The following is a 121,896-nucleotide window of genomic DNA, read 5'->3' as shown; positions in this document are numbered from 1 at the left end:
CCTATATCCACACCTGTTAAGTAAAATTATCTCAAGTGCCCTCCAGATACATCCTGGTATTTAAGTCCCATTACCAACAACTTTCATTGAATTCTTTCACTAAATCATGTCCAAGTCTTTTTCTTTTTGAACAGATCCCATGTTTCAAGTTTCCTGCTCCAACCTACATCACTTATGATGAAACCCATGTTATTTGTTCATTCAGTGTCGGCTCAGTGGGTAGCACACATGCCTCTGAGTCAGAAGGTTGTGGGTTCAAGTCCCACTCCAGGGACTTCAGCACATAAATCTAGGCTGACACTCCAGTGCAGTGCTTGAGGGAGTGCTGCACTGTCAGAGGTGCCGTCTTTCAGATGAGACGTTAAACCGAGGCCCGATCTGCTCTCACGTGAACGTAAAGGATCCCATGGCACTATTGGAAGAGGTGTCCTGGCCAATATTTAACCCTCAATCAACATAACAGAAAGACAGATTATCTGGCCATTATTACATTGCTGTTTGCTGTGTGCAAATTGGCTGCTGCGTTTCCCACATTACAACAGTGTCTACACTCCACAGGCTGTAAAGCGCTTTGAGCTGTCTGGTAGTTGCTATATAAATGCAAGTCTTTTTATTCTTGGGCTGTGGGCATTGTTACCATTTATTGCCCATGGTGGTGGGAAGTGTTCTTACTGAACCACTGCAGTGAGTAGTGAAGGTGCTCCCACACTGCCGTTTGCTTTGTCTATGCCCTGGATTCAGTAACTCTCAGGTAATTACCCACACAGACGCTAATTGCCCATTGCATTGCTATTTTATTAATCATACATTTATTAATCTTTCACAAGGTCTAGTGGCACTTAAAAGTGCGGCACTAATTACATTGACAAAATTCAGTACAGCATCCAGAGATCAAAGGACATTCCTAGTCGGAACAGTTTAATCCTCAGGATCAGATCATATTTTTAAAAACTCAAGTCGGAGAATTATTCAAAATACTGGCGCCTGCACAGGTGGACTTGTGACGATGAGAGCTGGGTCGCGTGAACGGCAGGTCGCTGCAGACCCCCTCGCAGGCGTGACTCTCACAATCAGGTAGACAACATTTCTTTCACTTCGCACTTCAAGCTACCAGCTAGTCTAATTTGGCTAGGGCCCACTTCCCACCCCCTCCCATGTCTGTAGTCTGAAAATGCAAGCCCACCCAGCCTCTCGCCCTAAGAGACTAAAAAGTAATTCCTATTGTTAAAAGTTATTTAGATTTCTCTCCTGCGATGCTGACCATTTGTGCTGAATGTTTGCATTTCAGCAGCATTGGAAACTGGGGCAGAGAGACAGACAGACAGTCAGACAGACAGACATGCACACACAAGGACTGGGGCTATTCCTTCAAACTAATTGTCCCATTTGTTACAGGCAATTTAGCCTGAAAAGTGGACCATTTTAAAATAGTCTTACTTAAAAACTCTTGGGATCATTAACTCAGAGCACCGCACAGAGAGGTTTCAGGAAACAGCAATCCCTGACCAGTTGGCAGTGTTAGGCCCCGCAACCTGACCCTCAGCTTGCAGAGACCCCGAACCATTCCAAGCATCTTTCGAGTCATTGGACGTATTAAGCTATAATTTAAAAAAAAAATTGTTAAAACTCAATGCACTAAAATGAGACGCAATCGATGCTCCATCGTAGGGAGAGCTTTAAGCCGAGCACCTGCAGCTTATCCGTTACACACGATTTTCGGACACAAAATTACAGTAAAATCTCCCACAGCAAACAGACATTTATGATTGTTCAATTTTACCTCAGCCAAAGGGATCAGATAAATACGAACTTTTCATTGCAATTCATTCCTCAAGAATATTTATCTCCTCCCACCAAATCATTCTCTCATAGGGCGATTTAGACTTCTGATATGGACGGAAAAGGGATTGAAAAGGGCTGAGAGTTTCAGATAGCAATTGCAGGATCAGTTTTCCTCCCTCATTATAAAGCAGGCCGTTTGGAACAAGAGACTGTGGGTCTGTGTGTGACAGAAGGAGGGAGAGAAAGGCGGCAGGGTGGGAGAGAAATAGAAAGGGAGAGAAACAGAGAAAGACGTGGATTTATATAGCACCTTTCACGACCATCGGACGTCTCAAAGTGCTTTACAGCCAATGAAGTACTTTTGGAGTGTAGTCACTGTTGTAAGGTGGGCAACGCGGCAGCCAACTTGCGTATAGCAAGCTCCCACAAATAGCAATGTGATAAAATGACCAGATAATCTGTTTTTTGTTATGTTGATTGAAGGATAAATATTGGCCAGGACACCGGGGAATAACTCCCCTGCTCTTCTTCGAAATAGTGCCATGGGATCTTTTACATCCACGCAGATGGGCCTCGGTTTAATGCCAAAAGATGGCATCTCCAACAGTGCAGCACTCCCTCAGCACCGCACTGGAGTGTCAGCTTATATTTCTTTGTGCTCAAGTCTCTGCAGTGGGTCTTGAACCCACAACCTTCTGACAAAGGCGAGAGTACTACCCACTGAGCCACGGCTGACACTTCGGAGAATGCGAGAAAGGGAGTGAAAGAGAAAGAGAGAGGGGGAGCGGGAAAAAAAAAAGGAGAAAAAATACTCATCAGTCTGAACAGAAAACTAATACCCCAAAATAACTCTGGTATGGGGGCTGGTGGGGGACCTATGGATAGGATTAGACATTCCGCGATCTACTCCCTCCACTGGACAGAACCTTAGAACACAGGCCCAGGCCAAACAAGCCCTCGATTACTTCTTCATCCTGGAACATACACTCGATCAACGGGTTTAACCACAGTATAGTTTGATGCGCATTTAAAACCTGTAGATTGCATTTATGTTTAAAATTCTCCCCTTCGCCTCACTCTGCAAACACTCTGGCCTACCCTCTGCTAAAAATTCCATTGCAAACCAATTAGTCTCCCCAGCCACAGGCAGCAGGACTGTAAAGTAGGGTGATGGCTGACTGCAGTGCGGGCAGGGACAACAGGAGCGGCGAGGTTGGGGCGAAGGAGCGGTGAGAGTTTGTAGAGGGATGTGATCAGGGCCCAGGAGAGGCGTGAGTTCGGGGTCCAGGAGAGGCGAGGGCCCAGGGGCAGCACGGGCCAGCCCACACTGCGATATGTGCACGCACTAGGTCCGTGCAGCAGAGCTGGTCTCCAGTCGTCCTGGTTAACCCTTGCCACTGGACCAAGACCTAGCTCGGTCAAGCCCGTGTGGTGACTGGTGTGCAACGGTCACCACATGTTAAAAAAATCCACCCACAGGCATCTTCCACCCTTCAACATGTAGTTCGGGATTCGGAATATTAGGTCCTTCATTGAAACACTTGTGAACTCATCTCTTTTCGGCGTGGAAGCAAGTCATTCTCGTTTTGAGGGACTGATGAAAGTAGGATACAGAGCAAAGCAGACACTTAGTGACCGGCGTCGCTAGAAACACAGAACGAGAGAGCAGTGTGGATTACTCAACGAGACAGCAATCTGCAGTGCTTGGGCAACTAAGGGACTGGCATCAGCTGTCCCTTTTATTGCAGGTACCCCTATTATCGAAATGGTCATTGCATGTAGTGTAAAAATTATCCCAAACTTGAAGAACCAGCTGAGATTACGATCAGTACCTAATCAGCTGTCACAATGTTAAGAACGTGTGTTTGGGAGCAGATACAATTAAGCCAATGTATGTGCAGCACCTGTAAAATAGAACCTGCTCCCTATGACACTCTCTAAAGGCAGACAACCGTACCAGGCGAGGTCGAGTGCGTGATTCTCCCGGGTCCGCGCAAGATCAGGTGCGTGCATCTTCTGGCGCCGTCCCGTGCTTTAAGGTGCTACACTTGAAGGTGCTCAGTACATTGTAATCCGTGCGTGACCATGGTTTCAGAACGACTCTTGTATCATTTACACTGCAAGCTATTTGGGACGGTCGATAAGTGTCTGTTTGTACAGATTTTACACCAAGTCTAAAATGCACCTCTTTCAAACCAAAGAAACGTTTTCTGTCATACTACCTTCCCACCGAAAGAGGGCAGCAGTGAGCTGAACAAGCTGAATTTAAGGCAAGTCTGTAGCACATGAACCCTTAAGCTCCAGGAGACTCGAAAGGCATTTGCTCTGCTAATGACAAAGGGGTGACAAAAAAAAGCACCGGAGTACCATCGGGTACAGGCTCACACAGGCAACGTGCAACATAACATAAAATTCTTCACTTGCGTGTCGAGTGGGAGGGTGAAATGGCAGTACCATCTGACGACCAGAAGGCAATACTGCACTACACAAAACCCAGGGTGGAATCCATGATTATGCCCCACTCCTTAAAGGAAGCTTAACGCCCCCACCCCCCTCCACCCTTCTAAAGACCAGCTGTCGATCTGCACCTCCCCCAATCCCTCAGAGACCTTATGCCTTGAACATCTCTGCTTCTAAATTAACGCTTGTAATATATGCCCGTGAGTATGCTCACAGGTTGGTAGAGCTGTTGAGTTGGGAGTGGCTTAGCCAGTCACGTGATGTTCACAAGACTCAATAAAACCCCAGCCAGTTGGGTTCAGGGGATCCACGATGAGGCAGGTGGTTGTGAGCCAGGTGGATGAACTGGTAATGTGTCGTGTGATCGTTGAACCTTTGTTAATAAACCAACTAGTTCTTAATTCTATGAATTCTTAAGCAAAGAAGCCATGAAGCAAATACATTACAGCGCTGCCCTTTATCTCTCTGACTCACTGATGTGGCTCTACCATACAGAGAGCTGGAGCACAATCGCTTGCACCAGCCGTGACCAGTGTGCAAGACAAAGTGCAAATATTAATAGTGTAAAAGTGGTGCAAATCTACCCCACAGGGGAAAGAGTTTGCTTTTATTTGTGCTGTAATGCTCTCTGTGGTTGCCGACAGCGTCTGGTGTTGGTGCAAAACTTTGCGGAAAGTGCAGCACCCATGGCTTAAATGGGAGGCGACACTTTGGCCTGGAAGTTATTTCTACAGTAACTGAAACTGAAGGCGGTTCCCATCACGCTCTGCTGTGTCACAGCTGGTGTACTCTGCAACAATATTCCCTGTAAGCAGCGCAGCCGCGCAGCTCTCTGTCGGGCCCGCCCTGCCTGGGACCAGCACACACCCAAAATATATTATGGGGAACGTTGCTCGTGAGCCCCTGTGTATGCTGCTATGCTCAGTGGGAGGTGGTGGATGTGAAACGCGATTCCAGAGGGGCGAGTCTGATTACATGGCTGTACCACAGCACCAGAGGAGGGAGGGAGACATGGGAATGACAACAGTGGCAGGCAAGTACCCGACCCGGAGACTGTGGCCAGAAAGCACTGCGATTCCAGAAGGACCGCAATGCAAGTGCCGAGATTGCGAGGAGGGGGTCAAAAGGTGCTGAGGAAGGAAAATTAAAGGTTTAGAGTTTGATCTACAGCTGGGCTCAATTTCCCGGACAGCCACCAATCAGCGCAGCCTCATATCTTGGACTGCAGCGGCTTCAGGTGCTTGTAGAATGATTCGTGAACCTGGGAACAAGACACAAACGATAATCAGTCCTCAGTAACTAAACAAACCCCCGCAAACTCTGATCAACCCTCACAAGTAACCGGTGCACACAATCAGCCACCGGTTTTCACAATCAAGTGGATACTCACAAATAATCAGCGATCAATTCGCACTAATAATGATGATCAACACTCTCTTGAGTCATAAATAACAAACAGCCAATAGAAACTGCCAGCAGTGATCAACACTGTCAAATAACAGCTGACAATCACACCCATACACAGCCTCAGAAACGTCAAGATTTCTATAATACAGCCGGAAAAAGAGACAAAATTGTTGGACTCCACTGAATTTGTTTCTTCATTCTCGGCCATCAGTGCAGGCCATGGAGTGCATCCGTATTCAAGTCAGGTACAGGACAATCGGATGCCAAGTAAAGCTCTCTTTATGAAGGGTTAGCGAGAGATTGTTTTCACTGGCCACAGAGGGGAATGGGAAGACACATATTTGTGGTGCTCACAGACAGAATTAAAGGGGAGGCTTGAACAAACATCTTTAGAGGGGAGTCCGAACGTGGAATTCTCTGCCGTAAACTATTGCTGACAGAGTCCATAAAAAAAGAGAGGGACATTAAAGGGAATGAATGGGATTAGCAGAAATGGCACATGGAGAAAAACAGACTGGATAGGCCAAATGGCCCGTCTGTTTGCTGGAAAATAATGCGATTTATTCAGTCTCCAGCTCAGAGGAGTTGTCATCGACAGTGGCAATTTTCCACCTCCCACATCAGCTACGCTGCAATCTATCGGAGTGAGAAAGTCAATTCCTTACTGCACCTTTCCTTTGCTGTGGGTCCGTACACATTATGGGCCCAAGTTTCCACATGATTTGCGCCTGATTTTTAGGAGCAACTGGTGGAGAACGGACTATCTTAGAAATCGCAATTCTCCACATTTTTTTTTCTGCACTTCTAGTCAGGTAGAACAGTTCTACTTCGGAACAGAATTTTTTCTTCAAAAGGGGGCGTGTCCGGCCACTGACGCCTGATTTGAAAGTTTCCACAGTGAAAACGTACTCCAAACTAAAATAGAATGGAGCAAGTGAAGATTTTTGTAGAACTGAAAAAACCTGTTCTACACATTAAAAAATCAGGTTACAAATTAGGCGTCCAGAACGAGGTTGGGGGGGGGGGGAAGGGAACTCATTAAATTCTACAATAAATCCTTATTTATACTTCTACAAATATTATACAAATAAATCCAACCTGAATAAACATTTATAAGCAAAGAAAAGATCAAATAAACCATCTTCCTATCTGTGTGAAAGTGCTTCAGGCAGGCCTTTCGGGACCGAAGGCTGAACGGGCCAGCCCGAGACTTCGGGCAGGGCCCGTCCCCAGCACCAGATTTACAGGTAGGTGGTGTTGGGTCGGGTCGGGGAGGTTCGGTTCGGGTCGGGGGGAGGGAGGGAGAGAGAGGGGGGGGGGGGGGGGGGGGGGAGGGAGGGAGAGGTGGGGAGAGGTCAGGTCGGATCCGATCCAGTCTGGGAGCGGGAGCGCGGGTCGGGTCGGGTCCAGTCGGGGGGGGCGGGGAGCGGGAACAGGAGCGCGGGTCGGGTCCAGTCTAGGGAGGGGGGGAGCGGGTGTCGGGTCTGGTCCGGAGGCTGGGGGGGAGCAGGTGTCGGGTCTGGTCCGGAGGCGGGGGGGGGGGCGGGGAGCGGGTGTCGGGTCTGGTCGGGGGGGGGGAGGCGGGGGGAGAAGGAGCTGGCCGTGGGAGGAGCCTTATTCACGCAGCCCCAGTGAGGCCATTCGGCCAGGGCTAGGGGCTGCGTGCTTCGGGCCCCTCCCACACAGTTCGGGCGCCTGGAGCTACTGCACTTGCGTGCCCACTGTAACGCACATGTGCAGAGGTCCCGGCACTGTTTTCAGCGCAGTGACCTGGCTCCGCCCCCCGACAGCTCGTGCTGCGCTGCGCCGAGGGCCAGAGGACCTGCAGGGAGGTGGAGAATACGGAGGATTCTTTTAGGCGCACTTTGTGGCCCGAAAAATGGGCGTCCAGGTTGGGACTGCGCCGTTCTAGGCGCGTGTGGAAACTTGGGCCCATTAAGTGGACTGAGACTGCGCAAACTCACATTTCACGTAGGGCCATAAAAGCCAGCAGCGAGTTTCGTTCCGTCAGTCTGGGCTGCATTCAGACTAAGTCCCGAAGATGAAGGATCACTGCCCCAACAACTCTCCCCACACTACCAGTGAATTCCCAATCGAATCGCGTAAATATGCCGCAGACCAATGGTCGGTCATGGGTCTCTCTTACCTCGGTTTTGTTTAGAGGCGATCTCTTTGCCCATTCGAACAGGTGTTCGTAAACGTTGCCATCGTAGCGCCCGAGCACAGATGCGAGGACAGCGTCGGGGTAATCAAAAGCATCCACCAGAGCCACAGCATTGGGCCGCAGCACAGCGAGCAGCTCCTTCACACGCTGCTGCACCTGGAAAATCTGTGCGTCATTCAGGATCCCGGCCTGCAGAGGACAACAACTTATATTTATATAGCGCCTTTAACAGTGAAACGTCCCAAGGCGCTTCACAGGAGTGTTATGAGATAAAAATAATTGACACTGAGCCACATAAGGAAAAATTAGCGCAGGTGACCAAAAGCTTGGTCAAAGTAGTAGGTTTCAAGGAGCGTCTTGCAGGAGGACAGAGAGGCAGAGAGGTTTAGGCAGGGAGTTCCAGAGCTTAGGGCCTAGGCAACAGAAGGCATGGCCATCAATAGTTGAGTGATTATAATCAGGGATGGTCAGGAGGACAGACATCTCGGGGAGTTGTGGGGCTGGAAATTACAGAGAGGGACGGGTGAGGCCACGGAGGGATTTAAAAACAAGAATGAGAATTTTGAAATCGGAGCTTTGCTTAACCGGGAGCCAATGTAGGTCAGCGAGCATAGGGGTGAGATGGGTGAGCATGACTTATTGCGAGTTAGGACACAGACAACCAAGTTTTGGATCACCTCTAGTTTACGTAGGGCAGAATCTGAGAGGCCAGCCAGGAGTGTGTTGGAATAGCCAAGTCTAGAGGTAACAAAGGCATGGATGAGGGTTCAGCAGCGAATGAGCTGAGGCAAGAGCGGAGATGGGCAATGTTACGGATACGCAGTTGAACGCTCATTTCAGGGTCAGATATGACACCCAGGTTGCGAACAGTCTCGTTCAGCCTCAGGCAGAAGTTGGGGAGAGGGATAGAGTCAGTGGCTAGGGAACAGAGTTTGTGGCAGGGACCGAAAACAATGACTTCGGTCTTCCCAATATTCAATTGGAAAAAATTTCTGCTCGTCCTGAACTGGATGTCGGGCAAGCAATCGGACAATTTAGAGACCGTGGAGGGGGTCAAGAGAAGTGGTGGTGAGGTAGAGCTGGGTGTCATCAGCGTACATGTGGAAACTGATGCTGTGTTTTCAGATGATGTCGACAAGGGGCAACATGTAGATGAGAACTAGGAGGGGGCCAAGGATAGATCCTTGGGGGACACCAGAGGTAACGATGAGGGGGCAGGAAGTGAAACCGTTGCAGGTGATTCTCTGGCTACGATTAGATAGATAAGAATGGAACCAGGCGAGTGCAGTCCCACCCAGCTGGACGATGGTGGAGAGGAGTTGGAGAAGGATGGAGTGGTCAACCGTGTCAAAGGCTGCAGACAGGCTAAGAAGGACGAGGAGAGATAGTTTGCCTTTGTCACAGTCACAAAGGATGTCATTTGTGACTTTGATGGAGAGGCATTTCAGTACTGTGGCAGGGACGGAAACCAGATTGGAGGGATTCAAACATGGAATTGAGGGAACAGGACATTATAACAGGACATTATACACCAGTGGATGTGGTGTATTTGGACTTTCAAAAGGCTTTTGACAAGGTCCCACACAAGTGTGCAAAATCAAAGCACATGGTATTGGGGGTAATGTGTTGATGTGGATAGAGAACTGGTTGGCAGACAGGAAGCAGAGAGTCGGGATAAACGGGTCCTTTTCAAAATGGCAGGCAGCGACTAGTGGCGTGCCTCAGGGCTCAGTGCTGGGACCCCAGCTCTTTATAATATACATCAATGATTTGGATGAAGGAATTGAGTGTAATATCTCCAAGTTTGCAGATGACACTAAACTGGGTGGCAGTGTGAGCTGTGAGGGGGACGCTAGGAGGCTGCAGGGTGACTTGGACAGGTTAGGTGAGTGGGCAAATGCATGGCAGATGCAGTACAATGTGGATAAATGTGAGGTTATCCACTTTTGGGGCAAAAACGCGAAGACAGAATATTATCTGAATGGCGGCAGATTAGGCAAAGGGGAGATGCAACGAGATCTGGGTGTCATGGTTCATCAGTCATTGAAAGTTGGCATGCAGGTACAGCAGGTGGTGAAGGCGGCAAATGGTATGTTGGCCTTCATAGCTAGGGGATTTGAGTATAGGAGCAGGGAGGTCTTACTGCAGTTGTACAGGGCCTTGGTGAGGTCTCACCTGGAATATTGTGCTCAGTTTTGGTCTCCTAATCTGAGGAAGGACGTTCTTGCTATTGAGGGAGTTCAGCGAAGGTTCACCAGATTGATTCCCGGGATGGCAGGACTGACATATGATGAGAGACTGGATCAACTGGGCCTTTATACACTGGAGTTTAGTAGGATAAGAGGGGATCTGATAGAAACATATAAGATTCTGACGGGACGGGACAGGTTAGATGCGGGTAGAATGTTCCCGATGTTGAGGAAGTCCAGAACCAGGGGACACAGTCTTAGGATAAGGGGTAGGCCATTTAGGACTGAGATGAGGAGAAACTTCTTTACTCAGAGTTGTTAACCTGTGGAATTCCCTGCCGCAGAGAGTTGTTGATGCCAGTTCATTGGATATATTCAAGAGGGAGTTAGATATGGCCCTTACGGCTAAGGGGATCAAGGGGTATGGAGAGAAAGCAGGAAAGGGGTACTGAGGGAATGATCAGCCATGATCTTATTGAATGGTGGTGCAGGCTCGAATGGCCTACTCCTGCACCTATTTTCTATGATTCTATGTTTCTATAATCCACTCTCCAGGCCTGCGCACGGCACATTGTACAATGCAACTCTGCCTATGATTCAGCCTTTGAGCTAGCTGTTCCTAAACTAAATGGCCATGTCTTCCTCTGCTCCAAGCTGTATGCATTCATGTCCCAGCCTGGAGTCTGTGTTGAGAGACTGAGAGTGAGACAATCCTCTGACCCCTCCCTCAACTCTATGCGCAAGAAGAGTCGGTAACAGATCCTGAACAATGCTAAATTTAAAAGGAACTTAAAATTATTACAAATTTAATTGGACTTCAATGTACCGCAATGCCACGGCAACAAAATGAGCAGGGATATGGAGCAGTGGAAGAGTAGCGTCACCAAGTGTTGGTAAGACTGAAAAGCAAGATAAAATACACAGGCGATATAACCAGGAGAGTGACATGAACGTGACACAAGAAATAACTGTAGCAATCAGGAAGCGCATCCGATTTGCAAGACCACAAGTGTGGGGTTAGAGGACATGGATAATTGGACCCAAGCACACAGATGTCGTTCAGTCCCCCCATTTTAAAGTCATGTTTTTCTCCTTATTTTATATAATACTTCGATTCTATTTTAAAGTTAAATAGCAAAAGGTACAACGATAGGGAAGCTGAGAAGTTGTTTGGGGTACAGCAGTTTCTCTGCAGTACAGACCAAGAAGCTGGGAGATGCAAACCTGAGGCGCTACATTGCCACCATTGGAGGGAGGATGCAATTACAGCGGGACAAGACCACATTGGCCATTTCCATTATCATAACAACTTGTATTTATATAGTGCCTTTAGAACATAAGAACATAAGAAATAAGAGCAGGAGTAGGCCACTTGGCCTCTCGAGCCTGCTCCGCCATTCAATATCATGGCTGATCTTCTACCTCAACTCCACCTTCCTGCCCGATCCCCATAACCCTCGATTCCCTTAATGTCCAAAAATCTATCGATTTCCGTCTTGATCATACTCAACGACTCAGCATCCACAGCCCTCTGGGATATAGAATTCCAAAGATTCACAACCCTCAGTAAAAAAATTTCTAAAATCGTAGAACGTTACTGTTATATATGTGGACTTGTATTTACTCAGTATAGCCACCAGAGAGCTCATCCCCTGGAGTCCCAAGGGATCCCATAATCCCTTGGGAGCACAGGTATTTAAGGAGGCTTCACAGGTTGGAGAGGCACTCTGGAGACCTGCAATAAAAGACTACGGTCACACTTTACTTTGAGCTCACAGTGTTCAGTCTGACTCTTTCTCCATACACAATTGGCGATGAGATGCAGATAGCGAACCCAAAGATGCAGAGAACAGTGGACATCCTGGAGAAATTTTCGGAAGGAGATGATTGGGAAACCTTTGTGGAGCGATTCAACCAATACTTCGTGGCCAACGAGCTAGATGGGGAAGAGAACGCTGCCAAATGAAGGGCGATCCTCCTCACCGTCTGTGGGGCACCAACGTATGGTCTCATGAAGAATCTGCTCACTCTAGCGAAACCCACAGAAAAATCATACGACAATTTGTGCACACTGGTCCGAGAGCATGTGAACCCGAAGGAAAGCGTTCTGATGGCGAGGTACCGGTTTTAGACCTACAAAAGGTCTGAAGACCAGGAAATGGTGAGTTATGTCGCCGAGCTAAGACGCCTTGCAGGACATTGCGAATTTGAAGGACATTTGGAGAACGTGCTCAGAGACTTTTTCGTACTTGGCATAGGCCCCGAAACCATACTTCGCAAACTTTTGACTGGAGAGACCTCATTCTTGAGTAAGGCCATAGCGATAGCCCAGGCGTTCATTGCCACCAGTGACAATACGAAGCAAATCTCTCAGCACACAAGTGCTGCTACAAGTACTGTGAACAAAGTGAAGTTGTTTTCGAATCGTAACGTACAGAGCAGGTCACACATACCTGCAGCTGCACGTCCACAGATGACTCGGTCCACCATCAAGGGTGATGAATGCAAGGCCATTAACACCTTGTTGGCACTGCGGGGTGATCATCGTTTCAAAGAGTACGTTTGCAAGGGCTGTGGAACAATGGGACACCTCCAATGAGTGTGCAGGCGAGCTGCAAATCCTGTTAAGCCTGCAAACCACCATGTTGCAGAGGAGGACAGATCCATGGAGGATCACGACAAACCAGAGCTTCAGATAGAGGAGGTAGAAGTACATTCACCACGAATTGTCCCCCGATAATGCTGAATGTTGAACTAAATGGACTCCCGGTGTCAATGGAGCTGGACACAGGCGCGAGCCAGTCCATCATGGGCAAAAAGACTTTCGAAAGGTTGTGGTGCAACAAGGCCTCAAGGCCAGTCTGATCTCCAGTTTGCACGAGACTAAGAACTTACACAAAAGAATTGATTCCTGTAATCGGCAGTGCTACCGTAAAGGTCTCCTATGATGGAGCGGTGCATAAGCTACCACTCTGGGTGGTACCGGGCGATGGTCCCACGCTGCTCGGCAGGAGCTGGCTGGGAAAGATACGCTGGAATTGGACGTCCGAGCGCTATCGCCCGCTGACAACACTTCGTGTGCCCAGGTCTTAAACAAATTTCCTTCGCTGTTCGAACCAGGCATCGTGAAATTCCAAGGAGCAAAAGTGCAGATCCACCTAATTCCGGGGGCGCGACCCATCGATCACAAGGCTAGAGCAGTACCGTACATGATGAGAGAAAGGGTCGAGATCGAGCGAGACCGGCTGCAAAGAGAAGGCATAAGTTCACCGATCGAGTTCAACGATTGGGCCAGTCCTATTGTCCCAGTCCTCAAGGGAGATGGCACCATCAGAATCGGTGGCGATTATAAAGTAACTATCAATCATTTCTTCCTGCAGGACCAATACCCACTACCAAAGGCCGACGACCTCTGCAACGCTGGCGGGAGGAAAGATATTCACAAAGCTGGATCTGTCTTCAGCCTACATGACGCAGGAACTAGAGGAATCATTGAAGGTCCTCACCTGCATCAACACGCTCAAGGGTCTTTTTGTTTATAACAGATGCCTGTTTGGAATCCGATCAGCGGCAGCGATATTCCAGAGAAACATGGAAAGTTTACTGAAGTCAGTCCCACATACCGTGGTCTTCCAAGACGACATCTTGGTCACAGATCGGAACACAGTCGAGCACCTGCAGAACCTGGAGGAGGTTCCTAGTCAACTCAACTGCGTGGGGCTCAGGTTAAAACGCTCGAAGTGCGTTTTCCTGGCGCCTGAAGTGGAGTTCTTGGGAAGAAGGATTGCAGCGGACGGCATCAGGCCCACCAACGTGAAGACGGAGGCAATCGAGAACGCACCGAGGCCACAGAACGTGACGGAGCTGCGGTCGTTTCTGGGACTCTTGAAGTACTTTGTTAACTTCTCATTGGGTCTCAGCACACTGCTAGAACCACTACATATCTTACTACGAAAAGAGGGCGAATGGGTTTGGAGCAAAAGCCAAGAAAATGCCTTTGTAAAAACGAGAAAATTGATATACTCAAACAAATTGCTTGTGTTGTATGATCCATTTAAGTGTTTGTGAAGCACTAGCATGTGATGCGTCGTCATATGGCGTCGGGTGTGTATTGCAACAAGCTAATGATTGCGGGAAACTGCAACCGGTTGCATATGCATCCAGGAGTCTGTCTAAGGCTAAGAGAGCCTACAGCATGATTGAGAAAGAAGCGTCAGCGTGTGTCTATGGGGTAAAGAAAATGCATCAATACCTGTTTGGACTAAAATTCGAATTGGAAACTGACCATAAGCCACTTATATCCCTGTTTTCCGAGAGTAAAGGGATAAATACCAACGCATCGATCCGCATCCAGAGATGGGCGCTCACATTTTCTGCATACAACTACGCCATCCGCTACAGGTCAGGCACAGAAAACTGCGCCGATGCTCTCAGCAGGCTGCCATTGCCCACCACGGGGGTGGAAATGGCGCAGCCCGCAGATCTAGCCATGGTATGGAAGCATTTGAGAGTGAGCAATCACCCGTCGCTGCCCGGCAGGTCAAAACCTGGACAAGCCAGGACTCCTTATTATCTCTAGTCAAAAGCTGTGTGCTTCATTGGAGCTGGTCCAGTGTCCCAGTGGAAATGCAGGAAGAGATAAAGCTGTTCCAGCGGTGCAAAGATGAAATGTCTATACAGGTAGACTGCCTTCTGTGGGGCAATCAAGTAGTGGTCCCCAAGAAGGGCAGAGACACCTTCATCAATGACCTCCACAGTACCCACCCAGGCATCGTAATGATGAAAGTGACAGCCAGATCCCACGTGTGGTGGCCTGGTATCGATGCGGACTTTGAGTCCTGCGTTCACAGATGTAATACATGCTCGCAGTTAAGCAATGTACCCAGGGAGGCACCGCTAAGTTTATGGTCTTGGCCCTCCAAACCATGGTCTAGGGTACACGTCGATTATGCAGGCCCGTTCTTGGGTAAAATGTTCCTTGTGGTTGTAGACGCGTACTCCAAGTGGATTGAATGTGAGATAATGTCAGCTAGCACGTCCACTGCCACTACTGAAAGCCTGCGGGCCATGTTTGCAACACACGGCTTATCCGATGTCCTGGTGAGCGACAACGGGCCATGTTTTACCAGTGCTGAGTTCAAAGAATTCATGACCCGTAACGGGATCAAACATGTCACATCTGCCAATGGTCAGGCAGAGAGAGCAGTACAAACCATCAAGCAAGGCTTGAAGAGGGTAACTGAAGGCTCACTGCAGACTCACCTATTCCGAGTCCTGCTTAGCTACTGCACGAGACCCCACTCACTCACTGGGATCCCACCTGCTGAACTTAAGACAAGGCTCTCGTCAGTTCACCCTGATCTACATGAGCAGGTAGTGAGCAGGCGGCTTCAACAAAGTGCATATCATGATAGCGCAAATGTGTCACGTGAGATTGAAATCAATGATCCTGTATTTGTATTAAATAATGGACAGGGTCCCAAGTGGCTTCCCGGCACTGTCGTGGCCAAAGAGGGAAGCAGGGTGTTTCGGGTCAAACTTTCAAATGGACTCATTCACCGGAAACACTTGGACCAAATCAAACTCAGATTCACAGTCTATTCTGAGCAATCCACCTTGGACCCTACCTTTTTTGATCCCCCAACATACACACCAGTGGCAACCGGCACCATGGTTGACCACGAAGCAGAACCCATCATCCACAGCAGGGCCCAACACACCAGGCAGCCAGCCCAGTAAGGCCAGCTGCACAGCAGCCCAGAGAGGGCCCAAAAAATGATTCAACACCAGCTTTCATACCGAGACGATCAACCAGGGCAAGAAGGACCCCAGATCGACTCACCTTGTAAATAGTTACACTATTGACTTTGGGGGTGGGGGGAAGTGTTGTTATATATGTGGACTTGTATTTACTCTGCACAGCCACCAGAGGGCTCATCCCCTGGAGTTCCAAGGGAGCCCATAATCTCTTGGGAGCACAGGTATTTAAGGAGGCATAGAAACATAGAAACATAGAAAATAGGTGCAGGAGTAGGCCATTCGGCCCTTCTAGCCTGCACCGCCATTCAATGAGTTCATGGCTGAACATTCAACTTCAGTACCCCATTCCTGCTTTCTCGCCATACCCCTTGATCCCCCTAGTAGTAAGGACCTCATCTAACTCCTTTTTGAATATATTTAGTGAATTGGCCTCAACAACTTTCTGTGGTAGAGAATTCCACAGGTTCACCACTCTCTGGGTGAAGAAGTTCCTCCGCATCTCGGTCCTAAATGGCTTACCCCTTATCCTTAGACTGTGACCTCTGGTTCTGGACTTCCCCAACATTGGGAACATTCTTCCTGCATCTAACCTGTCTAACCCCGTCAGAATTTTAAATGTTTCTATGAGGTCCCCTCTCATTCTTCTGAACTCCAGTGAATACAAGCCCAGTTGATCCAGTCTTTCTTGATAGGTCAGTCCCGCCATCCCGGGAATCAGTCTGGTGAACCTTCGCTGCACTCCCTCAATAGCAAGAATGTTCTTCCTCAGGTTAGGAGACCAAAACTGTACACAATACTCCAGGTGTGGCCTCACCAATGCCCTGTACAACTGTAGCAACACCTCCCTGCCCCTGTACTCAAATCCCCTTGCTATGAAGGCCAACATGCCATTTGCTTTCTTAACCGCCTGCTGCACCTGCATGCCAACCTTCAATGACTGATGTACCATGACACCCAGGTCTCTTTGCACCTCCCCTTTTCCTAATCTGTCACCATTCAGATAATAGTCTGTCTCTCTGTTTTTACCACCAAAGTGGATAACCTCACATTTATCCACATTATACTTCATCTGCCATACATTTGCCCACTCACCTAACCTATCCAAGTCGCTCTGCAGCCTCACAGCATCCTCCTCGCAGCTCACACTGCCACCCAACTTAGTGTCATCCGCAAATTTGGAGATACTACATTTAATCCCCTCATCTAAATCATTAATGTACAGTGTAAACAGCTGGGGCCCCAGCACAGAACCTTGCGGTACCCCACTAGTCACTGCCTGCCATTCTGAAAAGTACCCATTTACTCCTACTCTTTGCTTCCTGTCTGACAACCAGTTCTCAATCCATGTCAGTACACTACCCCCAATCCCATGTGCTCTAACTTTGCACATCAATCTCTTGTGTGGGACCTTGTCGAACGCCTTCTGAAAGTCCAAATATACCACATCAACTGGTTCTCCCTTATCCACTCTACTGGAAACATCCTCAAAAAATTCCAGAAGATTTGTCAAGCATGATTTCCCTTTCACAAATCCATGCTGACTTGGACCCATCATGTCACCTCTTTCCAAATGCACTGCTATGACATCCTTAATAATTGATTCCATCATTTTACCCACTACCGATGTCAGGCTGACCGGTCTATAATTCCCTGTTTTCTCTCTTCCTCCTTTTTTAAAAAGTGGGGTTACATTGGCTACCCTCTTCACAGGTTGGAGAGGCACTCTGGAGACCTGCAATAAAAGACTAAGGTCACACTTTACTTTGAGCTCAGTGTTTAGTCTGACTCTTTCTCCATACACAACAGTTATATCAACAATTTGTATTTATATAGCACCTTTAATGTAGTGAAACGCCCCAAGGCGCTTCACAGGAGTATTATGACATTAAAAATTTGACAAGGAGCCACATAAGTAGAAAATAGCGCAGGTGACTAAAAGCTTGGTGAAAGAGGTAGGCTTTAAGGAGCGTCTTGAAGGAGGAAAAAGAGAGGTAGAGAGGTTTAGGGAGGGAGTTCCAGAGCTTGGGGCTGAAGCAACAGAAGGCACGGCCACCGATGGTTGAGCGATTATAATCAGGGATGCTCAAGAGGGCAGAATTAGAGGAGCGCAGACATCTCGGGGGGTTGTGGGGCTGGAGGAGATTACAGAGATAGGGAGGGGCGAGATCATGGAGGGATTTGAAAATAAGGATGAGAATTTTGAAATTGACGAGGAATCTATAATAGAAGCGTTAAAGCTGGAAGTGCAAGCAGATTTTTAATGCATTATTGATTGTACATATTAAAGGTAGTTTATGGTAATTAGAGCAGTTATGAAGGTTTTCAATGAACTTAGATCATCAAAACACAAAAGCAAAATACTGCGGATGCTGGAAATCTGAAAAAAGAGAATATTGGAAACACTCGGCAGGTCAGGCAGCCTCGTGGAGAGCGAAACAGAGTTAATGTTTCAATGATCTTGACCTGAAACGTTAACTCTGTTTCTCTGTCCACAGATGCTGCCTGACCTGCTGAGTATTTCCAGCATTTTCCATTTTGATCATCAAAACATTGGAACTCAATCCATTAATCCACTCCTATCTTACCCTGTCTGGTTTTGGACTGTACAAAAAGACAGCAATTGTACAACATATATTACAAAACTAGACACATTACCAGCCGTTGGCAGGTCCCACAAAGACCGAGACACTGCAAGTGTATATAATGACTGGAGGGAAGTCTCCAGCCATGTCGGTCATGTCTCAGGACTCTGGATCTGCACAGCCCTGGCTGTGGTTTAACTTCCACTCACGTGCAGGAAGTCTCCGGAGTTCTTGCTGATTCCGTACAGCGCATACATCAGGAACAGGGTGCTGAGGACTTCGTGGATCGCAGTGTCTGTGATCTCTGACAGCTTGGCCGCAAACAACTTCACCACCACGTAGTGGCAATGAGCCTGAGGGCAGGGAGAGCAGGAGCGAGAACACAATGAGAAACACGCACATGGTCAATCACCCTCCTGAAGAAAGAAATGAGATGCATAACAAGATTAGAGAGGTACAAAGGGAGGGGCTTCTTACAGCAACAGCAGCACAACCTTCCCCTTGCAGTGATTAGGAAAGTACCCAGATAGCAGTGCCACCCTGGGCAGTACCAAGTATTTAAATAGATGCCTGAATCCCTCCCCTCACGCTCACTCACACGAAGCCAGTAAAAGCGAGTGAGAAGCTTCCAAAAGGCGTTCGACAAAGTACCACATAATAGGCTTGCCAGCAAAGTTGAAGCCCATGGAATAAAAGGGACAGTGGCAGCATGGATACAAAAATGACAGGAAACAGAGAGTTGTGGTGAAGGGTTGTTTTTCGGACTGGAGGAAGGTATACAGTGGTGTTCCCCAGGGGTCGGTACTGGGACCACTGCTTTTCTTGATCTATATTAATGACTTGGACATGGGTGTACAGGGCACAATTTCAAAATTTGCAGATGACTCAAAACTTGGAAGTATAGTGAACAGTGAGGAGGATAGTGATAGACTTCGGGAGATATAGACAGGCTGGTGGAATGGGCGGACACGTGGCAGATGAAATTTAACACAGAAAAGTGCAAAGTGATACATTTTGGTAGGAAGAACGAGGAGTGGAAATATAAACTAAAGGGTACAATCCTAAAGGGGGTACAGGAACAGAGAGACCTGGGGGTATATGTACACAAATCGTTGACGATGGCAGGGCAGGTTGAGAAAGCGGTTAAAAAAAAAGCATGCGGGATCCTGGGCTTCATAAATAGAGGCATAGAGTACAAAAGTAAGGAAATTATGATGAACCTTTATAAAACACTGATTTGACCTCAACTGGAGTATTGTGTCCAATTCTGGGCACCGCACTTTAGGAAGGATGTGAAGGCCTTAGAGAGGGTGCAGAAAAGATTTACGAGAATGATTCCAGGGATGAGGGACTTTAGTTATGTGGATAGACTGGAGAAGCTGGGGTTGTTCTCCATGGAGCAGAGGTTGAGAGATTTGATAGAGGTGTTCAAAATCATGAGGAGTCTGGACAGAGTAGATGGAGAGAAACTGTTCTCATTGGCAGAAAGGTCGAGAACCAGAGGACATAGATTTAAGGTGATTGCAAAAGAACCAAATGTGACATGAGGAAAAACTTTTTTTTTTTTTTTTAACACAGCGAATGGTTAGAATCTGGAATGCACTGCCTGAAAGGATGGTGGAGACAGACTCAATCATGGCTTTCTTAATAAGTACCTGAAGGAAAAGAAATATGCAGGGCTATAGGAAGTGGGACTAGCTGAATTGCTCTTCCAGAGAGCCAGCACGGGCTCGACGGGCCGAATGGCCTCCTTCTGTGCTGTAACGTCTAATTATATCCCTACAATAATCCAGCCAAGGTCAATATTACCACTCGGCAATGGCGATCCCTGGGGCACAATCCCATGTCACCTTTTGGTTTCAGGGAGCGATTGTACTGCTGTTGCTGCAATGGGTCAGTGCTGCCCACCACTGGCACCCTACACCAAGTGTGCCACGGTTCACAGTGTGCTAGGCACAGGCAACCGGACTCAAAACCCAGCCACAAGGGAGGCATGATCCAGTACAAGGGAGGGCAAGGGGAAATTTATCTCCCATATACAGAGAAGAGGAGGAAAGGGAAGGAGAGAGTAAATGTACCTCCCGTAACAGAGGAGGAGAAGGGTGGGGAGGGGAGGGAAGAAGAGGGAAAGGGAAGCGAAGGACAGGACAAATCCACTTTGCTTAACAACATTTATTTATATAATGCCTTTAATGTAGTAAAATGTCCCAAGGCGCTTCATAGCAGCGTTACAAGATAAAACAAATAAATTTGGCACCGAGCCACATAAGAAATAATTACGTCAGAGGTCAAAGAGATACATTTTAAGGAGTGTCTTAAAGGAGGAAAGAGGTAGAGAGACAGAGAGGTTTAGGGAGGGCGTTCCAGAGCTTGTTGCCCAGGCAACAGAAGGCACGGCCACCGATGGTTGAGTGATTATAATCAGGGATGCTCAAGAGGGCAGAATTAGAGGAGTGCAGATATCTTGGGGCGGGGGGGGGGGGTTGTGGGGCTGAAGGAAATTACAGAGATGGGGAGGGGCGAGGCCATGGAGGGATTTGTAAACAAGGATGAGAATTTTGAAATCGAGGCGTTGCTTAACCGGGAGCCAATGTAGGTCAGCAAGCACAGGGGTGATGGGTGAGTGGGACTTGGTGCGAGTTAGGACACGGGCTGCCGAGTTTTGGATGACCTCTAGTTTACGGAGGGTAAAATGTTGGAGGCCAGCCAGGAATGTGTTGGAATAGTGAAGTCTAGAGGTAACAAAGGCATGGATGAGGGGGTAAGAGAGGAAGCAACCTCCTGAACAAGGGCGACTCACCCCCGACGCTCTGACCAGGTCGATGGAGGTGCTGTTCCAGGCCTCCTCCTTGCTCTTCCTGCGCCCCAGCTCCACCTGATAGTTCTGGGCAGCTGCTTCAACCAGGCTAGGGTGGAAGTAGAGGGAGTGGATGAGTGAAGGGAGAAAATTATTACACAAAGCATCTACAAGGAGAATCGGCGACAGATCCTGATCAAATCTAGAGTCCCAGACCAGTCCTGTACATGCCGGAGGGTAGTGAGGTGTGTTGGTCTCCATACTCATACACACATCTCTACCTGATCAGACCGAGCTGAAACAGAAACAGAAGGTTAATCCTCACATTAAATATCCCTTACACGACAAAGCTGCCTTTCAGAATTGGTCGGGTCGTGCGTGCTTTCCGTGCAAGACACTAAGGCTGAAAGGAACAAAGGAGGTAGATCAGCAAGTACTGATTGAGACAAGAGAGTGATTGTAAGAGTGAGTCAGAGGGAGCAAATGGAAAAATCGTAAAAACAAAAGGGTCTAGTAGCCACCCCAAGACATTGGATTATTCCTGTCGAGCTGAGCAGCTAAGAACCTCAGAAATTATAGCACCAAAGGAGGTAATTCAGCCTGTTGCACCTATTCAACCAAAGCACCTATTCACAAATGCTATCCTCTGTGACTATGACTGTGATGCATTATCCATCCTGAGTCTCGCTGTAGGCTGACCACACCATTTTCTGGTGCTCAGCTTGTGGCACTGTCCTCGCCTGGGTATCCCAACATAGCCAGAGCATCTCCAGAAGTGGCTTGCCTTCCCATCTCCTGCACTATTACCTCCAGAATCCCCCAAGCATCTATCCTTGGAATCTTCCACTTCCTGGTCAACATACCGTCCCTTGGTAAGGTAATCTGCGGACATGGGTCAGCTTCCACATGTACGCTGTTGACAGCCAGCTCTCCTTCTCTCGACCCTCTACTGTAGTTGATGTTGCCCAGCTGCGTGTCCGACATGCAGTCCTGCATGAGCCACAATTTCCTCGAGTTAAACACTGGAAGGATTGAAGTGATCTTCAGCCCCCGCCAACGACTCAAACCCTCTCCCTGGCCCGTCTCAGGCTAAACCAGACCGCTTGCAACCTCGACGTCCTATTTCCCATCACAAAGACTGTCTATTTCCACCTTTGTAACATTGCTGCTGAAACCCTCATCATTGTGTTTGAAACATAGAAAATAGGTGCAGGAGTAGGCCATTCGGCCCTTCGAGCCTGTACCACCAGTCACTCCTAGACTCGACTATTCCAAAGTTCTCCTGGCTGACCTCCCACTCTCCATAAACTTAATAAGTTCGTCCAAAACTTTGCTGTCGGTATCCTATCCTGCACCAAGTCCCTCAACCATGCTCCCGATCGTCCTTGCTAACCTACATCGCTCCTGGTCCCCCAATTCTCACCTGTTTAAACCCCTTCATAGTCTCACTTACCCCTGCCTATTGCTGTAACTTCCTCCAGCCCGACATCCATTCCTGTTGTATATCCCCCACCCCATACCTTACCATTGGCTCGCTGTCTCAGTACCCTTAATTTTCTTTTGAGGAGTCCTCAATTGATGTCTCCTTCTTATTAAATCTTTTATTATTTACCTGCTCAAAATCTTTCAGAATTTTGTCAACCTCTATTCTCTCCATCTTCCAGTGGGAAAAAAGCACCAATTTTTGAAGCCTTTCTTCATACTATAATCTCTTATTCCAGGTATCAAGTGTGTGAATCTTCACTGTGCTTTTTCCATAGCTTGAATATCCTTCTGATAAATGAGTTTCCTCAAACTGCACACAGCACTGTAGCTGTGGTCTAATCAAAGTCTTCTACAAATTCAACAAAATGTCCTTGTTTTAGATTCAATGCCTCCATGTTAAAATATACAGAATCCCATGTGCCTTTTAATGATTCAAGAATGATCCCCTTGGATTGGAAAATTGCCAATGTCACTCCAGTATTTAAGAAGGGTGGGAGAAATAAGCTAGGAAATTATAGGTCTATTTATTAGTCCAACGTCCGTTGTGGGAACGTTACTAGAATCTGTTATTAGGGACAGTGACTGAGCATTTGGACAAATAGGAGTTGATCAGAGAGAGTCAGCATGGATTTGTAAAGGGCAGGTCAAGTCTAACGAAGAGGTGGATAAGTGAGTCTATGGAAGGCATTCGATAAGGTTTTACACAAGAGACTTGGCAAAAGTGAAAGTGTATGGAATTTCAAGCAACCTTTTGATATGGGAAGGGAATTGGTTAGAAGGTAGGAGACAGATGTGACTAGTGGCGTTCCCAGGGATCTGTACTGTGTCCTCAGCTTTTCACTATATTTATCAATGACTTAGATAAAGGAATAGAGAGACATATAGACAAGTTTGCTAACGACACTAAGTCAGTGGCACAGTAAGTAGTGTGGATGGGAGCAGAAAGTTGAAAAGGGACACTGATAGATTAAGTGAGTGGGTAAAACTGTGGCAAATGGAATTCAATGCGGGAATGTGCGAGGTCATCCACTTTGGACCCAAGGTAGATAGATTAGAGTATTTTCTAAATGGTGAGAAGCTAGGAACTGTGAAGGAGCAAAGAGATTTAGGGATCCAAGTACAAAAATCACTAAAAACTAGTGGACAGGTACAAAAAATAATTTAAAACGTTAATAGCAGGTCAGCCTTTATGTCAGGACACTGCATTACAAAGGGGTGAAAGTTATGTTACAGCTGTACAGAGCTCTGGTTAGATCCCAGCTGGAGTATTGCATCTCAGGAAGGATATGTTGGCCTTGGAGGAGGATTTATAGCGCAGCGCAGATTTACATAGGATTACATCGGATATACGACACAGAAAACAGGCCATTCAGCCCAACCAGTCCATGCCGGCCTTTATGCTCCACTTGAGCCTCCTCCTGTCTTTCCTCATCTAAATCTATCAGCATAACCCTCTATTCCCTTCTCCTCATATGTGTGTCTAGCCTGCCATTAAATGTATCTATATTATTTGCCTCAACCCCTCCCTGTGGTAGCATGTTCCACATTCTCACCACTCTCTGGGTAAAGAATTTTCTTCTGAATTCTCTATTGGATTTCTTGGTGACTATCTTACATTGATGGCCTCTAGTTATGCTCTTCCCCACAAGTGAATACCCTCTCTCTGTATCTACTCTATCTAAACATTTCAGAATTTTAAGGAATTCTATTAGGTCACTCCTCGGCCTTTTTTTCAAGAGAAAAAAGATCTAGCCTGTTCATCCCTTCCTGATATGTATACCCTCGCATTTCGGATATTATCCTTGTAAATCTTCTCTGCACCCTCTCCAGTGCCTCTATATCCTTTTTAGAATCTGGTGACCAGAACTGCATGCAGTATCCAAGTGTGATCTAACCAAGGTTGGATACAGGTTTAACATAACTTCACTACTTTTCAATTCTATACCTCGAGAAATAAACCCTAGTGCTTGGTTTGCTTTTTTATGGCCTTGCTAACCTGTGTCACAACTTTTAGCGATTTGTGCATTTGTACTCCGAGATCCCTTTGTTCCTCTACCCCACCTAGACTCAGACCCTCCAAGTAATAAGCGACCTTCCTATTCTTCACACCAAAATGTAATACCTCACATTCATCTGTGTTGAACTTCATTTGTCAATTATATGCACAGGGCTAGAAGGGTTAAATTATAAATAAAGAAATAAAGAAAGAAAGAAAGAAAGACTTGCATTTCTATAATGCCTTTCACGACTGCTGGATGTCTCAAAACGCTTTACAGCCAATGAAGTATTTTTGGAGTGTAGTCACTGTTGTAATGTGGGAACCATAACATTATTTATCCTTGATCGTTCTTCAGTGACAGACAGAATGTGACTTTAACCTTAATTGCACGAGTGATTTTTGTCAGAATAACAATCTTCGCATAATCAAACTGAGTGTCCGCCAATTCAAAAATGTTTTCAGAGAAGTGACAGCAATCACCCTCCAGGATTTCTAAGTCAAGTAGTTTATTATATGCCTGATGCTTTTGGGTCAATAAACAACAAAGAATATTGTTCCTTTTTGTGTGTACTTGTACATGAATAGGATTATAAGTGATTCCAAATACTGGCCAGACACCATATACACATCTGGCTTCTGGAACTTAAAAGGTGCAAAATGTTCTAAAAGCACTGTGGTTTTAAAGATATGTTCATGTATACCTTGATTCCATACCTCACTATTGGCTTAGTTTCTATGGCACATAAAGTGGGGAAGAAATTGAGCCATATTGCACCTGTTTAATACGGACAGAATTCCAACTTCGGGCACAAGCATTTTGCACCCAAAGGACGCCTGAAAGTCATCCAACCCACTATTAGCTCAGGCCATTTTTCAGGCGTTCCTGGTGCTCACCTAAAACCACTGTTGGGCTGCTCATTTACATATATGGGCCAGCCACACAATGCGATATGTGCGCGCACTAGGTCTATGCAGCAGAGCTGGTCTCCAGTCGTCTTGGTTAACCCTTGCCACTGGACCAAAACCGAGCTCTGTCAAGCCCGTGTGGTGGCTGGTGTGCAACGGCCACCACACATTAAAAAAAATCCACGCACAGGCATCTTCCACCCTTCAACATGGAATATTAGGTCCTTCATTGAAACACCTGTGAACTCATCCCTTTTTAGCATGGAAGCAAGTCATCCTCAATACGAGGGACCGCCTATGATGATGATGGTGGTGGGAAATGTGGCAGCCAATTTGCGCACAGCAAGCTCCCACAAACAGCACTGTGATAATGACCAGATAATCTGTTTTTGTTATGTTGATTGAGGGATAAACATTGGCCAGGACACCGGGGAGAACTCTTCGAAATAGTGCAATGGGATCTTTTACATCCATCTGAGTGCAGACGGGGCCTCGATTTAACGTCTCATCCTCAGTACTGCACTGGGAGTGTCAGCCTAGCTTTATGTGCTCAGGACCCTGGAGTGGGCTCGCATTCCCTCGAGTATAGAAGATTAAGGCGTGATCTAATTGAGGTGTTTATGATGAGTAAAGGAGTTGATAGGGTAGATAGAGAGAAACTATTTCCGCTGGTGGGGAAGTCCGGAACAAGGGGGTATCACCTTAAAATTAGAGCCAGGCCGTTCAAGGGTGATGTCAGGAAGCACTTCTTCAAACATAGTAGTGGAAATATGGAAGTCTCTCCCCAAAATACTGTTGAGACTGGGGATGAAGTGAAAATTGCAAAACGGATCAAATTTTGTTTGGTAAAGTATCAAGGAATATGGAGCAAAGGGAGGTAGATGGAGTTAAGATAGAGATCAGCCATTATCTAGTGGAATGACAGAACAGGCTCGAGGGACTGAATGCCTCCTCCAGTTCCTATGTTGCCAATGCTCTTCTCTATCTGTTCCACCATCCAGGATACACCTTATTCTTTTTCCCAAACTATAAACTGAATTACAGCTGACACTTACTTGCCTCCTTCTCCAATCTCCTTTGTCACTCAGTTTTCCGTGGCCCCAAATTTAGCATCAGCAAACTTCAATACCATTCCTCTAGTGGCCATGTCTAAATTATTTATACAGATAGAAAACAAGAGGGAGATCACAGCACGTCAGGGGTCCCACTCCCAGGACACTGGAACATATCCTGAGTCCCACTGTTAAGGGGTGGTGTGAATCTTACCACAGGACACGGGAACATCCTGAGGGACTAAGTGTCTATGATGTGATGGTCCTACCCCAGGACAGTGGAACAAAGGAGGACCAAGAATCTGATAAAGAAAGGGAAAATAGAATGAATGAGAGAGTAATCTAGCGAGAGACATAAAAACAGACTGTAAAAGCTTCTATAGGTATGTGAAAAAGGAAAAGATTAGCGAAAGTAAACGTGCATCCCTTACAGGCTAACACAGGAGAAATTATACTGGGGAAGGAGAAAACGGCAGAGAAATTAAACAAATACTTTGAGAAATTCAGGAGCACCCGTTTGGAGCACTACCATTAAAAGTTTGAAAAATTAGCTCCAGGCACAAATGTTTTCAAACTTTTAAAATAATTCGGCGGCTGTGCTCCGGGAAGTGGAGCACTAAATCAGGCGCTCCAGTTCCCTCCTGGAGTGCAATTGTCAGCAGGCGGGGCAGCACTCCAGGAGGGAGTGGAGCAGCACTCAGCGCTGCCGCGTCGAAAGGCTCCTTCACTCTGCAAAGAAAAGCCTCCACGACGGCAGCCGCAATCCTGCCCAATCAGCCCGGCATGCAGAGCATCGGGCTGATCGATTGCGGGCAGCAACCCACGGAAAAATCTGCGAGAGAGAAGGTACATTTTTTTTTTTAAATAAATAAAAGTTACCTTGACCACCTCACCTTTGAGTATCGCCCCCGAAGCACCCGGCCTCCCGATGCATGCCTCCTGCAGCTGACGGTGTTTTTGCCCGGTGATGCTGCAGGTGACGGAACGCAAGTTCGGCTCCGGGGCGCTACGCACGGCAATGACCTCAAGATTTCCGGGCGAAGGAGATCAGGGCATAATGCCGTACGATCGCCACAAAACTGCTGCTGAATGTGGCGGGAGCCGATGTTATCGCCGCGCCCAGTGGCAACCCAGTGAGCGAGGTGCTAATGAGGCCAATTTCTATGCTTTTGTGTCTTGTCCTCACGGAAGAAGATGCAAAAAACTTGCCGGAAATAGTGGAGAACCATGGGTCTAGCGACAATGAGGAACTGAAAGAAATTAGTATGAGTAAAAAAAAGTGCTGGAGAAATTAATGGGATTGAAAGCCAAAAAATCCCCTGGACCTGATGGCCTACATCCTAGAGTTTTGAAAGAGATAGTGGATGCATTGGTTGTCATCTTCCCAAATTCCATAGATTCTAGAAAGGTTGCCGCGGATTGGAAGGTAGGAAATGTAACCTAGCTATTTAAGCAAGGAGGGAGAGAGAAAACGGGTAACTATAGACCAGTTAGCCTGACATAAATAGTAGGGAAAATGCTAGAATCTATTATTAAGGGCATGGTATCAGGGCACTTAGAAAATAATAATAGGATTGGGTGGAGTCCACACAGATTTATGAAAGGGAAATCATGTTTGACAAATCGTTTCTTTGAGGTTGTAACTAGTAGAATAGATAAGGGGGAACCAGTGGATGTGGTGTATTTAGATTTTCAGAAGACAGAAAACAGAGTAGGAATAAACGGGTCATATTCGGGTTGGCAGGCTGTAACTAGTGGGATCAGTGCTTGGGCCTCAGCTATTTACAATCTATATCAATGATTTGGATGAGGGGACCAAATGTAATATATCCAAGTTTGCTGATGGTACAAAGCTAGGTGGGAATGGAAGTTGTGAGGAGGATGCAAAGAGGCTTCAAGGGGATATAGACAGGCTAAGTGAGTGGGCAAGAACATGGCAAATAGAATATAATGTGGAGATATGTGAAGTTATCTACTTGGTAGGAAAAATAGAAAAGCAAAGCAGAGTATTTTTTTTAAGAAGGTGAGAGATTGAGAAATGTTGGTGTTCAGAGGAACCTGGGTGTCCTTGTATACGAATCACACTGAAAGTTAACATGCCGGTACAGCAAGAAATTAGGAAAGCAAATGGTATGTTGGACTTTACTACAAGATGATTTGAGTTAAGACATCTTACTGCAATTATATACACCCTGGTGAGACCACATCTGGAGCATTATGTACAATTTTGATCTCCTTACCCAAGAAATGATATACTTGCCATAGAGGGAGTGCAACGAAGGTTCATCAGACTGATTCCGGAGTTGGGGGATTGTCCTATGAAGAGAGATTGAGTAGACTAGGCCTATAATCTCTAGAGTTTAGAAGAATTAGAGGCGATCTCATTGAAACATTAAAACAAATTCTGACAAGGCTTGACAGGGTAGATGCAGGGAGGATGCCTGGGGAGTCTAGAACCAGGGGTCACAGTCTCAGAATAAGGGATCAGCCATTTAGGACTGAGATGAGGAGAAACTTTTTCACTCAGAGGGTGGTGAATCTTTGGAATTCTCTACCCCAGAGAGCTGTGGAGGCTCAGTCTTTGAGCATATTCAAGACAGAGATAGAGAGATTTTTGGATATTAAGGGAATCAAGGGATATGGGAATAGTGCAGGAAAGTGGAGTTGAGGTAAAGATCAGCCATGATCTTACTGAATGGTGGAGCAGGATCGAGGGGCCGAATGGCCTGCTCCTGTTCCTATTTCTTATGTTCTTATGTAACATCCTGAGGGACTCGGAGGGGATGGTGGTCTTATCCCAGACGATCAAAGAAAGTCGATCACTACGAGGCACAGCAAACACAGGTCACCTCCTGGTACTCACTTGGCTGCTCGCAATTTGTACGCTTCCACGAGCCTGCTGACGTCGTTGATGTTCATCACTATTGGTCGACTGGCCACCTGCTGGGGCTGGAGGTGGCTGCACAGATCGTTCAGGTACGAGACTGCACCCGATAGCTTCTGACCAGACTTGGCCTGAGTATAACTCTTGAACAGGTACCTGCAACACAGCAGATAATCCATCACCAGCAGTTTATATGAGCAACGAAACAAGTCTCCAAATAGCGCAAAGCCGGGGGGGGGGGAACTAACAGAGGACTTTAGCATAGAATCAAACAGCACAGGAATCACGTTATGACTTTTTCACTCAGAGGGTGGTGAATCTTTGGAATTCTCTACCCCAGAGAGCTGTGGAGGCTCAGTCTTTGAGCATATTCAAGACAGAGATAGAGAGATTTTTGGATATTAAGGGAATCAAGGGATATGGGAATAGTGCAGGAAAGTGGAGTTGAGGTAAAGATCAGCCATGATCTTACTGAATGGTGGAGCAGGATCGAGGGGCCGAATGGCCTGCTCCTGTTCCTATTTCATTTCTATAGCGCCTTTCACGACCACCGTATGTCTCAAAGCGCTTTACAGCCAATTGGAGTGTAACCATTGTTGTAATGTGGGAAACACGGCAGCCAATTTGCGCACAAGCAAACAGCAATATGATAATGATAATCTGTTTTTTTATGTTATACTGATTAAGGGATAAATATTAGCCAGGACACCGGAGATAACTCCCCTGCTCGTCTTCAAAATAGTGCCATGGGATCTTTTACAGCCACCTGAGAGAGCAGACGGGACCTCGGTTTAACGTCTCATCCGAAAGACGGCAGCTCTGACAGTGCAGCACTCCCTCAGCTCTGCACTGGAATGTCAGCCTAGATTTTTTTTTATGTGCTCAAGTTCCTAGAGTGGGACTTGAACCCACAACCTTCTGACTCAGAGGCGAGTGTGCTGCCCACTGAGCCATGACTGACAAGCATCAGAGAAAGCAGTGAGGATGCAAATAAAACTTCCCCGCTCCGGACATGCAGTCTGTGACTTCTCCTGGATGATCTCAAGAATCTAAGAGGGGTAATACATAATAACCGCCTGTCTCCGTGCCACATGGGCCGGTCCTGGGTTCCCATTAATCTGCAGGCATCTTGCGTTTCTGATACCAACAGATCTCATTTTGACTTGGGGTTTATCCAAAATAAATGAAGCAACAGCGCTGAAAACATTCTGTTCCAAACCTCCAAGACCACAATATTCAAACAGGGCAAACAACGAATGAGAAACACAGCGGAAGAAGGACCAAGTTACGTTAGCTTTGGGGGTTCGATTTCCTGGGTTCTCGGGCCACACGTAATCCTAGATCCACGGGTCAGACACCCTAGCCCTAGACTGTGCTTGGGGTACAGGGACAGACAATACAGTGTCACCACTCTCAGGCCTGGAGATAGGAGGGAGTACCAGTGAGTATGTTTGCACAATTCTTAAATCCTCAGGATAGAGAAAGACTTGCATTTATATAAAGACTTGCATTTATATAGCGCCTTTCACGACCACCAGATGTCTCCAAGCGCTTTACAGCCAATGAAGTACTTTTGGCGTGTAGTCACTGTTGTAATGTGGGAAACGCGGCAGTCAATTTGCGCACAGCAAGCTCCCACAAACAGCACTGTGATAATGACCAGATAATGTTTTTGTTATGTTGATTGAGGATAAATATTGGCCAGGACACCGGGGATAACTCCCTTGCTCTTCTTCAAAATAGTGCAATGGGATCTTTTAAGTCCCCCAGAGAGCTGGTGGGGCCTCGGTTGAACGTCTCATCTGAAAGACGGCACCTCCGACAGTGCAACACGCCCTCAGCACTACACCGGAGTGCATATAGCGTCTTTCACAACCTCAGGGCGTCCCAAGGGGCTTTACAGTCCATGAAGAAGCTTTGAAATGTGGTAACATAGGGAACGTGGCAGAAGGTGAGTTGACCCCCGAAGGTCACACACCAAAGGATGCGGTTCAGCGTCCAATGTACCCCACAGCCGGTGCCGAACCCTTACCTGGCCGTCTGCAGCATCATCACCGTGTTCTCTCCTTCATACGTGCAGGTGGGCGAGAAGGTGACGTAGATATCCGGGAGCCCGCTGGACCGCGAGTACCCGTGACCACCGCACGCCATTCGACATTCCTCGATTCCGGCACTGGCCACCCAGGTGGTGAAGGCCTTCAGCCCGGCAGACAGGGAGTGGAGCTGGAATCAAACCGTAAAGCAGTGAGCACAGCGGTCACGAATTAGTTAGGGTGAGGGTCGAGCAGGGGACAAGCAAATAAACATTTGGGAGCAACAGAAACGACTAGCCAATATTTATCCTCAACCAACATAACAAAAACAAATTATCTGGTCATTATCACATTGCTGTTTGTGGGAGCTTGCTGTGCGGAAATTGGCTGCCGCATTTCCTACATTACAACAGTGACTACACTCCCAAAGTACTTCATTGGCTATAAAAACTCTGGTCAGACCCCATCTGGAGTAATGCGTTCAGTTCTGGGCACCACACCTCAGGAAAGGTATATTGGTCTCGGAGCGGGCGCACCGCAGATTCACCAGAATGATACCGGGGCCGAGAGCATGCAGAAATCAAGCGCAGGCAGCAGAAAGAGCGTGCGGCAAACTAGTCCCACCCACCCTTTCCCTCAACAACTATCTGTTCCACCTGTGATAGAGTCTATGGCTCTCATATTGGACTGTTCAGCCACCAAAGGACTCACTTCAGGAGTGGAAACAAGTCTTCCTCGATTCCAAGGGACTGCCTATGATGATGACCGGGGCTAAAAGGCTTAAATGATGAGGACAGGTTGCACAGACTCGGCCTGTATTCCCTGGAGTATAGAAGATTAAGAGCCGATCAAATTGCAGGGGTAGAGTTTCTGCTTGGGCACAATCGGAAAACTGGATGCAAATTGGGCTGGTTTTCCAAAGTGAAGTTACAGTTCAAGTTTCCGCCCAAACTCATTTGCAATCACAAGTGTAAAATCTTCAACAAACCAGGGCAATTGGTCACCATAATAGGACGCAATTGTTAATTTTTTTCCCTTTGCATTAAAATCTATTCCTCAAAATATTTAAGAGTGGTAACCTGGTGCACTAGAATACAGACCCCCAGACAACGATTAGAACAGATGATTTTGGAGGAAGTTCATACGTCAGTACAGAAGTACAGTACAGAATATGGGCCTGTTCCTGCTCTAGGAGCTACCGAGCACTGCCTGCTGCACTGAGGAAGGAATTCAGCCTGGGCCATAAATCTTCCTCCCTTGGTCACGACACATCAGGGAAGGCAGGTCCTGTGCCGGGTGTACGCTTTGTATGATTAGAGGAAAAATAAAAATCACGTGCACCACAAAACTGAGTTGAAATGATTACACTGGGATGGAAGGAATTCCCTCAATTGCTTTAAAAATGTAATTCTCGATATGCAGGCATCGACAACTTGTGTTTATATAGTGCCTTTAACATAGTGAAACGTCACAAGGTGCTTCACAGGAGTATTATGGGACAAAAGATTTAATCCCCAAGCCACACAAGGAGAAATTAGGGCAGGTGACCAAAAGCTTGGTCAAAGAGGTAGGTTTTAAGGAGCATCTTGAAGGAGAAAAGAGAAGTGGAGAGGTTAAGGCAGGGAATTCCAGAGCTTGGGGCCGAGGCAACAGAAGGCACGGCCACCAATGGTTGAGCGTATATAATCAGGAATGCTCAAGAGGGCAGAATTAGGGGAGCAGACATCTCGGGGGATTGTGGGGCTGGAGGAGATTACAGAGACAGGGAGGGGCGAGGGCATGGAGGGATTTGAAAATAAGGATGAGAATTTTGAAATCGAGGCATTGCTTAACCGGGAGCCAATGTAAGTCAGCGAGCACAGGGGTGATGGGCGAGCGGGACTTGGTGCGAGTTAGGACACGGGCAGCTGAGTTTTGGATCACCTCTAGTTTACGTAGGGTAGAATGTGGGAGGCCAGCCAGGTGTGTGTTGAAATAGTCAAGTCTAGAGGTAACAAAGGCATGGATGAGGGCTTCAGCAGCAGATGAGCTGCGGCAAGGGCAAAGACGGGCGATGTTACGGAGGTAGAAATAGGCAGTCTTAGTTATGCTGCGGATATGTGGTCGAAAACTCATTTCAAATATGACACCAAGGTTGTGAACTGCAAGGTTGAGCCTCAGACAGAAGTTGGGGAGAGGGATGGAGTCAGTGGCGAGGGAACAGAGCTTGTGGTGGGGACCGAAAACAATGGCTTCGGTTTTTCCAATATTCAATTGGAGAAAATTTCTGCTCACCCAGAACTGGATGTTGGACAAGTAGTCTGACAATTTAGAGACAGAGGAGGGGTCGAGAGAAGTGGTGGTGCGATATAGCTGGATGTCGTCAGCGTACATGTGGAAACTGACGCCGTGTTTTCAGATGATGTCGGCATGAGGCAACATGTAGATGAGAAATAGGAGGGGGCCAAAGATAGATCCTTGGGGGACACCAGAGGGGGTAATGATGCGGGGGCAGGAAGAGAAACCGTTGCAGGTGATTCTCTAGCTACGGTTAGATAGATAAGAATGGAACCAGGCATCCCTGGCAAGGCCAGCATTTATTGCATATCCCTAGTTGCCCTCGAGATGGTGGTGGTGAGTTGCCTTCTTTTTGAACTGCTGTAATCCGTGCGGTGAAAGTGCTCGCACAGTGCTGTTAGGTTGAGAGTTTCAGGATTTTGATCCAGTGACGAAGGAACTTCTAAATCAGGATGGTGTGTGATTTTGAGGGGGACCTGGAGGTGGTCTTCCCATGCACCTTATCCTTCTAGATGATGGAGGTCGTGGGTTTGGGAGGTGCTGTTGAAGAAGCCTTGGCGAGTTTCTGCAATGCATCGTGTAGGTAAGACACACTGCAGCCACGGCGCACTGGTGGTGGAGGGAGAGGATGTTTAAGGTGTTGGATGGGCTGTCGATCAAACAGACCGCTTCGTGAAGGTGCATCGAGACATGAGGCCGTTTAACATTTGTGGGGGAGAGGGATGGATAAAATAGACAAGCCGTGTTGGGTGAGGAGAGGACAGCTTTGTGTTTTGAGCATTATCTGCTACCTGACCTCCAGTGTGCTTGGTTGTTGCAAGTGATTTGACTGGAGATCCATTTGAGGCAACTAGAACATATTTGGAGATGGAATTTTAGTCCTTACATCTTAGAATTAGACACTCAGGAAACTTAAAGGCAGTCTTGAACAGCCTCACCTTCTAGACTCACACAAGAACCATTCACATAGGAGCGAGGTAGCAAAGGACAGCTGGGACCCATGGAGCCAAACCTCTATAGCCAGCACCTTCAGGGGAGAAACGAGGGTGGAAGGGAACGGAGAAATTCCCATCCAGGCATCAATAGTGACCTGCTGTTTTGAGCCCTCTAATTCAGTTTGGAAGGAGCCTCCAACTGGAGACAGCTTGAGGCAAGATGGACCATGGGACACCATAGGACACTCTGGAATGAAGGGCAGCAGCTGCTCAGTTACTGTAGGCTGCATGCAGACCCGTTTATACAAAACAGTGATACAGCCAGCAGTGATTAGAACAATGCAGGGTAGCCTGACACACCAGGCCTCTAACCGCCCCCCATACCTCGGGTAACTGGCTGTAGTCTCCATCGTTCATGTCCCCGGTGATGCGATGGTACGTGTCCCTCATGAAGTTTCCCACGAAGCGGAAGGCGTAGGCCGTCGCCAGCAGGGGGAAGAGCTTGTACTGTTGGGTCTGATAATCCAGTATCTGGGGCTCTGGAGCGCTAGAGAGACCAATTACAGCCAACGTTACTCAAACATTCGAAACAAAAGATCCAATCACGTTGCGCAGGCACAAGAAGTGAAGCCAGTTCTCGGTATTTTTGGCCAATACGAAGCTTTCAAGACAGATCAGTAGATTCAGGGTAAAGGCATCAAAAGATTTGGAAGGAAGGTGGGCAAAAGGAGTTGTGGTGCAGATCAGCCATGATCTAATTGAATGGCGGAAAAGGCTCAAGGGGCTGAATGGCCTCCTCCTCCTATGTGCATTGCTAGGTAAAGAAAGAAAGACTTACATTTATATAGCACCTTTCACGACCACCGGACATCACAAAGTGCTTTACAGCCAATGAAGTATTTTCGAAGTGTAGTCACTGTTGTAATGTGGTAAATGCAGCAGCCAATTTGCGCACAGCAAGCTCCCACAGACAGCAATGTGATAATGACCAGATAAACTGTCCTTGTTCTGTTGATTGAGGGATAAATATTGGCCAGGACATCGGGGATAACTCCCCTGTTTTCTTCAAAATACTGGCCACGGGATCTTTTACGTTCATCTGAGAGAGCAGGCGAGGCCTCGGTTTAATGTCTCATCCGAAAGACGGCACCTCTGATAGTGCAGCACTCCCTCAGGAGTGTCAGCCTAGATTTATATGCTCAAGTTCCTGGAGTGGGACTTGAACCCACAACCTTCTAACTCAGTGGCGAGTGTGACACCCAACGAGCCACAGCTGACATCTGTGGTAAGGCAACGTTTAAATTAAAAGCCTCTAAATGCACTCCACTCCTTTTATTCAGCAAAGGCAGCAAGTGACCCTTCATTAAGTTATTTTCCTTTGAGTGCGGGGCATATAAATCTGACTATCTTGGGGGCCCTGACTCACCATATTCTCAGGTGAAGGTGCTGCAAGGGTGGGCTGCAGGCATTCATGACAATATATCACCACCAAACTGCAATGGACTTGCTCCCGACTGGTACTCTCAGTGTTACTGCTGGGTGTGCTCTCGTACGTATTGGGGTTCACATCTATCGAACTCAGAAAAGATCTATATAGTCTCCCCGGTGTCCTGGTCAATATTTATCCCTCAATCAACATAACAAAAACAGATTATCTGGTCATTATCACATTGCTGTTTGTGGGAGCTGGCTGTGCACAAATTGGCTGCCGCGCTGCTCACATTACAACAGTGACTACACTTCAAAAGTACTTCATTGACTGTAAAGCACTTTGAGACGTTTGTGGTAGTGAAAGGCGCTATATAAATGCAAGTCTTTCTTTCTTTCAAAATCAACAATTCCATGATATTAAGGATTACTGAAGAATAGCGAAACCTTGATAAATCAGTCTCCAGACAGCAATCTGGAATTGTTAGCGACCTGAAAGGTTAACTCTGTTTCTCTCGTCGCAGATGCTGCCTGACCCGCTGACAATCGAGTTGAGCTAAACCAACACAGCAGAGACCGGGGCCAACAAACCTCAAACACGCCACTCGGCAACCTTCACCTAGTGGAGTGAATGGAGAGCAACCTTCCAGAGAAACAGACCCATAACTGCTGGTCTCCCACGCTCCCAAATACCGAGTGCAGGACTTACCCGGGTTTCAGCTCCGACTGGTGTCTGACTGCACTGTAGCGGATAGCGATGGTACACGCTTGAGACAACGCACGCGCCGAGTCTCCCACAATCATTGAGCGGATGAAGACCATTGTGCCGTAGGTCAGCTTGTCACTCGGAGGCTTCATATACGTCCCATCTGGCATCACCTTTTAAAATAGGATGTGCTTATTTGTACTGGAAAAATGGCCACCATGCTCCACCCTTTGTCTATGATTGGTCCCCTTGGAGGATAAGCCACACCGAGGTTTCACAGGAATGTGTAATTGGAACCGCCCATCCCAAGGTCTCACTAACTGCAAATTGTATCTCGATCCACTTTGAGTTCCTGAAGTGACAGAGGACAGAGCTCCCCAGAAGACAGCAAGTGCCAGCTGAAGTGCCTTACGCCAGTCCAAGTACATCCCTCCCCCAGTCGAAGTGCCTTATCCTAGCACAAGTACATCCTTCCCCCTCCCCCTCCCATCCCATGACAGATGGGGTAGGCATTGTGTACGGATTGTTAACAGGTTTATTGGGTATGAAGTGAATAGTGACAGTGTCATGACTTCTGGGTATCATCCACTCCAACTATGTCCCTTGTAGGGGGTTGGAAGAACGTGATCAGTCTTCCCAGAGTTCCCTCTCTCCCCTCCGATCCCCCCCACCCCCACCCGTCTTCTCTCCCCCAACCACTCTCTCTCTCTCTCCAGCACCCCAGGCACTCACTCTCTTACCACCGCCCCCCAGCACCCCCACGCCACACTCTCTACCCCACACTCTCTACCCCCACCACCCGCCAGCCACTACCTCCACCCCCGACTTTCTCGCCCCCTAGTCACTCACTCTCTTTCTCTCCCCACCACCCCCCCCGCCACTCTCACACCCTCCCTCCCCCCCCAACTCTCACACCCTCCCTCTTCCCCCCCCCACAACCCCCCCACACACCCTCCCCTCCCTCCCCCCCCACCCACCCTTCCCCCCCCCCACACCCTCCCCCCACCACCCCCACCCTCCCTCCCCTTCTTGCCCCCACTCTCATTCCCCTCCCTCCCCCTTCTTCCCCTTCTTCCCCCCTCCCTCCCCCTTCTTCCCACCCTCCCTCCCCCCCACAGCCCCCCCATCCCTCCCCACCTTCCCACCCTCCCTCCCCCCCCACAGCCCCCCCCTCCCTCTCCCCCAAGTTTCTTTCTCTCTCTCCTCTCCCCGCCCCCTGCCACAGTCCCTCTCTCACTCTCCCTCCCTCTCGGCCCCCCGCCGCTTCTTCGCCCTCGGCCCCAGGGGAGGGGGAGGTGGGGAAGAGAGCTATTGGGGTTGGGGGAGGAGTCGAGGCCGGAGCCTGAGTAGACGAAGAGTCAGAGCCTCAGGTCCTGCTTCTCGGCACCACGGGGAGGGAATGATTCGGGTCGGGAGGGAGGGGGGTCGGAGCTTGACAAGGGGCAGGGCATGATGACGCATGTGTGTCAAAAAAAAAGAGCAGTATAAATAGTTACACTGTTTAAAAAAAAGCCAACAAAAACGATCCAATCAATGCACACTTGGGTCACATCTCCAGCAACTCAACCTGCGACGCAGTGAGAATCTGTGGTTTCTTTTGTAATCAGTGCAAGGGATATTAGCGCTAGGAAATGGAGCACTTTCTCATATGATGCACCTACTGTCTGCAACAAGCACTGCCAGATTGGTTAGAATACAATTTTAGGCAGGGCAAACCTCGTTCTATTGTGCCCTACCTTACAAGAGTGCCCTCCTACTGCAGCAGTGTGGCATTACCATTTCACTAGCCATACCGCCAGACTCGGGAGTGACATTGGCAATTTAATGATGGATTAGTGCTGCGGGCCCATGGCACCATCTTTTTTCTGTGGTTCAGCTTTGTTACACCTCCCACTCACCATTTCATTCCTACCTGCACCAAAACAGTCAGCAGATAGCCTGCAATGTCATCTCCTCTTGTGCCCATTCACCTCCAGTGACCCTCAAGTTTTAATCCTTGGCACCCTCATATTCCTCATCTACAAGTGTAAGTGTTTGGGAATATTTTGCTATGTCAAAAAGGCGCTATATACAAACATGAAGTGGTTTGTTGAGGGAGACAGATTAACTAGAGATATAGTGAGTAACACAAGGTGTTGGGAGAGAGGGGTTACTGAGTGACAGTGTGGGGGAGCAGGATTAACATCAGCAGAAATAGTCAGTAACACAGGGCGCTGGGTGAAGAGGGGTTACTGAGTGACACGGTGGGGGAGCAGGATTATCAGGAGAGATACAGTCAGTAACACAGGGCGCTGGGGTAGGGTTACTGAGTGACAGTGTGAGGGAGCTGGATTAACATCAGTGGAGATACACTCAGCAACACAGGATGCTTGGGGACGGGCTCCCTCACTGAAACAAGCTCTGCTTCTCATCAGTACTGTGGAGATGACGTCAGAAGGCCCCAACGGAGAAAATACTGTGAAAAGAGAATGTGAGTAAGGCCAATCCTGACTGTGTTGTCAGTGTAAGGTTTCACACAGCAGTCATCCTGCACATTACCTTTGCGTATCTCATCAGCATGTTTTCACGTGGAACACGGACATTCTCCAGCTTCAGGTAGCCGTTGTCCACTTCATCATAGCCGAACTTCGGTCCGATATCACCCACCACCACACCTGGAAGCAGAGGGGAAGAGGGAGGTCAGTGAAAGTAACAGTGTTAGGCCTGACTCCGCACTCGAGACCAAGCATGACTAGCAGGTAAAACAACCCAGGAGGAAAGCGTACCAGTAACTATTGCTGGGCTGTTAACTGATAAAACAAAGACTTGCATTTCTATAGCACCTTTCCCGGCCACCAGATGTCTCAAAGCGCTTCACAACCTATAAAGTACTTTTGGTGTGTAGTCACTGTGGCAGCCAATTTGCACACAGAAAACTCCCACAAACAGCAATGGGATAATGACCAGATGATCTGTTTTTTGTTATGTTGATTGAGGCCAGGACACTAGGGATAACTCCGCTGCTCCGCTTTGAAATAGTGCCATGGGATCTTTTACGTCCACCTGAGCGGGTAGACAGGGCCTCGGTTTAACATCCCATCTGAAAGACGGCACCTCCGACAGTGCAACACTCCCTCAGCACTGCACTGGATTTATGTGCCCAAGTTCCTGGAGTGGGACTTGAACCCACAACCTTCTGGAGTTTCGGCTCCTTTCCGCTCTGTTTTTCGCCCTGGAGTGACATCTGTGAGGTGTTTTGGCCGGACGGTCAGCCTCCAGCGCTCTGCAGTGATCCTCGGGTCCGGTTTTGCGGCGACACGGAGCAGCACCACCCAGAAGCATTGAGCCCGGTGTGCAACGTCCCTGGTTGGGACAGTAGCGCGAGTTGAACTCCTGCCTGACCCTTCCGCCCCGAAGCGCGCCCCGCACCGACCACCTGGGAAATCAGGACAGTCCAACCATCCCGTCGGCAATGGGGTGAGTAATTGGTCTCCTAAGGTAATTGTTTTTTCTTTGAATTCTTTTTGCGATAGGTGGTGTGGGCAATGGTTTGGGAATGTTTTTGTGGGGGGGTTTTTTAAGATCCCCCCACCCCACCCACCAACTCCCTCACCCCCAGGCGTCTCTCGGAGTGCTCCCGGCCTGGCTCTTCAGCTCGCGAGTTTCCCATGCGAGCGCCTAAGAGTGGTGAATGGCGCCTCCTGTAGCGCTGCGCCCCCTGACTCAGGGCCCAGCTGCCCAAACTTACTTACTGAGGCACAAACTGTTCCCGGGCGCTAACTCCCCCTCCCCCCCACCGCCCTGCAACTATCGCCCCAAAAGCATCAAAGCCCCGAAAATCCAGCCCATTACGCCGGGTTGCTTACCAGGCAGAGGCTCGTGGGTGCCCATCTTGCGGATAGGCACAATGAAAGCGTGCAGCCCCCTGCACTGACCCTGGGTGTAGAGCTGAGCGAGGACAATGGCGTGGTTTGAGGTCTTCCCCACTACAAGAGAACGAAGACAAGAGTTAAGGGCGAAAAATAGTTACACACACTCAATTTGGGAAAGTGAGGCAAACTCGCTCTGAAACACACTCCCTGCCAACAGTGCTCTCATTCTCCCTTCCTCTTAGGGGGCCAAGGAGAGGGGTCAGCATGGGACCAGGCAGTAAACTAATTGCATAATCACAGAATCTTAGCACAGGAGGAGGTAATTCGACCCATCGTGCCTGTGCCGGCTCTTTGAAAGTGCTGTCCAATTCGTCCTACTTCCCTGCTCTTTCGCCATAGCCCTGCAAATTTCATCTTTTCAAGTAAATATCCAATTCTCGTTTGACAGTTACTACTGAATCTGCTTTCACCACCCTTTCAACCTTAAGTTTTAATACTTGCTTTGCTCTTCACAAAAATTAATTTAAGAACTTAGTAACCTTAAGAATTAATTTATCTAGATTATAAATAAAGTTAAATGAAAGAAAAATAGCTGTGAATAACTAGACTTCTTGGTGTCTGCTTCACGGTTTCAAAACTCCCAGACACTCCATTCAAAATAAGACCAGTTCTAAATCTGCTTCTTCCATCTTGTAATGTATTTGCTTTGTGAGTTCTTTGCTTAAGAATTCATAGCAACACATTGCTATTAAGAACTAGTTGGTTTATTAGCAAAGGTTTAACAATCACACGACACATTACCAGTTCATCCACCAGGCTCACAACCACCTGCCTCATCGTGGGTCCCCCGAACCCAACTGGCTGGAGTTTTATTTAGTCTTGTGAACATCCCCTGACTGGCTAAGCCACTCACAACTCAATAAACCTGTGAGCTTACTCACAAGTGCATACATTACACATCTGGAGTTTGAATCTCAGTCTACGAAACCCCTGTAGCAGTGACTTACAAGGAGGTGTACATGATGCTGCAGCATCTTGGATATTTGCACACTCCATTTTGCTTCCCACATGATTAAGTCAAGGGTCCCCTTCCACCCAGCGGCAAACATCACCAGGCTCACTTACATCCTCCAGGCCACCATTTGATTGAGGTCACGGTCGGGCTGTTCAGCACGAACTCCTGGGTTGATGGGTCGTAGGTTGCTGTTGTCTCCAAGCCACGGATGAAAGAGCCTAAAAGCGACAAGAGAACTATAAAATGGCAGCCAGCTTCCTCATTCAAGACACGGTGCGCACAGTACAGCAAAACCCTTTCTCCCCACCAAAACGCACTTTTGTTCTCGGGATGTGGGCGAAACCGGAAAGCCCACATCTGTTGCCAATCCCCAGTTGCCCTGAGGTGGGGGTGAACCTTCTCATTGAGCAGTGACGTTTGTATTGAGTGACATGCTAGGCCACTTCACAGGGACACAGAGTTAATCACGTAAAGTGGGAGTAGAATCCCATTTAGGCCAGATCGCAATGGGGTGGCAGGACTTTGGTGAACCAGTTGGGTGTTGAATAACAATCTGGTAGTTTTTGTGCTCATTTAGCTCTGGTGCCAGCTCATGGATTGCTAGATTTGATAAATTGAGTTTCACAACTTGCCACGATGGGATCTGAACTCAAGGGGCTGTTAGTCCACTGTTCTACCGTACCGACTCAGGTCTGGGCCGTTGATGAGGCGATTCAACGCACCTCAGGGCGGTGTGTGTTTCAGAGACGCTGTTCAATTTACCAGCCTACAGTCAGCTCCAGCACTATCCCCAGGTCCAAATAAGCACGCAACCTCGCAGCTTGCAAAATGAGCTCCGAGACCAGCTCGCCAGCTCGGAGAGAACACAAATGTAGGGGCCGCGTACCCAAGCTGGTACAGGTAATGCAGCTAGAGGCCTTGTTAGCCCAGTGTGCCTCTTAGAGTTCACACTAAGTGTACTTCCGCTGCTTTGCTCCCTTTGCAGACCGAACAAGGGGGACGATTTAAATCTTATAGACCTTTGCACGGAACGGCGCATGGCGTCCAAGTCTTGGAAAAGGCAACAGTCTGTTTAAACACCTTTGGCCATGTTAAAGAGGGTGGGGCAGAAAATACATGAAGGGAGAGAACACATATGCATTACTCAATGAGCGTTTCACATTACTGAACAACATGAAGACAACAATGGATTTAGTCACCAATACAGCTGTACAAATAGCATGTGGCACCAAGTCAGTCAGTCTTCCTGTTTGTTTGGGACGTTCCCTGGATAGGATTTAACAGTCAAAAATCCAGGCAGTTCAAACCATTCAACCCATTATGGGGTTAAGGGACAGACATTTTTAGTGGAAATGAGTGTCCAAGGAAAATTCCACTGGGGGATTGGAGGGAAAATGGGGGAAGGCATAAAAAAAAAATCAATGTCTTTCCTATCTGTGAAGAATCCTGATCACAAAAGTCTCACATCCGAGTATGTACCCGATGGACTTTGCCTCTCCTGCTATTGGGGTTGCATTCATTCCACTTCAGGATGCAGTACGCAATTGCAAGTTAAGACTCTCTATTTGCACTGTGTGGTAAAACCTAGCGAGTGCGGCGGTAAAGACCCTTCCGGTACAGCTTACGCCGAGGTTGAGCGGCAAACTATGGCTTCAGGAAAGTAGATAAACTGCACGGCGGGCGATAGTACTCTTCCATCAGATGTAACTCTACCTTAAGAGTTTTCTTTGCACTGGGTTTGAAACCAGCCCAAGCTAAGGGGATGAAGGTCTCCTCTCTCTGGCACCTGCGTTGCTCCAACGTCAATGAGTTGGGACAATTGCCAGTTCACCGCACAAAAGTGTCTCGGTGGTTGGTGTGGGAAACAGACCTGTTCAAAAGTAGGAGCGGGGGGGCGGGGGGGCTCTGTCTATCCATATTAGATTTTGGTACATATTCTGTTATTATTGACTTGATAACATAGGGTTTCTGTAATCTAATGAGCGATAGCATTGTTTTCTTTTGGAAGTTAGAACTTAGGGAGTCAGAAGGTCCCTGGGAGCACGTCAGTATTTGGAGGGAGTTTCCTGAGTGAAGGTCAATAACTGCAGGGGAATGCCCCATGCGGGAAAGGGTAAGAGATGGGCTAAAGCACATTGCTGGGGCAGTAGAAAAGAGCTTTGATCAGGCCATACACTATTCTGGGAGTGCTTGGGGAGACACTAAGTGCCAGAAGTAGACATCCCTCAGCACTTAGTGCAATAATGTTAAATTGTCCCCCTTAAAATGTCAAAGTTTGCAGATTTGTGTGCGTTACTGGTAACAGTGAAGCCGAGAGAGGCAGGGCATGATTCTGAAAGAGAGATACCCTTGTCCTGTACTTATGGAGTATGGGGGTGAGGGAAAAGAGAAGAGGGTCATTCAGAGCACAATTGCTTCTTTAAATCTGGTAAATCCAATGATGGCCAAATGGAGTCATCCAATAATGATTGCCAATTGTATTAAAAACTTACATGCAGGAAGCTTGCACTTATGCTAAGAACCCCTTGGGAACTTGATTTCCTACCCTTTTGATTAAAGCGAAGACTGGCTTAAGGGAAGGGCTACTCCCAGATTGCAAGGCAGAGCACTCAACTCTAAACCAGGTAGGCACTAATTTGAGTATCAATCACCTATATGCAGAGCTGGCAAATTAAGAGAAAAAGACTGTGCAGAAGTACAGGATCACTCCACTCCTCGAACCACATCTCTGCTGGCTAGCTGTCTGCAGGACTAACATGGGGGACACTTGTGAAGTTCAGTCTAAACAGTCAACCCCCTACCAAGTGGGCATGGTGTCACGAGCCCAGTGAAGCTCTAGAGATTTGACAGGAGTGAGAAGTCAGAGTCTAATTAAATTCTAACTCTAGACTACTGTATGGAAGGCTGCTGGTGTACTGTACCATGGCCCATCTCAGTCTGGGCATAGGTGCCAATGATCTGCAGGTTCCAAGCAGGCATGAAGAAGCGATCTTGCTGTTCGGGAGTAGCCTGGTTGAGGATGGTGGGCAGGAACATGCCCAGGTGGAGATCCAGGGGCTCTGGCCGTCCACGGTGCACAAAGCTGTGGAGACACAGGCGGAAGGATTGCAGGGATCGGAACAGGATGAAGAGTTAGAGAGAGAGCGAGAGGGAGAGATAGAGAGAGAAAAAAAGATACACACGGGTTTCATTAGAGATCTGATTAACTCTTGCATGCTGCAGCAATTACTGCCAATCACGGTGGGATTTTTACCAGTTAGTGCAAAAGTGTTAAATCTTGATCATTCAATCAGAAATTAACCACAGTAATTAATGGCATAGAGACCGTTAAGAAGCCATTCATGTGCCTGCTGCCTTGCACTCACCCCTAAAACTCTCATCGGGGCATTGTGGCCTGATCAGTTGAGATCTGCGACCACCTCATCACTGGGTCAACTCTTCCAGGTGGAGTCATAAGAACATAATTAGGAGCAGGAGTAGACCATTCAACCCCTTGAGCCTGCTCCGCCATTCAATAAGATCATGTCTGATCTTCTACCTCAACACCATGTTCTCGCCCGATGATCTTATCCCTTGATTCCCCCTAGACTCCAAAAATCTATCGATCTTAGTCCTAGCATTTCCCGCAAAACCTAGGCGCTAGTGACATATCTCAGTCGTGATGTTTCCCGACCGGCATCCTTGACTGTTCTGGTGTGCCAACAGCTGGGAGCTGTTCAGCTCTTTGATAATCACAAACCGCGGGGAAACTACCGCCCAACCTGTCGACTGCACAAAGTTCTTCAAAAAAATAACTCCGCGATGAACACTTCAAAATGAAACAAAAGCCAACTTGTGTCACACTGACTACCTTTTTTGAACTTTTACAATAACGTGACTGGACAACTCTAACGCAAAAAAAATTAAAATGTTGTAGCGACACCAACAGGTAAATCAGCAACTGCAAGAGAAAAGACAAGAGTAACAGTTCCTGTTGAGGCCCTATGACAGAGCATTAATCTGCCTTTTGTTATTTCCAGGTGCCGATTGACTGGCAGTACTTTGCGTCTTCTGTACTGTAGGTTCAGTGGTTGTGCTTTGTTTGACTAGTTTAGAAACTTACTTTTATCTCAAAGCACGTGCTACACAAAATGGTTTTTCATCACTTTCGAGTTAGCAAACTCCAGGTAACTGAGGCCCTATTCACTTAAATTATAGAATCATAGAAATTTACAGCACCGAAGGAGGTCATTTTGGCCCAAGGTGTCCACCCTGGTTGACAAAGAGCTATCCAGCCTAATCCCACTTTCCAGCCCTTGGTCCGTAGCCCTGTAGGTTACGGCACTTCAGGTACACATCCAAGTATTTTTTTTTAAGTGATGAGGCTTTCTACCTCGACCATCCTTTCAGGCAGTGAGTTCCAGACCCCCACTACCCTCTGGGTGAAAAAATGTCCCCTCAAATCTTCCCACCAATGACTTTAAATCTATGCCCCCTGGTTGTTGACCCGTCTGCTAAGGGGCCAAAAATAGAGGGGCAAAAATAGAGTACTTTCAAAATGCTCATCCCCAACACTTACCATCTCCTTTGTGATCTTTTACTGTCATATTACAAATAGAAATAAAGTTTGAGGCAGGGAGATATGCATTGTATTGAGCCTTTTTAATTCTAGAGTTTGGAGCCATTGCATGTAAGAGACAGCAACAGCCCACTCTGTGCAATGCAGGGGCTGCGCTCTCGTACATCCTCGCATGCATACACCACACACACGAGCAGATGAGACACTCTCTGGGGTTAAACAGATCACCGCCACTCAGTGTCCAGATTCACACACGCAGGGTGGGGGAGAGAAATAAAAACCACAACTTTCAGCCAATTATCAGAACTGATTGCCTCGGGAGCAGACGCAAGGATTTCAGCATCTTATTTCACATTGCAGAGACCGGCGATTTAGACCATGGCAATATTGCTCCAAGGCACCACTCATCATTCGTTACTGCAGTGTGGGTGAATCGACAGCGCGGTTACCGTGAAGCGAGCAACAGCATGCGTTCCGAGCAAAGCAAATCACCAGAATCATTCGCTGACCAACAGCCAACGCGAGTGGACAGACACCATCGGCATTTAGTGAATTAGAGAATTAGTCAACATTCACTCATAGACAGAGGTGGATCAAATCCACCCAAGAGAAAACCTGGGAAAGGGCTGGGGGGGGGGGGGGGGGGCAGGTCAGAAAGGATAAGACAGTTTGGGGCGATGGTCATGAAATATCAGGTTTACCGCACTCGATACCACAAGAGCGCACTCTCCTTGTGCCAGGGTGAATATGGAGGCTAGGCTAGGTGAAGAAAAGTTAAATAGTACTTTGAATGCCACAGTATATTAGAGTACCAACTAGTGCCGTATGGGAGTGCGGCAGTCACTCCCGAAACATTTAATGAGACAGAAAAAAAAAGCCTGCATCATAACAGAAATCCTTCCAAACAGATGAGTTTTGGTTTCAATCTGGCCTTGGCAGAATGGTACAGTCTCAATCATGGATAAGAATTATTACTTTGCAGTTCTTGTCGAGTATTTGAGTTAAGAACACCTCCCATCCTCTGCGGCCTATTCTCATTCTTCCTTCGGCTGAGCCGGAGGAGTATTCTGTCCCACATTTTTGCACACGTTTCTGTAAAAGCAAAGCTACGTCTCCATCAGTCTCCCTGTGCCACATGCTGGTCCTCAGCTGACCTCGAGTTGGTGAACGGCGCCCTCAATCAACGCCACCCAAGGGGATACGAGAAGGTGGGCCAGCACGATGCCACCTGGGAGGTGCGCAAAGGGTGGCCCCACCAGTTTTTTCTGCCGTCTTTCCCGCTGCGCGGTCTCTGTGCCTCGACGGCAGGGCCGAGACGAGGAATTCGCGGGGCACCGAGGAAGTACCCCTACCTCGGTGCCTTTGAGTTGCCATCCAGCCGCAGCAGAGGGCGACTCTTGGGGAGCCCTCGCCACCTCACAGGGGCAGCTCTCTGGCACGCTCACCATTTTGCAGCGCCGCAATTAAAGACCACATCTTCTGGAACACTAACCGTGGCCCAGCTCAGTCTGGGCGTAGGTACCGATGATCTGCTGAGTGTAAGACAGGCGCAGCCATTTCTCTTTCTGCTCGGGCGTGCACTGATTCTCCAGGGTGGGTATGAACATGGCAGTGTGGAGGCCCAAGGTATCTACCGCGGTGCCCAGACAAGTTCTGCAGGGTACAATCAATAGTTGACATGGGATGGTGACTCACAAATTCATGCAGTACTTACTGTGCAAGACACCCGTGCTGCTCCCAACACACTCCACTCCGTTCCGATTAATATTGGCATTATATAAAACACTTTACTACCCAAATGTTTCAGATTCTTTCATGCGAATCCAGCAACTGAACCCGAGCTAGCAATGTTCCATGCGGGCCAATGAATATCCAGTTAGTTAGTTTTCAGCGGGGTTGGTTGAGGGAAAGAATGGCCTGGCTAGCAGGAGAAATCCCTGCTCTTCGAGCGGTGCTGCTGATCAGGCAAACGGGGACCTTGCTGCCTCATCCAAAGGGGAGCACCTCTGACAATGCAGCACTCCCTCAATTTGTTAGCTTGTGTTATGACATGACCCCAGAGGAAAGAGTGCTGGAAACAGTCAAGCTGAAACTATTCTGTAAAACCCGCTCACTACCTGTGACAATGGCACGATGTCACTTGGTAAAATAAATCTCCCTTATAACTTCAGGAATATCGAAAGCTATTAACCTTCGGATTTGTGGATTCAATCAATGGCCACTTTGCAACTGAGGGCTCAATGGACATATATGGGGTCTACCTCCTTAACCACCCTCCCCAACTACATGCGTCTCATGGGACACGTCAAGACCAGAGTCTCTTCCCCGTCTTTTCCTCCTCCAATTTGCGCCCTTTACCCTCCCTGTCCAGAAGTCGGTGGGTCTTGCTGGGGTACACTGCCACTGAAGGCAGTGGCTCTTCAGTGCTTCACCCAACTGACCACTTTTCACACTTGTTGAGCCAGACACTGTCCACATCCAACATCCATACACAAGCACTGCCAGCAGGAGGCACCAGGTGGCGAAAAGAAGCAGGAACCCACGCCCAGCTTCCCCTCCCTAATCCATGGAACTGAGCCAACTGCAACAACCCTCCTGCTGGCCGAGTGGAGGCCAGCTAAATCAGCAAAGGCCAGGGCTGAGAGTTTCCTAAGTCTGCATGGCTCTTGACTACACTGGGCAGTGCGTTTAGCAGCAAGACATTCTATTCATATCTTCACATGATTCATTGGGTCTTCCTTCAAAACAAGTCAGAGGTTCAATATTAGTGAGTAAACATGCCTCAGTGGAGCTACCCATCCACACGTGAACCACATTTCTCCATGAACCTCAGGCTTCAAAATTGCCCCAGAGCAGGACAAATCGGTACTAATAAGAACAGATTTGCTGCATTATAAAATGCCACATGCCTCACAGTGATCTCACTAATAATCAAAAGGTAATTAAATGCCAAGGTTAACTACAGTGCTGATACAATCAGCAAAACAGAGCATTGGAACAAACCCAAGACCCAAGGCTCCTTGCAACGTTAGCTTGTGCTGCCATCTCCAGAGAGTTAATCCACAATCCCAGTTGCTCCAATGCATTCCCCACCCTCCCGAGACTTACTGTGCAATCCCACTGTACCAGTTGGACCTTATAGCAAGAGTGTCCATGTGTTTTTGTCTGATGGGCCATGAGCTTAAAGAGCCACATTATAAAAGTCTAAGTCAATGCCCCCATCCCCGGTCACCGACACCAAACGGAGCTGGTTGCTCAGATTCAAGATTTATTCACTGATGAGCAACAGCACAAAGGACAGCTCTTTCCAAAATCTCCACGGCTCGCGAAATTCAAAATTGGACCATCTAGCAAGTGAGAAACACAAGCGCAAATAGAAACCCAGGCGACTGAGCTTCGTGGACTGGACGGCTGCGGCTCGAGGACCAGAAAGAGCCCATGGCCGTCATCTAGATACCTCTGTCTTGCCGCACTTGAAGCATCATCATCATAGGCAGTCCACTCTAAAAATGGTGACTGAGCAGTCCAATACAAGAATCACAGACTCTGTCACAGGTGGGACAGATAGTCGTTGAGGGAAGGGGTGGGTGGGACAGGTTTGCCACAGGCTCTTTCCGCTGCCTGCACTTGTTTTCTGCATGCTCTCGGCGACGAGACTCGAAATGCTTAGCACCTTCCCGGATGCACTTCCTCCACTTAGGGTGGTCTCAGGCCAGGGACTCCCAGGTGTCGGTGGGGATGTTGCACTTTATCAGGGAGACTTTGTGGGTGTCCTTGAAACACACTTGAAGCAGGCCATACCTAGCAGGGCGCATTGTACTGACAAAATTAGAACAGAGGTAAACACATTGCACAATTCAACTATAATCTCATTCAGTGGCCACAGGGTGAAAGATAAAATGGGACACACCAGAAAAATAGAACACCAGGGAATAGTTTGGGAGGTATTAATCTCCTAATTAAAGGGCAAGGTTAACCACAGTGTTGATACAATCAGCAAAACAGAGCAGGGCTGGCAGGAGTTAGAGGACAACAACGTGAGAGAGGTGGATCATCAGTAGAGGAACAGTCAGGACCAGGGCACTGGGCAGGGGTTACTGAGTGAGTGCAAGGGAGCTGAATTATCAACAACTTGCATTTATATAGCGCCTTTAACATAGTAAAGCATCCTAAGGCGCTTCACAGGAGTGTTATAAGACAACATTTTGACACCGAGCCACATAAGAAGAAATTATGGCAAGTGACCAAAAAAGAGGTAGGTTTTAAGGAGTGTCTTAAAGGAGGAAAGAGAGGTAGAGAGGCAGAGAGGTTTAGGGAGGAAATTCCAGAGCTTGGGGCCTAGGCAACAGCAGGCTCGGCCACCAATCAGGAATGCTTAAGAGGTCAGAATTTGAGGAGCACAGATATCTCGGGGGCTGAGAGGCTGGAGGTGATTACAGAGATAGGGAGGGGCGAGGCCATGGAGGTATTTAAAAATAAGGATGACAATTTTAAATCGAGGCGTTGCTTAACCAGGAGCCAATGTAGGTCAGCGAGCACAGGGCTGATGGGTGAGCGGGACTTGATGTGAGTTAGGACACGGGCTGCCGAGTTTTGGATGACCTCAAGTTTACGTAGGGTAGAATGTGGGAGGCCAGCCAGGGGTGCGTTGGAGTAGTCAAGTCTAGAGTTAACAAAGGCATGGACGAGGGCTTCAGCAGCAGATGAGCTGAGGCAAGTGCGGAGGCGGGTGATGTTATGGAGGTGGAAATGGGCAGTCTTAGTTATGCTGCGGCTATGTGGTCGGAAGCTCATTTCAGGGTCAAATATGACACCAAGGTTGCAAACGGGAGCTGGATTATCAGTAGGGATACAGTAGGTAACACAGGGCGCTGGTTGAGATAAGTTACTGACTGCAGCAACACGTGGATTAAGTGCAGCAGAGATCCAGAGAACAGTGTTAAACTCGAGGACTGTTTCAGCTCCCTCACACATATTGAGGACCAGTTTCCCCAACCATGTCAGGAACATGCAGCTTTTAAAGTACACGACAAAAAAAAACAATTGTAAAGTAAATTTGAATTATTTGCATCAACTTTAGCAAAAAGTGCCTTAGGAAATAGAAAACTGAAAACCACATCCTTCGCCCAGAAGCCTGAAGGAGATAAAAAGGTGGGGAGTTTGACTGGGGCGGTACACCTGTCACACTGTAACGCAGGTGTCCTAAGGCGAGCTCAGGGAGGACAGAAACCTCCCGTGGAGCAGAAGGGGTGCATTAGATTTGGAGTTTAACACACCCTCATCCTTGGACTATCTGCACACACCTGTCACATCAGAATATTTTATACAGGACTTGCAAAGGGGAGGTGATGAGGTGTAAAGGAAAAAAGAAACTTGCATTTAATTTGCGCCTCTCACAACCAGACGTCCTAAGGTGCTTTAAAGCCAATGAAGTACTTTTTGGAGTGTAGTCACTGTTGTAATGTTGGCAACACAGCAGCCAAATTGCACACAGCAAACTCCCACAAACAGCAATGTGACAATGACCAGATAATCTGCTTTTAGTGATGTTGGTTGAGGGATAAATATCGGTCAGGACACCAGGGATAACTCCCCCTGCTCTTCTTCAAATTAGTGCCATGGGATCTTTTACGTCCACTTGAGAGCGCAGACGGGGTCTCAGTTTAATGTCTCATCCGACAGTGCAACACTCCCTCAGTACTGCACTGGGGTGTCAGCCTCGATTGTGGACTCAAGTCTCTTTAGTAGGATTTGAACCCATGACCTTCTAACTCAGAGACGAGAGTGCTACCCACTGAGCCACAGCTAACACTCAAAATCTCGATCTTATAAAGGCTCTGACAGTTTCTTTCTTAATGCATTGCCCAAATTTACTCATTGATTCTGTAGATCAATAAACGATGGATCAGAAATCCTGGGTCCCAAATCCCCGATCAGCGAGTGGGTGAAGAGGCATGCGATTCATCACCGGGCTATAGATGATGCATAATCACCCACCCAGTGCCCTGCTCTTTGATCCAAGTCTAGTATCAACAAGCCAGGCAAAGTGTGTCACAATGACACCAACCTCATCAGAGCCAAGACAAAGGCTCCAAGGTCAGAGAAAGGTTTTTCCTTCTAATTACACTCATGCCAAGAGAGACGACAAAACCATCTCCGCTGTTACTGTTCAGTTATTTGGGGACCTGTGCTTTATGCAGGGCTGCGCTTTTCATTAAAAAAGCGCTGAGAGAAAAGGAACACTCCATTGAAACAAGCCCCACATCCTAGCCTACATAAAGGGGCACAGTAATGCAGTAAGACAGCACTCAAGGGCTAGAAGAGGCCATGTGGACCATTGCTAGTACTGTAACACTCTCTCCTAGCCTTCCTACATTACAACAGTGACTACACTTCAAAAGTACTGTACTTCATTGGTTGGAAAGCGCTTTGGGATGTCCTGAGGTGCTATAGAAATGCAAATATATTTTCCTTTTGCATCTGACAGCATTTTACATAGAATTGCATTATTCCCCTTTCTCTTCATCCCCCTCCTCGCCAACCCTTGTCCTCTCCCCATTATTGACAGCACAGAAACAAGCCATACGGCCCACTGGTTTATATGTTTATACTCCACACAAGCCTCCTCCCACCCTATCAGCATATCCCTCTATTCCTTTCTCCTTTGCGTGTTTATCTAGCTTCCCCTCAAATGCCTTTATGCTATTCGCCTCAACTACTCCCTGTGGTAGCGAGTTCCACATTCTAACCACTCTCTGGGTAAAAGAAGTTTATCCTGAATTCCTTACTGGATTTGTTCGTCAATCTAATATTTATGACCCCTAGTTTTGGATTCACCCACAAGTGGAAAAATTGCACTCATATTAAATTTGGCTGGGCTTCCCCAATGATAAGGGCTTACAGCCAACAGAAAGGGTGGATCTGGAGGTCAACGATCTATTGTTTACAGGGCTCTATATACAAAGTACTTTCAGATTTATGGTGACTTTCTTACTAAAAACGAAACATTTCACATCGATTCCACCTTCAGTTGGTGCTCTGAACATTGTGTGACTAGACACCACGTGACCCGCCACCTAAAGGGAAAAGAAGAAATCCATCTTTGCAATAAAACAGGACATTAAAAATTTCAGTTAAAAAAATGAACATAAAAAATATATAAGCAGGACTTGCAAACATTTAAAAAAATCTAAAATTTAGTGTTAGCGACGAGCAGAAAGCCTCCCTCAGCCGCGTGTGGAATCAGCAACAGCTCTACAAGTAAATGAGGACACAAAATACCAAACTTTATAAAGTCTGGGCCCTAAATGATGTGAAAGCGACTGGCACTCCAGCAGCACCTGACAGGAAAGAGCACAAGCGAGACAACGTGAAGCGCAAATAATGCTCCGACATCCACTGCCCAAACTGAGCGATTGGCCCAAAGGTTTGAGTCTTGCAGGGAACAAGAACGACCCCATGCAAACAAGTGTTGAGCCCTAATATGTCCATCCTGACTGGATTCAGACTCAAACCCACCAAGACACACATGACCTTCTGCGGAGCTAAAATTCCGCACCTGCCCCTCGATCCTCAGAGACACAAATAACCATTCACCCCCCTTCCCCTGGGCACACTCCCCCTCCCCAATGAAGCACAAATCAGCGCCCAAAGGATGGACAAGCACAACCTCCGCAAGGGGGGGGGGGGGGGGGGGAACTCCCTCCCATCCGAGGCTCAAGGCAGAACCTGGCATGTTTCCCCCCCACCCACACCCTCCCCCCCGGCCCCAACCTCCTCCCACCCTCCCAATCCTTCCTTCCACCTCTCTTCCTGCACTACTCCCGCTCTCTCTTTACTCTTCCCTCCTCTTGCTCCCCACCTTTTTCTGTTGTCCTCTCATTTCCCCAACCAACACTTCTGCTATCCTCCTGTCCTATTCCGCTTCCTCTTCCCTTCCCTCGCCAGCACTTCTCCCCTCTGCCCTGCGCCTCTTCTCTCCCATCCTTCCGCCCACGTTCTCAGTCTCCCTTCCCATCTTCCTCCCCACACATTTAGCTGCACAACTACATAAAATTACATAGGATTTACAACGCCGAAACAGGCCAATCGGCCCAACTGGTCTATGCCGGTGTTTATCTTCCACAAGAGCCTTCTCCCACATTAATTACCTCTGCCCACCCTGCCCTGTAACTCGCTGTTCCCTTCTGCTTGATGTAGACATCCAGCCTCCTCTTGCATGCACCAATGCTCCCTGCTTTAACCACGCCATGTTGCAGATAATTCCACATTCTCACCACTCACTGTGTAACGAAATTACTCCTAAATTCTGTATTTGCTCCGTTAATGACCATCTTATATTTATATCCCCTTGTCCTGGCCTCACCCATATGTGGAAACGGTTTCTCCACATCCACCCCATCAAACCCTTCATAACTTTGAGACATTCCATCAGGTCTCCTCTTGGTCTTCTCTTTTCCAGTCTACTTAAACAAGACAGACTGTGTCTCAGCACCAGAACCAGGCCATTCACACATACCAGCTTGCACCTCTGATGTCATTTACCCACTATTGAAGGAAACTGCAAAGTTGCAGAATACATACATACCATTAAAAAATGACTACTTCAAGTTTCAAAAAACCATGGATAAATAAAGCGGTTAGAAACAAACTAAACTTGAAGCAGGATTATAGAGTCTACAGATGTGAGAGAGAAAGAACAATGGAAAGACAGTACAACAGGAACAATGCCGCAGTGGTTGTTGGCACCAATCTTTGTTTTCAAAGTGCCCAAGCCAGGGGACAAGGGGAGTGACAAGGGGGAGGGGGGGGTGGAGGGGGCAGAAGCTGGGGGTTGGGGGAAAGACAACCAGGACTGGAGAATGGAGTTGGGAAGGGGATGGAACTGGGAGGGCAGAAGGAAGATGAGGTTGGGAGAAGGCGGGTGATAGGTTTTGCGGGGGGGGGGGGGGGTGACATTTGAGGAGTTGGGTTCTGGGAGGTTTCCCCGGATGGGATAGTTAGATGGATTCTGACTGGGGAGGTGGGGAATGATGTAGGCTTCTGATACCTTGGGTGATGGGAGAGGTGGCTTTATATAACTTGGGGGGTGGAGGATGGGGGTAGGTCATTGAAATGGGTTTCTATACATTGCAGGGAGGGGAGTTCCAGGCAGCCTGGGGAGGTAGGCTTCTGGTATTCTGGGGAGAGGTGGGTTTCAGGAGATTCAAGCTTCAAAGTGCCCTGGGTGATGGTGAGATGGGCTCTGAGTCCCGTGCGATGGGGGAGCTAGGCTCCCGAGATCATGGGAAGTACTGTTCATGATTACTTGGATGGGGCAGAATCAGGGTCAGGTGTGCTGCAGGAGCAGAGGGAAGGGAGATGCGATCCCTGTGCTGGTTTCCATATGTACCTGACACTGACCACTCTTACAATATCTATGTGGCGTGTAAAGATGTACTAGGTGTGTGGCATGGAACGGACTAATGAGAAATTACAAAATTGTGCACTTTGTTGTTGTTTTCCGTCACCATGTTTGTAGAGAGTTGATGTGTGTTGGTGTGTACTGCCTGTTTCCAGTACTGCTGCATTCACTGTCGTGTTTAAACATAGAAAATAGGTGCAGGAGTAGGCCACTCGGCCCTTAGAGCCTGCACCACCATTCAATATGATCATGCAACTTCAGTACCCCATTCCTGCTTTCTCTCCATACCCCTTGATCCCTTTAGCCGTAAGGGCCACATCTAACTCCCTTTTGAATATATCTAACGAACTGGCCTCAACAACTTTCTGTGGTAGAGAATTCCACAGGTTCACAATTCTCTGAGTGAAGAGGTTTCTCCTCATCTCAGTCCTAAATGGCTTACCCCTTATTCTTAGACTGTGACCCCTGGTTCTGATTTCCCCAACATCGGAAACATTCTTCCTGCATCCAACCTGTCCAATCCCATCAAAATGTTATATGTTTTGATGAGATCCCCTCTCATTCTTCTAAATTCCAGTGAATATAAGCCTAGTCGATCCAGTCTTTCTTCATAGGTCAGTCCTACCATCCCAGGAATCAGTCTGATGAACCTTCGCTGCACTCCCTCAATAGCAAGAATGTCCTTCCTCAGATTAGGAGACCAAAACTGTACACAATATTCAAGGTGTGGCCTCACCCACGCCGTGTACAACTGCAATAAGACATTCCTGCTCCTATACTAAATCCTCTTGCTATGAAGGCCAACATGCCATTTGCCTTCTTCACCACCTGCTGTACCTGCATGCCAACTTTCAATGACTGATGTACCATGACACCCAGGTCTCATTGCACCTCCCCTTTTCCTAATCGGTCACCATTCAGATAATATTCTGCCTCCCTGTTTTGCCACCAAAGTGCATAACCTCACATTTATCTATATTATACTGCATCTGCCATGCATTTGCCCACTCACCTAACCTGTCCAAGTCACCCTGCAGCCTCTTAGCATCCTCTTCACAGTTCACACTGCCACCCAGCTTAATGTCATCTGCAAACTTGGAGATATTACATTCAATTCCTTCATCCAAATCATTAATGTATATTGTAAATAGCTGAAGGCCCAGCACTGAACCTTGTGGTACCCCACTAATCACTGCCTGCCATTCTGAAAAGGGCCCATTTATTCCTACTCTTTGTTGCCTGTCTGCCAACCAGTTCTCTATCCATGTCAATACATTACCCCCAATACCATGTGCTTTAATTTTGCACACTAATCAAAAGCCTTTTGAAAGTACAAATACACCACATCCACTGGTTCTCCCTTGTCCACTCTACTAGTTACATCCTCAAAAAATTCTAGAAGATTTGTCAAGCATGATTTCCCTTTCATAAATCCATGATGACTTGGACCGATCCTGTCACTGCTTTCCAAATGCGCTGCTATTACGTCTTTAATAATTGATTCCAACATTTTCCCCACTACCAATGTCAGGCTAACCTGTTTTCTCTCTCCCTCCTTTTTTTTTTTTAAATGGGGTTACATTAGCTACCCTCCAATCTATAGGAACTGATTCAGAGTCTATAGAATGTTGGAAAATTACCCCAATGCATCCACTATTTCTAGGGCCATTTCCTTAAGTACTCTGGGATGCAGACTATCAGGCCCTGGGGATTTATCGGCCTTCAATCCCATCAATTTCCCTAACACAATTTCCTGACTAATAAGGATTTCCTTCAGTGCCTCCTTCTCGCTAGACTCTCGGTCCCCTAGTATTTCCGGAAGGTTATTTGTGTCTTCCTTAGTGAAGATAGAACCAAAGTATTTGTTCAGTTGGTCTGCCATTTCTTTGTTCCCCATTATAAATTCACCTGATTCTGACTGCAAGGGACCTACATTTGTCTTCACTAATCGTTTTCTCTTCACATATCTATAGAAGCTTCTGCAGTCAGTTTTTATGTTCCCTGCAAGCTTACTCTCATACTCTATTTTTCCCCTTCTAATTAAACCCTTTGTCCTCCTCTGCTGAATTCTAAATTTCTGCCAGTCCTCAGGTTTGCTGCTTTTTCTGGTCAATTTATATGCCTCTTCCTTGGATTTAACACTATCCCTAATTTCCCTTGTTAGCCACGGTTGAGCCACTTTCCCCGTGTTATTTTTACACCAGACAGGGATGTACAATTGTTGAAGTTCATCCATGTGATCTTTAAATGTCTGTCATTGCCTATCCACCGTTAAGTATCATTCACCAGTCTATCCTAGCCAATTCACATCTCATACCATCGCAGTTACCTTTCTTTAAGTTCAGGACCCTAGTCTCTGAACTAACTATATCACTCTCCATCTTAATAAAGAATTCTACCATATTATGGTCACTCTTCCCCAAGGGGCCTCGCACAACAAGATTACCAATTAATCCTCTCTCATTACACAAGACCCAGTCTATGATGGCCTGCTCTCTCGTTGGTTCCTCGACATATTGGTCTCGAAAACCATCCCTAATACACTCCAGGAAATCCTCCTCCACCGTATTGCTACCAGTTTGGTTAGCCTAATCTATATGTAGATTAAAGTCACCCATGATAACTGCTGTAGCTTTATTGCACGTATCCCTAATTTCCTGTTTGATGCCATCCCCAACCTCACGACGACTGTTTGGTGGTCTGTACACAACTCCCACTAGCGTTTTCTGCCCTTTGGTGTTCCGCAGCTCTACCCATACAGATTCCACATCATCCAAGCTAATGTCCTTCCTTACTATTGCGTTAATCTCCTCTTTAACCAGCAATGCTACCCCACCTCCTTTTCCTTTCTATCTTTCCTGAATATTGAATACCCCTGGATGTTGAGTTCCCAGCCTTGGTCACCCTGGAGCCATTTCTCCGTAATCCCAATTACATCATATCCGTTAACAGCTTTCTGCGCAGTTAATTCATCCACCTTATTACGAATACTCCTCGCATTGAGACACAGAGCCTTCAGGTTTGTTTTTTTAAACACTATTTATCCTTTTAGAATTATGTTGTAACGTGGCCCTGTTTGATTTTTGCCTTTGATTTCCTTATCTCCTTTAGTGGTTTAGTGCAATAAATTTGTACTGATGACTCTGCTTTGATCAGTGGACTTTCTCATGTCAGCTAATGTAGGGCCAAAAAATGGGTGGCTTAGAATGGAACAACAATTATTTGCCAAACTCTTAGCCGTATGTAATAAAGAATTCTGTGGAGTCATAAGGTTCATTTACTGGATTTGGACAGCGGTTATGAAAAGCTTGAACTTTATGCTTGGTGTCAGAGATTGCTCAAACTCTCTCGTGACTATGTTTGTCCTCATTCCCAGATATTCTCTGTTAAATAAACACTCCTTTCAGTAAAGGAGGACATGGGATACTTAAGTATTTTGTTTCAGCATTTACAAAGCGAAGGATAATGGGAAGGAGGGAAATCCCAAATTGGTTAAAAGGCAGATAAGTTATTATTAAAAAATAGTTAAGCAAAAGAGGGACAAAGTGTAGGGACCTGGTGGGATACATCCAAGAATCCTGAGCGAAATGGGGGAAGAAACAGCCGAGTCTCTCGAAATAATATTTCAGGGTTCTGATGAGAGGGGGTGTGCGCTGGAGGACTGGAGAGTAACTAATGACTAATATCCATCTTCCAAAAGCTGAGACAGCGCTAAACCAGGTCATTGCAGGTCAGGTAGTTTAACATCTGTGGTAGGCAAATCTTTAATTGAAGATGTAATTACTAAATATCTAGATGAAGGGAAAATAATTAGAGGCAGGCAACACTGTTTGCAGAAAGGACATTTGTGCTCGACAAATCAGATTTTGTTCTTTGAGATGACAGATGTGGTGGATGGGGAAATGCAGCGGATGTGGTGTACAGGGACTTTTAGAAAGTCTTTGATCAGGTACCACACATACAAATACACACACGACTATTGGAGAAGATTAAGGGGTGTGGAATAATGGGAAATTAGAATAAAATTATTCAGAAGGGAGGAAACAGAGTAGGATTTGAGGGCAACGTCTGAGTGGTTGGAAGTGGGTAGTGGTGTCCCAGAGTTCTGCTCTTGGATCACTTATTTTTACTATGCACATCAATGATTTAGGTTCAGGGCGAGAGGGAGTGGTGTCCAAATTTGCAGATATCAAAACCAGGAGGCATAGCTAATAAGTCTGAGAACCAAATGAAAGCAGTAAAGAGATATAGATACAATGGTGGAATGGGAAAATAAAGAGACAGATGGAATTCAATGCCAGTAAGTGTGAGGTGGTACATTTTACTTAAAAAAATTATATTTTTACTGGGGGAAGGCTGTGTGACGTGGCAGATCGGAGGGATTTGGGGATTCACATTCACAAAACATTAAAAGCAGCACCTAAAGTGGCAAAAGCCATTAAAGAAAAGCTGATGGAATACTGGGTTTTATACCAAGAAGTACAGAATATAAAAGTTGAAATGTAATGGTGAATCTATCCAAAACCTTACTAAGACCACAGTTGGAGTCCTGTTGGGCTCCACAGTATAGGAAGATACTGTGGGAATAGAGTAGGTACAACAGAGATTCATTGGAATGCTGCCTGGTATGAGGAAATGCTAACACAAAGAAAGACTTGGAAAAATTTGGGTTGTTTTTATTGGATCATAGGAAATTAAGGGGTGATTTAATAAAAGTCATTCATGCGTTTGTTAACTCTAGACTTGACTATTCCAACGCACTCCTGGCTGGCCGCCCACATTCTACCCTTCGTAAACTAGAGGTGATCCAAAACTCAGCAGCCCGTGTCCTAACTCGCAACGTCTCTCTCGCCCATCATCATCATCACAGCCAGCCCCTCGGAGTTGAGGATGACTTGCTTCCACATTAAAAATGAGTTCTCAGATGTCTGTTGAGTCTGATGCAGGAACTACAGTCTCTGTCACAGGCTGGACAGACGGTGGTTGAAAGGACGTTGGTTGAAGTGCCGGTTTGTTAAAGTGCATGCGCTCCTTCCGCCGAATGCGCTTGGTCTCCGCTTGCTCCTGGCAAAGAAACTCGAGGTGTTCAACTCGTGGATTATTCTCTTCCATTTTGAGCGATCTTGCGCCAGGGATTCCCAGGTGTCGGTGAGGATGTTGAACTTCTTCAAGGAGGCTTTAAGAGTGTTCTTGAAGCGTTTCCACTGCCCACCTGGGGCTCGTTTGCCTTGTCGGAGCTCCGAGTAGAGCGCTTGCTTTGGGAGTCTCATATCGGGCATATGGATGATGTGGCCCAGCTATCGGAGCTGATTGAGCGTTGTCAATGTTTCACTGCTGAGGATGTTGACCTGATCGAGATCACGGATGTTGGTGCGCCAATCCTGTCAATGGATTTGCAGGATCTTCCTGAGGCAGCGTTGATGGTACTTCTCCAGCGCTTTGATGTGCCTGCTGTATATAGTCCATGTCTCAGAAGCATATATGAGGGCAGGTATCAGTACTGCTCTGTAGACCACGAGCTTTGTGCTGGTTTTAAGGTTCTGGTTATCAAACACACTATTCCTTAGGTAACCAAAGGCTGTGTTGGACCTAGTCATCGATGTCTGCTTTTGTGGAGTGGGGCAGTTCTGTGTGGCAGGGGCAGGTTGATAGAGCACCTTTGTTTTATGGATGTTTAGTGTAAGATCCATGCTATCCTACACAATGTTGAACATGTTGACGATGGTTTGGAGTTCGCCCTCTGAGTGACCACAGACGTGTGCGTCATCTGCATATTGTAATTCGATGACAGAGGATGGCACGACCTTGGATCGGGACTGGAGGCGATGAAGGTTGAACAGTTTCCCATTTGTTCTATGGATTATCTCCACTCCAGCGGGAAGTTTGTTGACGGTGAGACGTAGCATTGCAGGAAGGAAGATCGAGAAGAGCGTTGGTGCAATGACACAGTCTTGCTTCACCCCGGTTCGTACATGAATTGGGTCTGTGGTGGATCCATTGGTCAGGATCACGACTTGCATGTCACCATGAAGCAAGCGGAGGATGGTGACAAACTTTTGAGGACAGCCAAATTTGAAGAGTATACTCCATAATCCCAAACGGTTGACTGTGTCAAAGGCCTTTGTCAGGTCAAAGGCGGCCATGTATAGAGGTTGGTGTTGTTCCCTGCATTTCTCTTGAATTTGCCGCGAAGTGAAGGCCAATAGTTATTGTGCCCCTTAGTGGGCAGAATCCGAATTGCGACTCTGGGAGGAGCTCTTCTGCCACAGGGAGAAGATGGTTGAGGAGGATTCTTGCGATAATTTTCTGTGGTAGACAGTAGAGAAATTCCTCTGTAGTTACCGCAATCGGACTTATCTCCTGTCTTGAAGATGGTCACGATTACGGTGTCTGAGATCCCCTGGCATGTTCTCCTCCTTCCAAATAAGAGAAATGAGATCATGTATTCGTGCCAATAGTGCTTCTCCGCCATGTTTTAGTGCTTCGGCGGGGATTCCATCCGTTCCTGAGGCTTTGTTGTTCTTCAGTTCTCGAATTGCCTTTTCAACCTCATGTAGGGTTGAGGTTGTACTGAGATGGTGTCACGTAGCATGCTGTGGGATGGAGTAGAGTACACTCACGTTGAAGACAAGAGTCTTGGTTAAGGAGATCTTCAAAGTGCTCCTTCCAGTGAGCACTGACTGCCCCGCTGTCCTTGATTTAAACTTCTCCGTTCTGCAACTGCAATGGGCTAGGGCCTTGAGTGCTTGGTCCTTGGTGGTCTTTACTGCATTGAAGAATCCACGCACGTCGTGGTTGTCGACTAGTTGCTGGATCTCCTGCGCTTTCTCAACCCACCATCTGTTCTTTATTTCGCAAATTTCTTTTTGGACCCTCGGCCTTCAGACATCTGTAAATCTGTTTTCTTGCACTTGAGTTGTCTTGCTGTTTCCAATTCAAGAATGCCTTGCGCTTGCAGCTTATTAACTCTTGGTCGTTCTCGTCGAACCAGTCTTGGTGTTTCCTGGTCGAGTGACCGAGTGTCTCCTCACAGGTCTTAATTATGGAGACCTTGAGGGCAGACCAGGTGTCGTGAGCACCCTGCGTCTCTGGATCACTTTGACTCACCAGGTTGGTAGTGAGGCGCTGGTTTGAATAGCGCTTTCTTAGCATAGTCTCTGAGTGCTCCAGTGTTGATTTTCCTGTGTCATTGTTTCTGTTGCCGCTGCTGTTTTTGGGCAACATTGATGGACATCACCGAGCAGATTAGGCGGTGGTCCGTCCAGCAGTCGTCAGCTCCTGTCATGGCACAGGTGATGTGCACGTCCTTGCGGTCCCTCGCTCGGACGATGACATAGTCGAGCAGATGCCAGTGTTCGATCGAGGGTATTGCTATGAAGTCTTGTATTTGTTTTCTGACGGAACATGGGGAAGATAGTGTTGGTTATGACAAAGCCATGTTCTAAGCATTTCATCAGCAGGAGGGTACCGTTGGAGTTGGTTTTCCTTACCCCCTGTCTGCCAATCACATCTACCCAGAGGCCTATGTCCTTTCCAACTCTGCCGTTTTAGTTGCCAAGGAGGATCAGCTTGTCGCCTGTTGGTAGTCGGGACAGGGATTCTTCAAGGCTGGAGCAGAATTCCTCTTTGATCTCGTCTGTAGCTTCCAGTAATGGGGCATAGCACATTGCTTCCGGGCTAGGGTGAGTTGAAGGGTCATGAGGTGTTCATTTATCTCGCAAGGGGAGTCTCTGAGACGGCTAACTAGCTCATTTTTTATGGCAAAGCCCACCCATGGAGGCGGCGTTCTTCTTCTAGTTTACCTCTCCAGAAGAGCGTGCAACCACCACCTTGTTCCCTGAGCTGACCTTCCCCTACCCGCCGAGTCTCGTTTAGGGCGGCGATGTCGACGTCAAAGTGTCTGAGTTCCCGGGACATTCCAGTCTGTTGCTATTGGGATTGTCCATGAGTGTCCTGACATTCCAGGTCCTGAACTTCATTTTAAGTGGTGGAAAATGCCTGTGCGTGAATTCTTTTAATGTGGGGTGGCCATTGCACATCAGCTACCACACGGGCTTGACAGAGCTCGGTCTTGGTCCAGTGGCAAGGGAATCCAAGGCGACTGGAGACCAGACTCCGCTGCATTAGCTGAGTACAAATATACAAATACAAACATACTCCTACTGTCTACCGTCCCCCTTCCCACAGGAACTCTCTCTCCCTGGAATTCATAAGGTGTTCCTCGTTGGTCCCTTTCTCCGCCCCTCACCCGTCCCGACCTCCGCCACCTACGCCCCTCCCAACCTACGCCTCTCCCCCTTTTGCGACCTATGATCCTCCCTGTTTCTGACCTCCGCTTCTCGCCCATCACCCCTGAGCTCGCTGACCTACACATTGGTTTCCTCAATCTCAAAATCCTCATCCTATTTTCAAATCCCTCCATGGCCTCACCCCTCCCTACCTCTGTAATCTCCTCCAGCCTCACAACCACCACCCCCCGCCCCCACCCCTTCCCCAATTCTGCCCTCCTGAGCATCCCTGATTATAATCGCTCAACCATTGGTGGCCCTGCCTTCTGTTGCCTAGGCCCCAAGCTCTAGAACTCCCTGCCTAAACCTCTCCGCCTCGTTACCTCTCTTTCCTGCTTCAAGACGCTCCTTAAATCCTACCTCTTTGACCAAGCTTTCGGTCACCTGTGCTAATTCTTACTTATGCGGCTCGGTGTCAAATTTTTATCTCATCATACTCCTGTGAAGCACCTTGGGATGTTTCACTATGTTAAAGGTTTACAAGTTGTTGGCGTTGTTGTTGAAGTGTTTAGAATTATGAAGGGATGGGACAGTGTAGATAGAGACAGACAGTCCAGTGATTGAGAGGTGTTGAATGAGGAGACATAGATAGAAGATTAAATGCAAGAGATTTATCAGAGAGAAGGAGAAACTTTTTTTAAATATGCAAAAGATTGAGAAACTGAGAAATGCATTACCATCTTTCAGATGAGACATTAAATCAAGGCCCAGTGTTCCCTCTCGTGTGGATATAAAAGATCCCAAGACACTGTTCGATTAGAAGCAGGGGAGGTCTCCTAGTATGTTGGATAACATTTAGCCCTCAACCAAAAATTACTAAACTATCTAGTCGCTTATCTCTCTGCTCTTTGTGGAATCTTACTGTGTGCAAATTGGCTGCTATGTTTTCCTTCATTGCTAAGGGGATAATTTTAACTTTTGTCCTCATGTAACAACCACCTATTGAAAGGCCTCGGCAGTTGAAGACATGGCCACCTATGGCGGAGCGATTAAAATCGAGGTGCACAAGAGGCCAGAATTGGAGGAGCGCAGATATCTGAGGGTTGTAGGGCTGGAGATTACAGAGTTTGGGATGGGTGAGGCCAGGGAGGGATTTGAACACAAGGGTGAGAATTTTAACATCGAGGTATTGTTTAACTAGGAGCCAATGTAGTTCAGCGAGCACAGGGGTGATGGATGAACGAGACTCGGTGTGAGTTAGGACACGGGCAGAGTTTCAGATGGCCATTAGATGACCAAGTTTACAGAGGGTAGAAAATGGTTAGACTGTTGAAAGAAAGCAGGATAAAGGGATATGGGAACAAGTCGGGCTTGGTCTTTTTGTTTAAGGAAGGATATACTTTCATTGGAGGCAGCTCAGAAAAGGTTCACGAGGTTGATTCCTGAGATGAAGGGGTTGTCTTCTGGTTGAGCCTATACTCATTGGAGTTTAGAAGAATGAGAGGTGATCTTATTGAAACATAAGATTCTGAAGGGGCTTGACAGGGTAGATGCAGAGAGGATGTTTCCCCTCGTGAGGGAATCTAGAATTAGGGGGCAGAGTTTCAGAATAAGGACAGCTCTACAACTATTTTGTTGCAAACAAAACAAACATTAATCAAGTGCCCCCTGATTAAAGGGGGGAGGTGGGGAAACACACCAAACAGTTTTCAAGTGCCCTTTTTTTTTTAAGGATGGTATAAACACAAATTATACAAGTGCTCCCTGACTAAAAGGGGGGGGGGGGGGGGACACTTAAACCCGGCAATAAAACAAATTAAACTTTAAAACATATAAAATCAAATTTAAATTTGGTTGCCGGGGGTGATAATGCACTCCAGTCCCTCCGGCGCCCACCTCTCGCGGAAGGCCGCGAGCGTGCCGGTGGACACCGCGTGCTCCATCTCCATGGACACCCTGGCTCGGATGTAACCGCGGAAGAGAGGCAGGCAGTCGAGCTGAACGACCCCCTCGGCCGCCCGCTGCCTGAACCGGCTGATGGCCCCCTCGGCCGTGCCCAGAAGCAGTCCTGCGAGGAGGCCCTCGGACCTGGCCGCTCCCCTCCGCACAAGGTGCCCAAAGATCAGGAGTGTGGGACAGCTGTACAAACCTGTGAGCATACCCACAGGTGCATACATTACAAAAGTAAATTGAAATAATTGACCTACATGCTTATGGAGGCAATGGCTGGCTAAGGGAGTCTGGCCTTTGGGAAAGGGATTGGCACAGTGGGATTCTACCCAATAGGAATGAATAGAAAGCACTTTGGCCCATTGGGATAGAATGCAATGGGAGGGAAGGGGGGGAAAGAGATTTGGCCCATTGGGATAGAATGCAATGGGAGGGAAGGAGCTGAATGGCACTAAGACCACACTTGAGAGAGAACTGTACAGAACAGGGGCTACCAAGCAATGAAACAGTTGTTAATTCAAACTTGGAGTTTAATTGTGTCTGCAATGAGTCACTAAGCTACGTACAATAGCTTCAGGAGTTTGTGCTGCAATAGTATTGGTATTTAGGCAGGTAGTTTCATAAAGTGAATAACAAATCCTTTAGTGGATTTCCACGATGGAGGTTCCATCACTTTGTAGAACCTCAAATTATAGGTTGACTACAAGTGACAATTCTTTGAACTCTGTTCAACTAATATTGGTACCACAGTGCAGGCAATACTGAAATTGTACCATCAAAAAAGAGAAGTGACGAACAAAGTTGAATCTTTTTGCTTGAGAACTTAAAAGTTGTACATGTGAATGTGTAGACAAGATGAACTGGGTTTCCCAGGACGTGTCTGTCTAGCTCAATAAAAAGCAAAAGGATTTATTCTCTTTGATCTTCCAGCCAGTAAAATCAAGAAAGTTTATACATGAAGTTAATTTTGGGGAGAGAATTATTGGTGTGTTTGTTTAGCTCAAGTGGCTTTATTCTCGCCGGCCTTGGTTACAATAAAATCCCTGGAACAAAAGCGGTTCAGTAGATACAAGTTATTATTTTAGCATGGGTTTTATTTAGTGAAATGTCTTTTTTTTAAATGATGGAGTAGATGTATTTGCTATGATGGGCCAATTCCCTGCAGTGCTGTTCAGTTGTAATACTTTCAGGCAGTTAGATCAAACACCTAAGTGAGGGCTTTGATGTTGGGAGGTGAAAATGGCGGTGAAGATTTCAAGATGGCCAAGCCAAAACAACTTCACAAAACCCTAATCAATCAGTGCAAAACCAACCAAACTGTTCGACACTCCTATTGCATGAAAGCAGTTATATTTTCTTTTATTCGTTCCAGGATGTGGGCATCGCTGGCAGGGCCAGCATTTATTGCACATCCCTATTCACCCTCGAGAAGGTGGTGGTGAGCCGCCTTCTTGAACCGCTGCAGTCCGTGTGGTGAAGGAGCTGTTGGGGGGGGGGGGGGGAATGCCAGGATTTTGACCCAGTGACAATGAAGGAATGCCGATATATAGTAACGGAGGGAAATTTGCAGGTATCTGTAATTAAAGTAATTTAAAGCCTGAACCTGGATGATGCCTTGCATTTCAAGCTCTGCGAAGTGCATGCTGTAATCTTGAAAATAAGATTAGGCTGTGAAATTGTGAGATTCAGATTCATCAGTTACTTTTACTATCATTTATACTGAATGTGACGATGACGATAATTAGACTGTTTTTTTAAAACTGCAGTTAACAACTTGCATTTCTATAGCGCCTTTAACATAGTGAAACATCCCAAGGTGCTTCACAGGAGCGTAATCAGACAAAAATTGCCACCGACCCAAAGGAGGAGACATTAGGTGACCAAAAGTTTGGTCAAAGAGGTAGGTTTTAAGAAGCGTCTTAAAGGAGCAGAGAGAGGTGGAGAGATAGAGAGGTTCAGCGAGGGAGTTCCAGAGCTTGGGGCCGAGTGAGCTGGAGGCACGGCCGCCAAAGGTGGGGCGAAGGACGCCGAGTATGCAGGAGAGGCTAGAATTGAAGGAACACATAGTTCTCGGAGGATTGCAGGACTTGAGGAAGTTGCAGAGAGGGGTGGGGCGAGGCTATGGAGAATTTTAAATTTGAGATGTGGGTGGAGGTAATGCAGGTTAGCGAGCACAGGGGTGATGGGCCTTCCGATCACTTCCAAAAATGAGTGCGTTAAAGGACTTTGAATTACCAGTAGACTATTATTTTAAATTACTTCCGAGATCTTTTATGTTTACAGTCAACAACTTATGTTTATGTAACACCTTTAACGTAATAAAACACCCCAAGGCGCTCCACAGGAGTATTATCAAAAAAGAAATTTGACACCGAGCCATATAAGGAGATGGTAGGGCAGATGGCCAAAAGCCTGATCGATGAGATTGGTTTTAAGGAGCGTCTTACAGGAGAGATAAGTGGAGAGACAGAGAAGTTTAGGGAGGGCGTTCCAGAGCTTAGGACCCAGGCAGCTGAAGGCACGGAGGCCAATGGTGGAGCATTTAAAATTGGGGATGTTCAAAAGTCCAGAATAGGTGGAGCGCAGAGATCTAGGGTGATTATAGGGCTGGAAGAGATTTCAGAGAGAAGGACAGGTGAGGTCAATAACTTAGCAGTTCAAATGTTCAGGTTCGTTTTTAATCAGTCTCTTTCAAGTATGGTCAGAGGTAACATTGCAGTGCTAGAAGTGTGATTAAGGGTCGTAGAGATACTCAACAACACTGCTTGATTCATTTTCATTCAAGGGGAGGTAGGGAAGAAAGCAATTGTTCCCTACAATATGGGATCAACATGTAATGTAGGAGTGCGCCTGTTAGAACAATGATCCATGGGATCCTAGTTGGAACATACAAGTACTGAGGGGGCTCGACAAGGTAAATGCAGAGAGGATGTTTCCACTCATGGGGGAATCTAGAACTCGGGGGCATAGTTTCAGAATAAGGGGCTGCCCATTTAGAACTGAGATGAGGAGGAATTTCTTCTCTGAGGGTTGTAAATCTGTGGAATTCTCTGCCCCAGAGAGCTGCGGAGGCTGGGTCAGTGAATATATTTAAGGTGGAGATAGACAGATTTTTGAACGACACGGGAGAGAAGGGTTATGCAGAGCGGGCGGGGAAGTGGAGCTGAGCCCAAGATCAGATCAGCCATGATCTTATTGGATGGCAGAGCAGGCTCGAGAGGCCGAATGGCCTAATCCTGCTCCTATTTCTTATGTTCTTATGAAGGGAGCTTAATGGACTAACTGGCCCATTTCGGCTCTGGATTTTACTTTCTTATGCACGATGCTTACTTTAACCCCTACCTGTGATGGTTTCTCTAATCGAGTTAGTTTATGGAGGAGAACTCACAAACCAGACAACGCCACAGAAACCAACACTCAATTTGCCTGGCTGAATTTTCAATTCAATCCTTGCTACAACTTTTCCAGATGTGCAAGGGACTGCTCACACAAAGGAACAGGCCAGCGTTGAAATGCCTGCCACGTTTACAGTTGGGTCTTATTAAAAGGGAGCTGAACGTCAATCCTTCTCCCCACACAGGAACTGCCTTATGAACAGTAAGGCCTAGTCCTCACACACAACAACAACTTGTATTTATATAGCACCTTTAACGTAGTGAAACGTCCCAAGGCGCATCACAAGACTATGATACGAGAACAATTTGATACCGAACCACGCAAGAAGAAATTAGGGCCGGTGATGGTCACGGAGGTAAGTTTTAAGGAGCGGCTTGAGGAAGGAAAGAGAGGTAGAGAGGCGGAGAGGATTGGGCAGGGAGTTCCAGAGCTTGGGGCCAAGGTAACAGAAGGCACGGCCACCAACGGTTGAGCGATTATAATCAGGGATGCTCAGGAGGGCAGAATTAGAGAAGCGCAGGCATCTCGGGGGGCGGGGGTCGCTGGAGGAGATTACAGAGCTAGGGAGGGGGCGAGGCCATGGAGGGATTTGAAAATAAGGAGGAAAATATTGAAATCGAGTTGTTGCTTGACCGGGAGCCAATGTAGGTCAGTGAGCACAGGGGTGATGGGTGAGCAGGACTGGGTGTGAGTTAGGACACGATCAGACCTCTATTTCTCGCACTGGGAGCAGTTTATAGAGGATGCGTTTGGAGTGCAGCCAACCTCCATGACTCAGTATAGAACAGAAAACATTGACATGTTACAGAATGCAGGGTTACTTTGAATTCAATCAATAATTAACCTAATCAATAATTAACCGTGCCTTGGAACTGCAAGAACAGCAGTTAACCCTTTGGATTTCAACAACAACTTACGTTTATATAGCACATTTATTGTAGCAAAGTGTCCCAAGGTACTTAACAAGCATGGCACCAATAAAAACATTCAAAATCAAAATATCAAAGCATAAACCGTTTGTGCTCTGCTCCCAGGTTAGAGAAACTCGGCGAACAGTATATTTTATATCATGTTCCCACATTCACCCACAGCACTCAACACAATCTACAATTATTCAGTCACATTCAATTCCACTCAGAAATCTCAGTAGCAATATAAATGTTATTAAACTAAATGTTCGACGTTAATACAGTCCACTTTTAATTCAAGTTGCTTAATTTAAATAATTGGATAATTCAAATGTATTTGTGCATGAAAGAGTTCTAAATGAACAGTAGAGTGTAGTTTTAAATTGTTTGCCCAGATCTTGTATGCTTACCCTCATATAAGATTTTTAACAGGTAATGCTGTGTCAGGTTTGTTTTCAATGGCAGATATTTCATGGCCTCCCCAAGTGGCTCAGCAGGTAAACGCAGCACATTTTAAGCTGCTGGGCCATGCAGCCTGCGAAAGGTCCCACGTACCAGTCCTGGTCTACGCCAACTTAGGTGGCCTCAGTCAGAGTGGCAGTAAAAGAAAGAAAAGTCTTGCATTTACATAGCACCTTTCACGACCACCATTGCAGCTAATGAAGTACTTTTGGAGTGTAGTAACTGTTGTAATGTGGGAAATGCGGCAGCCAATTTGCACACAGCAAGCTCCCACAAACAGCAATGTGACAATGACTAGATAATCTGTTTTTATGTTATGTTGATTGAGGGATAAATATTGGTCAGGACACCGGGGATAACTCCCCTGCTCTTCTTTAAAATAGTGTCATGGGATCTTTTACAGCCACTTGAGAGGGCAGACGGGGCCTCGGATTAATGTCTCATCCGAAAGACGGTGCCTCTGACAGTGCAGCACTCCCTCAGCACTGTACTGGGAGTGTCGGTCTAGATTTGTGCTCGAGTGCCTGAAGTGGGACTTGAACCCACAACCTTCTGACTCAGAGGCAAGTGTGCTACCCACTGAGCCACAGCTGACACTTTTAAGAGGACTTACAATTGGCGTGAGGGCCCTTGGGTAATTAAATTTAAAAAACAGGCAGCAATCGATATCCTGCTCGAAAGCACTCGGGAAGACGCCAAGAGCTGTGCGTTTTTCAGCAGCCTTTCCAACAACGCAGTGCAGCTGTACCTGGAGGGTTGATTGCAGTAGATTTGCAGAGGCTCATTTCAATTATTTTCCATCAACTGAAATGAATTCTCTGCAGTACTACCATCTGATGGGCAGCTTAGAAAACCCGCTGAGTAGGAGGGGGTTCGGAGGCACTGCTACTGTAGAGCAAGCACCCATTTCAACCTTATAGATACATCTGTGTGCCAAGCAGGCCTTGAGAGGCAACTTGTTCCAGCACGACCTCTCAGGTACAGCAACAAATGGCTGTTTATTTTATTCGTTCCTGCGATGTGGGCGTCATTGGCAAGGCCAGCATTTATTGCCCACCCCTAACTGCCCCTTAAGAAGGTGGTGAGTCGCCTTCTTGAACCGCTGCAGTCTGTGTGGTGAAGGTACTCCCAAAGTGGTGTTAGGGAGGGAGTTCCAGGATTTTGACCCAGCAGCGATGAAGGAACGGTGATATATTTCCAAATCAAGATGGTGTGTGACTTGGAGGGGAACGTGGAAGTGATGATGTTCCCATGCGCCTGCTGCCCTTGTCTTTCTAGGTAGTAGAGGTCGTGGGTTTGGGAGGTGCTGCCAAAGACGCCTTGGCGAGTTGCTGCAGTGCATCTTGTAGATGTTACACACTGCAGCCACGGTACGCCGGTGGTGGAGGGAGTGAACATTTAAGGTGGTGGATGGGGTGTCAGTCAAGCGGGCTGCTTTGTCTTGGATGGTGTCGAGCTTCTTGAGTGTTGTTGGAGCTGCACTTTTCCAGGCAAGTGGGGAGTATTCCATCACACTCCTGATTTGTGCCTTGTAGATGTTGGAAAGGCTTTGGGGAGTCAGGAGGTGAGACACTCGCTGCAGAATACCCAGCCTCTGACCTGCTCTTGTTGCCACAGTATTTATGTGGCTGGTCCAGTTAAGTTTCTGGTCAATGGTGACCCCCAGGATGTTGTTAGTAAGGGATTCGGCGATGGTAACGTCATTGAATGTCAAGAGGAGGTGGTTAGATTCTCGCTTGTTGGAGATAGCCATTGCCTGGCACTTGTGTGGCACAAATGTTACTTAAAAACTTATCAGCCCAAGCCTGAATGTTGTCCAGGTCTTGCTGTATGCGGGCATGGACTGCACCATTATCTGAGGAGTTGTGAATGGCGCTGAACATTGTGCAGTCATCAACGAACATCCCCACTTCTGATCTTATGATGGAGGGAATGTCATTAATGAAGCAGCTGAAGATGGTTGAGCCTGGGTCACTGCCCTGAGGAACTCCTGCAGCGATGTCCTGCACTCAAGGTGGCAGTGCCAATCCCTTGATAAAGTGGAAGGCTGCATAGGATTCCAAGTGGCGAAGGATCGCTCTACATAACATAATGGTAGAATTTGGCAAGCATAAGAACCGGAGTAGGCCATTCAACCACTCAAGCCATTCAATTGGATCATTAGATAAGGGGCTAGTATTTAGGACTGAGTTGAGAAATGTCTTCACTCGGAGGGTTGTGAATCTTTGGAATTCTCTACCCCAGAGAGCTGTGGAGGCTCAGTCGTCAAGTATAATCAAGACAGAGAGCAATACATTTTTGGACTCTCAGGGATATGGGGATCGGGCGGGAAGGGGAGCTGAGGTAGAAAAGCAGCCATGATCTTATTGAATGGTGGAGCAGGCTCAAGGGGCCTGCACCTATCTCTTATGTTGTTATGGCTGATCTGTACTTCAACACTCTTTACCCGCCTTTGCTCCCTATCCCTGGATACCCTTACCCCAAAAAATTTATCACTCTCAGTCTTGAAAGCTCCAATTGTCCCCTACATCCACAGCCTTTTGGGAGAGAGAGTTCCAGATTTTCACTACCCTTTGTGGGGAAAACGGGCTTCCTGATTTTGCTCCTGAACAGCCTAGCTCTAATTCTGTCTCCTCGTTCTTGATTCTCCATATCTACCCTATCAAATCCTTTTAATGTATTAAACACCTTGATCAGATCACCCCTCGATTTCCAGGGAATGCCAAGTACTATCAAGAGCAGGCCCTTTCCACCGCACCCTACACGTTGGGGGTAGGCACACAAACCGAAGCAACAAGCTGCCCACGGCACACACCTCTTAAACCACATGATTTCCTCTGGGTTGGAGATGGCATGCTCCCGGATCTTCCTCACCATCAGCGAACTCTTCTTCACCGCCACGCCATAGCGCTCGCTACGGGACAGGAAGTTCAGGTCTTCGTGCTGGAGCTCGGGATCATTGAGCGCGAGGGCTTCTAAAATAGAACGAGAAAGAGCAGTGTGATCGGCACACGAGAGAGAATCCAATGAGGCCCACAATCATACCCTTCGCCAAACACAGGTCACGATGGCTCAATGTTAAGAGTTCTCATCACTGGGTTGAGTGTTATAAAGCGGGAATCAGCCAACGCTCCTTCATCCCCACTCCACATTCCTGACAAATCCCGAAGCTGTTCCCAGTCTATAACTTTTTCTGTACTCCGACTGCACACTTATGACCCAACCTGAATAAGCTTATTGTCCCCACCTACTCCTTGCAAATAAGAGTCTAAATGGGGTAGAGGTGCAATGGGATCTAGGAGTACAGTGACTACAACAGTGACAATGCTCCAAAAGTACTTCATTGGCTGTAAAGCACTTTGAGACATCCGATGGTTGAGAAAGGCGCTACAGAAATGCAACCATTGAATATATTTAAAGTGGAGATAGACATATTTTTGAACGATAAAGGAGTCAAGGGTTATGGGGAGAGGGCAGGGAAGTGGAGTTGAGGCCAAGATCAGATTGGCGGAGCAGGCTCAAGGGGCCAAATGGCCTACTCCTGTTTCTTATGTTCCAAGTCTTTCTTTCTTACAGATACACAAATCTTTAAAAGTAGCAATGCAGGTTACCAAAGCACTGGGGTTCATTTAGAAACATAGAAAATAGTGCAGGAGTAGGCCATTCGGCCCTTCTAGCCTGCACCGCCATTCAATGAGTTCATGGCTGAACATGCAACTTCAGTACCCCATTCCTGCTTTCTCGCCATACCCCTTGATCCCCCTAGTAGTAAGGACTTCATCTAACTCCTTTTTGAATATATTTAGTGAATTGGCCTCAACAACTTTCTGTGGTAGAGAATTCCACAGGTTCACCACTCTCTGGGTGAAGAAGTTTCTCTTCATCTCGGTCCTAAATGGCTTACCCCTTATCCTTAGACTGTGACCCCTGGTTCTGGACTTCCCCAACATTGGGAACATTCTTCCTGCATCTAACCTGTCTAAACCCATCAGAATTTTAAACGTTTCCATGAGGTCCCCTCTCATTCTTCTGAACTCCAGTGAATACAAGCCCAGTTGATCCAGTCTTTCTTGATAGGTCAGTCCCGCCATCCCGGGAATCAGTCTGATGAACCTTCGCTGCACTCCCTCAATAGCAAGAATGTCCTTCTCAGGTTAGGAGACCAAAACTGTACACAATACTCCAGGTGTGGCCTCACCAAGGTCCTGTACAACTGTAGCAACACCTCCCTGCCCCTGTACTCAAATCCCCTCGCTATAAAGGCCAACATGCCATTTGCTTTCTTAACCGCCTGCTGTACCTGCATGCCAACCTTCAATGACTGATGTACCATGACACCCAGGTCTCGTTGCACCTCCCCTTTTCCTAATCTGTCACCATTCAGATAATAGTCTGTCTCTCTGTTTTTACCACCAAAGTGGATAATCTCACATTTATCCACATTATACTTCATCTGCCATGCATTTGCCCACTCACCTAACCTATCCAAGTCGCTCTGCAGCCTCATAGCATCCTCCTCGCAGCTCACACTGCCACCCAACTTAGTGTCATCCGCAAATTTGGAGATACGACATTTAATCCCCTCGTCTAAATCATTAATGTACAGTGTAAACAGCTGGGGCCCCAGCACAGAACCTTGCAGTACCCCACTAGTCACTGCCTGCCATTCTGAAAAGTCCCCATTTACTCCTACTCTTTGCTTCCTGTCTGACAACCAGTTCTCAATCCATCCATTTCCAGTGGAATAGAATTCAAAAGTAGAGAAATTATGTTAAAATGTTATAGAACATCTAACCACACAGAGTAGTGTGCAGAGTTCTGGTCTCCATATTATGAAAAGGATATAGCGACACTGGAGAAGATGCAAAAAAGATTTACGAGAATGATACCAGAACTGAGATGTTGTACCTATCAGGAAACACTGAACAGACTGGAGCTCTTTATTTTAGAAAAGAGAAAACTGAGGTGTGACCTGATAGGAGGTCTTCAAAAATGATGCAAGGATTTGATAGGGTAGATGTAGACTGGAGAAGTTGTTTCCATTTGTGGGGAGTCCAAAACTAGGGGCCAGAAATAGTCATTAAATCCAATAATTAATTCAGGAGAAACTTCTTTACTCAGAGAGAGTGGTGAGAATGTGGAATGCACAAATGTGGAAGAGGCAAATATCATAGATGGATTTAAGGGGAAAACTAGGTAAACACATGAGGGAGAAAGGAATAGGATACGCTGTCAGGACGAGATGAAGTAAGGTGGGAGGAGGCTTGTGTGGAGCATAAACATGGGCATAGGTCGAATGGCCTGTTTCTGTGCTGTAAAATACCATGTAACTCTACTCCGCCCTCTATGCACCAATCCATACACAACTTCCTTCCATCCCCCCAGAAAGCACCTATTTGTCCTTAATCGTCCCTGTCCCCATTTCTATTGAATTCCTAATAGACTGGAGCAGGTGACAAGCACTGGTTTTGGCACTGCAATGCTGAACAACACGGAGGAAATAGGGATTACTAAAATCAAATAAGGGTAGGGGAGGAGAGGGGAAAATCCAGAAAACTCGCTGGTGAAGTGTCCGCAAATGTGAGCTCCCTTTGGATCGCTGTCGACTTCAACCCCCCCGATCCTCATCCTTACCACTCCACCTTTGGCACCACAAGTTCCAGGAACATAACATAACATAAGAAATAGGAGCAGGAGTAGACCATTCAGCCCCCCCAAGCCTGCTCCACCATTCACTAAGATCACAGCTGATCTGGTCTTGGCCTTAACTCCACTTCCCTGCCCGGTACCCATAACCCTCAACTCCCTTATCGTTCAAAAAATCTGTCTATCTCCACCTTAAATACATTCAATGGCCCAGCCTCCACAGCTCTCTGGGGCAGAGAATTCCACAGATTTACAACCTTCTGAGAAGAAATTTCTCCTCATTTCTGTTTTAAACGGGAGACCCCTTATTCTGAGACCATGCTCCCTAGTTCTAGATTTCCCCATGAGGGAAAACATCCTCTCTGCACCTACCCTGTCAAGCCCCCTCAGAATCTTACATGTTTCAATCAGATCACCTCTCATTTTTCTAAACTCCAATGAGTATAGGCCCAACCTATTCAACCTTTCTTCACAAGACAACCCCTTCATCTCAGGAATCAACCTCATGAACCTTCTCTGAACTGCCTCCAATGCAAGTATATTGGAACACCAGCTTTTTTCTCACTCGCTCTCGCTCTCTCTCTGGGGCACTCCGCAGCTCTCCGGCCCAAACACTTCATTTAGTGACTTCAGCCCTTTACTGTCCCCACAGTTTTTTTCCCCCTAAACGGCGGGTACAGGGGGGGGGCGGCTTGAGATCGGCCTTGCTGGCATCCGGGGGGAGGGTAGCGAGGCTGTTTGGCATTTTGGGTGCAGGCGCTTCTCAGAACAGCGCCTAGCAGAAAGGGTGGGGGGACTGTGCCCTGGTATTTTTTACTGGGTGGAGAGGGACCCACTGTGTTTCACCATCGACCATCAACTCTGTGGGGTTTTCTTAATCTCTCCCCAAGCCTCATATCGTGCCTATTTTCACAACTTTGCTCTTATACTGCCTCACGGTGGATCCTGTATAACATCTACCAGCTTTCTGCGTTTCTATAAGCAGTTCACGGCACTCTTTCCTTTAACTTCTGTGTGACTGTTATTTCCTCCCCTTTTTATGTGTTTGGCACGAGGGAGCCTTCTAGCCTTTCAGTTCTGTTGGAAGGGTCTGTACTCAAACCTCTCAAACTCTCTTTATGGACTGGTTGCATATTTGTCAGCCGTGGCTCAGTTGGTAGCATCTTGTCTCTGAATCAGGAGGTTGAGAATTCAAGGCCCACTCCAGAGAGTTGAGCATAAAATCCAGGCTGACACGTCAGTGCAGTCCTGAGGGAGTGTTGTACTGTCGGAGGTGCCATCTTTCAGATGAGACATTAAACCAAGGTCCTGTCTGCTCTCTCAGGCGGACTAAAGGATCATAAGAGCGGGGAGTTCTACTCGATGTCCTGGCCGATATTTGGGATCCTGTTGTGCACAAATTGGCTGCTGCGTTTCCTACATTACAACAGTGACTACTTCAAAAAGTACTTCATTGGCTATAAAACACTTTGGGATGTCCTGAGGTCGTGAAAGGCGCTATATAAATGAAATTCTCTCTTTCTTTACGTCCAGGCAACTTAATATTGCAGCCAGCTGCCTTGCACTCGAGGGAACCCTGTGTCACCAGCACAATACAAGTGAACTATACTAAATATATTCAAAAAGGAGTTAGATGAAGTCCTTACTACTAGGGGGATCAAGGGGTATGGCGAGAAAGCAGGAATGGGGTACTAAAGTTGCATGTTCAGCCATGAACTCATTGAATGGCAGTGCAGGCTAGAAGGGTCGAATGGCCTACTCCTGCACCTATTTTCTATGTTTCTATGTTTCTTAACCTACTGTTCACAATAATGCAACTGTACTGGAGCGCCGGTGTGATTCTGACCTGAAACTTCCAGCCTCAGTCCTATGGTTGATGTCCGGGGGAGGGACTCAGGAGGGTGCGGGGATTGATTGCACAGGTCAGCAACGCAAAATAAAAAGGAAGAAAAACAGGCCCTTAGTTAGAATACTGACTGCCACTACCAACCAGCATCACTGAAAGCCACTGTTTATATTTGGTATAGTGGCATTTGTCCTCCAGAGGCCCCTTTGACACCCACCTGGTACAGTAGAGGCAAGTGCCTGTGGTGGCATTAGTCCCACCTTATTTATACAACAGTGACGGAGACGCTGGACCACACAGATCATGACCCCGGGGTCCATTCCACCCCACCACTACCCGACAGGAGTTATAACTGGCTTGGGCCATACTGAGCTGGGTTAGGGGTAGGGGCGGGAGGGCAGAGAGAAACACACAGTTCCTGCTCCCGATCAATACCTTGCTGAAACTACCTGTCTGTGAGTGATGTGTGTGATCAGAATTGGGCTCCACACCGTTCAAAAGCTCACACAGGCACCTCATCACTTGGGCAAGGCCCTGGGGCCTACAAGGTGTTGGCACCTGCCGGACAGGATGGGAGTCCAGACTTTTGTCCTAAAATGGTGTTTTATACAATAATGTTTTCCCCAACTGTTCTGTGCCAGGGAGTTTATCTTTAACTGAATAAGAAGCCCTCGTGAAATTGGGTTTAAATATGTAGCAAAACAGTTCCACAATTTCAACAGCATTTGAGATTAGGTTGTAAGTGTTTCAATGTCACGCTGGGAGTCCCGAAAATAATTTGGTTAAAGCGGCTCAGGTGCAAGGAGCCTGGTGGTTATGGTGCTGGACTGGCAACACCGAGGTCCTGAGCTCCAACTCCACCGCGACAAAAATAAAGTCAAAATGAATTCAATAAATTTGGTCATTTGTGACCAAAAAACAGACCATGAAAGGGGCCAGATTGTTGTCAAATACCCAACTGGGTCACCGATGTCCTTCAGGGAAGGGAAGGGAAGGGAACCTACTGCTCCAACCCAATCTGGCCCACACGTCACTCGTGTCACACTCAGCGTGGTTGACTCTCAATGCCCCCTGCCACGTTGCAGAACACAAAAATTGTTCAGTCTAGCAAAACGAAGCAACGAATCATTACACAGTAAAACCAGCCCCAATTCTCTACCCCAGAGAGCCGTGGAGGCTGGGTCATTGAATATATTTAAGGTGGAGAGAGACAGATTTTTAAACTACAGGGAAGTCAAGGGTTATGGGGAGTGGACAGGAAAGTGGAGTTGAGGCCAAGATCAGATCAGCCATGATCTTATTGAATGGCGGAGCAGGCTCGAGGGGCCAAATGGCCTGCTCCTATTTCTTATTTTCATAAGGACCCATTAAATAGAGGCAGTCTTGATTAAAAATATACATGACAAATGTTCTGATCTCTACATGCAAGACTGGAATGTAACCTGCATTGAGACAGCAGAATTTACAGCACAGTAACAGGCCATTTGTCCCAACAGACCTATATTGCTGGTTGTTATGCTCCACACGAGCCTCCTCCCACCCTAGTTCATCTCATCCTTCTATTCCCTTGTCCCTCATTGGTTTATCTAGCTTCCCCTTCAATGCATCTAGAATATTCACCTCAACTGCTCCCTGTGGCAGCAAGTTCCACATTCTTACCTTTCTGAGTAAAGTTTCTCCTGAATTCCTTAGTGACTATCTTATATTGATGGCCCCTGGTTCTGTGCTCCCCCACAAGTGGAAACATCTTCTCTACATCTACCCTATCGAACCCCCAGCCTTCCCTTTGGCTAGAGAAAAGAGCACCAGCCTGTTCATTCCTTCCTGATCGTTATAGCATCTCAATTCTAGTATCATCGCTGCATCTTCTCCAGAGCCTCTTTATCCTTTTTGTAATATACTGACCAGAACGTAGTACAGTGCTGTGTGGTCAAATCAAGGCTCTAAATAAAAGTGCATCTGTATAGCTATAAGATACATCACTTCATATACAAGTCATGTCCCAGTGATTGTCGCCAGGCTCCCATCCCTCCTCGGACCAGTCTACCTCCAATCACTCTTCCCAAAGAGTCTTTCAAATTTAAAGATTCGTTGAAATTTTGGCAGACAGATGCATGGGAGTGTCCCTCGACAATCGAGAGAGTGGTGGGAGGGAATGCGCTGGCTACTGGCCACAACGCAAAGTCAGCGAGAAGAGAGAGAAGACAAACACAGAAGCACAGGCGGGGAGCGGAGATTTCTTCTCACTGCAGAAGTATTAGATGGCACAGAAATACACAGATATTCATTCAGGCTGGTTACAGATTCCGTTACGAACACCATTCCTCCTACAGTGTCACCCCAATCAGAGAGGACCAATAGCTAAAGCAAATGATCCAGTCCTTTAACTCATTGCTGTTTATGGGATCATTCTATGCACAATTGGTTGCCACGTTTCCTACATTACAACAGCGATTAGAAGCACTTTGGGGCATTCTGAAAGATGCTATATGAATGCAAATTCTTTCTTTACTTGTACAAGGACTTGAATACAGAGTGCACTTGTCAAAGGCAGTGACAGTGATGGCGGGGACTACAGCTGACCTTGGCACTCTACGAATGGGGAGTGGGGTGGTAAGGACAGTGTGTCTATGGGATATCTGGTGAAGACATGGTTGAATAGATTATGATCTAACATCCACTGTCTGAGCTCACGTTATCAACAGCTCCTTGGCTGATACATGGTCATGCGATGGTGAAGTGAGGAGTGGAGAGGCAAGCAGAAAGGGACGATGCAATCAACCTCCAGTCGTCTTTACAGCAACGCAGGTTCAACACCACGCTCCATCCTGCCTGTCACCCATACACCCCACCCCTGCCACTCACATACCACCCCACAACCTGTATCCCTCTAATCTCACTCCCACCCATCTGCCCCTCACTCCCTGCCCCACCATCCCTCTGCCCCTCACCCCTTCACCCCCATACTCTTCACCCACCACCCCTCTGCCCCTCACCCTCTGCCCCACCACCCCTCTGCCCCTCACCCCCATACTCTTCACCCACCACCCCTTGCCCTTTCTCCTCACCCCTTCACCCTCACCCCCTTCTCTCTCTCACTCCCTGCCCCTCACATACACCCCAAAACCTGTATCCCTCTACCCTTTGCCCTTCACCCCCTGTTCTTGCTCCTCACCCCCACCCCCCTGCCCCCGCTTCAGCCGTTGCTAGGCAGCCGCGATTAACCTGACAGCGGCCCGGGACCGGGAGCGGGCCCACAGCCTCTCCCTCTCCCTCTCCGCGGGGGCTCTCACCGATCTCCCTGCGCCGCCGGGTTTTCTCGGCGCCGCCATCCAGGATGTGAGTGAGGGCCTCGGTGTGGAAAGTGGCCGATTCGCGCTCGCGGCACAGGTCCGGGTTCATGGCGGCAGCACTCTGGCTGGCGGCTCCCGGCACACACCGGGGGCAGAGCGGGGCCGCCGCGCCGCGCCGCTTAAAGGGGCAATGTCCGCCCCCGAGAGGGTGGGGACCACAGCACGGCTTAAAGGGACACGTGCGTGCAGCTCAATGGCATCCAACAGTGACGCCATCTAGTAGCTAGTGATCCCAAAAGCACATACATGATAATATCCCCCTCTGAGATATTAACACAGTCTTTTACAAATTGAGACGGTCCGGAGTTTTACACTCCCGGGTTGACGGTTTCAGTTCAACTCCAGCCTTGGGTGAGTGTTCAGAGTCTATTGAGACTGGTGGCTGGATGGCTGACCTGGTGGGAGTGGCAATGGCCATGTCAGGGATTGAAAGTCCATTTTCATTGAGCACGTCAGTGATTGAAAGTCCCAATTCACTGATGACCGTTGAGTCCTCTGATGACTGGGGGTAGGTTGGTTGGTCGTCGATTGTCTCTTCCTCTGACTCTTCCGGTTCATCTGTGTGCCGCAGCTTTGTCTGATCCATATGTTTCCTGCATGTTTGCCCATTTTTGAGCTTGACAATAAATACTCTGTTGCCCTCCTTGACCATGACAGTACCAGGGATCCACTTGGGACCCTGCCCATAATTCAGAACATATACAGGATCACTTACAGAAATAACGCGTGACACAGCTGCGCGGTTGTGATACCCTTGCTGACTTTGTCTTCGATATTCAACATGATTATTCAAGTCAGGGTGTACAAGAGATAGCTTGGTCTTAAGACCTCATTAGTTCAGCAGGCGAGGCCCCAGTAAGCATGTGTGGTCTTGTCCTGTAACTAAGCAACATGCATGACAGGCGGGTCTGCAGTGACCCTTGGGTTACTCACTTCATACTCTGCTTTATGATTTTGACAGCACGTTCTGCTTGCCCATGCAGGTTTGAACGGTGCTGACCTTACATGTTTGATACCATTGAGTTTCATGAAACCTTGAAACTCCTGACTGGTGAAGCACGATCCGTTGTCGCTAACAACGATGTCAGGCAGACCATGTGCCGCGAATATAACACTGAGATTCTCAATGGTAGCTGTGGATGTGCTGGATGACATGATTATACACTCTATCCACTTGGAATATGCATCCACCACAACTAAAAACATCTTCCCCAGGAAGGGACCTGCAAAGTCTCTGTGGATCCTGGACTATGTGGATCCTCGGCCACAACCACAGACTCAGCGGTGATTCCGCTGGTGCTTTGCTGAACTGCATGCAAGTGTTGCACTGATGCACACATAATTCCAGCTCAAAGTCAATTCCCGGCCATCATACATGAGACCTGGTGATGGCTTTCATCATTACAATGCCGGGATGTGTGCTATGTAGCTCATGTACAAATTTCTCTCTCCCTTTCTTGGGCATAACAACACGATTGCCCCACAGTATACAATCCGACTGAATAGACAATTCGTCTTTGCGACGAAGATAAGATTTGGTCTCCTCACACATTTGCTTGGGTATGGCAGACCAATCATCTTTGAGGATGCAACTCTTCACCACCAATAAAATCGGGTCCTGGCTGGTCCAGGTCTTAACTTGTTGAGCCGTGACAGGGGTTCCTTCACTCTCAAAAGCATCCATAACTAACAATAGGTCCACCGGTTGTGGTGTTTCCACCTCCGGTGTGCGTAACGGCAGACGGCTCAAAGCATCGGCACAATTCTCGGTGCTAGGTCTATGGCGAATGACATAATCATAGGCAGTTAATGTCAGTGCCTACCTCTGGATGAGGGATGAAGCATTGGTATTGATAGCTTTGTTTTCAGAGAACAGTGAAATGAGTGGCTTGTGATCTATCTCCGGTTCAAACCTAAGACCAAACAGGTACAGATGCATCTTTTTTACCCCATACACACAGGCTAATGATTCTTTCTCTACCATGCTGTAGGCTCTTTCTGCTTTAGACAAACTTTTTGAAACATGCGCGACGAGTTGAAGTTCACCCGACTCATTAGCTTGTTGGAGTACGCAACCAATTCCATATGACGAAGTATCACAGGCCAATACTAAACGTTTACATGGATCATAATGTCATCATTACAGGCAGTCCCTCGGAATCGAGGAAGATTTGCTTTCACTCTTAGCATGAGTTCTTAGGTGGCTGTACAGTCCAATATGAGAACCACAGTCTCTGTCACAGGTGGGACAAGCAGTGGTTGAGGGAAGGGGTGGGTGGGACTGGTTTGCCGCATGCTCCTTCTGCTGCCTGTGCTTGATTTCTGCATGCTCTCGGTGACGATACTCGAGGAGCTCAGCGCCCTCCCAGATGATCTTCCTCCACTTAGGGCGGTCTTTGGCCAGGAGCTTCCGGGCATCGGTGGGGATGTCACACTTTATCAGGGAGGCTTTGAGGGTGTCCTTGTAACGTTTCCGCTGCCCACCGTTGGCTTGTTCACCATGGACGAGTTCTGAGTAGAGCGCTTGCTTTGGGAGTCTCGTGTCTGGCATGCAAACTATGTGGCCTGCCCAGCGGAGCTGATCAAGTGTGGTCAGTGCTTCAATGCTAGGGATGTTGGCCTGGACAAGGACGCTCCTCGTCTAGGTCATAATGTACCAGCAGCTTGTTAGAGCAAAGCAGATTAGTGGCTTTCTCAAAAGCTCTGTCTTGAGACGCACCCCACACCCAGTTGTCGCCTTTTCTTAGCAGCATGTGCAGGTTCTCATAAGGTGCTCAATTTAGGTAGGAAATTATCAAAGTAATTGAGTAGACCCAGGAACGAATGCAGCTCCGTCACATTCTGCAGCTTGGATGCATTCTTGACGGCCTTGGTTTTCGCGTCCGTGGGCCAGATGCCGTCAGCAGCAATTTTCCTCCCCAGGAATTCGACCTCTGGTGTCATGAAGATGCACTGTGAACGTTTCAGTCTGACTCCCACTTTGTCCAGACGATGTAGAACCTCTTCCAGGTTGTTCAGATGTTCCTCGGAGTCATGACCTGTGATCAGGATGTCATCTTGGAACACGACGGTTCTGGGAATGGATTTCAGTCGACTCTCCATGTTCCCCTGAAATATTGCTGCAGCTGAGCGAATTCCAAAAGGCCACCTGTGATAAATAAACAGCCCTTTATGCATGTTAATGCACATAAGTCTCTTCAACGTCTCGACCAGCTCCTGTGTCGTGTAGGCCAACGTCAAGTCCAGTTTGGGGAACGACTTCCTCCCAGCTAGCGTTGCAAACAAGTCATCAGCCTTCGGAAACGGGTACTGATCCTAGCCTTGTGGTCTCCACAGATTCTGACTGTGCCATCACTTTTCAGCACAGGAACAATGGGGCTGGCACATTCATTAAATTCAACCGGTGATATGATCCCTTCATGCTGGATTATGTCCAGTTCGATTTCGACCTTCTCCCTCAACATATACGGAACTGCCCGGAAGATGGACGGGTCTTGCATCCGAGTCCACGCGGATCTGTACCTTGGCTCCCGTGAAGTTGCCTGGTTCGAACAGCGACGGGAACTTGCTCAGTACTTAGACACATGTATCTTCCTCCGACAACAATGCCTTGATGTTGTTCCAATTACATCTGATTTTTTCAAGCCAGGCCCTGCCAACCAGCATTGGGCCATTGTCTGGGACAATCCATAGCGGTAACTCGTGAACCACACCGTCATACAACACTTTAAATGTGGTACTGCCAATCACTGTTATGAGTTCTTTGGTGTACGTGCGCAACTTGGCATTGACTGGACTCAGCCTGGGCCTCACAGCCTTAGTATCCCACAGCTTGTCGAATGCCCTCTGGCTCATTATCGATTGACTCGCCCCCGTGTCCAGTTCCATCATACCGGCATCCCATTAAATTTCAGGTTGATCATTATCACTTTGCTCTTAGTTAGGAACAAGTATAGTCCATACACTTCGTCCTCTGGTATCTCGGATTGCGTATCCGGATCGGCGCTAGTCTGACCATCATCCTCCATGTGGTGTGTCACAGCACGCTTGCTCATCTGCGCTGGAGATGCCCTACTCTCAGACAACCTTTGCAACTATTTTGCTTAAATTGGCACTGCTGGTGCCGGTGATTTCCCCCACAATGCCAACACGGAGAAATCGGATGCATTCCCACTGGCGGTCTTTGGGCAGCCACAGGTTTCACATACGCAGTCGGGTAGGCCCTGCCATGTGCCACTCTGCCGAATGCCGAATCAATCATATTTACAGTACTTGCTGAGTTTCGATTTTTCACTGATATCTGCTTTAGACTTCTATCCGTTGTCATGCATGACTGAGCGATCGTGATATCCCTGTTCAAGACCAACGTCTCCACCGCCAGTAGTTTATGCAGGATCACCTCGTGGTTGATGTCGATTACAAAGAAGTCCCGCAGCATGTCTGCCAACACAGCCCCGAACTTACACGGTCCCACTAGACATCTCAGGTCGGGAACGAATTCCGACGCATTCTGGCCCTCTGAGCGAACGTGAGTGTAAAATCTGTATCTCGAGATGATGATGCCTTTGTCTGGCTTAAGATGGTCCTGTACCAGTGTACACAATTCTTCATACGTCTTCTCTGTTGGACTTACAGGCAGGAGTAGATTCTTTATCAGATCATAAATTTTTGGACCGCAAACCGTGAGGAACACCGCCCGGCGCCGATCTGCGTCGCCGACCTCCTCCATTTTCTTGGCCACGAAGAACCGGCTCAAACGGCTCACAAAGTCTGCCCAATCTTCTCCTTCCACAAATCGCTTCAACAATCCAATTGTGCTCATTTTTGCATGCAAAGGTTCTTGTTGCCTCGTCACCAAATGTTGTGTATGCAATAACTGTTAGACTGAGTACTGTTTAACTCCAAGAGGTATGACCTTGGCTCTACTTTATTAAGGCCCAAAGTGACTAATATGTTAAATGGCTGGCCTTTTATACTTGGACTGCACACACATGCATGCAGCCCAATGGCCTCCAACAGTGACGCCATCTAGTGGCTAGTGATCCCAAAAGTACATACATAACACTCAGTTAGTAATCCAGTGATTATTACCTTTGTGATTCTGCTTTTTAATTTAGTCCCTAGCTGCTCATACTCCCTCAGCGGAACCTCTTTCTTTGCCCTACATATGTTGTTGGTACCCACGTGGACTATGACAACTGGATTTTTCCCCTCCCACTCCAAGTTCCTCTCCAGCCCAGAGGAGATGTCCTTAACCATGCCACCGGGCAGGCAATACAGCCTTCTGGACTCACGCTCTCAGCTGCAGAGAACAGTGTCTATCCCCCTAATGATACTGTCCCCTACCATTACAACATTTCTTTTTACTCTCCCAACTTGAACGGCCCCCTGTACCACGGTGCTGAGGTCCGTTTGCTCATCCTCCCTGCAGTCCCTGCTCCCGTCCTCACAGGGCGCAAGAACCTCGTACCTGTTGGACAAGAGCAAGGGCTGAGGCTCCTCCATCACTACATCCTGGGTCCCCATACCTACCTCACTCGTAGTCACACACCCTCCTGTCCCTGACCATGGACCAAATTTGAATTATTTAACTTAAGGAGTGTGATTCTCTGCTGAAACACAGCGTCCAGGTAACTCTCCCCCTCCCTGATGTGTCGTAGTGTCTGCAGCTCGGACTTCAGCTCATCAACATGGAGCCGAAGTTCCTTGAGCTGCAGACATTTACAGATGTGGTCGCCGTGGACCTCAATGGTGTCCACCAGCTCCCACATGCAGCAGCAGTAACAAATCATCTACCCTGCCATCTCTAATGTATTGAATTAGGTTTTGAATGTTTAGTTTTTAATCCCGGCTCTTAATTTAAACTAATGCCCAAGAAAAAGAGAGAAATACTGACCAACCAATCACTTCCCTGCTTTCCTGTGACGTCACGCTTTGATTCTTTTTACTTCTGACCCTCCCAGGTCCGTTGATGCTGTTTCGGTGAGCTGCTCCGGCTAACTCACGCCCTTTGTAGCTATGCCGCTCCTCCAACTCTCGCATTGTTTGTTTGACAAACATTCACTATAAGCCCACTGACTCCCACAGCTACCTGGACTACACTTCCTCCCACCCCGCATCCTGTAAGGACTCCATTCCATTCTCTCAGTTTCTCTGTCTCTGTCACATCTGTTCTGACGATGCCACCTTCCACAGTAGTGCCTCTGACATGTCTTCCTGTTTCCTCAAACGAGGATTCCCCACCGCCGTGGTTAACATGGCCCTCGACCATGTCCGTTCTATTTCCCGCACCTCTGCTCTCATTCCTTCCCCTCCCTCTCAGAACCAAGACAGGGTTCCCCTTGTCCTCACCTTTCACCCCACCAGCCTCCACGTTCAACGGATCATCCTCCGCCATTTCCGCCACCTCCAGCGTGATCCCACGACCAATCACATCTTCCCCTCCCCTCCCCTCTCAGCATTCTGAAGGGACCGCTGCCTCCGCAACACCCTGGCCTATTCCACAGTCACCCCCACCTTCCCGTGCAAGCGCAGGAGATGGAAGACCTGCCCTTTTACTTCCTCCTTATCCACTGCCCAGGGCCCCAAATACTCTTTCTGGGTGAAACAGCGATTTACTTGCACTTCTTTCAATTTAGTATACTGTATTCGCTGCTCACAATGTGACCTCCTCTGCATTGGGGAGACCAAACGTAGATTGGGTGACTGCTTTGCAGAGCACCTCTGTTCAGCCTGTAAGTGTGACCCCGAGCTTTTGAATGCCTGTCACTTTAATTCCCTGTCCAACTCTGACCTCTCCGTCCTCAGCCTCCTACACTGTTCCAATGAAGCTCAACGTAAACTCGAGGAACAGCACCTCACCTTTCGTTTAGGCACTCAACATCGGGTTCAAAATTTTAAGACCAGAACCTCTGCCCATATTTTGCTCCCTTTCCTCCTGTTTTTAACCCGCCCTAATGTTACGTAAAAGAAAAAATTCTCTCTGTTTCCCGTGGCAGCTGGTCATTATTCCACCATTCACGCCCTGTCTAGACTCGGCTTTTTCTAACTTGTGCCATTATCATCTCAAGTCGGCCCATCATCCCTTTTGTCTCTCTAATCTCTCCTACCTTCCACCCTATCACAGACCTTCCCTTTTGTTCTTTCCTCCACTTCCCCTTTCAGTGCTCCTTAAGAATCTGAACATTTGCCAGTTCTGACGAAGGATCATCGACCCGAAACAATAACTCTGTTTCTCTCTCCACAGTCGCTGCCCGACCCGCTGAGATTTCCAGCATTCTCTGTTTTTATTTCAGATTCCAGCATCTGCGGTATTTTGCTTTTAGCAATGTGGTTCTCAGATTGCTAACTTGAAACAGGCAATGTTTGCCTCACAGAAAGGTGGGACAGTACAATACTTAAACAGGCAAATGTTCGCCTCAGAGAGAGTGGAGTGCACTGTTCATTTTGGTTTTGATCTACTCTTTTTACTCTTGATATTTTTGGCTTCCATGTTTCCGACTACTCTCATTGATGGGCCCTAGTTTGTAACATGCTCAAGAGTGTTTCCACTTGCCCTGATATTTAGATAAAATATCATAGTGCGGTGGGATAACAAACAGAAAACCCTTAATTAGATTAGTATCTGCAATTTCTTTTTGCGATTTGCCTTTATTAAGTTACTTCAGCTGATGGTTCTGCCCTGTGTCTTTGTTGGGGTGGGGCAGGGATGTTGGCGCAGGCATGGGGTAAGGGGCAGGATCCTTCTTCATAAGCAACTGGACAAGATTACAGTGAATCTTGCTTTGGACCGTAACTGATGAATGAGTTTATTCAACAGTATGGCTGTATGGCCCTCCTGTATGGCTCAGTGACATGGATCATGTATAGTAGACACCTCAAGTCGCTGGAGAAATACCACCAACGATGTCTCCACAAGATCCTACAAATCCCCTGGGAGGTCAGACGCACCAACATTAGTGTCCTCGGCCGGCCAACATCCCCAGCATTGAAGCACTGACCACACTTGATCAGCTCCGCTGGGCAGGCCACATTGTCCGCAGCCTGATGCAAGACTCCCAAAGCAAGCGCTCTACTCGGAATTCCTTCACGGCAAACAAGCCAAAGGTGGGCAGAGGAAACGTTACAAGGACACCCTCAAAGCCTCCCTGATAAAGCGCAACATCCCCACCGACACATGGGAGTCCCTGGCCAAAGACCGACCTAAGTGGAGGAAATGCATCCGGGAGGGCGCTGAGCTCCTCGAGTCTCGTCGCCGAGAGCCTGCAGAAATCAAGCGCAGGCAGCGGAAGGAGCGTGCGGCAAACCAGTCCCACCCACCCTTTTTCTCAACGACTATCTGTCCCACCTGTGACAGGGACTGTGGTTCCCATATTGGACTGTACAGCCACCTAAAAACTCATTTTAAGAGGGGAAGCAAGTCTTCCTCGATTCCGAGGGACTGCTATGATGATGATGACTCTTCTAATACAGTGGGTATTTTTATCTCCCTTTTTATCGACCATGAGTATTATCTGCCTCACTCACCTCTTCAGAAGTTTCAGATTATTTTCTTTGAATATTACCAATCAACGCACGATCTAATCAATAACCCCCCCCACTGTAACCAGAGCCAAATGGTTAATTGAGTAACAACCTGTTAAATTCAAAAAGTTGCCAATTACAAACACAAACCTAAACAAAATCATTTAACGTGTTTGTATTTGAATTGAATAATTTGGCTCATTCCTCAAGCAAGGCAACCAACCAAATGATGATTGAAAGGAATGAAGTTGGAACCCAAATGTTGTAAGTTAATCCCTGATGTACTGTACAGGATTAAAGCAGCTAAATCTGAGAGAAATGTTGTCACAAGCACATTGACATTTAAACAGCGCACCAGGAAGATATAACATTGAAGCAGACCATGCTGCCTCAGATGCTGCGTACTGCAACAACTCTTTGAAACATTAGGAAAAGAAATTGGCCAGTCAGCCCCTCGGGCTGCCCCTGACATTCTATTATATCACACCTGATCTGTACCTCAATCCCCTTTATCGCCTTTGCTCCATATCCCTTGATACTCTTACCTAACGAAAATCTATTGATCGCAATCTTGAAAGCTGCAATTGACCCCCAGCAACCACAGCCTTTTGGGAGCGAGAATTCTACATTTCTACTAATCTTTTGTAATAGAGCTCCGCCTAGTGGACCACTGATATAATGCAACAACTGATACAATAAAAATAAACAGTCTTGTGGCAGGGTCACATGATGACAATTTCTGTTAAGAAGCCATCTTGTAGGGTGCATGCTCGAGTAGCTGTATAAAGATAGCACAGTTGGCAATGAGGATAGGATATTGGGATTCCCTAGCCGAAATTTTTGGTGGTGGTTAATCCTGCCAATCGATGGAGAGACTTTGAGAGGTTCTTTGTTTTGCAGAAGAGCTAAAAATCCAGGGTAATCCAAGCACACTTGGCTGAATTGTTGACGTTGCCAGAGTCCAGATGGCTGCGCCCATGGGAATAATAGGGCACTTAGGTGAGTTCCATCATGACCGTGAGACTTTCAAAGCATATCTGGAGCGGCTAGAAATGATTTTCACCGCAAAAGTTATTGTGTTTCTAACACAGATGAGGCTGCACACAGTGGGGTTAAAGTAACAGTGAACTCAGTCTTTATTAAGACACTCCAGAGTGAGGAACAGGCCTGAGGGGCCAGTGCTCCCAAGGGATGCTGGGATCCCTTGGGACTTTAGGGGATGAGCTCCCTGGTGGCAGAATATGGGAGTGAATGCTTTACAGATATACAACATCACTCCCCCCACCAAAGTCAAAGTGAAAACTATTTACAAGGTGAGGCGGTCGGGAGCCTTTCTTTCCCTGGTGGACCGCCTCGTTACAAATGTCTGTTCTCTGTGTGTTGGCTGTGCCCTCGCTGGGCTGGTGTGTTGTTGGCCCTGCAGGGCTGCTAGGTGAGCCTGGCCTTGCTGGGCTGTTGGGCGTGATGGGTTCGATTTCCTGGTCCGGCGTGGTGTCATTGATCCTTTGGGTGTGTGTTGTGAGCTTGAAAAAGGTGGTGTCTGCTGTGGGTTGTTCAGGGCAGTCTGTGAACCGCAGCCTCATTTGGTCCAGGTGCTTTCTGCAAATTTATCCATTGTCCAGTTTGACTACAAACACCCTATTCCCTTCTTTAGTATCACCGTGTCCGCGATCCACTTGGAACCATGTCCATAGTTTAGCACATACACAGGGTCATTCAGATCAATTTTTCGTGACACAGTGGCGCGACCATCGTTTACATTTTGTTGCTGCCACCTGCTCTCTACCTGATCATGCAGGTTGGGGTGAACCAGCGAGAGTCTGGTTTTAAGTGTCCTTTTCATGAGTAGCTCAGCCGGGGGCACCCCTGTGAGTGAGTGGGGTCTCGTGCGGTAGCTGAGCAGTACTCGGGACAGGTGGGTTTGGAGTGAGCCTTCTGTGACTCGTTTAAGGCTCTGTTTGATGGTTTGTACTGCCTGCTCTGCCTGCCCATTGGAGGCTGGTTTAAACGGGGCCGAGGCGACATGTTTGATCCCATTGCGGGTCATGAATTCTTTAAATTCAGCACTGGTGAAACATGGCCCGTTGTCACTGACCAGTACGTCAGGCAGGCCGTGAGTGGCAAACATGGCCCTCAGGCTTTCAATGGTGGTGGCGGTGCTTCCCGACATTATTTCACGTTCAATCCATTTTTAAAAAGCATCCACCACCACCAGGAACATTTTACCAAGAAACGGGCCCGCATAGGCGACATAGATCCTCGACCATGGTCTGGAGGGCCAGGACTACAAATTTAGTGGTGCCTCTCTGGGCGCGTTGCTCAACTGAGCACATATGCTGCATTGCCGTACACAGGACTCTAAGTCAGAGTTGATACAGGGCCACCACACGCGGGATCTGGCTATCACTTTCATCATTACTATAACCGGGTGTGTGCTGTGGAGATCCAAGATGAACGTCTCCCTGCCCTTTTTTGGTAGCACTACGTGGTTACCCCACAACAGGCAGTCTGCCTGAATCGACAGCTCAACCTTTCGCCGCTGGAACGGCTTGATTGGTTCTTGCATTTCAACGGGGATGCTGGCCCAGCTCCCATGCAGTATACTGTTTTTTACTAGGGACAGCAGAGGAACTTGGCTGGTCCAAGTCCTAATCTGGCGGGCCGTGACAAGTGATTTATCATTTTCAAACGCTTCCATGACCATCAACAAGTCTGCGGGCTGCGCCACCATCAACAAGTTTGCAGGCTGCGCCATTTCCACCCCCGTGGTAGGCAATGGTAGCCGACTTAGAGCATCCGCACAGTTCTCGGTGCCTGGCCTGTGGCGGATGGTATAGTTATACGCTGATAGCGCGAGTGCCCACCTTTGTATGCGGGCTGAGGCATTAGTATTTATCCCCTTGTTTTCAGCGAACAGGGATGTGAGAGGCTTGTGATCGGTTTCAAATATGAAGCCAAACAGGTACTGATGCATTTTCTTTAACCCGAACACACACGCTAATGCCTCTTTCTCAATCATGCTGTAGGGCCTTTCGGCATTAGACAAGCTCCTGGAGGCATAGGCGACAGGTTGCAACTTCGCCGCAACGTTAGCTTGTTGTAATACACACCCGACTCCGTAAGACGACACAATTATTTTGCTTCGGTCTTCAAAGTGGAAGACACAAAAACCATGCCAAAAATTCCTGGTCACGGGAATGTGGGAAGGGAGGACCTTGAGACAATCACTATCACTAGGGGGGTAGTGCTGGACAGGCTAATGGGACTCAAGGTAGACAAATCACCTGGTCCTGATGAAATGCAGCCCAGGGTATTAAAAGAGATGGCGGAAGTTATAGCAGATGCATTCGTTATAATCTATCAAAATTCTCTGGACTCTGGGGAGGTACCAGCGGATTGGAAAGCAGCTAATGTAACACCTCTGTTTAAAAAAGGGAGCAGGCAAAAGGCAGGTAACTATAGTTTAACATTTGTAGTGGGGAAAATGCTTGAAGCTATCATGAAGGAAGAAATAGCGGGACATCTAGATAGGAATAATGCAATCAAGCAGATGCAACATGGATTCATGAAGGGGAAATCATGTTTAACTAATTTACTGGAATTCTTTGAGGATATAACAAGCACGGTGGATAGAGGTGTACCGATGGATGTGGTATATTTAGATTTCCAAAAGGCATTCGATAAGGTGCCACACAAAAGGTTACTGCAGAAGATAAAGGTAGTCTGCGGAGTCAGAGAAAATGTATTAGCATGGATAGAGAATTAGCTGGCTAACAGAAAGCAGAGAGTCGGGATAAATGGGTCCTTTTTGGGTTGGAAATTGGTGGTTAGTGGTGTGCCACAGGGATCGGTGCTGGGACCACAACTGTTTACAATATACATAGATGACCTGGAAGAGGGGACAGAGTGTAGTGTAACAAAATTTGCAGATGACACAAAGATTAGTGGGAAAGCGGGTTGTGTAGAGGACACAGAGAAGCTGCAAAGAGATTTAGATAGGTTAAGCGAATGGGCTAAGGTTTGGCAGATGGAATACAATGTCGGAAAATGTGAGGTCATCCACCTTGAGAAAAAAACCAGTAAAAGGGAATATTATTTGAATGGGGAGAAATTACAACATGCTGTGGTGCAGAGGGACCTGGGGGTCCTTGTGCATGAATCCCAAAAAGTTAGTTTGCAGGTGCAGCAGGTAATCAGGAAGGCGAATGGAATGATGGCCTTCATTGCGAGAGGGATGGAGTACAAAAGCAGGGAGATCCTGCTGCAACTGTACAGGGTATTGGTGAGGCCGCATCTGGAGTACTGCATGTAGTTTTGGTCACCTTACTTAAGGAAGGATATACTAGCTTTGGAGGGGGTACAGAGACGATTCACTCGGCTGATTCCGGAGATGAGGGGGTTACCTTATGATGATAGATTGAGTAGACTGGGTCTTTACTCGTTGGAGTTCAGAAGGATGAGGGGTGATCTTATAGAAACATTTAAAATAATGAAAGGGATAGACAAGATAGAGGCAGAGAGGTTGTTTCCACTGGACGGGGAGACTAGAACTAGGGGGCACAGCCTCAAAATACAGGGGAGCCAATTTAAAACCGAGTTGAGAAGGAATTTCATCTATCAGAGGGTTGTGAATCTGTGGAATTCTCTGCCCAAGGAAGCAGTTGAGGCTAGCTCATTGAATGTATTCAAATCACAGATAGATAGATTTTTAATCAATAAGGGAATTAAGGGTTAAGGGGAGCGGGTGGGTAAGTGGAGCTGAGTCCACGGCCAGATCAGCCATGATCTTGTTGAATGGCGGAGCAGGCTCGAGGGGCTAGATGGCCTACTCCTGTTCCTAATTCTTATGTTCTTTTGTTCTTATGTCACATGCTAGCACAAGTCTTTTACTCGGGTTATACAATGCAAGCAGCTTGTTGGAGCATAAAATGTTTCTGGCTTTCTCAAAAGCAATTACTTGTTTTTTTCCCCATACCCAGTTCTCACCTTTGCGCAATAACACATGTAGGGGCTCTAAAAGGGTGCTTAACCCCGGTAGGAAGTTACCAAAATAGTTGAGGAGTCCCAGGAATGACCGCAGCTCCGTGACATTCTGTGGCCTGGACGCGTTCCTGATAGCCTCTGTCTTGGCGTCTGTGGGCCGAATGCCGTCCGCCACAATCTTTCTCCCAAAAACCTTCACTTCTGTTGCCATGAATACGTATTTTGACCTCTTCAGCCGCAGCCCTACGCGATCCAGTCGCTGGAGGGCCTCCTCCAGGTTTTGTAGGTGTTCAGCGGTGTCCCGACCCATGACCAATATGTCGTCCTGAAAGACCACCGTGTGTGGTACCGACTTGAGTAGGCTCTCCATGTTTCTTTGGAAGATCGCTGCAGCCGACCGAATTCCAAACGGGCATCTGTTGTAGATGAACAGTCCCTTGTGTGTGTTGATGCAGGTGAGGCCCTTCGAAGACTCCTCCAGCTCCTGCGTCATGTAGGCCGAAGTCAGGTTGAGCTTGGTGAACGTCTTGCCTCCTGTCAGCGTCGCAAATAGGTCTTAGGTAGCGGGTATTGGTCCTGTAGCGAGAAACAATTAATAGTTACTTTATAATCACCGCAAATCCTGACCGTGCCATCACTTTTGAGTACTGGAACAATCGGGCTGACCCACTCGCTGAATTCCACTGGTCGGGCTGACCCACTCGCTGAATTCCACTGGGGAGATCAGCGAGTGGGTCAGCCCGATTGTTCCAGTACTCAAAAGTGATGGCACGGTCAGGATTTGCGGTGATTATAAAGTAACTATTAATCGTTTCTCGCTACAGGACCAATACGCGCTACCTAAGACCTATTTGCGACGCTCGATTTCCACTCTCTCCCTTATCATGTGAGGTTCCGCTCACACCTTGTGGTGAACGGGTCGTGCCTCTGGGACCAAGTGGATCCGCACCTTCGCCCCGGAAAAGTTTCCAATGCTTGGCTCAAAAAGGGAAGGACATTTGTTAATGAGGTACATGAGGCCTCATCGACATGTGATAGCGCTCAGATGTCATCCCCGTTCCAGTGGATTTTGCCCAGCCAGCTCCTTCCAAACTGGACAATCCAGAGTGGCAGTTCGTGCACCGTGCCCTCGTAGGTGACCTTGACCATGGCGCTGCCCAGGACAGTGATAAGCTCTTTGGTGTACGTTCTCAGTTTCGCGTGGATGGGGCTCAAGGCTGGTCTGAATGCCTTGTTGCACCACAGTCTCTCAAACATTTTTTTACTCATGATGGATTGGCTAGTGCCAGTGTCCAGTTCCATGGCTATGGGTAAGCCATTCAATTTTATGTTTAGCATTATAGGTGGATATTTTGTTGAAAATGTGTGCACCCCGTGTACTTCAGCATCTGCCTCCTCTCTCTGAGGCTCGAAATTGCTTTGATCCACCATGGACCGATCTTCCTCTGCCACGTGGTGGTTAGCAGGTTTTGCAGAGTTTGCAGCTCATTTGCAAGCTCGTTGGAGGTGCCCCATTGTTCCACAGCTCTTGCAAACATACCCTTTGAAGCCGCATAAATAGGCTGAATGGAAGCCTCCACAACACCAGCAAGGTGTAAATTTCCTTGCATTCATCCTTTGTTGGGGACTCTGAGTCATCTGGGTCCCCCGAGGCCTGCTGGCAGTTGCAGACTCGTCGGTTCTGCCCTGTACATTCCTGCTCGCAAATTCAGTCCAGTTAATTTATAAACATTGCTAGCACTTGTGTGCTGAGAGATTTGTTTGGTGTTATCACTGGTGGACATAAACGCCTGTGCTATTGCACTGGCCTTACTGAGGGTTAGTGTCTCTACAGTCAAAAGTTTTTGTAGGATGGTCTCATGGCCAATGCCCAGTACAAAAAGTCTTTGAGCATTTGCTCCAGGTAGCCATCAAACTCACATTGTCCTGCAAGTCGCCTTAGCTCGGCGATGTAGCTCGCCACTTCCTGACCTTCAGATCACTGGCACGTGTAGAACCGATACCTCGCCATCAGCATGCTCTCCCTCGGGTTAAGATGCTCCTGAACCAGTGTACACAGCTCCTCATCCGACTTATCTGTGGATTTCGCTGGAGCCAGAAAATTCTTCATGAGGCTGTAGGTTGGTGCCCCGCAGACTGTGAGGAGGACCGCTCTCCTTTTTGCAGCGCTTCCTTCTCCACCCAGCTCGTTGGCTACAAAGTACTGGTCTAGCCGTTCGACATAGGCTTCCCAGTCCTCACCCTCTGAGAACTTCTCCAGGATGCCCACAGTTTGCTGCATCTTTGCGTTGGATTCGTATTCTCGTCGCCAGTTATTGTGTTCCTAACACAGATGAGGCTGCATACAAGGAGGTTAAAGTGACAATGACCTCAGTCTTTAATAAGACACTCCAGAGTGAGGAACAGGCCTTAGGGGCCGGCTTATATACAGTGCTCCCAAGGAATGCTGGGATCCCTGGGGACTTCAGGGGATGAGCTCCCTGATGGCGGAACATGGGAGTGCATGCTTTACAGATACACAAGTATTATCGAAGTCCCTGATGATGTAAACCATAACCGCATGGTTTTCAAAGGAAACGGGTTGTTTTCTTGACTGAATCAGGGCCTCAGGTGTATGAAACCCTGAAAATGTTGCTAGTTCCCACCAAGCCAAAGTCACGCCACTGACGGAGATTCTAACCACTACAGTTCTGAGCCCCTGAAAATTGCGGAAAGTTATTGCCTTAGAACAGAAATCAATTAATTGACGAGTGTATCAGTGAGTACATTGTAGCTTTAAAAAAGCTATCCATTCACTGTCATATCGGAAATTTTCAGGACCGAGCAGTGCATGACAGCTTTGTTTGTGGGATGAAAAATGAAGCAATCAGAAGGAAATTGTTGACAACCCCTAACTTGAATTTTGATTTAGCTTGTCAGACAACTATGTCGATGGATATGGCCAACCATTACTCTCGAGAATTTCCAGTCATCAGACAACCGAAATGAATCACCTGTTGGCTAATAGTCAAAGGTAGTTGGGCCCCAAGGTTTCAGCAACTAGCCAAGGTAACAGAGCATTGAAGTCATGCTATCGGTGCCTGGTGCAACACATTGCTCAAAGCTGACCATATGTGAAGGCAGAGTGCTTCTACTGCAAGAAAACTGCGCATTTTGCGAAGGCATGTCGACTGGAGAGTAAACCGACTTCCAATGCTAGAAGTAGAAATCGCCAGAGACTATATAGCATTGAAGAGGAGCAACAGGATGAGGAGGTTTTGGAGATACACGTCATCAGGAGCACGAGGGTATCTAACAGCGATTCGCGAAGTATCGTCATCCAAGTAGACGTTGCAGGAACCAAGATACCCATAGAAATCAACACTGGTGCATCTGTGAGCATCGTACCGGAATTGCTAAGTTGCGTGATTTTCGACTGGAGAAATCATAGAGCCACGAGGCTACTCAGGAGAGCAAATCACTGTTGTAGGAGGTATCACCACACCGGTGAAATACAAGGATCAGTTTCAGAGCTTGCCTTTCATAGTAGTGGTAGGAGACAAGCCTGCCTTGATAGGTAGAAACTGGTTGGGATCACTGAAGCTGGATTGGAATGAGATTTTTCGTGTGGAAACAAAATTTACATCGAAAGATGGCATCATCAAGGAGTATCCGAAGGTGTTCCGTGAAACAGGCAGTCTGATCCAAGACTTCAAGGTGAGTGTCAGAGTGCAGAAGGATCCAAGACCAGTTTACTGTAAACCACGTCCCATACCATGCGCACTCAAGGAGAAAGTTTGAGCAAGAACTCAAAAGACTAGAAACTGAGAACATTATCTCTAAGGTAGGTCTAAGCAATTGGGCTACAACCATAGTTGTTGTACCTAAGTCCGATGGTAAGGGAAAGTAGTGTGATGATAATAAAGTAACCGTAAACCAAGTTTGAGAGGGTAACCTACCCAATACATTGCCAAATGTAGAAGATGTGATCACAATGCTGACAGGTGGTCAGATCTTCTCAAAGTTAGATCTAACAAATGCCTACTTTCAACTTGAGCTAGATGAGGAGTCCAAGTCATACTTGGCTATAAATACTCATCTAGGCCTATATCAATATTGATAGGCTACCATTTGGAGTGTCTTCCGCCCCTGCCATATTCCAAGGAGTGATGAACCAGACTCTGCAAGGTATTCAAGAGGTAGTATGTTACTTAGATGACATACTCATTTCAGCACTAAACAGACAAATCCATAATAATGTGTTGAATGAAGTGCTCAAACGGTTAGAGAAGCACAGAGTACGAATGACTCTCACAAGTGTGAGTTATTTCAAAACTCACTGGCGTACTTAGGGCGCAGAGTAGACAAAGATGGTTAACATCCAACCAAGGGAAAGCTGGATGCATTCAGAAATGCACCTACTCTAAAGATTGTCACTGAACTTCAATCCTTTTGGGGTCTTTTGAACTATTATGGGAAGGTCCTACCAAATTTGGCTACAGTGTTACAGCCACTGAATGAGCTGTTACAAAAGGCATCAAGGGGTATGGGGAAAAAGCGGGAATATGGTGTTGAGATAGGTTCAGCCATGATCATATTGAATGGCGGTGCAGACTCGAAGGGCCAAATGGCCTACTACTGCTCCTATTTTATATGTTTCTAAAAACAGGTCCATTGGAAGTGGTCAGAAGAATGCGACACAGCATTCAAAGAGTGTAAAAGCCAGTTGGTGGAGAGTACCATGTTAGTTCACTATGACGTATCTAAGGAGATCAAGCTAGCATGTGATGTCTCTCTGTGTGGAGTTGGGGCAGTGAGCTCTCACGTATTACGTAGTGGGGAGGAGAGACCAATTGCTTTTGCTTCAGCCACTCTCAGTGTCAATGAGTGTAATTAAGTGAGGGAAGCTTTGGCATTAATTTTCAGGGATCAAGAAGTTCCACAAATACTTGCTTGGTTATAAGTTTACCATAGTTACTGACCATAAGCCCCTGACAGCCCCATAAGCCTCCATCCAATGTCCCCAGTTCCAACATTAGCTGCAGCCCGAATGCAGAGATGGGCTTTGGTTTTGTCAGCATATACATATGATATTGAATACAGACGATCAGCTGATCACAGTAATGCTGGTACTATGTCTAGGTTGCCATCCCCATCACAAGTTACACCCAATAGGGAAGAAGTGTTCTACTTTTCATACATTGATGAACTGCCAATCTCAGCTGAAAAGATAGGTAGAGCAATGAAATGTGAACCAGTTATGTCAAAGGTGTATCATTACATAGCAAATGGTTGGCCAAACCAAGTGTCAGAGCAAGATATTCATCCATACTTCATTCATAGGAATAGTCAGTGGATAAAGATTGTATAATATTGGGTGCAAGAGTAGTTATCCCAAATAGGTTCAGGTCCAAATTGTAAGGAGATCTTCATGACCAGCACCTGGGAATGTGCTTGACCAAGAGTTGTGGACGCAGTTACTTATGGTGGACAGTTCTCGATAAAGATACAGAGTCAGTCAGTGTGCGACATGTCAATTGGTGAGCAAGAACCCACCATCAGTACCATTACAGCTGTGGAAATGGCCTCCCAGGGTGTGGCAAAGGTTACATGTAGATTTTCCTGAGCTAGAAGGACAACACTTGTTCATTGTGATTGATAGTCATGTGAAGTGGGGAGAGGTGTTTCCGATGTGGAAAATAACAAGTAAAACACTAGACAATTTGCAAAGTTTGTTTTCTTCATATGGCCTCCCAGAAGAGATTGTGTCTGATTGTTGTGGAGTATTTAAATATAACACTCGACACAAGTCTGTATAAGGAGAAAAGAGTTGTTTATTTTCACTCGGTCGATCAAGGGAGAAACGGCTCACACCAATCCCGCACTGGATACACCCCCACCGCTCTCACTGAACAATTGTCGGGTTACTGTCTTTATACAGTCACAAGACATACAAAATCATGAAGTTCCGCGCAGAAGCTTTCCATTTGTTGTTTCCCTGACGCGTCACAAATTTTTGCCTACCTACTATGATTACATTGGTTAATACAATTATACTGACAGAAAGTTTTGTTGCCTCCCCATGTGCACCCTTTATCTGATTAGTTACGTGCTGCATCATTTTCATGCCTGTGAACTCTTCTCCCTCCTGGCCGATCTGCCCGCAACCAGCTGGGATGTTCTCAATCCTCCTTTGTTTCCTGTTATCTCGTACCACTCCATGTGACCTAGCCTTAGAGTTTACTTTTTGTTGAATAACGTCTCCAACCTAGCCCAACTGCCTGGTTTTTCTGTGATAAGCTGATTTATCTTCCTGAGAGTTCTAGTTCAACAGTTTCCCTGTGTTCCGTAGCTTATGGATTTAGAAACATAGAAACATAGAAATTTACAGCGCAGAAGGAGGCCATTTCGGCCCATCGTGTCCATGCCGGCTGACAAAGTGCCGCACGGCCCTTGGTCAGCAGCCATAAAAGTTACATATAAACCTATGAACAATGATGGAAAGGCAAAGAGCACCCAGCCCAACCAATCCGCCTCACACAACTGTGACACCCCTTATACTGAAACATACTGAAACACTCCTTTACTTAATTGGGTTCCCTCTGATTAATTAGGTTCTCTCTGATTAATTAGGTTCCCTCTACAATCCCCCTCCCCCATTTGATCAGAAGGTGACCCCAAATACCCACCATGACCAATAATTCACCTTGTCTGATTCTCGTGTACTCCGTCCCGGTCTCAGTGATCAGGGAACACCCACAAACCATATCAGGTATTCATTCTGCAACAATTTGACCTGATTCCTAGCTTGTAGCTTTGCTCGGGTATACCTCTTCTGTCTTTTGCACTTGTTACATAACATCATCAACCAATTCAAGGCTATTACTATCTGTACTGCCACTAGGGTATGTGAAAGGATCCTTATCCACGGATGTATTTCAATGTTCATTCCCCCATTCCATAATCTCAAGTATTCAAGGCGGGTTTTTCAGGTTATCTTTTATTTCACTGTCCAGTTCTTTGCCTTTAACCTTTAGCTCATAATGGCCATTAAATTCCGTTTTGGCCTTCCCGCGGGCATTTTAGAGAAAAAATACGCACCAATCTTAAGCTGCTGCCTATGTTCGACTTTCCAATGCTGTGGCCTCTCCTGACTGCCAGTTGCAGCGCATGCATGTCGGGACGGGCGCAGACCTGGAGCTGGAGTCATATGGCTCTGGGCAGCCAATCAGGTAAAGTATATACTCATTCATAGTAATAGGAGTTCAGTACGATCCTTTTGCTATGAATGAGAAACCCCCTCCAAGCATCCAAAGCAGTAATAAAAAATAGAAACTATACACTACATTCATTTAAATTAAAGTTATTAATGTCTTAAAAACAATATATATTTTCCCGATTTTTAAAAAAGTCTTTAAAAATAAACTTACCATTGTGGGGAGGGTTTTTAATAATAAAATATGTTTTAATAACTTTATTTTTATATGCTTTTGTGTTTTTTAAACACTTGTGCCTGTAAAAGTAGGCTTTGCGCCTGCTTTTTCAGGCTCAAAATTTTTGAGGACATTTGTATGCATAAATATGGGAAATTTCCACTTACAGATGTCCTTGCTCCCGATCTGTGGAGGATCTGTCAAGCCAGAAAATTGACAGATCAGAAAAGCCGGTTTTCAGCGCCTGCGCATTGCGCGCCAAAAACCGGCTTTTCCGATGCCTTCCCGGATCCGTCCAAACTTCGTACGGGCCCAGGAACGTTGGAATTTCAGGGCCAATACCTTTTAATTTTATTTCATAATGGTCCTTTAAACTCAGTTAAATCTTCAGGTAACAGGGGAATTGGTGGGGCTTGCTCTTCTATGTAATCATCAATATTTTGCTTTATCTCATTGCTTATATTTAACGTCATTGTCTTCCTGGCGAGTATATACATCATGCGTGCTCTTCCCATTGCCACCGACACTCTGGGAGTAAAGCAAAAGTTAGGCATTGTAATGTTACAAGTCAAACCTCCATAATCGTAAGTTCCCAGGCTAGTTACACACAATATTCTCCTTGTCCTTGATAGGTGTAATGTGTGGGTTTGGTTCGGGCAGGGCTTATTCCAATGACACATCCTACCGTAGAATTGTCAAACCCGCAGCTATCCTTGCTCCCGTCTCCCACTGGGTGAGGGCATATAGGCACGCGGATAAAGATATTCCCCTCATCTTTCCATTCTTTTTGATCACATACTGGTCCATCGGGTAATGGCGGATGTACTCTTCCCCTTGTATTATCCCTATCATAAGGGTTTGTTTCCCCTTACATCCTCCTGTAACCGCATACGCCCTAGTCATTCCTTTCAGGGTGCAGGCGTCTCATGGCCCAGTCTGCTGTGCCATTTCTTTCAATTGGGTGCTGTTTATCCAATCTGGAACTCGCCCAGTTTGTATCTGATCCATATTGTGTCTCACCTGACCAATCATCCATCGCCCATAGGCATGACATGTGTCTCTTTTCCTGTCCAGGGCATCGTCCTCTTGTTCCTGCTTATTTAGCTCGTTAATTGTTCATGCATGGCCTTCCAATACAAATATACCCTCTAGCAGTATTTTGGATGTTTTAGATCCTAACTCGGAAAATTCTATCCCTATCCCGGCCTGTTTCCTCATTAGGACCTCCATTATTCCCCTCAAATTATCTACTCCTGCTTGGGTCGCCTGTATATCTCGTGCACCTACTAGCGAGGTCCCTGTACTTACTCCAGTTAATACGTCATTCCCTATAGATCTCCTCTGTCTTCCTCCTTTGTGTCTCAGCTGGTTGTGATACTCCCTTGCTCCTGATGCATCACTAGCTTTTCTCAGGACTGTGTCTAGCAACCGTGTGTACAATGCTTTAGTCTTGGGATACACTTTTCTGGCAGGTATAGTGCTGTTAAATTTATGATCACAGGTAACATTTCATGCTGCACATTGTCAAATAACAACATTCCCTCTGATCTCGTCACCAACCCGCTGGGTGGACCTTCAGTAAGGAGGGGGCAAGTAATTGGTGGTAGTGTTGTTGGTCCTTGGGTCGTGACTATAGGTTTTTGCCAATAAATCATTACTGCTGGACCTGAACACTTTCTCTCTTCCTGACATATGACCCATTCTATTGCTTTTAACGAGGACGGCTCTAAGACCTGTCCCTGTCTGGGTCCGGACAATGTACTATTACTTCTGTTCCAGGTTTAACTACCACACACTTTCCCGAGGTTAATTCCCCTGGTTTACAATATTCAGATAACATTTTGTTACCCACTCATCTTGTGGCTTCAAGATAAATGCTCCTGACACTCGAATGCCGCCCCCTAGGGGCTGCTTTACGTAGTTGTTGTACCCTCTGGTGTGGGTATATGCTTCTGGGCCCTTTAGGGGCAGCCTTGTAGCTTGTCCTTGTAGAATCATAAGGGCGGTGGTGATCACGTTTATATACATTCTGTTGATAAAACACATCCTGGATATTCCAGGTTTTTAGTTAGATTCTTACCATTTCTACTTCTACCATTTCTCCAGACATGTGACCTTTCCCAGATCCATTTCATTATGGCAAGTATCCCATATATTGAAAATATAAATCCTAGTCCCCCGAAAAGTCCATCTATCAATGCATCCCCCCATTCCTTATACTCTAAGGCGTATTTTAAGGAGTAGATTACCAGGAGTATTTTAGGTTCCGCCTTCAGCCATATCCTTACATTCCTTCAGCTGGGACCAATGTTTCCATCGGCCCCCACCTTTCATATTTCATATTTATACATGTACGTGTGTCACCACTGATTAATATGGTCCGCTCCATCGTGGGGCGAATCCGGGTTTTCCTGGCAATTCTCTAACCATTACCTTCGCTCCAACCTCCGGCACTACCACCAAGGGTTTTGTCCCTTTATCTTCATCCTCTTCCCTTTGTCTATCTCTTACTTCCTGCCACATCTCTTTCAGCTGCTTACTCAATTCCATCACATACTTCCTGATTCTATCTTGTAATAGTCCTAATTCTGCCCCTCCTGTGACTATCCCCTCAGGTAACTCCATTACTCCTCCAGTCATTAGCTCATAGGGGATTAGTCTTGTCGTTCGATTTGGTGTGGCGCGTAACCTCATTCTGGCCAGGATTGTCCGATTTCCTGTATTTCAAAAACGAGTGACAGTTTATAAACTATCTTAACATACAATTGCTCGCAATTCAAGTTCTCACAAATCATTTCCAAGGTTGCTTCCATAATCATATCTCGTCTCCCCCAAATGGCATTTCTGTCTCTCATCAGAGAAAATGAAATTTTTACATTGTTTCCAAATTTTTAGTATTTTTTTTCTAAACTGTTTAGTATTATTTATTTTAAAAAGGTTTCCAAACTCAAGATTTTCCAATACAACCAAAATGTTTATCAAGGAGAATCACTTGAAATATCTCAAAATCCCAATTCAAATACTGTATTGCCAATCTTTTATGTAAATCTCTTTTACTGAGCTAGAAGCTTTCACGTCATTTAAAATAAGATTCTACACAAAGGAAAACGAGGGTGTAGCTTCCCTCAGCCTGTAGCCTTGCGAAACCCACACAGGCTTTTTTTTAAGGCATTACACTCTCCCTTCTCCTTTCTTTATCTCATGCATAGACTAAACTTATTGTCTTTCAACACAATGTAATCAATGATTATGTATTTTCTTTTGACAAGTAAGTGAGTGTGTCAGAATTTTTTTAAAAACGAGACCACGCATTTTTTTTTACTGTAATCCAATTAGAACATCCAAATTTCTCGGCACCAGAGCTGAAGCTACTGTGTCGGTTCTATTTTCTCTTTTTTTAAAATATTTTTTAGCAAGGCTGAATTTTTCATCTTTTGTTAAACAAACCCATCCTTTGTGCATTTCATCGTGCTCTAAATCATAATCTGCGTTTCTAACTTAAAATGTAATTCAATTCTAGGTTCACACTTTCTTAAAACTTCCCACATCTAGAACAACACTACAAAGGGTTAAAAACTTTCAGCTCTCTGTCTGAAAAAGTGGGTGGAGCTAAAACAGACACACAGATGCACCATTTTTCTTTTAAAAGACAGGCCTTCAGACAAATGAAAGATTCATTAAGTCCCACCTCAAATATTCCGCAGTCAAGAAAACTTCCACACAAGCACTTTCATTTAAAGACAGACATACACACCAACTTTTCATTCAACAAAGCTTATCTTTCTCTTTCTTTTTTATTGGTTTGTTTTTTCCAGCAACTTAGTTTCTGGTTCCCTTGTTATTCTTCGTCAGTCTCTGTCCCAACCGTCCGGTGAGCTTCATTCTCAAACTACTCACTTCTACTCTTAACCTCCATAATTGTAGGCACTGACTTATTACCATTAATCCTGCTTTGGCTGTTTTCTTATTTTTCTGTTTCTCCCACCATAATTTCTGTTTGGCCGGCTCTATTTTGGGATCCCACCTGTCACTTAACATAGTCATTATTGATCGGTTTCACTGTATCAGATATTACCCGTCCCTCTGCTTGGGGTTTCCCTTAAACCCAGAGTCTACGGTCCCACCGATATTTTCCTATCGACTTAAACTGTATTCTTAGATACTGATTGTCCCTGCCTAGAGTCTACAATCCCATCGATACCTTATAATCTCACATTTGGGCACATCTACCCCTTCACTGGATTCTGTGAACTGTCTCCAAGCCCTTGGACACCTCTAACATCCGGCTGGACTAACAATACTGATTGCCTCCCTGATCTGGTCCTCACATCTAGAGTTTGCAACCACTACCGGTTTATCATTTGGACTTATATAGTGACGGATATACAACACATTTAAATTACCCCCAAGTCTTTTGCACCATAACAGACTTTTCACAGATTCAGGTACCCCGGGTAACTGACACATTTCGTAACAGCTTACATCAGATTATGAGTGGTAGTTTAAATATGCTTATTCGTGATGCTCCATAAAATGCCCGTCTGTCTTTTGCCTGTAGGTACCCTGCTCACAGCGCCAATTGTTGTGGAGTATTTAAATATAACACGCAACACAAGTCTGTATATGGAGAAAAGAGTTGTTTATTTTCATTTGATCGATCAAGGGAGAAATGGCTCACACCAGTCCTGCACTGGATACAACCCCCACCGCTTGCACTGAACAATCGTAGGGTTACTGTCTTTATACAGTCAGAATACATACAAAATCATGAAGTTCTGTGCGGAAGCTTTCTATTTGTTGTTTCCCTGACATGTCACAAATTTTTGCCAACCTACTACGATTACATTGGTTATTACAATTATACTGACAGAAAGTTTTGTTGCCTCCCCCTGTGCACCCTTTATCTGATTAGTTACGTGCTGCATCATTTTCATGCTTGTGAATTCTTCTCCCTCCTGGCCGATCTGCCTGCAACCAGCTGGGATGTTCTCAATCCTCCTTTGTTTACCGTTATCTCTTACCACTCCTAGCCATAGAGTTTACTTTTCGTTGAATAATGTCTCCATCCTAGCCCAACTGCCTGGTTTTTCTGTGATAAGCTGATTTATCTTCCTGGGAGTTCTAGTTCAACAGTGTCCCTGTTTTCCATAGCACGTGTCTTTTCTGTTTTTTTACATTCAGCCTTGATTATGGTTTTAACTTTACTTAATTAGATTCCCTCTGATTAATTAGGTTCCCTCTACACTGATAATGGGCCACAATTTTGTTCAGAAGAATGTGCACAGTTCATGAGCAGAAATGGTGTGAAACATACCAAAGTTCCACCATACCACCCTGCTTCAAATTGTGCAGTGGAGCGCACAATATGAATTGTAAAACGTGCCCTCATCAAGCAAATGTTGGATCCAAATCCAAGGAAACGGCAGTTGTCATTGGACCACAAACTGGAAAATTTTCTGATTACTTATCATAATGCTCCTCATACAACTACTTGTAGAACACCAGCAGAGTTGGTTCTCAAATGACAGCACAAACCAGGTTCTCGTTGTTAAAGCCAAACTTGGCACAGTCAGGAAAAGAGAAACATTTACAGCAGAAAGAGAGTGATGATAGAGGTAGAGTAAGAGAGATGAGTGTGAAATTGAATCAGAAGGTTAGAGTGAAGAACCATCACATAAATGGTTAACATGGTTACCAGGTGTGAAGATATGTGGCCCTCGCACATACTTGGTCAAGATGTGTGATCATGGAAAGGTTAGGTTTGTTCACATTGATCATACAGATGTAGAAGGAGTTGAAAGTGGGGATGATTTGATTATTTCTGATGAGTCAGATAGTCTTGTTACAAGTAAAGTGCCAGTAATAAATCCTACATCAGATCTACTCAAAAAAAGCCCAAGGGAATGCCAGAATTTAAATCTGAGTCCGAGTCAAAATGTAGATCAAGGTCAGCCCTTGGAGAGAAACTCTCCTCAGGCTCAGCCTAGAATGAGTCTAAGTCCTAAAACAAGATTTGGAAGTTCTGTTCAAGAAAGTAGGTGTCCACTTCGAAACAGAAAACCAGTGGTTAAGTTTGATTTGTAAATATGAAAAAATAAGTTCATATCTTTTATTGTGTATACCATGCAAATTATGTATAATGATTATTTTGCTATGATTTACTTCTTCATTAAGGAGGGAGAAGTGTAATAGAGTTCCACCTAGTGGACAACTGATGTAATGCAACTACTGATGTAATAACAATAAAAGATCACATGATAACAGTTTCTGTTAACTGTTAAGGAACCATCTTTTATGGTGTGTGCTTCAGTAGCTGTACAAAGATATCACACCTCTGTGTGAAAAAGTGCTTGCTGATTTTGCTCCTGAATGGCCGAGCTCTAATGTTAAGATTATGCCTCCTTGTTCTTGATTCCCCATCAGAGGAAATAGTCTCTCTGTATCTACTCTAGCGAATCCTTTTAACATTTGGAACACCATGATCAGGTCACCAATCAATCTTCTACACTCAAGGGAATGCAAGCCAGGTTTATCCAACTGTCCTCATAATGCAACCTTCTAAGCCCTGATATTATTCTGGTGAATCTGCGCTACACCCACTCCAAAGCCAATATATCCTTCCTGAAATGCAGAGCCCAGGACTGAATGCAGTGCTCCTGATGGGGTCTGACCAAGGCTCTGTACAGCTGAAGCATCACTTCTTTCCCTGTTTAACTCTTAAATAAACAACAGTTGGAGGTGCAAAGATTCAACAACTGCTACTTGACTGTCTACAACCCAGTATCGTAAACACCGAGCCCAGGATGTTTGAATGGTTGTTCTCACACCAGATCTCCAGGTAATTCCTTGCCTTCCGACAACTGTTGTCCCAAGCCTCAGAGTTTCTCATCGGCCAAAGAATGGACAGCCACTGTCAGCAAAGACTTACACAGGGCATCTTGTGTTGTAGCCAACTTGATGTTCTAGACTTCCAAATGCAGTGCGCCACACCAGGCATAGTCATCATCAGCTGGTTCATCCAGGTCCTCGTGTGAGTGGTTTTGGCAAAGAGATATGACCATGATGAGGCGGACAGCTCTTCCAGGGTTCTCAGTGACGGGTCAGTGTAGACCGAAGCCCTCCTTCCTTGCAGCTGCTTCCCCATTCATTTGTCACTAATCCACCCAACAGCTTATTGCTGTATCTCACACAAAGGAGCTTTGCTAAAGTCCATATACACTACATCATGCGCACTACCCTCATCGACCGTCTTGGTTACCTCCTCAAAAAATTCAATCAGCTTAGTCAAACATGATCTTCTCTTAACAAGTCCGTGCTGACTGTCCCTAATTAATCATTGCCTTTCCAAATGTAGATTTATTCTGTCTTTCAGGACTTTTTCCAATAATTTTCCAACCACTGAGGTTAGGCTGTTAGGCCTGTAATTACTTGGCCTATCCCTTTCTCCCTTCTCAAACAAGGATACTACATTAGCAGTCCTCTAATCCTCTGGCACCATGCCCAGATCCAAAGAGGATTGGAAAATGATGGTCAAGGCCTCTACTATTTCCTCTTTTACTTTTCATGTTGATGGAGGGATAACTCCACTGTTCTTCATCAAAATTGTGCCATGGGATTATTTACATCCATCTGAGAGAGCCTTAGTTTTACATCTCATCTGAAAGTGCAGCACTCCCACAGTAGCATCAACATCAACTTACATGTTCAAATTCCTGGAGTGGGACTTGAACCCACAACCTTCTGACTTTCAGGCAAGAGTGCTACCCACTGAGCCACAGCTGCCACATATAGAGAAATAACCAGGACTGAAAGACTATTCCACTACATGTTAAATTTGTGTTGGATATTTATTTTGTAAAATCAGCTTTGTATTAACCACAAATGTATCTGATGACTACTAACAGATTGTAAACACTTGTTATAACCTCACACATGCACCTTGAGTCATTGTACCACATGGAATTTTGATATATAACGTTTACAGTTCTTTATGCGATCATATTCATCAAACAACTATATAGTAGTCATTAAAACCTAAAATTTGTCAAGCTTTGCACAACTGTGAGAAAAAGAAGCATTCTGCCTTCACGCAATCAACACAGTGTGAGAATCAACTAACTGGCCTTGGGACTAGATAAGATACTGGGGAAGAAATTCGGTCATGCCTCATTAGGCGCGGTAACCCAGGCGGAGCGGTAATTTTAGCGCCTTGAAAAAGTTTGCGCCCTCCGCCAAGAAATTCGTCAGAATAGGACGATGAGCTGATAAGGGCGCTAAATCAGCCGTTGCACACCAGAGCTGGGGGACGACAACGAAAGTTTGGTTGGTGAATTTGGCGGACACATTGCGCATGCGCGGAAATACGAGTCAGACCCCAGGAAGAGCCGAGTCTTAAAGGCGCGCAAACTCAAGTATAAGCATGCGCAGTTCCTGACTCGCACTCACCTGGGACCAGGAGGATTGATGTGAATGCAGTGAGGCAACGAGCTCACTGTTTCTCGGCGGCGGCTCTTGAAACACTTCTGGGGGCCGTGGAACGCCGCCAAGATGCCCTGCTGCCTGGGGGGGGGGAAGGCCGTGCCCTAGGGGCTTCAGGAGGCTGTGGCAGGAGGTGGCACAGCACATCTCTGCCCGCGACACAGCGCCCCGGACAGCCACTCAATGTCAGAAGAAATCCAATGACCTGACTAGGATCGTCAGGGTGAGTGCCAGTTACATTATCCTTGCAATGCCATTCATGTGAGCCTCACTGCTTGACACTGCCCACACCTTCTCTATGTGTGCCAGGCCATGCTCCTCATTGCTGTACACACCCTCAAAGCTCTCTGTAGCCTCCCCAGATATGCCCCGCCCATCCAAGCGTCTCTCATCTTCTAGCTCCCGACTCAGCCTGAGGACACCAACAACACCATTTAACTCTCCATATGCGGTCATAGGCCTTCATCTCATAATTACTCATAGCTCCTTGTGCCCAGACCCCACGTTTTACACATCCACTGTGAGCTGCCATGCCGGCCAAGATGCCGACATTCACAACTCGCAACATCAGTAGCGAGTCACTTACTGCAGACAGATGTTGCACACCAGTCCAGACCCACTGGCAACATCTTGTTTTGCTCATTGCAGGCCAAGCTCGGCCACAACAGGCAAGAGCAGCAGCGGACGGGAGGAGGGGAGCCAGACCTCCAGGATCTCACCGCCATAGAGGAGCGAGTATCTGCCCTCATGGGCCCAGCAGACAGAGCGGTGGCAGCCGGGAAAGGCAGAGCCCCAACAGGACACTGACGGTTTGTCAATGAGATGTCCATTTTCTGTGACACCCCTCACCCTTCATCCCACATGCCTTACAATGTTGTGCGAGGCCCCTTGGGCAAGAGTGACCATAATATGGTGGAATTCTGCATTAGGATGGAGAATGAAACAGTTAATTCAGAGAATATGGTCCAGAACTTAAAGAAGGGTAACTTTGAAGGTATGAGAGGTGAATTGGCTAAGATAGATTGGCAAATGATACTTAAGGGGTTGACAGTGGATGGGCAGACATTTAGAGACTGCATGGATGAACTACAACAATTGTACATCCCTGTCTGGCGTAAAAATAAAAAAGGGAAGGTGGCTCAACCGTGGCTATCAAGGGAAATCAGGGATAGTATTAAAGCCAAGGAAGTGGCATACAAATTGGCCAGAAATTGCAGCGAACCCGGGGACTGGGAGAAATTTAGAACTCAGCAAAGGAGGACAAAGGGTTTGATTAGGGCAGGGAAAATAAAGTACGAGAGGAAGCTTGCAGGGAACATTAAGACGGACTGCAAAAGCATCTATAGATATGTAAGGGGAAAAGGTTAGTAAAGACAAACATAGGTCCCCTGCAGTCAGAATCAGGGGAAGTCATAACTGGGAACAAAGAAATGGCAGACCAATTGAACAAGTACTTTGGTTCGGTATTCACTAAGGAGGACACAAACAACCTTCCGGATATAAAAGGGGTCAGAGGATCTAGTAAGAAGGAGGAACTGAGGGAAATCCTTATTAATCGGGAAATTGTGTTGGGGAAATTGATGGGATTAAAGGCCGATAAATCCCCAGGGCCTGATGGTCTGCATCCCAGATTACTTAAGGAGGTGGCCTTGGAAATAGCGGATGCATTGACAGTCATTTTCCAACATTCTATAGACTCTGGATCAGTTCCTATGGAGTGGAGGGTAGCCAATGTAACCCCACTTTTTAAAAAAGGAGGGAGAGAGAAAACAGGGAATTATAGACCAGTCAGCCTGACATCGGTAGTGGGTAAAATGATGGAATCAATTATTAAGGATGTCATAGCAGCGCATTTGGAAAGAGGTGACATGATAGGTCCAAGTCAGCATGGGTTTGTGAAAGGGAAATCATACTTGACAAATCTTCTGGAATTTTTGGAGGATGTTTTCAGTAGAGTGGACAAGGGAGAACCAGTTGCTGTGGTGTATTTGGACTTTCAGAAGGCTTTCGACAAGGTGCCATACAAGAGATTAATGTGCAAAGTTAAAGCAGATGGGATTGGAGGTAGTGTGCTGACGTGGATTGAGAACTGGTTGGCAGACAGGAAGCAAAGAGTAGGAGTAAATGGGTACTTTTCAGAATGGTAGACAGTGACTAGTGGGGTACCGCAAGGTTCTGTGCTGGGGCCCCAACTGTTTACATTGTACATTAATGATTTAGACGAGGGGATTAAATGTAGTATCTCCAAATTTGCGGATGACACTAAGTTCGGTGGCAGTGTGAGCTGCGAGGAGGATGCTATGAGGCTGCAGAGTGACTTGGATAGGTTAAGTGAGTGGGCAAATGCATGGCAGATGAAGTATAATATGGATAAATGTGAGGTTATCCACTTTGGTGGTAAAAACAGAGAGACAGACTATTATCTGAATAGTGACAGATTAGGAAAAGGGGAGGTGCAACGAGACCCGGGAGTCATGGTACATCAGTCATTGAAGGTTGGCATGCAGGTACAGCAGGCGGTTAAGAAAGCAAATGGCATGTTGGCCTTCATAGCGAGGGGATTTGAGTACAGGGGCAGGGAGGTGTTACTACAGTTGTACAGGACCTTGGTGAGGCCACACCTGGAGTATTGTGTACAGTTTTGGTCTCATAACTTGAGGAAGAACATTCTTGCTATTGAGGGAGTGCAGCGAAGGTTCACCAGACTGATTCCCGGGATGGCGGGACTGACATATCAAGAAAGACTGGATCAACTGGGCTTGTATTCACTGGAGTTCAGAAGAATGAGAGGGGATCTCATAGAAACGTTTAAAATTCTGATAGGTTTAGTCAGGTTAGATGCAGGAAGAATGTTCCCAATGTTGGGAAGTCCAGAACCACGGGTCACATTCTAAGGATAAGGGGTAAGCCATTTAGGACCGAGATGAGGAGAAACTTCTTCACCCAGAGAGTGGTGAACCTGTGGAATTCTCTACCACAGAAAGTTGTTGAGGCCAATTCACTAAATATATTCAAAAAGGAGTCAGATGTAGTCCTTACTACTCGGGGGATCAAGGGGTATGCCAAGAAAGCAGGAATGGGGTACTGAAGTTGCATGTTCAGCCATGAACTCATTGAATGGCAGTGCAGGCTCGAAGGGCCAAATGGCCTACTCCTGCACCTATTTTCTATGTTTCTATGTTTCTATGTAACAACATGTATCTGCAAAATAACAAGGCCCCCATCTTCTTGCCTTCCTACACCCTCCCCAACTGCTCCCCACACTTGTGTTGCTTTGTGCTTGCAGATGATGAACCAAATGTGCCGCAGTCTGCCCATCAGCCAGCGACCTCACACGAAGGGGAGGATGAGGAAGATGTCGGCCGTCTCTGCCCACCGACCGGGACCCAACCCCAGTGCCCGCGACTGGGGACACCAGCTCGGTGGAGGACACCAACCACCTCTGGGGCTTCCCAGATCCTGACGCTCCTGGACCCAGTGGATGCAACAACGCGCAGTGCGAGGGAAAGCTCAGGGCCAGCTTTCCGGAGGGTAAGTAGGCCCAGGAGTCCTGCTCAGAGTCAGGCAGATGAGGACCTGGATGGGGAGGCTCTGTCCAGGGAGTCATCGCAGATGCACCATGAGATGATGGGTGCATTGGGGAGTGTGTCGCAGAGCGTAGCTGCACTTGGTGTGAGTGTGGCGGAGGCCGCCTCCAACATGGACCGCGCCTCTCAGCAATCCACTGAGACCATCCTTGCCCGTCTAGACCGGCAAATGGCCTCAACGAGTGACAGTGGGGTCCCAGAGGTGATAGCATGTGCCACGACTGACATGGCAGCATGCCATGACATCACAGGCCGAAGCCACACAAGGTCTTTGTGATGTCATGCAGACACAGGTTGCTGGCATGCACTCTCAGACTGCAATGTTTCAGGCGCGCCCTGTGATCCTTCAGTATCAGAGTCACGCCATGCAAGCAATGTCTGCCGCCATCCTCTCTCTCTTCCCCACAGTCAGACACGGCGCAGATGGTGCCACAGCAGCTCAGCAATCGGTGGGGGCACATATTGCTCCTGATGCTCGTGTGCTGCCCCGTAAGAGTGGCGGTGTGCCGCTGGATATGGAAAGTGCTCACGATGACAGAATTCCGGCTCCCACCATTGCACCCGCCCCGGCCTGCACCCCAGCCATTCGACACTGCTGCTGCCCATCCTGAGGCCAAGTTGTGCAGCCTGCAGCACTCCACAATGAATAGTGAGCCCTGTTGAGAGGAGTATTGAAGGCTTCCCCCAGAGCAGTCCAGACATTTGTTGTTGTTGCTGTTTCAGCACCCCTATTGTCTGCTCTAAGATGTTGCGGGTGCGGCATGGCTCTCATTGTAGCGTTCCTCTGGCTCTTTGGTGGGGTTGCGGAGGGGCGTCATTAGCCAGCTGGCCAGGCCATATCCTTTGTCCCTGAGCAGCCAGCCTCGGCCTTGCTGTGGTGGCTGAAACAGGCGAGGCACAGTGCTCTCCCGCAGGATAAAGGCATCATGTGCGTTTCCAGGATGGAGAGCATTCACTGTGGGGATGCGCTGTGTGTGGTCGCATACCAGCTGCACATTTAGGGAGTGGTATCCCTTTCTGTTTCTGAAGACGTCTGCATTCTGCAATGATGATCGCAAAGGCACTTGCGTGCAGTCAATTGCTCCTTGCACCCTTGGGAAGCCCACTATCCTGGCAAACCCACATACGCACTCATCCTGATTCTCCCTGGTCATCGGGAAGGTAATGAAGGTCTATTTGATGGGTGTAGAGAACCTGTGTGACGTCGTGGATGCAGCGATGTGCTGCGAATTGTGAGATACTGCATTTGTTCCCTGATGCAGCCAGGAAGGAGCCGGAGGCATAGAAGGTGAGTGCCACTGTAAGGGGGGGGGGTGGTCTCTATGAGGGAGTCAGGTTCCCTTCTGACCAACTTGAGTGGTTTTGAATCGCTCCCACTCCCTTGGGTTCTGTACTCTGGATTTATTTGGGGGGTGTGACAAAAGTGCAGAGGACACTGGTTGATGCAAAGAACTTTGTTTTATTACAGTCAAGGTAATCCAGGCTTATTACTCTAGTAAACAAATACAAGGCCAAACTTACAATCACTCTAATAAAGAACCGTACACTACACATTCAAAGGGGGTAACAGTAAATGATACCTCCCACCTCCCAATACCTAATTCTAGCTAGGTTAGACTCCAGGGCAGACAGGGACTTATGCTTACCAATCGTTTTGATAGTTAACAGTAGATCGCGGTTGTTTTTTCCTTGATACCACGTTGACTGTGGTCGGTCTCTGCTGCGACGGTGATGTTCTTCCTTCCTTCAGGACTTCAGGACTTCGAGGCTGGAGAAGTTAGTTTACAACTGTCGCGTTGGTTTCTCTCCTTGTCTTGATGACACAGCGTAGTGTGGTACTAGTCTGTCAGTCAAAGTGTCATCTGAGCCTTGTAGCTACCTAGCAACCACCTAACCTCTGTTGAAAACAGGGATCAGTTATACGATTTCAGTGTTCTAATCTTGCCGCCAAATCTGTTCAAAATCCTTTGTATAATTTTGGCGGGCTTGGTTCTTCTTTGTAATATTTTGTCAGGCTCGTTAAAAGTTGAATATGTCTTGGGTGGGTTGATGTTCGAAAACTGTTTCCTGATGGAAATATTAGTTTGGTAATTGCAATGTCCTTTTGTGCTTAGTCTTTCGCATACAGGCTGGATTGGGCCTCTTTATGATGTATATGCTGAAATGGTTGTCCAGACCCATGTTGATGGGTAGCTACCTCTGAGTGATTTTGTGATGTTAATGTCTCTTGTGGGGGAAAGATTTTTGAATACTCATTTTTCCAGACAGGTTAACTCAGTTCTCACACCTAGGCAGCTTCACTTAATTAGACTGTCTCTGGCTAGTTCCATAGGTCCACCCACAGCCTTGAGTTTGTCTTTTAAAATCCAAAATTCTATTAAAGTTCGTAGTTTCTTCCATAAGCACTTGAGAGTTCCAAACTTTTCGGTAGATAATCCCAAATTAAATTTCCTTTCGAATGAGCCCAAACATGGGGGGGTTCTTGTGAATTTTGCATTCCTTCACCACCGTGACCTTCACTGCAACGGGCAGCGAAGTCCTGGTGCCGATGTGAGGTGGCAGGTCTGCCTGTAGGCGATGGCATATCTCTGTTAGGACCAGCTATCGGAAGCACAGCCTTCTGACACACTGCTCCTTGGACAGGTCCAGGTATGAGCATTGCCGCTGGTAACGTCATGGGATAAGGCCCCCTGCCCCGACGTCTAGGAGCTCTCCTGCTTCAGCCGCCGACATGGCTGACAACCCTTCTCTCTTCATGACGCCTTGCTAGAGCATGTAGAATGCAATGCTGGCGAACGAGTAATGCCCCCATTAAAGTTTCAGAAATAAGTTTCTTTCAAGCTTATTTGGGCTAACCAAACTGGAAGCAATACGGTGGAGGAGGATTTCCTGGAGTGTATAAGGGATGGTTTTCTACACCAATATGTCGAGGAACCAACTAGGGGGGAGGTCATCTTAGATTGGGTGTTGTGTAATGAGAGAGGATTAATTAGCAATCTCATTGTGCGAGGCCCCTTGGGGAAGAGTAACCATAATATGGTGGAATTCTGCATTAGGATGGAGAATGAAACAGTTAATTCAGAGACCATGGTCCAGAACTTAAAGAAGGGTAACTTTGAAGATATGAGGCGTGAATTGGCTAGGATAGATTGGCGAATAATACTTAAGGGGTTGACTGTGGATGGGCAATGGCAGACATTTAGAGACCGTATGGATGAACTACAACAATTGTACATTCCTGTCTGGCATAAAAATAAAAAAGGGAAGGTGGCTCAACCGTGGCTGTCAAGGGAAATCAGGGATAGTATTAAAGCCAAGGAAATGGCATACAAATTGGCCAGAAATAACAGCGAACCCAGGGACTGGGAGAAATTTAGAACTCAGCAGAGGAGGACAAAGGGTTTGATTAGGGCAGGGAAAATGGAGTACGAGAGGAAGCTTGCAGGGAACATTAAGACAGATTGCAAAAGTTTCTATAGATATGTGAAGAGAAAAAGGTTAGTAAAGACAAACGTAGGTCCCCTGCAGTCAGAATCAGAGGAAGTCATAACGGGAACAAAGAAATGGCAGACCAATTGAACAAGTACTTTGGTTCGGTATTCACTAAGGAGGACACAAACAACCTTTCGGATATAAAAGGGGTCAGAGGGTCTAGTAAGGAGGAGGAACTGAGGGAAATCCTGATTAGTCGGGAAATTGAGTTGGGGAAATTGATGGGATTGAAGGTCGATAAATCCCCAGGGCCTGTTGGACTGCATCCCAGCGTACTTAAGGAGGTGGCCTTGGAAATAGCGGATGCATTGACAGTCATTTTCCAACATTCCATTGACTCTGGATCAGTTCCTATCTAGTGGAGGGTAGCCAATGTAACCCCACTTTTTAAAAAAGGAGGGAGAGAGAAAACAGGGAATTATAGACCGGTCAGCCTGACCTCAGTAGTGGGTAAAATGATGGAATCAATTATTAAGGATGTCATAGCAGCGCATTTGGAAAGAGATGACATGATAGGTCCAAGTCAGCATGGATTTGTGAAAGGGAAATCATGCTTGACAAATCTTCTGGAATTTTTTGAGGATGTTTCCAGTAGAGCGGACAAGGGAGAACCAGTTGATGTGGTATATTTGGACTTTCAGAAGGCTTTCGACAAGGTCCCACACAAGAGATTAATGTGCAAAGTTAAAGCACATGGGATTGGGGTTAGTGTGCTGACATGGATTGAGAACTGGTTGGCAGACAGGAAGCAAAGAGTAGGAGTAAATGAGGACTTTTCAGAATGGTAGGTAGTGACTAGTGGGGTACCACAAGGTTCTGTGCTGGGGCCCCAGCTGTTTACACTGTACATTAATGATTTAGACAAGGGGATTAAATGTAGTATCTCCAAATTTGCGGATGACACTAAGTTGGGTGGCAGTGTGAGCTGCGAGGAGGATGCTATGAGGCTGCAGAGTGACTTGGATAGGTTAGGTGAGTGGGCAAATGCGTGGCAGATGAAGTATAATGTGGATAAATGTGAGGTTATCCACTTTGGTGCTAAAAACAGAGAGACAGACTATTATCTGAATGGTGACAGATTAGGAAAAGGGGAGGTACAACGAGACCTGGGTGTCATGGTACATCAGTCATTGAAGGTTGGCATGTAGGTACAGCAGGCGGTTAAGAAAGCAAATGGCATGTTGGCCTTCATAGTGAGGGGATTTGAGTACAGGGGCAGGGAGGTGTTGCTACAGTTGTACAGGGCCTTGGTGAGGCCACACCTGGAGTTTTGTGTACAGTTTTGGTCTCCTAACTTGAGGAAGGACATTCTTGCTATTGAGGGAGTGCAGCGAAGGTTCACCAGGCTGATTCCCGGGATGGCGGGACTGACCTATCAAGAAAGACTGGATCAACTGGGCTTGTATTCACTGGAGTTCAGAAGAATGAGAGGGGACCTCATAGAAACGTTTAAAATTCTGATGGGTTCAGATAGGTTAGATGCAAGAAGAATGTTCCCAATGTTGGGGAAGTCCAGAACCAGGGTTCACAGTCTAAGGATAAGGGGTAAGCCATTTAGGACCAAGATGAGGAGAAACTTCTTCACCCAGAGAGTGGTGAACCTGTGGAATTCTCTACCACAGAAAGTTGTTGAGGCCAATTCACTAAATATATTCAAAAAGGAGTTAGATGAAGTCCTTACTACTAGGGGGATCAAGGGGTATGGCGAGAAAGCAGGAATGGGGTACTGAAGTTGCATGTTCAGCCATGAACTCATTGAATGGTGGTGCAGGCTCGAAGGGCCGAATGGCCTACTCCTGCACCTATTTTCTATGTTTCTATGTTTCTAAGCTGCATTGGTATGTCTGTCTGCTGCTGAAAACTCGAAGGCTCACGCACCGTGCTGTGTGTAAACGTTGCACTGACTGTGACCTCTGAGGGAAGCGCTTCCTCATCCCTTTACGTAGCCACCAGTTACCGACTCTGCAAGCCAGTACCTACTGTTTTTCCAGATGGTGTTCTTGGCGGCTACTAAATGAGGCAGCCGCACCTAATGTACTGACCAGGTCGCTATTGCAGTGCAGGCAGGCACAGCAGGAGGGGCGAAGGAGCGGCAAGAGTTTGTAGATGGAAGTGACCATGGCCCAGGAGAGGCGAGAGTTCGGGGCCCAAAAGAGACGTGGGCTAGCCCACACTGCGATATGTGTGCGCACTAGGTCCGTGCAGCAGAACAGGTCTCCAGTCATCTTGGTTAATCCTTGCCACTGGACCAAGACCTAGCTCTGTCAAGCCCGTGTGGTGGCTGGTGTGCAACGGCCATCACACTTTAAAAAAATCCACGCACAGGCATCTTCCACCCTTCAGGATATAGTTCAGGATCTGGAATATTAGGTCCTTCATTGAAACCCTTGTGAACTCATCCCTTTTTGGCATGGAAGAAAGTCATCCTCGCTTCGAGGGACCGCCTATGACTGACCGGGGCACAAGCGTGCGCGTTGGACCAGGAACACGTCATGATCGGAGTGATCGTCAGCAGACAGGCACTACTGGTTTGCACCGCTTGTGAGCCTCTAATGAATTTTCGGTCGGGGCGCTAAACGCTGTACTCCGGTCAATAATGTCTTACGCTCCTATTAAAGTCCCCTCTGGCCACTAACTGAGATGTTAGACAACCAAAAATCCAGCCCTACAGTGTCCAAAACTAAGCCTTTGGGGGCAAAATTGGCCAGCGGTTGTGGCGGTAATTTTTTTTCAGAGAACATTAAGCAAACGCGAGATAGGTTGCCAAATTTACCAAATTGGGCATTTTTGCTCCAGGAAAGAGCGGGGTGGGCTGCTAAATGAAGTGCTAATAGCCTCAGTTGGGTGTTGCAGGGGCACTAGTCACAGCCACTTACCCAATTTCAGCTGAGCTCCATTCAGCAATCAGCCTTCAATCCTTGACTCCGGCTCCATCAGGCTCAAGTAATACCTGCCCTCCTGGAGAAATACCACCAACGATGCCTCCACAAAATCCTACAAATCCCCTGGGAAGACAGACGCACCAACGTTATCATCCCCGACCAGGCTAACATCCCCAGCATTGAAGCACTGACCACACTTGATCAGCTCCGCTGGGCAGGCCACATCGTTCGCATGCCAGACACGAGACTCCCAAAGCAAGCGCTCTACTCAGAACTCGTTCCCGGCAAACAGGCCAAAGGTGGGCAGAGGAAACGTTACAGGGACACCCTCAAAGCCTTCCTGAAAAAGTGAAACATCCCCACTGACACCTGGGAGTCCCTGGCCAAAGACTGCCCTAAGTGGAGGAAGTGCATCCGGGATGGCGCTGAGCACTTTGAGTCTCATCGCTGAGAGCATGCATAAACCAAGCGCAGGCAGCGGAAAGAGCATGCGGCAAACCAGTACCACCCACCCCTTCCCTCAACGACTATCTGTCCCACCTGTGACAGGAACTGTGGCTCTCGTATTGGACAGTTCAGCCACTTAAGGACTCATTTTAAGAGTGGAAGCAAGTCTTCCTCGATTCCGAGGAACAGCCTATGATGATGATGATGATGATGAAAGGTGTGGTCATTTGAACCCGCTGATGCTTGTTTTCAGCATTGCTCAACTTATTCACTACTCTGTGAAGTCCAAAAAGGAGGTGAATTGGCTGCTGTCCTTCAAGGGAGAGGGCCACCAGAATCAGTGATGAGGCTTTGGAGAGGGGGCACTAGAGACCAGCAGGGCCTCGCTGTGGACTACTGTGGTAATGCAACTTCTGATGTAAATACAGTAAAAGGATCATGATGTCAAGTTTCTGTAGCGCTATCTTGTGGGTATGTGTGTTAGTGATGTTGTAAAGAATATATCACATTGGCGAACGAGGATAGGATATCTGGATTCCCTAGCTGAAATTTTTGTTGGTGGATAATTCAGCCAACTGAGGGACTTTGAGAGGTTTTTTGTTTTGCAGCACAGCTAAAAATTCGAGGTAA

At 47.0% G+C, this 121,896-nt stretch overlaps 1 protein-coding gene across 3 annotated transcripts; it reads right to left on the bottom strand.

Annotated features, from left to right (window-relative positions):
- Positions 1-774: 774 nt before the first annotated feature.
- On the bottom strand, positions 775-81,589 carry acox1 (acyl-CoA oxidase 1, palmitoyl). 3 transcript variants are annotated; one of them, XM_070857469.1, is made up of 14 exons: positions 81,403-81,589; positions 73,433-73,592; positions 47,763-47,923; positions 41,823-41,930; positions 40,692-40,811; positions 39,385-39,500; positions 36,850-37,019; positions 35,097-35,259; positions 31,500-31,690; positions 29,447-29,623; positions 21,145-21,250; positions 18,554-18,697; positions 7,796-8,002; positions 775-5,503 (listed from the first exon to the last, which is right to left on the bottom strand). In XM_070857469.1, the coding sequence occupies exons 1-14, from the start codon at positions 81,509-81,511 to the stop codon at positions 5,453-5,455; spliced, it is 1,983 nt and encodes a 660-aa protein (XP_070713570.1). In that variant the 5' UTR covers positions 81,512-81,589; the 3' UTR covers positions 775-5,452. The 3 variants fall into 3 exon arrangements, with proteins under 3 accessions (XP_070713570.1, XP_070713569.1, XP_070713571.1); XM_070857468.1 differs by lacking the exon at positions 47,763-47,923 and adding an exon at positions 44,634-44,794; XM_070857470.1 differs by lacking the exons at positions 47,763-47,923; positions 81,403-81,589 and adding exons at positions 44,634-44,794; positions 78,110-78,158.
- Positions 81,590-121,896: the final 40,307 nt, after the last annotated feature.

The sequence above is a fragment of the Pristiophorus japonicus genome, chromosome 16 (assembly GCF_044704955.1).
Source record: "Pristiophorus japonicus isolate sPriJap1 chromosome 16, sPriJap1.hap1, whole genome shotgun sequence".
Lineage (NCBI taxonomy): Eukaryota > Metazoa > Chordata > Chondrichthyes > Pristiophoridae > Pristiophorus > Pristiophorus japonicus.
Note: the sequence above shows the minus strand (reverse complement) of the source record. Positions and strands in the feature narration are given on the sequence as shown.

Excerpts from the sequence above, each read along its gene's own strand:
- acox1 (XM_070857469.1), bottom strand. The coding sequence starts at position 81,511 with ATGAACCCGGACCTGTGCCGCGAGCGCGAATCGGCCACTTTCCACACC. Across the intron at positions 47,924-73,432 it reads GAAATCATGTGGTTTAAGAG|AACTTGTCTGGGCACCGCGG; the intron begins GTGTGTGCCGTG and ends TGTACCCTGCAG. Across the intron at positions 41,931-47,762 it reads CCAGACTGAGCTGGGCCACG|GCTCTTTCATCCGTGGCTTG; the intron begins GTTAGTGTTCCA and ends TGTCGCTTTTAG.